Source organism: Primulina eburnea, chromosome 1 (genome assembly GCF_022965805.1).
Source record: "Primulina eburnea isolate SZY01 chromosome 1, ASM2296580v1, whole genome shotgun sequence".
Taxonomy (NCBI): domain Eukaryota; kingdom Viridiplantae; phylum Streptophyta; class Magnoliopsida; order Lamiales; family Gesneriaceae; genus Primulina; species Primulina eburnea.
This window is the reverse complement of record NC_133101.1, coordinates 7,254,918-7,374,273: the sequence shown is the minus strand read 5'-3', so window position 1 is coordinate 7,374,273 and position 119,356 is coordinate 7,254,918. Positions and strand designations below refer to the sequence as shown.

The following is a 119,356-nucleotide window of genomic DNA, read 5'->3' as shown; positions in this document are numbered from 1 at the left end:
TCCTTTAAAAAAAATATCACAGAAATGAATGAAACGAATAACCAAATGTGTGCTTTAACTATGGAAAGACTGGTTACTTCATTGTTGATTGTCCAAAACCGAAAAATGCCAGGAGATCAGTTGAAAAAGATAAGTTTTTTCGGGAGTTTCTCTTCACCACTTAGTGCATTGGATACTTTATGTTGCACCAATACCACATACATCCACCTTCGCCATAGGCCAAAGTCTCATTTTCGACTTTCTAAGTTCGTGATCACACTGTGATAGATGAATTTGGATCACCAAGAACACATCAAGAACTAACCGAGAGCACCAAAAAAAAACAAGAAAAAAATAAATCAACACCTTAATTTTACATGGTTCGACTATAAAATTAGCCTACATCCACGGAAGATGCTACTCATATCAAGTGGTATCAATTTACAAATCATACTAGAAAATCAAAGCTATTTACAAGAATCCTCTCTTGATTTTTTCTTTTATTCTCTCAAGAAATCACTCTTGAACTCTTACGTGGATCAATGGCTTTCATTAGTTTTGTTTGTTTGTTTTTTTTTTTTTTTTTTTGCTAACTCCCATTTATTTGTCCATATTAAGTAAACTTCATCTCATTGACTTTGGCTTGGATTGGTGACACTTAAATCCAAGGTTTTAAAAAGCGTGAAGCGTCCCGAAGCGCGGATGTCAAGCTCCAAGCTTTTTAAGTTTAAACGAAAATAGCACAGACTTAAGCGTGAAAAAACGTTTTTTTATTTTTAATGTAATTGTAATTATCTCAAACCAATAAATAGATAAAATAATACATAAATATGATAAATTTAAGCCTGGTGTATTAATTCTCATATTTATAAAATCTAAAAATTGCAATCTTTATTTGTTTTTGCAACTAGAACATATTAAAAAAATGTTAAATATTTGTCAAATCATTATTAGATATGCTTAATCATAATTAAAATTTAAGAATAAACATCTAAATTATAAACATAATTTATTATTTTAAAATAAAAAGACATATCTTCAAAATAAAAAATTTAAAAATAAACAAATGTGATTAATTATACTTAAGGACACTTAATATAAACGTCTTAATTATACTTAATTCGGTCAAACTACAGTTTAACCGTTTTTTTCTGTTTTTTTCCTAAGCATGACGTTTTTGTCGAGCTTCAATCTTGAAGCGGACTTTTTAGAACACTGCTTAAATCCCAATTTTCTTGAATAAAAATGTCTTAATTGTTGGAATAATGGTAGGATACAACTACGCAAAATTGTTTTAGGACCACCACCTTCTTAATTAGGGGAAATGTACAAAACCCTTTCATATAAGGGATTAATTAGAGGGATAATGATATTTATCAGAATTATGAGTGTTATGATTATCATTACTAAAGAGCTATGATTTTTCCATATGATGACAAACATGTAATCTCCGTAATCAATAAAAAGATATTGGCTAAAATTGTAATAATAATGTTTTGAAAAAAGAAATATTTTGTCTTGATTTGACATTATAGCAATTACTACAAAGGGCCGGATTCCTTAATTGTCATTTACCTCAAATGATAATAATGATAAAAAGAATGCTAATTGCAATTTGCAAGGGTAAAACCAATTGCCTCCTTTATAAAGTTCTCAAATTATTCGCATGATTTTTAGAGGTATAAAATTTACTTTTTTCTTCGCTTAATCCTTTGAAGATTATTTCCATCTCCAAAAATGAATGCCACACAAGATCTCATTTTTATTATTTTTCAAAAAATTTGTATTTTTTACTTTGTTATTACATTTTTGTTCCCACCATAACTATATTTTTTTATATAATATCCCAAATTAATATATAACTCCAAAATTTAACATTGTAATATTTATGCAAGCTTGACATTAACTAACATATTTGTACATAAAATTTTATTCACTTAGAAAAATATTTAATACAAAAAGTAAATCAACACATCTCTCTATAAGAAACTCGGCAAAATAGCCCCGTAACTTCGGGAGAAGGGGTGCCTTCTCAAAAAGGGGGTCGCAGTGACCAGGTCCGTGCGACTGTTTATCAAAAACACATGTCTCTGCAAAGTCGTAAGACCATGTATGGGGGCTGGCGTCTGCCCAGTGCCGGAAGGTCAAGGAAGTTGGTGACATGATGACAGGGGAGCCAGCGATCTTTCTTTTTTGATTACCTTCCTCGCGTATGTATAAGACCGAATCCATTCGATTTCTTAAAAAATTATTAATCCTTAACTTTTCGAGGAATCCTTCGGTGGTTGTGAATGACTGATTTTTAGTAATTTTTACATACAATTTTAAAAATAAAAATTATAGTTTGGTTTTAAATATTATCAAGTTTTAGTTTTAGTCAAATATTTTTAAATTTTTGATAATTTTAGTCATTGCGAACCAGAGCACTGATATGATATTTTACATGTCAGCGATATGTTAAAGTCGCGTTCGTTTCATGTCAGAAAAAAATGACTAAAATTTCAAATAAAACAAATATATTGGTCTGAAACTGAATTTAACATAGATTATCAAAATCACAAAAAAATAAACAAACATAACAAAAAATATAATGTTCCCATTTTTAAAATACATTGTTAGTAAACATATATATATATATATGTCCGAAAATGGAACATTTTTAATAAAAATAGTCATTACTTTTTTCGTGAACAATATTAATTCTATGTTTTTCCAACTAAACATGTTCCCCACTGTAAAATATTAATAACGTTGGTAAGTGGTAACTGTCCAGCCACCGATATTAATTGGCATTAATATTTTGTTGGAATAAGGGAATAATTCAGAGCAGGGGGTCATAATTTTAAATCTGCAAATACCCTTTATATCAATAAATAAATTAAATAATATCGGCATTATGTAGACAAAATAATTGTAAGAAATTATGATAAATTATTAAGGGGGATATTAAATTCTCCGACTGCTTTATCAGTACTTTTGACTTTGGGAAGGTTTAAAAATGATAGCTATTTACTTCGCATCATTAATGTTTTTTATTCATCATAACAAGTTCGCTTTGAAAACATGGATAAATCGTTGTCAATTTAACTTTCTTGATTAACAAAAATGTAGACCATAATTTTACATTTAAAATTACAACTATTTTTTCCCCAACCGAAATTGCGAGTAGCTAGGGTTTATGATATTGGATAATTTTCCGATAATTGTAATTTGTACGTGACAAATGTCGAATTTAGTCATGTGTGTATTAATATTTAATAATACTTAATCATGTTTCTTTTATTAAATCGATTATAGTTCTATAACTATGTTTTAATGATTATTTATAGTCTTTCTCCTCAAAATTATATAATTAAATTGTTAATATCGTTGTTGAATTTTTATAATTACATAGTTAAAAAATTTCATGTGACATTATGTATCTTTAGTAATGTGATTATAAAATTTTAACAATGATACTAAAATTTAATTATATAATTTTTTATAAAAGATACTAAAATTGATTAATAAAACATAATCACAAGACTACAGTTAATCCAATAAAACATAATATCATGCATCAAAATAAATAGTACAGTAATTTATAGTTTCATGACTTTACTCAATTACTAGATTTCTAAAAATAAGGGAGTTGATATATACATTTAATTTTGTGTTATCTACACTCCTCTTCATATATAAAATATGTGAGAAATTTATTCATAAATAGAATACAAATAACAATAAATGAAATATAAATATCAACTTTCCAAAAATAAATATGATATATTATGTTTCGTTATTTAATTCTTGCAATATATTACATAAATCGAGTGCAATAATTGCTCAAATACATCTGCTTTTATATGGAAAATTAAGCTCATAAAGAACCAAAAAAACATGGTATTATATTATGATTATAGGTAATTATGTATGTAAATAGTTCATACTTATTTTTATTTTTCGTGACGAGTAACCCACCACCACTACCATCTTTTGGATGTGCAAACATATAAGATTTTTGTAGGATTTGAACTTGAGACATTAACCTCAACTTCATATGTTCAGTCAATTCCCTCGTCTTTAGGGACATTCATCTCCGGGCATTGCTCTAATACAACATATATTAAGTCATGGTGTAGAGGATCGAGTGTTTTCAGTTTTACTAAAAGTTATAGTTAACTCATATCTCTTAAACCATATAACAACCAAAGCGCCAAACAGGGGCAGAGGGACATTAGCTTGTACCCGGGCTAGGTAGCCCAATTTTTTTTGAAAAAATTTATAGGTAAATTTTGTATAATTTTAGAATAATATGATAATAGCCCGGGTATATCAAATTAAAATATTTAAAAATTTTAGAGATTAAAATTCTAGCCCGGACGGAGCCAGAAATGGCGCCAAGTTCGATTGATCTTTCTATAGGGATAATTATTGCATCCCAACAATTTCTCTCATAATAGTTATATTTCTTGCAATAAATGAGAATCAAATCCGTTACATTGACTCAGATATTAATTGTAAGACCGATCGTTTGTCGCTTTACATAAATTATATATAGTTGGTGATAACAGTGCAACTCAAATCTTTCAAAATATATGACAACTTAAACATCACGATTTGATCGCTCTATGTAGTGAGAATAATTGCAACACAACACATGCAACTTATTGTAGATAAAAATAATGCAATTAGCTAGATGTTAATGATAATGAAGGCCTAGACATTAGAATATATAAAATAGTCTATTAATTACTCGTAATGAAAGTCTGTACCTTAGGATATCAAAACATTAGATTGATTATTTGATTCTTACACATAATTTTATTAAAATTACAGTTATATTATTCATTATTAGCATTTTAAAAATTAAGAACGAATTAAGCTTAATATATTTAAGTAAATAAAATTTTAAAATAACCCTAGAGCTTTGAGGTGGTAGGATTTCTTTTTGTTTAGTTAGAAAATCGATAAATTAATTTTCTAGAAAAATAATATTTTAAAATTAATTGGGGGGAAGGCATAAATAGGCTGGTTTTTTTTATATAAAAAAAATTAAAAATAGGTGAGTAAATGAGAAGGCAAAATAGGTTGGCTAAAAGTACTGATGTAAGACGCAGCGTAAACAATTGAGATTTGTCAAATTTGCAGAGTTCTGAATTATTGAATGAGAATCAAAGAACGCTGTGACGCCGATCAGTAAACATTCAATTAATGATTTTTTTTCCCTTTCAACTTTAATTTATTTATTTCAAACATAATATATATATATATATATATATATATATATAAATTAGTTTTTTTATATAAAATATATTAAATTTTACGTTACATCTGCATGGAAGGAACTTATACGTAGAAAAAGATTTGATCTGAGGAAGAATTTAAAATTTTGATTTACAAACACTCAGAATGAGTTATAGCCACCTACAATCCACACCCTTCAAATGGAGGAGTCGATCAGGAATAAATTATTAATTAGTTTGATTTTATTTTAAAAATTACTAAGCAATATAAATAAATAAAATACCATTCACTAGCATCTTTTTATATATATATATATATATATATATATATATATGTATGTATATATATATGTATGTATATATTATATATAGGATGGAAGTAATTGCTTCCTCGTAATTTCTTTATTTAATAGTACGATCAGAAAATCATAAAGTTGAAAAAAAAAATCATTAAACTAAAAAATTAATGAGAAATTCGTAATTTTTTTTAAAATACCTTGAATTTATCATGTTAGGACAATAATAGTTTTTAACCATTAATGGGTGGTGGGTAATGAAAAAAATGGTCCAAATCCTACTAACTATACATAATTGGTAATAATTGATTTCAATGATCTTATTGCTTTAGGTCGTCTTTGAACTTGAGACTCCATCAACCCTAGCTTCCATTGTATCAAATTTAAAATTTATTTTATGCTATCATAATAAGTAGAATATTGTCCACTAAATAGCCAAATATTATCAAGAAACATTTTAAATTTATAATTCAGTATCTTTTTTTTGGCTAAATAACATAAATTTTAAAATATGATACAAAAAAAAAAGTTATTCATGAACGTACTTCATTGACTTCGACTCTTGCGAAACAGGCGATGACGTTCTCACTAGGTATATAGTCTTGGTTGCAAGAGTAGGTCTTTTATGAGACAATCTCACGAATCTTTATCTGTGAGACAGGTTAACCCTACCGATATTCACAATAAAAAGTAATATTCTTAGCATAAAAAGTAATATTTTTTCATGGATGACCCAAATAAAATATATGTCTCACAAAATACGACTCGTGAGACCGTCTCACGTAAATTTTTGCTTAGTTATAAACATATGGATTTCAGTTGATATTATAAGAGGATCAAAATTTTATCATCATTTTTAAAATTATAGTTGTTAAGGCAAAATAAAACTTTATTTATTTATAATTGTAACATTATAAAACTTTTTCATGCTAATTGATGAATGAACATAACAGGGTTACATCAACTTGAGTATTAATAGGTCGAGTCTTTAGACACATGAGTCGAGAAAACGTGTGTCTTAATATTAATGTTGTCTCATGTGACTTTGAGATTGATTTTATCCTCTACCTATCGATGGTCTTGTTTCCAGCAAAGACAGTCTTACTAATTAAGATATAATATATATCTTTTACGACATCACCAACTTGACGCACAAGAGCTCTCAAGAGGTTATTCATATTATTTACTCTCATTCATACTTAATCAAACTATTATTATGTTATCGTTTTTTTTATAACTTTTTGATTAGGTTTTTATCTAGTTTTCTTCCTATTTTGTGTTAATAAAATTATCTTAAAATAACTATATTATCATAAAATTGAGAGAAATTTTCCCCCCATTTGCACTCCATCACTAAGGTATTAAAACTTTTTTTTAAGGGAAAAATTTGCGAATTAAACTCAAAATTCATAATATTTGAAAATCAAGAAAATAAATATGTAAAACCAAAACTATAAATTTCACTTCTATCAAACTCACTAGACTGAAAAGTTGAAGAGATGATTCCAAATTTTTATTTATTTTAAGATACAATATTTATATTTTTAATCGTAATTTATTTTATTTTATTTTAAATTTGAAAAGAGCAATCCTCATCATCTTTGATACACACTTTCAATTTTTTAAATTAAATTTCAAGAATTTGAAATCTCGGCATACGTACGCATACATATTTATTATATTTAATAGTAGGAACAGTCGTGTAAAATCTCAATTCTGCCCATAAAAACAAAGCACTAAACTGCCGCGATCATAGGGGTAAAAGCGGGAACGAGGGAGGGAGGCAGCCAGCCTAGGGAGGTTCGAGCTGCTCTTAGATGGAATAGGGCCAGTAACAGTGGGGGCCCATTAAGTGGTGAATGGGGCCCGTTAAAGTTTTGTCTCCTTCATTCTCTTCAATGCCCACTCAACCACAAAAAGAAGGCCCACTAGTTATATCTTTTTTCACGTGCCAATCCCACGTGCCGTACCAGACTCCACTCGCGTGAAGTGCGTGACCCCACTTTTCACGACACGGGTCCACCATGCGCGTGGAAAGCACTGCGTTCTGTTATCATTCAAGGCATATAAATGAATATTAAAGTCGACTTGTAAAACTTTAAAATATATACTCACAAAAGCACAAAATATGAAGAAAAAAAAGTGATCAATTAACTATTTTTTATTGAATTAATTTTTTAATTATTTGATAATTCTTGCAAAAAAATTATTTAAATATTGATATAAGACACAAAATTTAATGTTTTAAATATATATTAAAGTTAATTGATTGATTAATTGTCCATTGGGAAATTATTCTTAGGAGGTGATAATTTCTTCTATTTTTCCTTTTTTTTATTGCAACACAACCCACTTACTTCGTTTATAAGTTTTTTTTGACTTGATTTGAATGTTATTTGATTTATAATTAAATTATATAATTCGAGTCGAATTCAAACCCATTATACTGCGTTTTGAGTTGAATTATTTACTTCATAGAAAATATTTAATGATATTTAGGTGCGTCAATTAGTTTGCGTCCAAGCCAAGTGATATGAATGACAACGTAATTTTTAAATGATTCGAATAAATATTTTTTTGTTTATATAATGATATTTAGAGGAACGTGGAGTTCAAACTTACATGCGGTTGAGGTAGGTTGACTCTATCATATAAGAAAACTTATTCTCGTAATAGTAAGTAATAAACGATCGCACATCGATCTAAAATAAGAAAATTGCTAATTAAATGAATTTTTTAAAATGTAAGTAAATTGTTTAGGTTTTTTTATATATGTAATTAAAGGAAAACAAAAAACAAAAAGCTTGGGGAAAAAAAAAGGAATGTTGAGTTGTGCGTGACAGAGACACTTCCAAAATCAAAATCAAAGCTTCCCATAATCACTGCAAATAAACAACACAGAATCCTAGAATTTTTAAAAATGTCAATTTTCGAAACGCTGCCCACTTATTACAAGGGTCGTCGTCAGAATGTGGGAAATTCATTTCTGAAAAAGACACTCGAGTAATATCCTTTCTTTTTGCAAAAATAAAAATAAAAATGCACATACTACCCATTTTACATCTTCAGATCAAAATAATCATGTATTCTTATAAGAGAGTTTTTATTTATACACTTATTGAGACTTGAGAGGTCTTATGTTCGAATCCTCTTGTATTTGTCTTCTCATTGTACATGTTTCACATAGCTTGTCCAGTGCAATTTACTCGATCGACGTTGTTTGTATGATACTGGCATTGGCTCGTGAGTTTACTCATAGCGCACCAAAGGTAGCGTTTGTGTGTTCTCTGGTCTAAAAAACAAAATTATTGGAGAAGAGATTTTTAGATGCAATAATTTTCTCTGTTGAGTGAGTAATCGAAGTGAATTTTGATATTTGGTTGCTATATAATTTAAAAATATTATAATTGTATCATTGTTATATTTTTTAATAAAACGATAAACACTCGATCATATCCTCCATTTATGAATTTTGACCGAAGTAAATCAAGATGGAGTATAAAAAAATAAGCATATTGAGGAAAGCAATTATATTTATGGCATGTCTTTGCCATAATTTGATCCATTAAGTTAGTTAAGAAATGAATTCCATTTGTTCAATTTATAAAGGTGTGTTTGGATATGGTAGGAGTGAGCGCCTCTTTGAATTCCACACAGAGGCAATCTTTTAAATAGGAACTTTTACTAGTGAAATAATGGCATTTAATTGGGTAAGTGGAGGACATAATTATGATTGTTTGAAGGTGAAGGAATTAAGCAGTGGAAGAAGATCCCATCTTCAAATTCAAAAATTTTACTGTTTTCATCTCTAAAGTAGACTTGATAAATAAATTTAACTGCAATTTGCTTAAAGTGAAAAATGATGCTTGTTCACTAGCAACAAAATGTGAGAAATTGTAGTTTTCCATTCTTGAAGAAGAATTCGTATGCACTATTTCAAAAACGTCGGTTTTTTATCTGAAAATCTTAGCCCGAGTAGGTTAATAATTTTGGCTCCGCGATTGTTGATACTAGTGCACCGATGCACGCGTTGCGTGCTTGTATAATATTTTTTTATAATTCATTTGATTTATATTTAAATGATAATCAAAATATAATTATAAGAAAAAATGAGGGACTACACTGTAATTTTGATATATAAATTAAAAAATAAATTGAAAATTAAAAGAATAAAAAAAGACTTAAGTGAGAATTAAACATGTGACCTAAACCCCCAAAAAAATGACTCTATCCGTTGAAATACATATAACTGACATTAAAATTTAAATATTTTATTAATATATATAATTATTCAAACAGACCATGACACCAAAGTTATTTACTCTAAGTGTCTCAAACTTAATAAAATAGTATAGATTACTACCTTTTGAACATCTTATAGTTTATTATGCAGTTTATAAATTATTTTAGGTTACACTTGGATTGATGAATTCCAGATCACTAGATTTCAATTAGTTTTATTTTTAAAATAAAATAATATATCAAATCATTAAATCCATACTTTAATATTTTGTATATTAGTAATACTAAATATAATGAATTTCAAATAACATCATTTTTGAGTGATTTGAAATCCATCATAATTAACATAAAATATCATATAAATATGTAAGGGTTCGATTTGTAATCTTAATGAATTTATAAATGCTTTAAGCCCATAAATCTCAAGATAGGTCGAGATTTCGATACAAAATTTTATTATTTTGAATATATGAGAATTTTTTTCTCAAAAATATTTTAGACCCTTCATTTAAGGAATATTTTGTAGTTTACTTCCAGCTTGATAAATTGTCAAATCAAATAACGAGGAAAAGAAAAATTGAGACAATTCTAAAACAGGTTTCCGTGTGGATCAATTGTCGTTCTCTCTCATTTCGTTGTAAAATAAAGTGGCTTTTATTGTGAATATTAGCGTAAATGTCTCATCTCCTCCACTTTTCTGTAGACGGTCTCATGGATCGTATTTTGTGAGACGAATCTCTTATTTGGGTCATCAATGAAAAAGTATTACTTTTTATTGTGAATATCGATAAGGTTGACTCATCTAACAGATAAAGATTCGTGAAACATACTCTTAAAATTATATGAAGATATTGATAATATTACAACCAAATTATTAATGAGTTTCAAAATTAAAGTGAAGATTTTTGTTTTATTTATATAGCCTGAATTTGAATATTCTCCCAAATTACCCTATACTTGATAATTCACGGAGTAAAAGTTAAGGCAAAAACTTGTGTGAGACGGTCTCACGGGTCGAATTTGTGAGACGGATCTCTTATTTGGGTTATCTATGAAAAAGTATAACTTTTTATGCTAAGAGTATTACTTTTTATTGTGAATATGAATAGGGTTGACCCGTCTCACAGATTAGTATCAGTGAGACGGTCTCACATGAGACACACTCAAAAGTTAATTGGAAAATTGCAATAAGAGTTATCCGTCTATTTTATTAAATTTCAATCTCAATTCGTTATTTTAATCATTTTTTCGATGATGGTTTAACAAGACACAATATGTGACTATGGCATGACGTTGATCATGTGTGCATTGTCAAATAATCACTTTCAATTAAAAAAAAAAATTTAAAAATACCACAATTTAAATATATATGACTAAGATTGAAATTGAATAACATAAAAGACCACTATCACAAAAAAATAAATATATACTACCAAAAGTACATATGTATTCGATGATATTGTTTTCTCTAAAATATCTCTATTCTCATAACAATACCCTCAAACACTCAATCTTTCTTCGATCGAACCACCTCAACTACATGATCATCGTTTATTCACGATTCTTATCTATGGATAAAAATTCAATTTATAAAATCACAAAAAATTAAATGTGATTTTTAATTTAATTTCTAATTTTTTAAGTTTTCTTTTTAGCTAATTAAATATGGAAAATGAGGTAAATTAACAATCTATATTTTATATGTGAATTATTCTAAATAGATAATTTGCATGTAATTACAACTTATACACGACTTAACATCTTTTAAATATATGCCAAAAAATTTACGAGTTTTTCTATAAAATACGCATAGAACACTGATGATCATTTCACGATATTACTATGGAACGGAAAAGAAATCGCCACCATGCATGGATATAGCTGAACTAACTAATCCCAGAGCTTCATTGGATTCTTGCACAATGATAAATGAAATATCTAGGTTCTTGTATCATTTTAACAATGGATTGTATCTCTGTATTTCTGATAGAGAAACATACTATTCTTAACCTGCTTTTCGCAACAAATGACGGAGCAAACACTAAATAAACACGGGTATGATACATATGTGTCAATTTATGTAATGATATGATTATGAAGATATTACCCAATACCCACCTTTATATATTTATATATATATATAGCTTGATTTGCGGATTCTTTGAACGAAAAACATTCCTACATCTTGAAGGGAAAGACAGACAGAGATACAAAAGGAAAGCACTAGGGAAGGAGTCCACCCTTTTAAGCAAATTACTCAAATCCCATTATGTTGTTTTAGAAGATTGAAGTCTTTTTTCAACTTAGTGTGACTTTTATTTCTCAAATGGGTACTCGCCAAAGACCCTCTAGTCTTTATCTTTAATCATTAAGCTTATTGTCATTCTCACTTTCTTTCCACATCCACGTTTTAAAAGTTCATAATTAGCCATGATTTTTATTTGTGTAGTTGGTGACTATATCTTACATGGAGGACAACCCACTAGGCCAATATGGAGGAGACCCATTCGTTGGTTTGGTGCCTGCAATGCAGAATGTAGATCTAAATCTTAGTTATTAATTAGCCGAGAGTTGGCTATATGACACATTCCGGTTCTCAACTTGATAATTTGCACCACTCTAAAATGCAAAAATGCCCCGGTATGTATGTTTTTGGATGTTCCATTCCCTATCAACGAAGTGAATACAGCAGCAGCACATGTATTCCAAGCCGGGGACAAATAACTCCGGTAACTATGAACCTCAGCCTAGTGGCTTTTCGGAGAGGGAGATGCAGAAGAGATAGCACTTGGGAATTTAAGATGGATCCAAGGCTTTTACAAAATGGAGTGATTTATGCCTGAACAAAGAATTCGCATATACACTGGTAGGGTAGAGTCGTAAAAGTTGCTTGGAATTTCCCCACTTCCACCAAGACAAAAAGGCCATTCAATTCAGACAGGAGATAAAAAAATTAAAGAGTTCAAAATTATGGAATACAAAGGGTTTCAATTTCTCAGCCCAACACAAACTCCACGCTCCACAAATAACATTCAAAATTACTATCGCAATCTCAAAATATTCAAGTCTTACTGTCGGAGTACCAAAACATAACAAGAAAATCATCGATAACGGCGAAGGGACAATGTTTGGTTCCTCTTCCATGTAGCCCTTCTTGAAGGGCGTGCTTTGTGGTGAAGGTGGCCCTTCCCTCGTAGACCTCTGTATTTCTTTCCTGCTGAGGTAAGTCCCCTCAGTTCTCTGTGTTTGTGAACTGGATTGCATATCCAGTTAACCCTTGGGTCTTTGCGGATTGTAGTATGGGCAGGATCGATCAAGATAACTTCATAATACTTGTAGGTAGAGTCCTGAAATTTACAAGAGGACAAAGAACATGGGTCTTTCAAGTAAATGGGAAGATCAGATGTTTCACCAAAGCATGCAAAACCCGACATTATAAGTAATTAATAACAAGTACATTACGCACAAGCTACTAACTTCTTCCAATTACAAAATCACCAGATAGATAGAAATACAGCATGCCCAAGCTTACCAGATAAGATTGTTCAATCAATGTTTTTTGGTTTCTGAATCTTTTCTTGAAGGTGGTTGGAGGAATGTTTCCCGATTAAGTAAATCACGGGACAATTGACAACCTAAGTAATCTAACAGTCATTGAATGGTTAGCATGTTCACAACTAGGGGTGTTAAACGAATCGGTCCAGGTGGCGAGCTTTCGAGCTGACTCGATGAAATATTTTATTTGTATTCGAACTTATCGAACTCAAGTCAAACCCATGCTATAACTTTTTTCGAGCCGAACTCGAGTTAAATTATTTTATTCAATAACTCGCGAGCTGTTCGCGACCATTAATATTTTATTAACATAATATAATGTAATAATATATATAAATTTCAAACCTTCCGGACATTTCGAGTTTTCAACCAAAGTTCTCGAACCTTGATATCCGAGCAATAGCTCGAATGGTTCATGAATAGGTTAAACTATTTGGAGCCGAAATCGAACTAGAACTTCATTTCGAGCCGAGTTCGAGCGAAAATGTTAGAAATTTTCGAGCTTCTCGAATATACTTAATTCAAGTCAAACTCGAGCCTTAATTGTTTACTATTATTCGGCTCTATTCAGCTCGTTTTCACCCCTATTCACAACCAAGTCAGTTGAGTTATCATGGTTACAGCAGGAAGACAAAACAAAAGCTTTATGTAGCTAAAGCAAAGGCAATAGTTGAGGTTGAAATGTTCACAAATAAAAGATGCAAACCTCGTTGATCCAATAGGAATTCAAAACCCTCAGCCCACCCAGTTTCCTTCCAGCACGCTCTTCTGCAACTGAACGTTTGCTGCGCTGAAATTTCAGCTGCGTAACACCCTGGTTGGTGGGCTTTCCATACACGATACCCTTAGGAACCGGCCTCTTCCTTCCACCGCGTCTTACACGGACACGGTAGATAACATATCCCTGGTAGATATTATTAATACCACTGATCAGCGAACAAACATGATGAAGAATAAACATTTACCAGGATATCAAGAAAACAACAATCTTATCTTAGCCAAGAAAAAAAAGAGAGCAGATCCATCACATTTATCAGCAGCCCATCAAAACGATAAGAAAATCCTTCATATTTACTAAATCACACAATCATGCAAAGCAACTGCATCACAAAGCTAGTACCATGAATCCTCCGAACCCCCACACCAAAATATACGAAAACAAAGAACGCAATCGAACATAAAAAAAAATACCAACCACAAAACAACGCCGTCATCATGATTAAACATATTCGCTTAAAAAACCATTATATATGCATGATCCATTTACTTGCTTAGCTTTGTAACCGAGGCGTCGGGCTTTGTCGGGGCGAGTCGAGTGAGTGACTCGAACAATAGACGGAAGCTGGCGGTACTCCCAGCAGCGCACTCTCAGCAAGAACCTCATAACATCAGATTGCTTTTTCTTCCACAACTCCGATACGTACGTGTACGCACCTGCAATGCAAATCACCCCACCAAATCAAATCATCACAAATAAAAGATCAAAACAGCAAATTTCAGATACAATAACATTATTTAGATGAACCAACAACAAATAATACGTAAAATGCAAATGCAACGAGAAAATTAGGTTTCGCGAAAGGTCAGCTCCGACGCACCCATAGTTGCTGCTGCAGCGGTGGAAGCAGAGAACCAATCTGGATTTGGAGTTAGGGTTTGATTTTTTAAAAAAAAAGTTAATATCGTCAGTTGGGCCTCATTTTGGGCTTATTTATTGGGCCTTTCTAGATGAGTTTTCATTGAAAGGAACCCAGTACTGTTTTTCCAAAATCCAACCTAACTTCACCCAGTTGCAACAGTGTTCTCGTGCATGCGATGAGTGATAATATTAAAAAAAAAAGTGTTAAATAATTTTAATATGAAACAAATTAGATATTATATTAAAATTTTAAAATACTTTTTCTATAAAATAATTATTCTATGCGTAGTATAATTGTTTAAAAATTCAAAAGTATGGATCAAGATAAAAAAAAATATTTTATTAGCATATGATAGTTAAATATAAGATATAATCTATTGAAATAAGTTTTTATGCAAGTTTTTATGATATTTTTTGTCAAACAAAAATGAACTTTCTTTGTACTGTGAGAAGAGATGTATTTTTTGTTTATTAAAACTAATACCATGACCCAAAGTTAGAAATTTTTTTTAAAACAATTTTCGAGCACATTTCTTGTTCTAGTCAGATACTCCTTGCACTATTAATTCATCAGATCACATAAAATATTTTCACTCATAAGCAAACGGTGAATCTTTGACTCTAATACATTTGCTCTTACGTATTTAAAAAAAGATAAAGTAAATTTAATCGTATTTCAACATTTAATAAGGATTCAAGAATCAGTGATTATTTGACATAAGAAGATGTTCATTTTCTAAATTTAATATGTGTAGTACAACATGTAGCATAGTTTATATTAGTGGATGTTATTTCTACTAGACATTGAATTTAAAAAAAATTAATAACAAATTTAAAAATCAATAAATATATCTTATGATATTGTATTAAATTTAATTGCAATAGAATTTAATTTAGTTACCAAATTGATATCTTAAATTTACTTTAGATACGTGGTACACATCATATGCCATATATATGTTAAACAACTAAGATTTGTATTATCTAATCTTATTTAGTTTTTAAATAAAAAAAATAAAATAAATATCAAAAACAACATTTTCTATTATATCGTTTTTATTATATTTCCAATCTATCGTACTATCTAGCTTCTCCGTATATATATAAAAGCAAGGAGTGAGAGAAATTTAGTGGTTATACGCGTAATCTTACAGTTTTAGTTACTAAATAAATTTAATTATTTCTGTTTTCATTTTATTGTGATTTCAATTTGCCATGGAAGGCTATTTTTAGATTTGCTGTGAATAGACCAATTTTAGTGGTTGCGTAAATGATTTTTTAGGTTCGGGGGGGGAATTTGTAATAATAAATTCAAATGATATCAATATTGAATTTATTTCAATTAGAATTATGTTTCACTCTGAGAGAGATTTCTAAACCGATTTAACTCATGAAAAATAAAACAGCTTAAATGAAAGGATTTTTAGGTTCGGGGGAGGAATTTGTAATGATAAATTTAAATGATATCAATATTTGAATTTATTTCAATTAGAATATGTTTCACTCTGAGAGAGATTTCTAAACCGATTTAACTCATGAAAAATAAAATAATATTTTATGTCAAAATTATTATTTTTCATGGTATAAATGGTCTGGGTCGACCCGTCTCGTAGATATAAACCCGTGAGACGATCTCACAAGAGAGCAACGCGATAAAAAAAACAGAAAAAAGAAAACGAGTAGGTCTCCTGTGATAACTGTATCACATGTCTATAACCGTGAGATTTGTTGATATGATCCATAACTATTTTGAACAGTAATATTTTTGGCACGAAAATTAATAATTTTTCATAAGTGTGTCTGGTCAGAATCTGTCGGACAAAATTAACTCGTGATATCGTCTCTCATGATTTTTTGTGAAATTTTTTTTAATGAATTTTGTCAAGTAAAAGATCTGTATCATAAAACTAACTAATGTGACGATCTCATAAAAAAAATTATGTTCCATTAAAACTAGATTGATAGGAGAGTAATTCGATATCCTCTTAATTAAATTTATCTAAAAACAACCCAAACATATTTGAAATCATGGATTAAAACGTACATATGATTTCAAATTATTCAGTCCAAAAGGAATTAAGAACCCGCAATCATAGAAGCTATTTACATTCCTGTCTCAATTTAAATGCAATCAAAATAAATGTTGAGTCAAGATCTCATAAAAGTTATTATCTTTTATCTAATGTCTGATATATTAATATTATCCGATACTAATATTATACATGTGATTAAAAGATATGGAGTGAGTCTCATGTGAGACCGTCTCACGAATCATAATCTGTGAGACGGGTCAACAATACTCATATTCACAATAAAAAATAGTACTCTTAGCATAAAAGTAATACTCTTTTATGGGTGACCCAAATAAGGGATCCGTCTCACAAATAATACCCGTGAAACCGTCTCACATAAGTTTGTTGCCAAAGATATGAATATGTGGATATATACTTTTTGCATCTCATTAAAAAAAGCCACTTCTAACAAACACATATTTGGGAAGGATTTGGATCATCTACTGAGTTGACAAGACAAATATTTAATGATGTTTATTTTTAACAACGAGATGATCACTTGATTCAGTTGGAGGAGATCATATGAGATAAATTTAAAAAATTGTCAAATTAAACAAGATGATCATGTGATCATCTGTAAAAAGTGCAAAATACTTGGTGATGTATTTTCCATACAGTAGATGATCGAAATCCATTTTAGAATCATTTGAAATCAAAGTGTAAATTTATATATCCCTAATTAAGTCCTACAGTGTCTTGGACAATTAAAATATGTCATCGCAATGCATACAAAGCTTTGATTTTTACCAATTAAAAATAAAAATCCAACACACCATGCAGCGTCACCTTTCTCAGTTGTGTGAATAGAAAAGCTACGGACAAAAAACGGTATCTATATAGATAAGAACATGCGGAAGTATCTCGGGGGCGGCAGTAATATGGGTGGAGGGAGCGGTGGAGGTGGCGGGATGCTCAGAAGCGTCCACAGAGCTGTCAGGGGCGGCATCGGCGGCGCGCCGCCTGATCCCTTTTCGCCTTCCGCCGGCTCCGGCTTTGTTTCCACTTCCAGTTCAAGGAAAACGAAGAGGTCTCGTATAAAGCAACCGTCCTCTCCGAACAGAAACTTAAACCTCTCTAATTCTTCTTCTAATAATAACAATAATGGGTCGTCTGCTTTTTCTTCACTGATAAATCTTCCAATTTCTGCTGCTTCCGGTGCGGCTACACCCGCGTGGAGAGCTTGTTCATCTCCTACTTGTGACGATTTAGAGTGGGAGTATGTGGAGGGAAGCGGTGGAGATGAACAGGCGGCGGCGCGTGCGTTTTACGACGATTTTGTGTTTACAAGTACTGTTCCATCTAGAGATGAAGTGAAGAACGCAGTTTCTGCTCTACAACAGTAAGAGTTCTTGAATCTGCCAATTTTTAAGAAGTATTTTAATTCTGTTTAAATTATTATAACTAAATAATTTTATGTTTGTGTTTGATTCAGAAGGATTCTATGACTTTTAAAAGTTCTTGAATATACGCTGGTTCATGAATTCTTGGTATCGTTAAACGGTGTTGAATGTTGATTCTCATCAATTTATTGTTAAGTAATGGGCAAATTAATGACTGAAAATTTGCATGCACGTTTAGGTTCGGTTAGAGCTTTAGAGTACCAGGAAAATCCTTCTTTGAAAATAGATCTTGGTTTCAAGTGATATGAACGAGTGAAGAAACAAGCTCTACTTGGGATTAGTTTTGGTTGGGAAATTAACTTTTTGTTATATGACTTGTTATATTTTGTTTTTTTGGCCTATGAGTACTCAAATTTTGGTTTTTGTGCCAAGTAACTTTGATGTTTTTTACTTTTAATCCTATTTCAATATAGTATTGATTGTTGACTACGACACTAAAAATTTCTAAATGTCTAAAATTGTTGATGTGGTGCAGCTGACGAGTACCAAAATTTGACAAGTTAACTTACTAAAACCCAAAATCGTAAAATTTGGTGGACTAGTCAAATATATTTAGCCATCATGCAGTCTTTAGTTGTATAAATACTGATAGAGCTTATGTTTTGAGTTATTTATCTCCAGGGTTGCTGGTATACAATGTCCAAATGAAGAACTTGCAGATGATTCAGGCACGAATTTTCCCAGCGGAGATAGAAGTCCGATGGGGACAACAAAGAGTATATCTTCTGACGAGCTCGAGTCGGATTGGGTCGAGTCCTTTCCGTATCTCTGTGATTATAAAATGTTGCAACCTCAAGGATCACAGAGAGTTTATGATGCCTTCCATTTATTGCAGACCGATCCTTCTGTTGAGGTTCTTCATCAATACTATCTTGTTTCTGTCTATTTTATTCGAGCTACAGCAGAAAGTTCTGCTACTTCTTGAACACACACAGAGCTTTCGCCTTTGGGCGAAAATCGTAATACAAACGTGAGAAGTTTCACTTTTATTGTTCGAGATTTGATTTACTGAAATGTGATACTTATTTTAGAGGATGGTGATTTCTTTATCATCCGACAAAGCAGTTTGGGAGGCTGTCTTGAACAATGATGTCGTTAGGGAGCTCAGAAGTTCGATTACTCAAGGTTTGTCTGAAACGCCTGCACTAAATCTTGAAAATGTGAAACAATTATGAATTCAGTGTAACTCGAGTTTCATTGCTAAACTTCTCGAGTAGTTGATGATGAAGTAAGGGAAAGCGCTGAGGCCTCCCCTGATGATGGATCCAATCCATTGAAGGATATTATGGATAGGGTTTTCAATAACGCTAGAGCGAAAATCATGGAGCTGATTAACAAGATCACGGAGATCGCGCATGACATTTTTCATCCTTCAGACGAAGGCGAGAGAGATTGTATTATGGATCCTGTCGAGGAGAAGCTTAGAACTTCTTTGCTTCTTTCCGTTGTCGTCCTATTGATAGTTGTTATAAGTCGAGTCCAGAGCGCTTGATCATAAATCTGTCGAGTTCATTGATGCTTCCTAGCGTTGTGCAGCATTATATCGAGGGATTTCGATCTTGTATTGTGTATTCATGTTGTTGAGGTCGTCGGATGTGTAACTGGTACATGGGGGTTATGTGTAAAATAAACCAATCTTTTTCAATCAGAACTTGGATATTTAGATTGTTAATCAAGTGGAGCTGAAATATCAGCTACTAGAACCTATCACAATCCATTTTTAAACTATTAGAATTCTGGATCTGATGGAAGTGGATCAAGTAGGATGCCACTTGTGAAGTGTTCAGAAAATTTTTACAATTTGACACTAAATGTATACCTGAGGTTGATGTTAATATCAAACTTCATTATCATCAAAATGTCACTTTCTACAATTTGTTTCTGAATTTTGCCCTGCTCTCGATGTAGTACCATCTTTTACTCCTACGTCGTTGAAATCATTTTCTGCAGTTTTGAAGCCATGTACAAAACTTGATAGGACCGAATGGCGTTTATCCCAAATTGATTACATTATCCAGCATCGAATCTATATCAGGACTCACAACTGCCCGTTTCATCAGTGCCCCTAATTCACAGCAGTGTCTATCGCTGGTATTAAAAGCCACAATATTTTGAGCAAATGTGCATTCAGAGCCAGGAGAAACCTGCAAGATAAAAGGGTTATGTAATTGCGATCCACGAAAATGAGAGCAAAATTATTCAAACATCAGCATACTTTCAGAATTATGCAGGGGCAATGTCGGTGGTTGAAATAGACAAACTCGTTACCTTAAAGATATATCTTCACTAATCTTGTGTCATTATTAAACTAATGAAAGAGTAGGCTACTCACATCATACAGGATATCTCCTAGCTTCAATTTAACATTGCCACTTTTGTATACCAGCATCTTGCCCATGTATCCTTTAGGCAACTCCTCCAAACCAATTTTTTTTCTCGAATCATATCCATTCCCAGATATTCCTTTACCCTTTGTGCTGGTGGAGACACTTGGAGCGCTGCCAGCTATCTGTTTCCCTTTAGCAGCAGCAGACAGAGGCGCTGATGGAAAAGAGCTACCAAGTATCTCTTTCTGATTTGCATCTGATTTATCGAGTACCTTCAAGCTATGAGCTCTATCTCCCCTGTTGGTTCTCGAGTCTACCCTGTCTAGAGGTAGATTAGCAGGAAACTGAAATAGAAGCATCTTTGGTGTATCATCTTGGTCCTGTGATGAATATATATTGCATTAATTCACCCTCATTATATACATCAGCATGCGTGAGCTGGTAGGTATGGTTTAGGGGTGGAGGGGAGTAGTGTGGAACTGGTGAGGCAGATTACCAACCAGCAAGTCAAGATCTTTAGCTGAACAAAGTGTGTTCTCATCATACTTGGCATTGTCCTCAAATTCAGCTTCATCAAGAAGTTCTGGGAAAAAGGAAACAGGAAGATAGCTAAGCTTTCCCCGATACTTACGGTTTCCCAAGATTAAGATCTTGTTTTTTTTTATGAAAGACAAAAATCAGAAAGAGCTCTATTGTTGAAGTACCGCATTGCACTTAGGAAATACCTGGATCTCCTGAATAAGGCCTCCTCAAAGGAAGGGTAACAGGATAATTACTATGTTCATAATCCTGTAAGCATCACAAAATAATAGGTTTATAAAGCACAATTATATTTCTGTCGCTTTTTCGGGATGAAAAAAAAATCGGAGTTAAATATCAATATATTACTACCCAGGGTTCCATGTATTCTCTTTTCTTCTTTTTGATAACAGCATCGGTTGAATCTGTACCAGTTTCCGCAATTTCTATTTTATCAGTTGAGGGTGAGGCAAAACTGATTTGCTTATTATCAAATGCCACCTCTTCAGCATCAGCGGCTTCACTTTTATCCTCGGCCCTTTCCCTTGGTTTGCCAAAGGTTCGTAAGGGCGTTGACGCGACTCCATGGGAAAATACAACTTGAACCGAAGCTGTAGTTTTCAATGCTCATACTATGTTATTTATACTCTTAAGTATCCATACATAAACTAGCAAAGCAGCAGACACTGAATAAAGGAACAAATGCAGAAGCTAATGAGAAGAGCAGGAAAGGAGATTACATTTTTTCTCAACTTTAGATCCACGCCTTGCTAGATCCTGCAATGGAAAATTATAGCTGTAAAAAAACTTGCAGCACATTATCATTCTATAAACTTGCTGCCCTATCCCACAGCAGAACAAAAGAAGGTATAGAGACAAAAGAGGTATTGGTAGAGCGTTCATCAGTTTGTCAATCCTTAATCTCCTGTTTTTCGAGTTCCCATGAATTATTTGGAAATACTGGCTCTTTCCCTTGATGGAAAACTTTATTTGATCTTTCTATCAATATACATGACGTAGAGAGAATCCCAAATCAAGGAGAAGTTTTATATGACTTCTTTAGTATGGAAGCTTCCCTCAATTTAAATATCAAGATTTTTGTTTGTTAATGTTGTCTCCACCAGGTCAAAAGTTGCAAATAAAAAATACAAAAAATAAAAAATAAAACCAAATACATAATTGTAAACAGTAATCTTTAAATCCCAATCGAGGTAAACTTTTTGGAAGCATATAATAATTAATAACCTACATAATAACCGAAAGTTAACCAAACTTCTGTTTGTGGGTGGGATTTTCCCCAATTTCCCAAACTTTTCTAAACGAAAATTATTTTATATTAATTGTTTAATATTATTTACAAATTAAAAATAACAATAAGACATGATGTGTATATCTTTTATTAATATATATATATATATATATATATATATATATATATATATAAATAAAAAGGGAAAGGCAATAAATAATCAGAGAGTATATAAATAAAAGGTCAAAAGCTCGAATCAGAGATAGAGAGATCACCTCGACTCGGCGAAGAAGAGCTCGCTGTTCAGCTTCGACGTCATCGCTTCCAACATCCTCAGCTACTGTTTCACTACCAATTTTTTAAATTTTAGAAAAAAAGTGAGTGTGTGTGTGCGGATAAACATCTGAAGGGATAAAATTATTGAGTTGAGCTATACATTTTGGTGGTCGCGGATTTCGCAGGTCTGCGAGGAGGGCCTTTGGGAGCGAATTTTACCTGGGAAAAATGATTTGAATAGATTGAGAAGTTGATGGAGAAAACCAAAAAAGAAAAGAATGATCAAGTGCGAACCTTTCTTGGACTTTCAGAAGGGGGATCTGGATCCATGAAATGAGCGGGCGATTTTCAAATCACTTAATCCTGTGATATTGAATGAGAAAAAAATCAGTTAGCCATGATTCAAACGATGAAAAATCGAAGGTATTTCTGCAAAATCTAGAGTTTGAGAACGGGGGCGAAGACGAAAAATAGGGGAAAAAAGGGGCTGGGAGGGTTCGAACTTGCGAACGCCTGGAAAAGTGTCACGGGTGATTGCCAATCTTATCACGTTAGATATTTGTTCTCGTTTCTTAATTATGATATTAATATAAAAGTTTAATTAATTTATTTGATAATATATTTTAAGACAATTTTCCTATTCACTTACATCAGTGATTCAGTGTCCAGTGAATGAGAGATGAAAATATGTGGCGATCAAATTCTTTGCTATTATAATTGAATATTCTCCTGTAGAGTTTATAATTTTCAAAATTACTCCTTCATTTAATTTTTTTTTACTAACGATTGAACTTTCAAAAATTATTTTTCGGTGGGTACTGAATAAACCTTCAAGTTGACATAATAATTTGCAAATAACGTTAATAAACAATTTCATGATATTTTACTTTCACTTTCAAGTAAGCTTGATTTATCTTTCTAGAAAATATTTGGACTCCAAGATTTCATTTTTAGTACGTATAACTTTGTGTTTGTAATAATGGACAACGTATAAAAAATTTATGTATGACGAATTTATTTTTTATATTTAAATAGCTATCATAAAAAGATATATATGTTATAAAATTTTTATTATATAAAATATTTTGATAGTTGGTGAAAAATAAGTTCAAATATTTTTTTCAACTTCATTTATGTTAAAATAGGATTTAAATACGTAGATGTTTCCCCATGCGAGGATGGGGGTGGACCTAACGTGATGAAGATCAAACTCAGAGAAATTTGGTGGTAAATTAATTTTTAAATCGAGAAATTGTTGAAGTGAACCCGCATACCTTACTACAAACGGAAAGAAAAAATAGAGAACTTGGTGATTGGCACGAAAATTATATAAAGATTATTTCGTTGATATTCTCGTTTACAATAAAAAAAGATTTATCGAAAACGATTCCAAGTGAGAAGACGTTTGTTTTTAGAATTGTTGAAGCTTTACATATTAGTGTGTCTTACTTTGTCAAACGAAGAGATTCACCCAATAATCTTGGATTGTCATCACTTCAGAAAGTTGCGGATCGGATGCGGCTGCCTGCATATGAATTATGATGTTATAGGCAGTGTTGTTGACGAATATTTGAGGATATGTACATTGACAATGTTTGAGAACATTTTATAAGGCGTTGTACGATATAATTTCTTAGTAATATTTAAGACAACCAACATATGCAGATGTTGCTAAGTTAAATGCAGAAAATGCTCCAAAGGATTTCCTATGATGCATGGAAGCATTGATTACATGTACTGAACTTGGAAGAATTGTCTGATAGTTTGGACATGACAATATCAAAGTGGACATCAAAAAGAACCTTTAATCATTCCAGGTACGGAACTAATGGGGAATGGGTGGGTGCGACTACCCCCTCAATTTTTTAATTTTATTGACTAGAGATCTAAAAATAATTATATTTTTTCACTTTCCTCCATAATACTTGCTATTGTACTCCTAAATTTTGCCCACAACCCTTATTTTCTGGCTTCGTCCCTGAATCATACACATGCGTTGCATCTAAAGATTTATGGATTTGACATGCATATTTCGACGCACCATAATACAACAACGATATCAACGTATTGGAGATGTACTAATTTGTTTTTAAACCTTGCAAAATGAGAAGCACCTCTAGTTCGAACTGAGGTGAACCAGAACAAGTATGACATGAGATACTATCTCGCCGAAAATATTTATCCATCATTCTAAAAGAACCGCTATACTTTAATGTCTAGAAGGTAAGTGTGTGAAACCATGATTTCAAAAAAGCTCTTCAATTAATTTTCAATTAGGTATTATATCATAATTTACGCTTAAATCAAAGCGAAGCTCGATATTTGGAGCAAAACGTTTAGAGGCTCAAATAATTTTTTCCCGTAAGATTTATGAAGTTACTCTCCATATTTCTACTCTTTTTGTGATTGATAGTAGTTTTAGAAATACATGTATATTTTGATTTTTGTCCCCTTTGTGCTTCTTCTCTTAGGGTAGACACTCTTTTCTGACCCACGTGGATTTTATATCAAACTTGGGACTCAACTTGTACATGCAATGCGTGAGCCTGCATACAAATTTTTGCCAATAATCCAAATTTGGCAACTGTGTTCAAGTGAACAGAAGCTGATCCATTTGAAATACGGGGATACCAGATTTTACAACGAATGAGTGTTTCAAATTTTCAATACGACTATGAAAACAAAACCCATTAATCTACTAAATTTTTTTTATACTCATAAACGTATATACAGGGATAATAGTTTGCAGCAGACCACAGAAAACTATCTTGGGGTGGGTTAACAGCTTCGAGATGATGAGGGTTTCTTGATGATAGCTAACACCAATCTGTGAAAGTAGTGACAAGAAAATAAGGTTCAAACCATTGACTACCGAGTGTCATTCGGAAAACATTCTAGTCGTAAGCATCTACAAAATAAACAATTGAAAAATGGCCAAGTCCATGAATCCACAGCAAATGAGGGGAGGTTCCTGTTACGTTCTTTGGTTTTGAACCCTTTTAAATGGGAAAAAGATTGTCAAAGTAAACAATTAAAAATCTATTATTCAAGAATTGTTAAATGGAACTTTTCTGAAACAATTTATTTCGAAGTGAATGGAGAAAGACTGAAAAACCGTCAATCATTCATGTTCTCAAAGACAGTAAGGCACCCATTCTTTAAACATGATTCGGTTGAGGAAAGTGCCAAACATGCAGATGCACTGAAGAAAGTACAAAATAACATATGCCAATCTGATTTAAAATGTAAGATTTACTTAACCATGACAATCTGAATATAAAGAGAGAATCATAAGAGCAAGCAATTTTGAGCTGGTCATCAATGAATATTAAAAACTTGAATATGGTGAATTCGCTCTCTATTGACAATCTTCAGCGGTTCTACCCCCAAAAAATATGGCTTATGTAAATTGTCAGCCTAACGCAAAACCATAGTTGCTCTTCTAATCAAATTTTCCCAATTTCAGCGAATTAAATGAAAGGCTGTTGCTGAAAAATATGCAAATTTTATACTAACAGAACACCACAAAATAAGTAAAACAATGGCCCGTGGATTTACCTTGAACTCAGGAGCTGGAGCTACCTAGATCGAAGTCCATCGTGTAATCATATTCTATGGTAGGAATCACAGAAGCCATGAATTTCAAAAACAAGAAGAGGTACCTGTAAGAAATTATATTTACAAACAGAATTTAAATGAATCAGGGCAAAAAACGATCAGTCGAAATCAAATAATATAATCCTTGTATCAAGCTCCAATGAAATTTTTGCATTAAAATGAAAACCAAAACGGTGGAAATTTAACACATTTAATACAAGAATCCTTTGGGATTTGACAATCATTTTGTTAAAACCTCGGAATTAGAAAAATCCGCATTTGCAAGGCTTATTTTTCCAATTTACAATTTAATGAGTATTTAAATAAATCAATTAAAGGGCTGTTTCTCAATATTTTGAGCTCATATATTCGAGTCTCACAACAGACCAACCTTGATTCTCCACTTTTTCTACCTCCTTGCTTAGTAATTGCTATGAGATTCAATAGTGAATCAATACGTTTTTCAACTAACTTCTGTTTTTTAAGTATACCGATTTTCTATACTTAAAGAAAATCTCATCAATATGTAAATCATAATATGGAGACCTGTTCAATAATCTATCTAGCTAACCAAATTTTAGGCTATGAAAACATGTCTTTTTATCTAGTTTCTGGTTTGCCACATGGAGTACATATAGAGAATAACAAACAAAACAAGAAAAATAACAACAGGATTTACATTTCAGACTAGGCCATTGCATTTCAGACTAGACATGTTGAGCAGCTATTTGGTTATATATCAGGGATTAATCTTCTCGAGGATGAGGGTAAATCTGACGTGACTTTCTAACAAAGCATTATAAAAACAGTCATATTGACAGTCTTCCCAAGTAGGAGTCAAAATACTAGTGATTGTGAGGAAAATGAATGACTCAAGGCAGAACCAATAGGAAAACAATAGCTGGCAAATAAAAGGTAGGAGAAAATAAATACTTGTCAACTTCAGGCTCTACTCCTCGTGACATTAGAACATCGATGATTTTCTTCATCACTGCCCCATGGCGACATGGATGTACAGAAGCATGTTTTCCAGGCAAGTGCGGATGGTCTTCAATGGTGACCTGATAGCAATGTTAAGAAATATTATTCGTTACCTAGTCAGATACTTGGAGTAATGATCAAATAATTTGAGACCTAAAACTCTCAGCCCCGATCTTCCTCTCTTTTTTAGGGTTATTGAGGTCTTATAAATCAGCAGTACAGATTAAAACATGACTACAAATAGCCAAAGAAGATCAAATAAAAAAAATTGTGCCCTATAAATGGACTAGGGCACCAAAATATGCTAAAATAATAACTCACCGTTTTGCGAGCATGGTCTTGACTAACATCTTCAAGAACAAGTTCTGGTTGTAGAAGCATCCTCGACTGCCATTGACCAGTAACAAATATTGTTATTCCTAATAAATGGAAACATTTCCATAACCGGGCACAAACATCTCACTAATTGTCTGATTTTGTTAAATAGAAATTAAAAATGAACCATGAAGATTAAAAATTAAGGCAACTGACCTCGTCATAACCAGTGAGCCATACACGGGGAGTTTGGTAGTATTTGTCATATCTGAGTCAGAGAATATCATATAAGGTGCAAGAAACTAAAAGTATTTATGGGTTTCAAGAGCAAAGATGGCCTACGTTATGCTAACATCATATGTTCGTGTTCGTAGAATGTTGTCATCATCAGGTTCGTGGGCCACAAGGTATACATTCTGAAGCATTGCCTGCATTCAACAAAAAGTTAAAAATAGTAATATTATTATTAATCGGCTACATCATTTTCTCATTATCCATGTCAAGCATACATAGGTACGGAAAATCCATTTTAGTTGTATGTTCGTCATTTGCTTGTTTCTCAGGTTCACTTTAGCTGGCTGATGTATTATTCTAGTTGCCATCTTGCCTCAAACCCAGACAGTGAAAACAATCCACAAATGTTGAAAAATTCATCACATCAATCTTCATTTAAAAACAAATTCAAGGATTACAGTATGATTGATTCATATGCAAATAAATGAGGATGACTAAAAAGAGTCCAAGAAAAGGAAAAGGTTCTCCACGAGGAGATTTTGAACTTTAAACATGTGTGTTGCCAGAAGGCCTGAACCGTCTTAGACTCACTTGACTGTGCTCAAGGAATCAAGGATAAGCAAAACAATTTTTAAAATTAATAAATAACACCAATAGTTTAGCAAGTGGTACTGTCTAACTACTTCTCTAAAAGCATAAATAGTCAGCACGCTCAATAAATACTAACTCACAGGATCATTTTCAACAAGGTTGTCTGCATCATCAAATTCTGCCATATCTGGAATCTCCTCCTCTTCCTCGCCACCAAAATAAGATGGGATTGACTGAATTGTATTCTTTTTGCTGATTTCAAGTGTCTCCATGGAGGGTAAGTTTTCATCTTCGTCGTCTATGCTTTCTAATGAGCACAGCAAAATGTCGTTGAGGAAGACTAGTACATAAAATAATAAATATTACATATTCGCAACTCAATTAATAAAACCACTGATACACCTTTAGGTTTGCCATGAGTTGCCAACCAACCATCATTCTCATCATTCTCAAGTAAAACTTCACCTCCAGCAGCCTCATATTCTTCTTCTATAGAGGAAGCTCTACGTAGACAGGGGACTGCAAGTAGAAAGCTCGCTAAGTAAGAATAATATAAAAAGAAAAGACAGAAAGGCAAAGTACATGCATGATATTGTAAAATGATAAATATAGGTGAAACGCGGCTTATTCTCTAAGAAAGCCATGGCATGTGGCATTTGGTGGTAGAAATTCTACAGGCCCGTGTATGATTAACAAAATAAAAAAACTGACATAAAAAGGCTTTGGAATGACCTATCTTTGGGCAACATTTGTTCAATAGTATAATAAATGAATATCCTATTGAAGATAAAAACCTCAAGACTAACCAATTACCAGCACGCGTAAATTCAGTGACTCGTTATATTATTCATAATTGCACTTTTGAGCAAACGCCAGCATTTGCCAGAATCCTAGGAAACCACTTACCATTTCTAGTTATCAAGAATTGTTTTTCCGTAGGCAAATATGATTTCCTCTTGCTAGGTTCACCTGATTCCCTGAGGATCAAGAAGTAAAACATGAGCAAAATAATCTCACCGTATCTCACCTGAAATAACTGTAAAAATTCCTTTCACGCAAAATCAAACTTTCAACTATGCCATGTCTCTTACTTGGAGAATCACAGCGTGATTGCAAAATTGACACTATAAGGCGCACAATAAGAACCCCCACCACATTTTAGCAATGAAGTTCTAATCTGAATATATGATGATCAATTTCAAATTCACTGAATAGCAGGAGTCAGCTATGCCTATTGGGTTAAGACCCAACTGCCACATCCCAAGAAACAACCTTTTGACTCACAAATTAAATTTCACTTCACCGCCATAAAAAAAAATCAGTTACCGCATTTTAGCTCCACGATAATCCATTAGCAAATCAGGTTAAACCAAACTAAAAAACCCAGACAAAGATAGAACTGCGAATACACAAGACGGATTGGCAATCAATGAAAATAAGGATTCGGGATCAAGGGCAAGAGCCGGAAATTTACCACGCCCATGTGGGGCACTTGGAAACAAGGTTATCCCCAGCGAGGATGAACTCATTGATGGTAAGAACGCCTTTCTCTTTGAAGGCGGAGACGGTGCGGGGACTCGTAATTCGCTCCACCGTCCCCTTGAAGGCTTCGTGGATTTTCTGTGACAGCACCATCCTCGAAATCCGCCGGAATCGGAATCACGAATCTAGGTTCCCCGCGATTTTGATTGGGTATAGGAGAGAGACGGGAAAATCGTGGCAAGCTGATTCTTCTTGTGCAAAAGGAATTTGACTCGCAACTTTCTTGTTATTTAATTTAAACTAGTACTCGAAATACAGTTCGTTTTTTCTTTAAATAAAATAAAAAACAAATAAAAATAAAAATAAAAATAAAAATAAAATACAAAATTGATGTTTTTCAATTAAGATATCAATTAAGCGTAGATAAAATAGTAGGAAAATTGAAACCAAATCGAGACGTATAATAAAATACAATGTCATCAAAAAAATATTTATTTTCTCCTATAGATGCTTCAAAGATTGGCCGATAGTTAAACCTGCAATAACTTAACATTAAGTACTATGTCGACGAACTGAATCAGTATATAAACTTTATCACGAAAGAAAAATGAAATGACATAATGCAAATGTTTTCCAATTAATTGATGAAACATGAGAAGAAATTACGATTATATTATAACTTAATTGCCAATAAAACCAAAATTATTAAGTAAATTAGTCATTTTGTATCGTCTCCTCTTTTTTTAGTCATGGGATGACATCTTATTTACCAAAATAAAATACACTTTGTGTCCTTTGATGTTTTTGTACGAAAATGTCACTCGCATTTGTAAAATAATAAAATTAACATATCTATTGCGTTTTGGTAACATGTTTAAGAAAACACTATATTTCTTTTTATAAATTTTACCAAATTTTTTTGTTTAAAAAATTAACTATATAAATACGCAACACGAATATACAATGGCATTCGTGGGTCTTATGTGAGACCGTCTCACGGATCATAATCTGTGAGACAGATCAACCCTACCCATATTCACAATACAATGTAAATACTCTTAGCATAAAAAGTAATACTTTTTCATGGGTGATCCAAATAAGAGATCCGTCTCACAAATACGATTCGTGAGACCGTCTCACACAAATTTTTGCCTCAATGAAAATAAGGATTTGGGATCAAGGGCAAGAGTCAGAACTTTACCACTCCCATGTGTGAGGCATTTGAAAACAAGGTTATTCCGTAATTAAATAGATATCAAAAGGCAAACAAACAGACTGTGCTCTTACCCGAACTACTACCAAACAGACTAATAAGCATACAACATTAAAACTTAATTAAAATAATTAACACAGTGAAAACCAGATAACTTAATCATCTTACAATCCAAACGAAAACAGAACGATAACGGTAATCTTAAACATTAATACAACCATATCAAAAATATAATACTGCACGAGAATGCGATAAACCAAACAAAACTTTCACTGGATACCACCGAAAATCCAAATGCTTTATCCACTGCCCTAGCCATCCGAACCGTCTAACCTAAGACATGCTCTGTGGAATGAGATGCCCAAGATGAAAACAAGGACGTGAGCGACAATCGTCCAATACGAGAATGTACGAGTATTACCAACTGATATGATGCATGCGAAATGCAATATGCTCGGATATCATGAATCAAGTCAAGAATTTCATGCTCAGTCTAGAGGCGCTTGAATGTATAGTCTCTGATCTGCCCTAGACATGTTTTGGCTATCACACTCATCATCAAAATGCGGACCATAATGTCCAGGTCACCAGAGCCCATGGGTACAAAAACAGGCTGAGCCACCCCATCAAACGAGGTATATCTCAAAAGATATCAGGCTCAACATGATATATCATACATAATATGCCAAAGCAGTAAAAAAATGTATCATGCAACAGATAAATATCCAGCATATAAATGTGTATACTACACTTGGATATCTCAGTCAGTACATCACGCACTTTACTAAAACAATTTAACAGAAAACTCTGAAACTTAGACAATATCAACATAATGAAATCACTATCAAACTAGATCATATATTACCAAACACGCTACAAAATTCTCCCTAATGATCCTTAAATCACTGTTCAAGGCTTTAGGAATATACTTGCGTTCATCGTCAGCCCGCTGATGATGTCTCGATCTCAGTTCACCGACCCCTTCTTGAGTCGACACTAGCTCCAAAACTTCTCAACACCAAAGTGCCCTAGAAACTGGCTAGAAAACATAAGATATAATGCTAGAAACTCTCTCTGAATGATGCAGTGTAGGAAATGAAAAAATCAGCTTCCATTTATAGGTTGCATCCGGACTAGTTAAGAAAATCCGAATCAATCTTATATGCCACGTGCCAGAGTCTTATTTGTTTATTTGGATTTCTCGAGATTGTAATCTGAAGTAGATTGTGTTGTCCATTTTAAATTTGGTAGATCTTTAATTATCTCTTAATTAATATTTCATCCAAAATAAGGATTCAGGTCATTACAGTATGCTTGTTTATTTCCTAAAAAAATATTGTTTATAAAAATAAATATAGAGTGTGACTCATGTGATACGATCTCACATATCTTTATCTGTGAGACGACTCTACCTCGGTCCATGTCTTATGTGAAAAGTAATATTTATTTTTGATATAAAAATAATAATTTTTTATTGATTGAATCAGATAAAAATATCTATATCACAAAATAAACTAATGAATGGTCTCATGTGGCTTTTTGTGATACACATATTATTGAAGAAGTGTATTTTAAAAAATGATTTGGATATAAAAAATTGGAAATTGGTTTGGATTTAAATATTAGGATACAAGACAACTCGCCAAATACAGCTTAGGGTTGATCAATGTTTTTTTAGAAAAAACTTATTCAAACTGATCGAATTGAAATGCACCATACTTTTATTTTCAGTTTATTAAATAAAATAGTGATCATTTTTTTCCAATTTACACCACACCGCATAATATCTGTTAGGTGTAATATTCGTCTATGTAAAAAGACGATTGAATCGTGATGTTTGAGTATTGTTACAATACTAGCTATAACTTTTCTTAAAATGACAAACGTTTGATCCTACAATTGGAATCAGAGGTAAAAAATAATGAGTTCGATTTCTCATGAATTGCAAAAAATGCAATTTTTGGATGCGTTATATTATTGGATGCAATAACTACTTCTACTAGAAAAGCGATCGAACAATGACGTTTGAATTATTGTATATTTCAAAAGATTACGGTCACATTATTATAACCATCTATAACTATTGGTAAATGGATAAATACTCGGTTACACAATATATTGTGAGATAATTTAAATAAAAAGACACCAACCATATCGCATGCTTGAGATAAATATTTTTCATATCCATGATACAGTTGTATATTACTCTATTTATATTTAATCTTAGCAACTTGTAAAAAAATTGAATTTTTTATTATATTCGGAAACATTCTTCCCGCGATTTTGACATAATTTTACCCAATTTTTGAAATAAAAGATTCCACACTTTTATGGCATATTAGGATTCAATTGAAAGCAGAAAATCATATATTTCCACTTGATCTTTTAAATTATATAATATTTTTTCAAACAAATTCCATTTTTACTAATTATTAAAAATTATATACATCAAATATTATGTATAACAAAATACATAAAACACAGACAAAACATTCAATTAATCTTTTTTTTTTAAAAAATGAACAAATAAATTGTATTTTAAGAACAATAAACGATTACGTTTATAGTTTAGCATGGGCCTTCAGTTTAAAAAACTGGACCGTGGTCGCCCACGACCCAAACCCATTTTGACCCGAATTACGTTTGTAGTTTAGCACGGGCCTTCAGTTTCACGGTCCAGATTTGTACGGAAAACGTCACCCTGGAAGTAAGAAAACCTTTCTGGCGTTAGCCTTAGCCATATAGGCCACAATTTTATTATTATTTTTTTTTTTCAAATTTCGGTAAAGACGATGTTGCCGAGATCCAAGTACACAGAATCCCACATGCACAAAGGTTAGCAAAACCTGCGGCGACTTTAACTTTGTGTGAAAATGGAGGGGACCTTCTCGTGGGACATTTGGGTGGAAGAAGCTCTTTCGAAACTCGAATCTCTCAAGCTTATGCGTTCCCTTAGACCCATTCATCTCCCCAACGTTGTTACCGATCGATGTAGCTTCAACTCTGGCTCAATTGCAAATTCTTCGCTTAATCTTGATCGAGATTTTCAATTTTTTGATGGCCCACATAAATGGGACAGAGCTTCTGTTGAAGTGAACATTTCTGAAGCCACGTTTCGGAAATGGCTTCATGATGTCCCCAGTGCAGGTTAGCTTACTTGTTTCGAGGCTCTTTATTTGGTTTGATTTTGGTTCTTTGATTTGGTTGTTGGAAAGATTTCCTCTTGTCGATTTATGGTGCCGTTTTATTGTTTTCTTTGGTGCATGTACTGTACAATTGAGTGTGTTTGTATAGGAAGGTGTCTAATTTTAGTTTAGATGTTTAGCATTACTCGTTCTGGAGATTTTACAAGAATCTAAATTTAATTTTTGTTATTATTGTTGGTAAACGTTATATTTTTCAAGAAAGATTGAGTTTTTATGCTTTCATTACGCATTTCTATATTGTGTTATAGCAGGTTTTCAATGAATTTGCAATTGTCAACTCTATTTAAGGGAATAAATTATGAAATAAGAGGAAATATGTACATGAAAATGACGAAAAACCTTGATCTCTCTATCAACTTCAGTCTAGCATTTTTTCGTTTTTCTTCCTTCTGATTTTCATAGGGGACGACAATGAAGTTGAAAGTGGAAGAGATGGAAAGCTTAAGAAGCTGATTGTCTTCTCTGGAAATGATTATCTGGGATTGAGTTCGCATCCTACAGTCATTAATGCAGCTAGTAAGGCACGTATAGGTTGGCCAGTCAATTTCATGCAATTTAACTTTACTATGCATGCTACTGATGAAAGGTTTTTGTGTACTAATGCTGTAGTTTGCTGATTATGCAGGCAGCTTGGGAGCATGGAATGGGTCCTAGAGGCTCTGCTTTGATCTGTGGATATACGAGTTACCATAGGTTACTGGAATCATCATTGGCAGACTTAAAAAGGAAAGAGGTGTCATTTTCACGGCCTTGACATTAAATCATTAATATTTTTATCTGGCTTTTCTTTGGATTGAACTTAGGTTTCTTCCTTGTTCGTCAGGGCTGTTTTATTTCAACTACTTATGGTTTTAGTAGTAGAAAGTCTGTTTTGCATTTCTGCTGAGAGGAAATATTTCATCTTGAATGTCAAAAAGCCAACTCAAACTTCATTTTTTAAATCTGTGTCTCGTCTCTCACCATTGGCTGATTGAAAATGTGAACCTTTACTCTCAAAGTTTTGGAGGTAAATGTTATGTTTTTTGTTGTGGCAGTAGAAAATTATTGACTTGGGAAATTGAAGTGACTTTGAATACAAAAATACATAGTTTTAAAATTTACTTCATGAAATAGAGCTTTTCAAATTACTATTTAGTATACTGATTCACTGTTGTTCTAATGTTATATTAGGATTGCCTTCTTTGTCCAACAGGCTTTTCAGCCAACATGGCCTTTATGACAGCAGTTGGAACTGTTAGTTTGCTCATAGCTGGTCCTAAACCTTCAAAAGATGGCAAGATTGCTATATTTTCTGATGCCCTGAACCATGCTTCAATAATTGATGGTATTCGCCTTGCTGAGAAACAAGGAACTGCTGTGGCCTTTGTCTACAGGCATTGTGATATGAGCCATCTCGATGAGTTATTGTAGGCTTTTTGTTTGATTCTGCCATTCCTTTTGCCTTATTCTTCTCCTTTCAATAGGATTTTACGCTGATGTTGATTTTATGATCCAACAGGTCAAATTGTTCCATGAAGAAAAGAGTTGTTATAACTGATAGGTTCGCTAATTTCCTAAATTTGAAAATACCAGCTGATTGTGTTAATTCTTCTCTAAACTATTGAATGTTAATATCTGTTAGAGCTATATTAATTGTCTTTGTTGGATAATACGCTCCAGTTGTAAGCATTGCTTCTTTAAAAGATTCCTTACCCTTGCCATGCTTATCAAGCTAGAAGTAATGCAATGATTACATGCAGATATTTGCAACTTTTCTGCCACTTTCTGTAACGCATGAACATGATGTAAAATAATGCAAGTGAGAAACTGGTTTTCTTTCATTACTATAGTCCGACATTGATTTATTGTTTTAACCCTGTAATTCTTAGTGATATCAAGAATTTTTTAGCCCCAAAATAACTTTTTTGCACGGAATGATGGGATTTAATACGGACATCTAAATTGTTTAGTTTTGGAATTTTGTGATGCTAACTTCCTTGTTATGGCCTGAGGATAAAGTTGACTTTATGACTATTTATTGAGTATCTCTTAGTGGATACAAATTTCATCCATGAATTTTATTTGAACTAATGTATATTTGGTGAAGTAGAAAGTTATTTTATCCTTTTTGTCCAAACATCAGACTTCTAGGTCCAGAAAAAGTAAAACCTGGGAGGAAAAGATGCTTAATTTAACAGTGCAACGCCCCCCTCTCCTGTGATAACCCTTTCTTTGCTTTATAATGCTATCTAACTTGGATTACTTATGTTGTCTAAGCTGCCAGCCTGTTTAGCATGGATGGAGACTTTGCGCCTATGACCGAGCTTGCAAAACTTCGTAAAAAGCATGAATTTCTGCTAGTTATTGATGATGTAAGTTCTAACCTGTTGTCAATTCAAAAATATTTCTCCTGACAAAACATTCCTCCAGGAAAGCAGTGAAACTTCAGTCTCTTGTGATTGCTCTTTATTGATTTGGTTTTACATTAGTGCTGCTAACTTATTTTCAAACTTCTGGATGAATACGAATCTATTATATTTTAGCTAAACCATCACTTACATGTTTAGGCTCATGCAACATTTGTTTGCGGGAAAACTGGTGGTGGAGCAGCTGAAAAGTTCGATTGTGAAACATGCGTCGACATTTGCATTGGCACTCTGAGTAAAGCCGCGGGTTGCCATGGTGGATTCATAGCATGCAGGTAAGGCGACAGATAAACATTAATAAATTATAAGGCTCACTAGATATTCTCTGCCAATATTTAGCCTGAATTTTTATCCTATTCTGAGTAATACACGAGAGTTTACATTTAACATAGACCTGCTTCAAAGTTTTTATTTTCTTATATTTTCAACTCTTCTGGTAGCAAGACAATTAGTTCGTTTTGCTGTCTCAACTAAACATGGCTACTTTGTAGTAAATCATTTAAAAATGATTGCCTTGATTTACTCTCTTGATGGCAGCAAAAAATGGAAACTGCTCATTCAATCCCGGGGTCGTTCCTTTATATTTTCAACTTCGGCACCAGTTCCTGTTGCTGCCGCAGCCCATGGTTAGTTTTACTTTCTATAGCTAGAAAATTTATTTCCACAGTTTATCCATTATGTAATCTTATTCTTGATGAGGTGAGGAAAATCTAGCTTTCAAGAAAAATATTAAATATTTAAATGATCTAATCAAACAAACCCGTCATCCATCAGTGCGAATATTTTAGATGCTTGTGTTCCTATACAGCAGACAAGAGTGTACACCAACTGACCAAAGAACAAGTTTATTCTTGTAGTACAGCGGATAATGCCTCCTGTTACGAGTTTTATGAAGTAGAAGTCGACTCATAGTGGCTAAAAATTGGGAAATATTGAGAAAGCGTGATATGGGATTTTTTGTACACATGCCTCATCATCTTTTCTTCTTATGTTTTGTCCAACTTATGCAGCCGCTGTTGTTGTGGCGAAAAACGAGGCTTGGCGTAGGCAAGCTATCTTGAACCGAGTGCAAGAATTTCGTGCTTTGACAGGAATCCCCGTAGTGAGTCACATCATTTCACTTGTTGTCGGAACTGAAGACAAGGCTCTCCAAGCTAGCAGGTAATTCGCGCCATCTTCCAATCTTTCTGTACATTGTTTGCCATGCATAAAATGACTGATCAAACATCTTGAATCAGGCATCTTTTGAAACTTGGTTTCCATATAACCGCAATCAGGCCTCCTACAGTGTCCCCGAATTCTTGCAGGTTTGTCATCGAACTGACAATACTGCCACGAAGATCTACGATAAATTCGAGATAAGCGCCGATGTCATTGATTCATATGATTTTATCTGTTTTCAGGTTAAGGGTAACTCTGAGTGCAGCGCACACCAAGGATGATTTGATAAAGCTCACAAGTGCACTGTCTCAATGCATTAGTTTCAAAGAGGTTGAAGTATGTAGCCCAAGTTGCTACTCCAAACTTTAACTCTCCTATTCTTTTACTCGAATTTAGTGACGCATTCCCAAGTACTATAATTAATTCTCGTGTTTTGTAAATTTCTTCAATATCATTGTCTTTACAATTTTTTTATAAAAAAAATATGCGAGCCCGTCTTACATATAACATAATAAATAATAAAAAAATTCGAGTTACACGGTTAACATCGTTCCTAAAGTACTTATGTGGTTACAAATAAAATATTACATTTTAGGTTTTAAAACTAGTGTTTGTTCATACTAATATACACAATAAAATTTTAAAGCAGCAACACTAATTAATATAAATTTTATACAACTACTTTTGTTAAACAAAGTTGAAATTAAAATTGAAAAATTCAAAATAAAATTTAAGATTTTCTGATTTTTAATAAGTCCTTTTTTATTCATAATTTTTATATAAATTTAATTTTTCATGAAGAAAATAGAAACAGGGGGACTAAAATAAAATGTTTTGAAAATTTAAAAAATTACATCCATAGATACATGTTAAAATATTCCCAATGTTAAAAAATTATCTATATATATATTATTTGTTTTTCTGTTTTTCCAAATTGGGTTTTATCTTCCAGGGCTTTTGCTGTTTTGCATATATCCAAAGTTGGGATAATGAAATTTTATATATTAAAATAATAATCTTGCTCTTCGGTATTATTAGAACTTAAAAGGAATATTCATAATAAATAAAAAAGACAAAAACTTGTGTGAGACGGTTTCACCGGTCGTATTTTATGAGATATATATTTATTTGGGTCATCCATGAAAAAATATTACTTTCTATGCTAAGAATATTATTTTTTATTGTGAATATCGGTATGGTTAACCCGCCTCACAGATAAAGATTCGTGAGACCGTCTCACAAGAGACATACTCTAAAAATAGTTAGTTAGTGCCAATAATTTAATCTGACGAGTATGTAGCATATACTATTCATATTCAGATATTACGAGTAAATTACTATATAGAAAAAATCTTTGATAAATACGGTAAAATATGTAAAAGGAAAGAATCTAATAAAAGAAGTTCAAATTAATAAACAAAGAAAGATGATTAAATTGTGCAGAAAATAATCAACATTACTTAATATTCCTTGGTACACGATGAAAATAGCCAGACAAAAAATAAAAGAGATGAAGAAGCAAAATTTACAATTTTACGGGATAGTTTATTTATTCGCCTCAGATGGGATATCAAAGATAATCTTTACGTGCAAAAGATGATTGATATGAATATTTTAAACTTAGATAAAATCTATATAAGATTCACATAGATTTGTGTGAGACCTGTAATAATATCTTTTTTTCAATATCAAGTGTTAACTTATATTAAAGATATATTTCATATTAAATAAAAACTAAACAACGTCATAATAATAAATATTTTTCTGTTTATAATCATCATGAATTTTTCCAAAATAATCCTATAAAATTTATTTTTTTACAAATATACATATACCACACTAATTTTAAAAAAAAATGGATAAATAACTCCAAGTTGTATTTGGATTTAGAGTGTGTTTCATGTGAGACCGTGAGACGGTCAATCCTACGAATATTCACAATAAAAAGTAATATTATTAGCATAAAAAGTAATACTTTTCATGGATGATTCAAATAAGATATCCGTCTCACAAATACGACCCGTGAGACCGTGCACACAAGTTTTTGTCTTTGCCTTGGATTTATGGATTTGAAGTTAGATATTTCAAATCCTTAACAACAATTTATTGGTTTTTTTGTATAAATTAACTTGACAAAAAATCTAAAATAGTTATTTTGTGAGTAAATTTTAAATCTATGGTGATAAATTTCAAATCATTATTTAGATCCAAATTCTTAAACATTATATAAATAATTGCCACATGTACATTTTTTATTTTTTTGTTTTATATGGTATTCTTCTTATTATTATCACTTAATATTATAAAAGGTAATATTAAGTATCATGATATACATACCAAAAATAGGATGTAGTAATCTGATATATCGTAGAATTATAATACCAAACCGATAAGAATTTGAGATCAATTCCAAATTAAAGAGGACTCTTTCTGATCTCTATATATATATATATATATATATATATATATATAATAAAATAGAAATACGAACTCACAAAAATTTAATCACATCACATAAATCCCTGTTTCAAGAAAGAAAGTCCCTGAAATACAAGCCTTACCAGAATTCCAATGGCTAATTTCAACGAAGACATGTTGATGGAAATCTTTTCATGGTTATCTGGAAAGTGTCTGCGTAAATTTTCTCTTGAGTCGAGATCAGTCGATAAGCTACTGTCTGATGATTTTTTCGTCCGAAAACAGTCCAGAAACATGCGATTCCTGGGCGACTCCGATTTCTTCGTACAGAGTACTTATGGCTATAATGAAACGCTGCAACTTCATGTGAATTATAGCGAAGTCAGTCAGAGTACTAGTCTCTTGCCATGCAAAGGTGACGAATTTTTGAGTGTATTTGGGAAGATACGGGCCTCCTTCAATGGCTTGATTTGCAGCAGAAAAGATGAAGAGGGCCCCTTGTTTCTATTCAATCCAGCAACAAGATCCTATATGCGAGTACCTGTGCCTACAGATGAAGGAAGGTTCGACATCGTTCTCGCTGGGGAGGAACGTGAAAGTGTGGACGATTACACGTTGTTATCGGTAGTCCCCTCTTCCGAGTGGAGAGGGGAATCACGATTCAAGGTCTTCTCCCCAAGCGAGAAGATGTGGAAAGATTTGGCAGGAGTGGATTTTGGCGGAAGAAATATACTGTTTGATCTCACTGTTCAACTTGAAGGAGTTCTCTACTTTGTATCAGATAGTGGACAATACTTTGCGAAAGGGAGTCAATTCTTCTGGCCATATATCGTGGCTTACGACATCAAAGATCGCACCTCCAAATTCTTAAAGATACCGAAGAATGCGAGGAAGAGATCGTGGGATTCGGACCTTGCCATCTTCGAGTGGGGCAGGCCGCGCCCTAGCAATGGCAGCAGCACGATCTGCCTGGTCAGGTTCTGGAGGAGCATGTTCACCATTTGGTCTTTGTGTACCCGTGTAGACTCGGGTACTTCATATTGGACAAGGGTCTTTCATATGAGGATCAAAGCAATGGGCTCGAGCAATTTTGATACAACAATGGAGATCACCGACTACAGCATCTTGAATGGAACTACTTTGTTACTCGCTACGGATCAAAAGTTGTACAGCTACGATCTGGACGGGACGAATGCGAAGATTCAAGAACTGTGTGAGCATGACTTTGGCCGAGCAAAGGTTCACGTTCATTCGTTTCGGAGCACGCTTCGTCGGTGCGGACCCGATCACGCAGTCGTCAAATCATTTGATATGTGAAGATTAGTTTCATTTTATTACTACTGTTTTTCAGAAAAAAATGCGTTTAAATATTACCTTCCAAACAAAATTTCAGAATCATGTTTGAAAGAATTCGATTATTAATGTAAATATAATCAATCAATTAGACGATTCTTAGATCCGTGATTGGCAAATCATATATCTATAATTTTAAAATTTTTTTCCCTCAAATCCACGCCGCCAAATTTAGTTATCTGTAATAATAGAATCAAAGCATGGACATATATATTAAATTGCAATAATAATATCAAAATGGAAACTCTTTTAAGTATTTCTTCCTTGACATATGAACCATACAAGCCTAATGTGAAGTAAAAGGTTCCAAATCTAGAAATCACACCCAACGAGACAGATTCATATATCATTGGAATCACAAGTTAGGCTAATCTCTCCTCAAGAAAATAAGCCAAAAATTCAAACGACAAAAAACATAAACCAAGTGCAAAATGATATATTAAGTTCCATGATACGATGAAATGAAATTAAAATCATTAACCATGCATGGTTAGGTGGATTCATCAGATCCAGATTTGGGAGCAGAAAGTGCCAACCAGTTTCCAACTTCAGAAGCCAAACTTGAGGCTGAGGAAGAACAGCATGCATTCTGTTGCCTTTGATTAACATATTCCATTGCGTTTCTTGCCCCATACACACAACCGTCCCACACCTTTATATTTGCAACAGTTGACATCTGCAGCACATAATATTATGTTATACACAAATCCCAATATCAAGATTTCATTTTTGTAAAATTTATCATCAATTCATACGGATATAAGGTTTAAGGAAAGGTGAAAAAAATTAGATTCACTTACAAGAGGAATGGCATGGTTAGGACTATTGGGGACTTTCTTTGGATTGATCACAGTAGCTGTGGAGAAAGTATTGGCACCAACATCCTCAATATTTGTGCCTTCAGGTACAGTGGGAAGTGAAACTGCAACTGCACCTCTCTCCGCAAATGGCTTCACCGGCGGTGATGGGTGGAGGAGGTGCGGATAGGGAAGCTGCGGCGGAGCAGAGGCGGTGGAGGATGAAACTGAAGGTGGGGTTGGGATTTCAACCTGGACAAGAACCTGATCGGGCTGAGGGGACATGTTAGCACAAGGAGTGGAGTAATTCTTTACCATATTTGGCCAAAGAAAAGTCCCCTGAGGCTTGCAGATTCTGAACCCACTCTTCAGCCTTTGTATCTTTGCTGCCTTTTGGTCAGCCGATGGTGATGATCTGAAGGCTGGTTTCTCTACAAAATCTGATCTTTCATCTCCCACCGTTGATATTTCTTGTCCTTGAGGTTGCTTGTTCTTTGTCTTCTCTTTTTCAGATTTAAACTGATCTGTTGGAGCCATTAATGGGAAGTCTGTCCTCTCTCTTTCTTCCTCATTTGGTGTCATCAGCTTTCCAAATTTTTTCTGATTGAAAATTTCCATAATCATGCAATGATAACTAGTCAAAGGGTTAATATGCAATAAATGGTGCATGATAAAGTTACAAGTCAAAGGGTTATACATGCAATAAATGGTTGCATTTAATGCATATATATAGGTAGGCGTACAAGTTTTAAATGGGAAAGCTGGGGTATGCGACTCCCAAGATTGAAATACGAGTCTTTTGCACTACTTTTGCAATACACAGAATTGAACTATGTAATTCACTTATTATTTATGTGAGATAACTCTTTAGGATTCTAAATTAAAGTATAATAACTAGCTTACATAAATAATATTATGAAAGAAATTAATTTACTCATACATTCATATTGCTAGGTAAATGCGGTATAAATGTAGTTATAAAAAGGAAATGTTGTTTTATTGGAATCATAAACTTGCGGAATGCTACACAACAACAAATGGAAGCAAGCTATTCAATTCGAAGCATTAATAACTTGCAGTCATTTAAAGCAATAATTGGTTCACAGGCAGTATAAATGAATTGCTAAGTATTTAATACCTTCATTTCTTTCACAAAATAAGAGATGGCCATGAGTTGTTCTTCGAACATTTCCTGAAAAGCACATGTCATAATGAACATTTAAGACATGATCTAATAACTTTAAAATTTCTAAAATTATTGGAAACTAAATCTTAAATACCATTGAAAGAGGTGACTTGTCTAGATCACATTTTGGTGGTACCAGTTTAACAGCAAGTTGATCCAGCTTTTGATCACTTTTATTCCCAGAACAATTTGATATTAATGCCATTGATTGATTCTCTTCTAGCTTTCTTTTACAAGAAAGTTCATCCAGTTCTCTGTAAACAATCAATAAATTTCAATGTCCAAAAAAGGATAAGCTTTGTTTGGTAAGTAAGTTTAACTAGCATCACCTCTTTAACTTCACAATTTCTTCCTCTAATTGCTTGTTTGTTGCTACTAATTTTAAATGATCTCTGTTCACAAAACAACATAAAAGTTAGCAATTACCTTAAACTAAAGGGAGTATGTCCGAAAAATAATAGTTCGTTTATTGACAACAAATGCATATGTAGTTCACAATACATATTTCCTTACCGTTTTATGTTCGAAATATCGTCTTTCAAAAGCTTGATCTCATTTGCACAAATGGGATCCTGGGTTGGGGAATCACCAGGCTTCCAACCAGGTGGTGGAACCCAATAAGGGTCAGTGATCCCAGCATCCCTCCTTACATTAACAAGATCAGCACTTTCCAACCAATACTCCATTGCTCCATCGGCATTGTGTCGCCTCCGAAATCTTTCTTTTCCATCAGGTGCAAGCTTCCCTGCCATGTGCTTTAAGAGATGATCCAAGAGCCCTGTGTCACCGATCCTCTTCCTTGCTTCGGTTCTCAGTTGAGGCCGAAGAATAGGCTTCTCGGCCCTTGCTCCTTTCACTTTCATCACCTCCAAAAGATTCTGCTCCGCAAGTTTGTATCTAAACATTTCACACACTTTCAATACACTAGCCAATATCAATCAATCACAAACCGATTACACAGAACTTACCTCTCTGCAGACCAACGATCTTTAGGATTTTGAAGAACACGGGCTTCTTTAAATTTGATACCATTCTTGTTTCTCTTAAACCGATTCTTCTTCTGGTCAACCTGCTTCCGGTTTTTGGTCTTGGTCATTTCATTCTTTCGTTTCTTCGTACTAATGTTTCTTGTGGAATACCTCTTTCTTTTCAAATTCCACTCGGCTTCAGGAATCTTTTCCTCTTCATCCTCCTCATCACCTTCCTCAATATTCTCTTCTTCATCCTCCTCATCACCTTCCTCAATATTCTCTTCAATATCTTCTTCTTCTCCCATATCTTGATCTTCTTCTTTTATTTTTTCTTTGACTTTAATCACATCAGTATCACTCTCTTCATGTCCCTCTTCTTCTCCTGGGAACTCCCTCTTATCACCAACACACCTTAATTTCATCCCTATTTCATCAAATCCTGTCACAAAGCTTGAAGAAGAGTTCTGAGCATCAATTTTCCCACCGTTATCATCGTTTTCATCACTTTTATGCCTTCCCAAATACTTCACTTGCCTCCTAATCCCCCACCTTACCATCCCATTACCTTTCAACTCAGACAAGCAATACCCCTCCTGTTTATCTCTAAACGTTCCCACCGATGAACTAATCAACCAGAAATTCTCAGAGCACCTCTTTTCAGCAAATTTTTCCGCAGAAACTAATCGAAAAAGCACCTTTTCAGAAAGAGCCAATCCCATTACAAATTTCTCATCCAATGCAGGGTGCGTTTCCCTTTTGGTATAGCTGAAAAATGCGGTCAATGACTCCATGCTTGGGAACCTTACTGCCACATTAAGCTTTGTCTTCTCACATACCTAACCCAACACCATGAAATAAGAACTATTCAAAAATCCAGAAAACAAAAATAAAAAATATCCGGGGTTTTTATTGATGAAATTTTCTTACCATTGCTACACGTACGGATCTGAGCTGGACCGGAGTTCTTGGGGGTAAATGAATATGATCTATCTCGTAAAGTGCGCCGACTTGAATATGCTTTTGCATGTCGTCTTTATCCTTCTCATCTCCTACTAAAAGATAAGGTTTAGAATGCATTTTTTCCCTCACAAAACTCGATTCCGAATCCCAAACTTCTTGATTAATTTGATTTCTTTAAACAAATATTATGAATACTTTTAAGTTTGTGTAAATACAAGCTGAACAAAATCATGTATAAACACTTTTAACAGTACGTCTACCTTTAAGCAAGAGAGTGCAGTGGTCGGATGTTGGTGGCGGTGGTACGAGGTTGTGTCGGTCCAAACAAAGAGACTTTCCAGCGTCGTTTCCACCACCTTGTTCTGCCAGTGGCTCCATCTCCTGAGAAAATCACAGTGAAATTTTGTCTTTTCTAAGCAAATAAACTGTTTCTTCCTCTCATATATTATTATATTATGCAAATATATATATATATATACTTAGACATGTGTTCGTGTGCTGTGATCACAGAAAACATGCACACACGTTTGGCAAAATATTAGATCCAAAAGGGTTTTTGAAAAATTTTCAAGTCCCTCTCAATCGTGCTGTTCCTTTCGCAAACATCATAATGGATTTAAAGATTTGGGTTTTTTCAACAATGATGAAAATCACGCACTACACATGCATCTGGATTGGAACTCATGGAGAGTGAAAGCGCGTGAGAGATTGATACGGTTGTGTGGGACAAAAATAACAGAAGAAATGGAATTTTTGATGCGAAATCATGCGTGAGTTGACAGGTTGGGGAGAGAGAGAGGAGAGAGAAACAGCTTACAGTTACAGGGTTCATGTGGAGGGCTTTTCTGGATCGTTTTCTGTAATAGGTTTCCATCAGCGTAATCTGCATACAAACATGGATGAATAAACACAATGAATTTTTCCACAAAATCTGATCTTTTTACTACACAAAATTAATGGGGTTTTGGCAAATAATGAATAAAGAAAGGAAAAAAAGATTGGAGCTGGTTTAGGGTTTTCGAAAAGGGTTGAGATTGTCTGAAAAATCTGAAAAATACGATTATTTCCATTTATAGTAGAGAAATTAATATTGCGGCTGGGTATCAGAAAGGTTATGTCACAGATATAGAAATCAAAGCAGACAAACAACCTGAATATAAGCACCATAAACAGTGACAGACTCCATGCATTTGCATATGAACAGCAAGAAATAAGGCTGTAAAGTTCTGTGAAATCTGAAGTTCGAAGCAAATTTTGGGCACTTTTTTTAATTAAGATGAAGGATCGAAGAAATAGACTGAACCCATTTTCCGAAAATGTAGAAAAATTCAACCCGAGCAGATGACTCAAACGAAGTTCTACCGTGCCCGAACTGCTGTTTAGTGCCCAAGAATCAATTTTTCTTTGCAGAAGAGCCATGGGGGTTTCTGATAAAATGGATGTTTACAAGAACCCTAATATGCATAATGATTTTACAAGCATATCCATGCATGATCACAAAGAAAAATCATGTTCTTGGAGTGGAAAACAGAAGGCGAAAACATTTACTGGGAGCAAAAAGATTATACCTTTTTCATTTGAGATGCAGATCCAGAAGGAGCTGCGATGGATTTTCTTGAATGAGAATGCGCAGCTGATCATGTGAAAGTATAGAGAAGAAAATGCAAGAAACTCGAGAGAAAATGGATGGAAAAAACTGAAAATATATAATCTTTCCCGTGGAGAAATGGATTTGTGAAACTGGATTACTTAGAAGAATGGGATATTAATTTGTTGGCCAAAAACACTGATTCAAAATTCTGATTTTTTTTTTTAAAAAAAAAAAAGAATTTGAAAATTTTCACATAAACGGGTACTGCAAACACTTCACACACACGCACTGCAGGCATGGTCCCCTCAGCAGATTTATGATACGAATTTGCAAATATACCCCTATTTTTGTATCTATAGCTGGTAGAATCTATAGGTCTATATTGGTCAACTATTATATATATTTCAACTTTCAAATATTAAATAAGGTAAAAAAAAATTATTAAAAGGGAAGAAACCGATCAAAAAAAGTAGAATATAGTTTAAATAGGAAATTTACAATTTTGATCTATAAATCGCAAGTTTTTCAATTTTGTTATGTTGTGAGCCAATTATGGTCTCGTTCCATTAATTTTTTATTTGTTTTATTTTAATCATTTGTCAACCGAGTGCTGACATGATATTAAATTAAAATATTTCGAATTTGAGTTTGATTGGAGCTAGTATGTATAAGAATTTGGTTCCATGCATTTGATTTTAACTAATTCTGAAGCACTACCATGAAAACGTTCAAGTTATCACGAAGGATGAATACCAATGTATCATTTGGTGTACTTAAAGAAGGTGAGATGAGACATAATGTTTTATTTATCTAATTTTTAGGTCAACCATGTCAAGCCTCGGGCACAGGCTTGCACCTACGCGACTATATAATAAGTCCTTATAAAAATTACTTCGTATCCGTCAACGTTTTATTAAAATGGTCAACCTAAGTTGCTACAGGAGTATATTGTAAGCTCTTATAAAACATTTTAAACTTTCATTTTCAACCAACATGGGACAATGATATCACAATTACCCCTCATTCAGAACACAAAGTCCTTGTCACACACTACCCCTCGATCTACAAGCACTGAAAATCTAATGATGGCTCGTACAGGTTCAAGAGTTGGCTCCCGTGATGTAGCACTTTTCTCTGCAGGTTCAAGAGGTAGATACAACCTACGTAACACTTTGTCATGTACAAAACTTATTTCCCGGTGTTCCTGCTGATGACTGTCTCTGATATCATATTGTCACGCCTCGGGTCCATGCCCGCGCCTATGCGAATGTACAATAGGCCCATATAGAAACTACTTTGTATCTATCATCTCTTTACCATAATAGTTAACTCAAGTTGTTATAGAGATCACTTGTAAGCCTTTGTAAAGCTTTTTAAACTTTTATTTTCAATCAATATGAGACAAGGGTATCACAAGCCAAATAAATTTTTTTACCTCCCATACCGATGATTCAATGGCAAATAACTTTCCTTGAATAAAATACACAAAATTATCAGTATAGAGTTGATGCTATTTTTGTTATATAATGATGTTAGGATAAATTATTTATAATATTTTGTTATTTTTCTATAATTTTTAATTTGCTTATTTTTATATCTTTTTTCACAATAATTTAGAAATATCCATAACTTACTCGAAATAATTCAAATTTGAGAAAATATAATATCGGTGGTAATATGATATCCGGATATGATATGTATATTCAATCCTACGAAGAGTATGAGGATGATGATGAAATTGAATATACGGTGATGAATATGAATATAATAAATAAAATGAGAACATATGATACATAATCATATTCAAACTCAACTCATTTTCATCCCTAGTGTGGGGGCCCGTACTCCTGATTACCATTTAATAATCAAACAACCGTGAATCATTAATGTAAAAAGATAAAATGATTAAAAAAAATTCTTTTGGGCCAATAGAAATTTCGGCATGACCTCACAATAAGTATGACATCCCAAAAATTTCAAAACAAAATTTATATACTCGAAATAAAGTCATAACATAAATTCATAAACTTACAGCTGCACTGGCTAGGACTATCACATGCAGAGTCGGCAAGGCTCGATCACACAATTATCAATCCAAAAACATCGTAAAAGTAACAATACAGAAACACAGGGCATCTCCTCGCAAATGTATTGACTCGATGATATAATACACACACACAAAACTACGGGACACCGCTACCTGGCTCTGCACTAGACGCATCAAATCTTCTGGATAACCTACTATGACATAAAAAAACAACCACAACATAAAAATGAAAGAGGAGCAGTACGACGAACCAGTAAAATTATAACAAATATAATTGACATTAAATAAAATCAAGTAAAATGCAATGAAATACAATTTGTATGATCGAGCCTTTCCGGCTCTGGATGTGTTAGTCCTGGCCAGTGCGGTTTGTGAATTGATCTATTACTTTATTTCGAGCATATAAATGTTGTTTGTGTTGTTTAGAAATTTTTGGGATATCCTACGTATGGGAAGGTCATGCCAAAATTTTTGTTGGCCCAAAATGAAAATGATTTTTATTTTATTATGGTCTTAAAAGATAAGTAGGAACATAGACTCAAAAGACAACTAAAATCATAAATCTTCTTCAATATTGACATTGATTTTTTCATTCTATTATACTGTTATATATAGATTTCAGCTTTAACTTTGTTTTTATTCTAATTCATGTGGTTTTTTGTTACTATTTGTATAGTCGTTAGAAGAGGTTTATGTTCTTGCTCGCTTACCTATATATATATATATATATATATATATATATATATGAGTAGAGGCGTAAAAATCCGCCACAATTTGAAGGTGTGAAAGACTGTTTATCTCTAATCCATAAGAAGGGTGAAACTTGTCTTTAAATTTCGAACAGAGAATGAAAATCTTGCATAAACCACAACATGAATAACATAAGTTGTTCTTGTTTATTTTTGTTAATCCGATTTTTCGATGTTGATATAATGAGAAAAAAAGTTGCATCTTTAACCGTTGTTGGTTAACCTGTAGGTGGAGTGACCACTATGGAGTCGTTTCTGAAGAAGTTCTTATTGTTGGTTAACCTGTAGGTGGAGTGACCTCTATGGAGCTGTTTCTGAAGAAGTTCTTCTCAAAGGTATACACCAGGATGATAGAGGACACAGAGATTAGCAACTACTGTAAATTTGACAGCCAATTGCTGACATTATTCACATCCTCACTCTACTGAGCCGGCTTTATCACTTCATGACTTTTCGCCTCATTTGTCACCAAATCCTTTGGACGAAAAACGTCAATGCTTGTTGGAGGCGTAGCGTTTCTTCTTGTTGCAGCACTTAATGGTGCTGCCGCCAATATATACATGCTGATTTTTGGCCGAGTCCTGCTTGGAGTTGTTGTCGGTTTCACTAACCAGGTAAATGTAAACCATTTCAAATCTCCTGTTAAACTAAATGTTACATTCTTTCACACACCGAGCAGATGTTCACTTTGAAATTCCTCTCAGTATATCTGACTGTATAGTATAAAATTTAACGTGAGATTATGAAAGCAGTGAGCACCTCCAAGTTTTGTCTAGAAAATTTATTATTTGGGATTGTTTTGCAGGCGGTCCCTTTGTATCTTTCGGAAATGGCGCTGCCTAAGTACAGAGGAGCAATCAGTAATGGTTTCCAGTTATGTATATGTATAGGGTTCTTTGCAGCAAGCCTTGTTAACTACAGTACTGAAAAAATCACTGGTGGATGGGGTGGGCGAGTTTCACTCGCCATGGTTGCAACTCTAGCATCAGTTTTAACATTGGGAGCAGTCTTTCCACCAGACACACCGAACAGCATCATTCAACGGACAAACGACCATGAAGAAGCAAAACGTATACTGCAAAGAATTCGAGGCACGGATGATGTGGACGCAGAACTAGAAGATCTTGTCAGAGCAAGGGACGTTCCAAAGACCAAAAAAAACCAATACAAAATCATCCTCTAACGGAACTACAGGCCCCAACTTGTGATGTCTATCGCCATCCCATATTTTCAAATTGTAACAGGAATAAATGTGATTGGGTTCTATGCGCCAATACTATTTCGTACAATTGGTTTGGGTGAAAGTGCTTCTCTCATGTCTTCGGTGCTCACGGGGGTTGTCGGGTCCACCACAAGTCCACAACCTTGATAGCAATGCTGGTTGTCGACAGAACCGGGAGAAAACTTTTGCTAATAATTGGCGGAATAACGATGCTAGTTTCTCAGGTGATCATCGGTGGCATACTGGCAGCTAAACTAGGGGATCACAACGAATTAAGCAAAACAACCTCCTACATGGTTTTGACATGGATTTGCGTATACATTGCTGGTTTTGGAGTTTCTTGGGGTCCATTAGGATGGTTGATTCCTAGTAAGATTTTCCCTTTGGAAATCCGATCCGCAGGACAGAGCATCACTGTGGCCCGTAAATTTTCTTTTCACTTTCATCGTTGGGCAGACGTTCTTGGCGATGCTTTGTCGTTTCAAGTCTGACCTTTTCATCTTCTTAGGGGGGTGGGTCTTGGTGATGACCGTGTTCGTCTATGTTCTATTACCGGAGACGAAGACTGTGCCGATGAAACAGATGGAGAGGATATGGAGAGAGCATTGGTTTTGGAAGAAAATAGTGGGAATAAGCAGGGATCCCATCCACAAGATTCATGCAGCCAGCAGCATTGCTTAGCACAACAAATTAGCGGTAAGGGATATCAGATAGTACGTGTTTCATACGGTATTTACTAATTGCAGTTGTAGAATACTTACATATAAAGGCTAAAATCAATGCATTTATTCAGAAACTTGATGTGGCACCAATCTATCTCACTAACGTAAAAAAATCAACCAAAAAATCCATGCTACTGGTTCTGCGCCAGGTTTAACTTCCATCATCGCCAATTCCAAGTACTAATAAGAATCATTAAATTTAATTTTTGAAAAAACCACGGGGAAATATATACATTGGAACATGAAGAACAACATCAACAAATTGAGTTCATCCATTAATGTTCCAACAAAAATAAAATGCTTCAGATTTTGTAATAAAACACCTACAACCTCTAGAATCGGAGATTAATCCCCCCCCTCTTTTTCTCGAAGGATCAGAAAAAGATGGGTCCGGATCTCCTGCGGGAATGATTTGGGCCTTTTTTTGGTTCAACGAATTATAGATAATTAATGATTTATATGATAACACCAACGGTAGATAGGAACCGAACTGTCTCACGACGTTCTAAACCCAACTCACGTACCGCAGCTTAGCTGCAAAAGTCAAAAAAGTATCCGTGCTGGTCTTTGACATCAAAAAAGAAGGTCATACCAAACCCATCACAACTTCTTCACTTGAAGCCCTTCTGTATAGCAGCAAAGCCAGGTGCTCTTATTTTACGACGGTTTTGAAAATGATAAAAAAAAGGGTATCCCCTGACCTCTACAAGTCATGGATAATTATGAGATGAGATCCTTCCGAATGAACTAATACAATGCCTAGAATTATTATTTATTTTCTTTCGTTTTCCTAATTGAAGAAATAATTGGAAAATAAAACAGCAAGTACAAAAATGAGTAATAATCCCCAGTAGAGACTAGTACGATTCAATTCAACATTTTGTTCGTTCGGGTTTGATTGTGTCATAGCTCTATAATTCGGGATTAGGTTTACTTCGTTTACTGTGAAGAGTGCCATCCAATGACCTATCCATGCGGTAGGCATAATGGTGAGGGGGGCCGCTGGGACAATCAGACCTCTGGTCCACCTGAAAAGGTGTTCCCGAGCCTTTTCTTACACCTCTCCTCTCTCCAATCCTCGATCAATTAAATAGCACTTCCTCCATTATAAGTGGATCTAACTCAACTCATAACTCATAGCTACAGGATAGGAAGAGCCTGTACTCGTAGGACTCGCCAGGCTCATTAGCTCCTTGTCTTTTGAGTTACAGGTGAGCTCCATCAATCCTTCTTTTGGTATTGCTCAATCGCCGCGAAGGCTCACTTCATTTCATATTATCTTATGTGATGGACGAAATCGGGCGAAACCAATTCCCAGGGTGTGACGGGCGGTGTGTACAGGGCCCGGGTACATATTCACCGCCGTAGTAAATAGACGAGAAAATAGAATTTCTTTTTTCGTCTTTACAAAAAAGAAATAGGAGTTAGCTGTGATACGTTCACTAAAAAAAAATCCTTTTGTAGCCAATAATCTATTAATAAAAATAGAAAAGCTTAATAAAAAAGAAGAAAAAAAATAATAGTAACTTGGTCCCGTGCATCTACCATTATACCCACAATGATCGGCCATACCCCTTAAAGGCTATCTCTTAGTTCTGTAAAGGAGATACCACAAGTAGCTGTATACCTTTGAGCGAAGAATTAGAGTCAACGGGAGAATCGATCAATCGCCCCAGGTCATCTCGTTTAAAAGTATGACCGCTAGAAATCCTTTATCTTTTAAACCTAATCGCTCTTTTGATTTCGGAAAAAACTTTCTTTATCAATATACTTCTTCTTTTACACACACCTCGATTCCATAATAAGAATATAAATAGTTAGGATTCATTAAAAAAATATAGAATCCCCTCGTGGGGAGAAGTCCTTCCCGTATCAGGTCCTAAAAGCAAGAATTCTCAACTATACGATTACGAGACCACCAGACGCGCATTCAGTGAGAAAAGCGACGAACTCCATTAACTTACCCAGCTACCTCTAGACCTAGCTGCTGTCGACCGCCTGGGAAATATATACATTGGAACATGAAGAACAACATCAACAAATTGAGTTCATCCATTAATGTTCCAACAAAAATAAAATGCTTCAGATTTTGTAATAAATGCAAATTACCATATAGTATTATAATTACAATATAATATTATTATTTTATCAAAAGTATTATTTTTCGCCATAACTACGAATGATTTGTCTCACATATATGTCATATTTATAAGATCGTATTACAATAGAACAATAATTATAATAATAATAATACAAAATGAGTTAATCATTAGCATTGCTGTATATGAGTTTGTCCCTACTTTTTTACCTCGTTTTCAATCCAATACTTCGAACTTCCCAACAAATAATAAGTATCGTCATTTTTCAGATATATAAATTTTGTTTATTTTTCATATAGATAAAAAAAAATTATTGAAAAAACAAAATTGATAAACTAATTTTATATTTTATAGAAATGACTAGACATTTTTCTAAAATTTAATTAATAGAGATATATTAAAAACAACAACAAAACTCTTCGGTCAATATAGAAATTAGAATATATATTGGATTTTATCTTTGACTAGCATTCAGCTCCAATCAACGGAGACTAGGAGCCATGTGTACCGACTGACCATATTCAACTGGTGTTGGTGTCAGTAAAAACCAGCGACTATGAAAGGTTTGTTCGGATTATTCCATCCTATCCTGCAGAGTGCTTGTAGAGGTATATCAAAATATCGGAATTTTTTCTAGCTTAATTTTTTTTCTCATGAAGTGAAATCACAACCATTCATATAGAATATGTGGGCACTGTCCTTCACACCCAGGATCGAACGAACCGGTTTGTTCATACTATTTATATAAATAGTGTTTTTTACTCAATATACAATACGTGTATTAAAAAAATAAATCATGATCAGTTATTCAATCATGATATATGAATGAATGACTATGATTCATCACTCAACACAAATATCTAGGTACCGTTTGATTCGCTACATTATTTATCTATATTTTTATCTAATCCAATCTCATGTTTGATGCACCATATTATTTATTCACCTACCTATCATTTTGACCCGATTTAAGATCCAATTTTATGGATAATTATTTGATTAATAAAATTGGATCTTAAACCGGGTCAAAATGATTATTAAAACAACTTAAAATTTTAACGATAAATATTGGACTATTAATCTATCCTTATTTAATCCACTCAACCAAACACACCTAATTGCAAACACACCTAATTGCAACTGAATGTCTTTAATTTGCTTGGTTTTGCTGTTCCACAACATGTTTTCTTGTTTTTTTTTTTAAAAACCCATTTCACTTACTTAACTATGATTGTTTTTCTTTTATTTATCCTAATCTTTTGACAATTAAGGAGAATGAATTACTTTTGATACATGGGGAAGGAAGCAGGGGAGAGTTAAATTTTTTGAATTCAAATAGTAATATTTCAAAGTTTGAAGAGTGATTATCTTATTGTATAAATTGCATTCAAATAATTAGTAAACACCTTGTATTGTAAGAAGTGGAATTTATAAAAATTAAAAATCATGCCACGAAATTTAATTTATTGTACTGTTTTCCATTGGGGTATTATTGATATTGAAATCGCACAAACCTAGTATAACTTTTGGATTCTTACTTCTTAATTAATCTTAGATTCCAAAGAAGTTACTTCAAAGCAATTATCAATTAAATCTATGCTTTATAGATCGAGGTGAAAATATCGAACTTAACTACTCTATTTATAATAAGCTCGTATTTTTAACGATTAAAAAGATATTATTAAACTCGTCCGATCTATAAAAAAAAATTGTTTTTTTAAATAGCCGTATATTATTTGTTATTATCTTTCGAACTAAGAGATAGTTTGGTACAATTTGATCTTGAAACTCAATATCTCAGCTTATATACTTAATAAATGGTTGGATGTCTACATTCATCAAGAAAGTGTTTAGAAAATGGACCCTCAAATAACAAAGCATGATAAATCTTTTTTTTATTAATGAGATCTTTTTCTAATACAAACATGTAAAAAAATATTGAATTCCAAATATATTAGAACGCAAATATCATTGAATTTTCTCTAAACCATTAACTTAAATACTTTAGATCTAACTCGAGCCATAAAAACATTATATGAATGAATTATTGCATGCATATACTTGCAGCATCTTAATAAATTAGAATTCATGAAGTATAATTAAAAGAGAAAATCGTCTTTTCAATTCGTTATGCTTTCCCTCTTGTACGTTATATAGTCAAATTGAAGTGTTAATCCGGTATGTCCAATTTTTTTTGGCAATTTTGATCCGAATTTTTTCGGAAAAACCAATGTTCATCGGAAGTTGATTATTTAGCGTCAGAACTTTCCTATGTCACATAAAAATTGGAGATCGTTCAAAACAAGGGAAGGAAGATTACGTACCATATATCACATAAACCTTATCAGTGAACATATTTTCACGTACGTAGTGACAAACTACTGAATTATTGAAACCCAACTGACAAGAATTTATTTCACCTTACAATATTACAATGAATAGTAAGGTTTGTGTTCAAACTTTATCAGTGAACATATTTCCACACAGCGACAAACTACTAACTTATACCTGATTGACAAGAATTTCATTTCACCTTTGTTAACCCAACCAAAATATTTTCATAATTTGTTGATATTATTTATTCAACTCCTTTCTAAATCAATCTCCGATCATAATATAAATGATTCAAAGATAGAATTTTAAATGATACAAAAATATTTTTTTATAGCTCAAATGTCTCATAAAATGATATCGAAATATTTTATGTATTTAGTATGAATATATTAATATAACAACAAAGGATTAAATATTAATTTTATATTATGCTTCGACAATCTTTTAAATTTTAATATTCGTTGGTTCTATGCTCTAAACCACCTAGACTCATTCGAGATTTCTTGTAATTCACACCTTATTATGTGAGCAATTGTAGATAAATTATTATTATTTTATTGATCGAACAACTTGTGAATAAAAAATAATAATTGTAATGTTAGAGTTTTACTGAAACTCTTCTTTTAAGTTTTATATTGACTTTTTTAGTTTAATTTATTTACAAAAAAATATCCTCACTTTTTCACCAACTTTTTGAAATATGGAAAGTACCTGCAGAGTTGACAATTTACAATGAACATTACAATTTTTCATATATTTATAATAATAATAATAATAATAATAATAATAATAATAATAATAATAATAATTGTATTGTTAGAGTTTTACGGAAGCTCTTCTTCTGAGTTTTACAGTTTTGATCTTATCATGATAATAATTTTTTTTAAAAAAATCTCAACTTATTTTTCACCAAATTTTTGAAATACCTACAAACTATATTAATATAATATATAGATTACTGAGAAATTGATGTATTTAATTTATTTTAGGAATTGAGACTATTAACGAACTTAGAAGAAAAAAAAAATTTAATTAAATGGTACGTATCAATGTCAATTTATGGTAGAAAAATGTAACAAAAATAGGAGTGTAAATATGTATGTGTGCGTGTGTAATTTTCTAAGATACACCAAATCAATTAAAGATTACAATATTCCATACAAAAAAGGATATGAATAGCACAATCATAAGATACACCAAATCAATTAAAGATTACAATGCGTATCTGTAACAATAATAAAAGATTACAATCCATATCATTGATAAATACTAGAATCGTGTGAGTTGCACAACATTAGAAGGATGGCCTCTGAGAATCATTTCGATCGTCTCCCACCAGAGCTAATTATCTCCATTTTCGAAAAACTACTGGATGCCAAATGGCTGTGCGTTTGCTGTTCGGTCTCCAAGTATTTTGCCGCGCATGTTGTTCAAACCCACCTCGTTTCTGTCCAAATCTCTTGTGATATTAACCCATGTGGTTGGCCTCCTGTTTGGCCACCAGGGGTCATAAACTTTCTAAAGAAACTTTGCTACGTGAAATCCGCAACAATGCAATTCAATATTCGTAACCTTGATCCAAGTAGTCAGCCTCTGGTTACGTGGAAATCTGATTCGTTTCAGTTCATCTTCGTTTTGGCAGAGAGCCGTGTTGATAATGATATCTCTGATGCTGGCATCAAAGAATTCACAAAGGAAGAATGTCATGCCTTCTTTGGTTCGATTATTTACAATCACATGTGTGATTTCTCGTTGAGGTTTTTTTATATTGAAGAGCTTCTTGATGTTCTTCCAAATTTAAAAAATGTTTCTGCAGTGGACCCTATGAAGCGGGGGAGCATTGATTTGGGAGAAGAAGATATTGCCAATGTGATGGCGGGTCGTAGGGCAAAGTTCGAATTAAAGATGTGGTTCGCGCACATGGTGAAGTTGCCGTTTTCCAAATGTATAATGAAGAATGTGGCCTTTATATCTGCGACACAACTAGATGGTAATTTGATGGTGAAGAATACATTTGAAAAGGGAGAATACCGTGAAGTAGCCACCACCATGATCGATAAACGCCGCTATTTTTCATGTGTCGCTTCAACTGCGGCTCGAGGCACCATTGCAAATTTTCCTGTCATATCATTAAAAATCTTGAGGTCACAATCATTCTGGGGAATGTACAGGCATCATATGCGAGTTATTCGCAGATATGGTTAGTGCGTCCAAATATATTCCAACTCAAACCTAATATCTATATGATGATGATGATGATTTTTTTTTTCAATCGGTTTCAATCTCAGAAAAATATTTAATTTCTAGGGTCGTGTTTATAATATTAAGGCCATATATTGGGCAAAAAGGTGAATTAATCCCCCTCACCTTAAGGCCCCCTCCACTGCCTCTCGAAGATATGCGTAGAGGAGATGGGAGGTTCATTATATCTAAGGGAAAATGGGACTCGAGCCAAATCTGTCAACCGAGTACCAACTCGGCTAAGCCCGCGGGGGGCAGGTTAAGTCCAGTATGTCATGCTATATTAAGACAAAGTACTAAAACAAATGAAATCAATCTAGATACTTATTTTATTTTACGAGTTCGATCTGGTGATGATCTAAAGCATTTTTATAACTTGTAGCAAAGCACGTGCGTTGCACGCGGGTAACGAACTTGAGTGCATTACGAATGTTGGTCGTAAATTTGTAAATCAACGCAGCCAAATAAATTTTTCACAAATTGTTCAATAACAAATGTTATTTCACGGTTTATCTATCATTTCAAACAACCATAATTTAATTTTTTCAATATTTTCCTTATTTGATTTTTGAATCATTCAATATCTTTTTCATTTTTTTAATTTATCTTGCTTCTTTGTTCGATTAAATTCAGCAATCACATCATTATATCTGATTTTCACATTTCTTTTTTATTATCAGATTTGATGTTAATTAATATCTTTAATACTTGCCTTAGTTTTTTCCTATAGACTTTATATTTTGTTTATTTGAGTCGTTCACACTTCGAATCTTTCTTTATTTTACTTTCTCTTATTTTTTTGAAGTCTCACTTGGTTTATCCATATCTTTCAACACCAATGACAACACATTATTGTTCTTGATAACTAATTTGTCTAATTTGATATGAAACTTGTGATATTTCTTGTTTGGTTCTCTAAGACTCTCTTTATGTTTAGACATATATTTTCCCTGTAATTAACTAAATTCATACTTGAATAAGTTTTCGGCTCTATCCTTTTGACACATACAAACAATTTACAATAATAAAAAAATTTATGTCCAATATTATGCTCACACGACTCTCATTTATTTCATGTCCCAACGTATTTATATTCCACCAAAAAACATGCTATTTTCATATTTTATTCTTTCACAAGATAAATGACAAATACTACAACATCAAAATTGGTCTATGTTGCATTATATTTTAAGTTATGCATCATTCTAAATCGAATAATAGTAATTTAAGTATTTCCTTCAAAGGTGTTTGATAATTATGTCTCAAAATAATAAAAATTTGAATGAATAAATAATAAATCATCATAAATGAAACAAACGAATCGATTATTTAAAATCAGATGATATATAGAAGTCCATTTTATTATATCTAAATACAAATAATAAAGGGTGAGAAAGATGAACACATATCTATATGTCAAATCTAAAATGTAAATTAAAATTTTTACTTGTATTTTTTTATTTTTTAAAAATGACATTCACTTTGACGTCATAGTCCAATTATTCATGGTTACAAACTTTAACTTACAATCATGTTTTTTTTTTTTTTGAAAAGAAAAAAAAAGACATGATAGGAAAAAAGGAAGGATTAAAGATAATTAAGAATCAAGAAATACCTATATTTTTATTTTTCAAATACGTCTTCTCAATATTTTTATCAAATCAATGATATTAAATAATCTATCAATTAGCAACTTAGTATTTTACTCAATCGTATAATTATTTAATAATAATAAATGATAGTCGTTATGTATACACATTTATATTTGAATGAAAAATAAAAAATACTAGTATATCTACGCACGCGTTGCGTGCTTGTACGATAACTTTTTATAATTTATTTGGTTTATATTTAAATGAAGATCAAAATATATTTATAAAAAATAATGAATGGCTACATTGTAATTTTGATATAGGAACTAAAAAAATGAATAAAAAAAGGAATAAAAAATGCCCAAGTAAGAATTGAACCTGCAACCTCATGGCTAAGAAACATAGACTTTATCCACTAAACTACATATAATTTGCTTTAATTTTTTAGCACTTTATTAATATATGTAATTAGTAAAACAGACCATGACACCAAAAGGTAGTTACTCTAGAGGTCTCTTACTTAATAATATAGTATAGATTACTTAATAATATAGTATAGATAGTATAGATAGTATAGATAAATTGAAATCTAAAAAAGCTAAAAACATAGAAAAATCATGAGTTATATATAGTTTCTTTAAATAATATCAACATAGCACAATGATAATTGAAAATAAATTAAACAATTTCACATATACAACCTCGAGGAAATAATTTTAACACATGTTATATAAAATTTAATTGTTCGGAAAAAAATGAAGAAACAATACAATATCACGTTGAGAAATCATTATTAATTGACAAAAAAATGATTAAAATTACCTGAATCATAATATGAAATTATTATAAAATAGAAAAAACATGATCGAATATATATATGTTGTAAGAATAATAAATAGAATAACATACATTGTAGTTGCATAAAAAACCCAGAAAACTTATCAATAAAATATCGCATATCCAAATGAAATTAAAATATGATTTATTTTTTTTATTAAATTTGTTAATTAAAATTGTTGTGAAATTAAGTAATATAAATTATTATAATTAGATAATTACAAAAACTGAAATTTTTATGATAAATAATTTTCCTTGAATATATTTTAAATTAAATAACATTATATTTCAATTCACTTAAATCTGAAAGACAATATTGGTGATAAAAAATTCTTGAATTTTTTTTTAAAAATACACAAGCTAAAATAACAAGAACACATATTTAGGGATAAATTTATTATTGATGAGAAATATAACAAAATCTAATGCATATGAATACAACTTCCTAATTCAATTTTTGTACGAAAAGTTAAATTTATTTGTATTGATATAAATATCTATGTATCCATCAAATAAAAAGTAGATGAATAAAAACTGAAGAACACACATTAATTATACATAGATCAATCAAAGCAATACACATTACATTAATACTAATATGACTCCATCCATTTTGATTGTTTTGTGAAATCGAAGTATATTAACTCATTTGTCTCAAAAAACTTAACACCTTCATATGAGAATGAAAAAAAAGATCATTATCAACAAAAAATTATTTAAGTTAAAACTGTAAATTGAAACTGTACATTATTTAAATGTGATAGTTTTTTTTAAACATGACTGAAGTCGGAAAACTTGCAAGTCTCCAAAGCAACGTATATAATAAAGAGATTGAAACTCGTTATTCGAGATGTAATTATGAAATTAAATTTTCCAACCAAAAATGAAAAAAATAAGAAATTTCAAATTTAGATATCCAACAAATAGAAAAATTACAAAAGTACTATATAACAGTGAAAATAATACATATAAGTGGATCGACTCACCATATTTCCATTAAAATAGGATCCAAACAAGAAAAAATATTTGTCATTCGTTGATTTTTAGCAGCATCCTAAAAATGTTTGGGTTAGTGAAATATAAATTATTCGTTAATATTCCATCAATCTCTCATTACTTGCCTTTCAATTAATTTTTATTTATTTTTATTACGTTCTCTTCAATAATTTAGGTATATATCTAACTTGCAAAACAAAATAATAAAAAAAATAAGAAAAATATGTACATAATATTTTAAGCATGTTTACGCGATATGTATAATAATTAATCCAATAGTTGATATAGTGATAAATAATTTGTTGTATTTCTAAAAAATCAAGTTTCAATCCCTAAATCCATGAATCTACCTCTTATCCAATATAATTTGATTTGCTTGTATTTTTAATTATATATAAAAGATGATAAATAATAGTATATGAAGAATATACATGGACAAACATCTACATTAATTGTATATCATAAATGATTAGCAAAAGACAAAAATATACATACATCTAATAATTAACACATATACTCAATATATGAATACGTGTTTTTTACTCAATATACAATACGTGTATTAAAAAAATAAATCATAATCAATTATTCAACCATGATATATGAATGAGTGACTATGATTCATTACTCAACACACATAATCTAGGTACTGTTTGATTCGCTATATTATTTAGCTATATTTTTATCTAATCCAATCTCATGTTTGATGCACCATATTATTTATTCACCTACCAATCATTTATCTTACATAAATCAAATCATCAATCATTTATCTCATATCATTCAAATCATTGAATTGAAATTACAACATTACTCTTAATAAATAATATTTTAATAATTTTTTTCAAAATGACAAAACGATAATAGCATATTATATCAAAATAATTAATAAAATCAAACATTATATTAACTATCGTTTTTTTATATTTTATTATTAAAAAATATTACTTATCTTCGTATTATTTATCTCATACCACGAACCAAATGATATGAACAGATAAAAATATTACTCATATGGTAGTATCGAACGCGACCACCCATTTTTCCTCTCTTTCATAATTGTTTTCTTTTTTCTTGAAAATAATGGGAGCCGTTCAAATATATAATATAATAATTGTTCAGCGTGTTGACTAAGTTGTACAATACAAAAGGGGTTTAGTTAAATATGGTTTGTTTTCACACACAAGTGATCCGATAAAAAAAAAAGATTTTAGAAAAATAAAAAAATAGTTAAAAAAACCAATATATCAATAAATATGTAATTCACTTGTCAGAAACTTAACTAAAACTAACAAGAACAAAGACGTATGATTATAATTCAGAAGAGATTTCTCCCTCAATCTCTTTTTTCTTATTCCACTTCTTACTGATTTGATTAATGATTTTAACAAGCTATTCATTTCATTTTATTTATTTAAAAATGGAAAGTACTTTGTTTTGCTTGCAACTGACAGGTAAAAAAATAAATTAGGATCACAGAAACTGTATCCAAAATTAGTTGTTAACAAAGGATCCTAAACATGGTGAGAAAATAAGGGGACGACCGTTCTCTCCCACAATAAGTCAGGAGAATCCTCATAATAATTAAAAAAATTCATTCAACTCTGTTAAGATTGAGACTTGGATCTAAGTCAACTCACCCAAGTTTATATAAGCAACTCTCAAAAATTTTATCCAACTTATGTGAGACAACTAACACACCCCCTCATGCTCAGTAATGAACATCTGGATAGTGAAATTTACAGAGAGAACATGTATCGGATAATGTCTCAATCTTAACATGGTATCAGTGTTCATTTTCCACCATTATGTATTGGATTGCCTAGAGTTGGTCACCCATTATACGTATAATTTGGTTATTTGTAAACTTCACACTCCAGATGTCCATCATAAGCGTATGGTGTGTTAGTTGTCCCACATAGGTTGAATAAAATCTCTGAAAATTGTATATATGGACTTAATATAATACTCTCTTTGAGCTAGCTTTTTGAGGTTGAATTATATTCAATTATCAATCTTAACAAGCTCAACTTTATCATTTATGACAAAGGATAAAGTTGTAAGAATTAGGAACGTTCTTACTTTCTTAACCTTGTTGTGAACCGAAAAGTCTAAGGAGTGCAAGTCAAGATGATAATTCCACAAAAGAATTCCAAAAGCTCGTCGGCAAACTTGGTTGAAATTAATGAGTTTTAGACTTTTTCAATATCTATATTTGGGCCAGAGGAAGACTCCAAGTCTTCCCTTGGAATTTCCAAAGCTAATCACTAATCTAAATACAATATTGTATTAATTTCAAGACGAAAAACCCAAAGCAAAAACATACATAGACCAAGCACTGCACATATATATTCCGAGTACAAGAAATTAAAGATCAACCATGTCTACACCAGCACAGTAAGTTGTCATCTCTTCACTTCAATTCTTCCTAAAATTATATAACACATATATTATGCAGATCTTATCAACCAACCAAGCTTAGGTTTATTAAATCCGAGATCGATCGAATTATGTTCTTACGATCAATTTTTTTCTTATACAAAAAATAGATATTATAACTCTCTACCTCCGGTGACAAAGACGTATGCCGTGGTCTGTTTGCTGACCACTAGTGCCTATCACCTGCAACTATACGATTATCAAAATATTACTCTTTTGTACTCAGATGTTTTCAAAAGATTTCAGGTAAATTTAGTATTTCATTTAGTTATTTATTTTGTATTTGTTTAAGTCTATCTATTATTTTTATTGCCCTTTTCTGCTGAAAAATATATTATTTTATTTTACTATTTTGCAGATTTGGAGGCTCGTCACGCCATTTTTCTTTCTTGGGTCATTTTCACTCGCATTTGCTCTTCGTCTCTTCACAATGTATGGTCCAAGTATTTTGACGAGCTAGGAACAAATTTGTTGAATGTATAATTTTGTGTGTAATAAGCTTGGAATTTTTAAAATTTGAGGACTAAAATTACATTTCTGAATTAATAATTTCAATCTACCCCAATGTGTACGCTAGGCAAGAACCGTAGTTAGTCTAATATTCAAATACATAACATGGATCGACTCTATGCCACATCGGAGTAGAGTTCATCGTTCAATCGCATGGACGTACCCTGCGCGATTCTATGCTACATCGGTGTAGAGTTTATCATTTACAGTGGTTTGATTTCGTACTTGTGATTTGAAATACTCTATGAATTGAAAGATTAATTGGGTTCGTTTTCAGATTATATTATGGAGTTCAACTAGAAAGGGGACCTTATGACAAAAGGACAGCTGACTTAGTATGGATGTATATATTTGGAGCCCTCTCCCTCTTGGTAATCCAATTTATGCAGTAGAGTCGATATTATTAATTTAAAAATAAATAAACTTAATGGGTTTTTCCTCGTGATATAGGTCATGACAGCAGTTCCGTATTTTTGGTCTCCGTTTCTGGGTCCGTCCATGGTTTTCGTGATTGTGTATATATGGGGACGAGAGTTCCCGAATGCTCGAATCAACGTTCACGGTCTATTTGAATTGAAGGTACGCACAATGATCACACAATTATTAATTTTGTATGAAAATTGATATCAGAGTCAAGAACTCGAACCAAAAGACCCAAAAACCCGACCCCGATCAAGTGACAACCAACTAAGTCGGTTGTGACACCTGGGGCCGAAGAGGGTAGAGAGATCGTTGGTGCCATGATGTTGAACGGACAATAAGGGTCTCTGGCAGGCTTCTAGTTAAATGTAACATGAATGAACCGATCTCACAGCAAAATGTGAAAAAACTGTTCAGGTTTGAGATTGTATAATAATTGAAGAGTGCATAAAAGATTAACTATAAAGTTAATCCTGCTTGACTTGTGACAATTCTAAATGGGTGACCGCTTTGAAGTTTCCTAGGTGCATGTAAGCGAGGACATGAGTACGTTAGAAAAACTCGTCTTAGTATAGTGAGGACAATCGTTAAATCTGAAACGTTACATTGATTAAGCCATAACCAAGCAAACTATATTCGAACTTGAAATCCTACTACGTATCGAGTCACACGCCATATGGGAGATCCCTCTAGGGTAATGTTTATTTTTTCAAAAAAAAAAAATTGAAATTTGATATGTATAATTTGTGGTTGCAGGGATTTTACGTTCCATGGTATATGCTAGCAATGGACTTATTGCTGGGAAATTCTTTAAAATCAGGTTTATTGGGAATTGCAGCGGGTCATCTCTATTACTTTGTCACAGTACTTTATCCACTTTCCAGTGGCAACAACATTTGCAAGACTCCAAAATGGGTGTATCCTTTTGTTCAGATCCCTTGAAAAATAATAATAATAAATAATAATAATCCATTCTCATTTTTTTTTATAGACTAAAATATATATGATCGCATGTCCTGAAATTAAATAACAAAAAATATATTTTATTGATTTCAAGAAATGATTCGTATTGCTCTGAGAAATTATCTTTCAAAATATTATTATTCCTTGAACGATGTTTTAGTCATAAATTGGTGGCATTTTGGGGTGAGGGCTTTCAAATGAATTCACCATTCAGGAGGAGTGAACCTTCAGATGGAGTTATATTCCGTGGCAGGAGTCATAGGCTAAACGGGTCTAGATCCGCCGCGTCTCAGCCGCGAACCACCTCTTCAGAACCGGTGGAGACCGACATAGACGCCACGGAGCCACCCAATAGGACCGGAGGTGTGGCTTTTCGCGGCAGAAGCTACCGCCTGGGCGGCCGGTAGTCCACCACTTAAAATTCTTGTAATATTAGTTACAATCTCTTTTCCGTAGTTGGTCATATCGTAATCTCATGTTATTTTGATATATATGATCAAATTTGGACAATTTTTCATATGTTATTTTAAGATATAAGAAAAGTCGAGGGGGAAAAAAGAAGAAAAAAAAAAGAGATTTTAATGACGTTTGATTCAATTTTCTATGACTTCCAACGAAATAATTTTAAAATTCACTTCGGAAAGTGACTAGTTTTGTAACTTTTTATGATATTTTGGCATGTTGCAATTTTAGTTAGTTTTTGTGTGAGAGAATTGTATCCTATCCTATAAAAGTACAGTTTTTTTAAAAATAAAATAAAATAAAATTGTAACCTGGCCCTCAAATATCAACCCTTTCAATTTTCAAATTGATCTGACCCCAAATATAAACTTAAAAAATGGCTCGAAAAGATAAAATATAATTGAGAAATGTGACGGTAATATTAATTTTTTAAGAGAAAAAATTAATGATAATATATTTATATGTTTGTGTGTTGTGTTGGGGATCATTTCTAATATTTATATACTTGTTTTAAATTCATTATTGTATTTATCACTTCATTACTTTTGAAAGTTCATTCATTGCACATACCATATCACGAACAATTTCGCAATACTAATAATTTAGTACGATAATGTCTCAATCTAAAGATAAAACAATGTTAAACAAATAAAATTAAGAGTAGGTCTATTGTGAGACGGTCTCACGAATCTTTATCTGTGAGATAGAGCAATCCTATCGATATTCACAATAAAAGTAATACTCTTAGCATAAAAAGTAATATTTTTTCATGGATGACCCAAATAAGATATCCGTCTCACAAAATACAACCTGTGAGACCGTCTCATACAAGTTTTTGTCTAAAATTAACAGATAAACGAAAAAACAAATGTATTACTGGTTTATTTCCGATACTACATCACATGATAGATCAATTTTAAAAAAAGCGATCAAATCAATAATCTAATCGTCACTTTTAGAAACCAAATCAGATCATAAACAAAGAAAAATTCTCAATTAACAACGAAATATATAATCAACAATGATAGCTCGTGAAGTTGCCTTAGCAGTGGTTTTCCTGCACAACTCCCAGCCCAAACGAATAATCCACCGTGATCTCAAACCAGCAAACATCCTTCTTGACAATAATTTCGTCAGCAAAATCGGGGACATTGGCCTCTCCACAATGCTTCATCAGGACACTTCGAATGTGACAACCTTGTACAAAGACACGAGCCCTGTTGGAACTCTATGCTACATTGACCCCGAATACCAGAGAACTGGCCTGGTTTCTCCTGAAATCTGATGTTTATGCATTTGGAATGGTGGTTTTGCAACTTTTGACAGCAAAACCAGCTATAGCACTCACTCGGACCATGGAAATGGCTGTGGATGAAGATAGTTTGGCTTGGGTACTGGACTCTGAAGCCGGTAACTGGCCTACAGAGGAGACAAAAGAGTTGGCTATCTTGGGTTTGAGTTGCACCGAGCTTCGACATAAAGACAGGCCCGACTTGACAAAATCAGATCCTCCCCATGTTGGAGAAACTAAAGACTGTTGCTGACAAGGCTCGGGATTTAGCATCGTCTGGTTCTAGTTCTCTTCCACTACATTTCATATGCCTCTTACTCAAGGTACAAATGCCACCGCATACATACATATATTCCTAAAAGATCAAGCAATATTTTTATCTTTCTTCTTATTTTTTATGTGGGATTTTGAATTTTCGTCCTACTGGATGTGATGAACGATCCGTGTGTGGCTGCGGATGGATACAGTTACGATAGAAAGGCGATAGACGACTGGCTTGAAGAAAATGAGTCATCACCTGTGACAAGTTTGCCTTTGCTGAATAAAATCTTGATACCGAATTATACTTTCTGCTATTGTGGATTGGAAATCAGGAAAATAATGGCACCATTATCACTCATATTCATGAGAACGGTCAATTTTTTTTTTTATAACAATTGTTTTAATACATCAGGGACAATTATTTGATTTCTCAAATCTTTTTTTAGGCAACTAAGATAAATCATCAGTGAGATTACATGTGCAATATACTAGTCATCAAACAAAATATTTGATCTGGTTAATAACTCTATGCTAGTCACTCACTTATAATCATTGAGAAAATATATGTGCCAACAGGATCGGTTCGGACTTTTAACAAATGTCTGATCACATGTATCTAGGACATGTCACTGCATGGACCATCCACCCGAACCATCCGCTTCTGAACTCCTTTTCATATTTTTCACACTTAGTTTGCCTTGTCAATTATACCAAAAACATTTGACAATGTGGGTGCACGATGCTAACTAACATGCTGCTTTTTTTTTTAATGTCTTAAGGAAGCACAAGCACAAATTGATATAGCAAGCGTGCAGGATGCTATAACTAATTGAACATGCATGAATTTTTCTTTAAGAAAGTAACCAGCTTGTGTCGTGAGCAATCAATTCCTCATATAGTGGATCAGGAATTAATTCACGAGCAACAAATATAATGAATAATCCCTTCATATGCACTCCTAAAGTTTGATACCAATCAAGAATCAGAAGAATGCCTTTCTCAGTTTTACATGTACATGTCTTTCATTATTTCTACATTCAATCAAGAAGAGTTATTCAAATAAACCTGCCCAATTTCAAGGAATGTGATACATGGGATTTGGGAGCTTGAATGAACGATTTGATGTTGAAGAACCCAACAAATCACTCCATTGATCGCCTGAATTACCCAGTATTCGATAACCATCTTCTATAAGCTCATCCCTCTTCTCTGATTTGTATTGTGTTGCTGTCTTTCCATGATCTTCAGAGGACCTGCACAATTAATTAGTCTGACATTCTAAGTCCAGTTCATTCGAATGAATATAAGATGGTGTAGTGCTAATCTTCAGAGGGTGATTTAACAAGGCTTTTCAAGCAAGATTACTGTCCAATTTTAAATAACATAAATGCAATCCGAATGTAGAGGAATACGTCAAAATTTCAAGCAAGATTACTGTCCAATTTTAAATAACATAAATGCAATCCGAATGTAGAGGAATACGTCAAAAAAGTAAGTTAAATTGCATCACAAAATTGAGTCCCCATAGGCCAAAAAGAGTTCAAATTACTGAAGCAAAAAACAAGAAGTGCTACTAATAAGCAGTTGCAGTCAAGTTCACTAATGCAGCATACAGATATTTTCTAGCAAACTTTAATGTTACAGATATTCAATCAGTGTTGTAATACATAAGAACAAGAGTAAAGAACAAAATAAATAAAATTGAAAATGATAAAACATATGTTGAATCGATCATAACAGAACTAACTAAATCCTCAACCCATTATCTCAGCAGTTAATGGCAACAGTCCTTATTATTATTTGCACGTATACTTTTGATCCCTTGCAACTATATATATATATATATATATATATATATATATATATATGGCAATTAGAAGCCACTATGTGTCATATTCGGCTTAATTCAGTTTCTCTGTGATATGTTTGATTTACTCTCCTTTCGGCAATAGTAGAATTGGTTTATATGTATTAAGTGAACTGCAATGATAAATTATAAGGATGGAGGAAATTTCATGTACGCATCTACTCCTTAATGATCACAGTAAGCAAGAATTAGAAGAATTGAATTTTTCGTCATTAATTGTGATTGAAAGTTGTGGTCATGGAGTGTGAAAGGAGAATTATACATGAATTGTCAACAAATAACAGAGTAACGAGGATGGTGAAATTAATGTCAACTTAAATTTACATAAATAAGATTGAAGTCTAAAATAAGGTGGTTGATTGGATGCCATATGCAAAGCAAACATAGATATAGGAGCTATGAATTATTAACTGAGGGTCGTCAATCACTCATAAAATGACCGAAAAAGGAGTACACTACTCAGTTAAGATGACTTGAGCCAGGATTCAAAATCCAAAAAACGCCTAAATATAAATCACCATTTGTCTCATGCTCTTTTATCACCCATGCAATTGTCCACACGAAATATCTAGCTGCCAATCTTTTGAACCTTAAGCTGAAAGTAACAGTGAATGCTAATAATCCAATAAAATGATTAACCAAGCAACAAAAAAAGCCTTCAGAAATAAAATATCTCTCACACGAGTATAGTGCTAACCTCAGTATGAGCTTGTTCCAGTCCTGAAATCCAGCTTTCAACAAATTATGCACCGTTATGTTACGATGCCTTTCACTTCGACCAGTCAACAAGAAGGCCTTGATTCCCAAGCTTAAAACTACATCGTATATCTTCAAACTAGACTCTACAGCAGGTGCTGTTCCCATCTCAACCCACTGATCAAATTTCGAGCTATCAAAAATCTCCAAGCTACAAACCATCAAAAAAATAACACATCATATCGAAACATCGGTTGATAATATAATAATTGGACACATACGATATACATTAACAAATTCCGAAAAAGAATCTTGATATTTAAAAATATTCAAAACAAAAAAAAAATAAATACAATTGAATTGTTATAAAGTTGCGCTTGGATGAAAGGATTGATTTAGAAAGAGAAACTGATTTGGATACAGATTTGAATTATGAATTTGAAATGACAATCATCTTTGATATATATCAAATTCATCACAATTATCATTACATCTACATAAATCACCAAGCCATGAATTCATCCAAGCAATCAAATGGATTTGAAATACATGACTTTGAATCCTCCAATCCAAACACAACCTCACAATTTTGAACATATAAAATTATGCCCATGACCTCCTAAAAATGGTATGAAACACAAACCAGGTGTTAGATTTAATATTAGATACCTCCATGATTAAAGAATGGCATATCAAGGTTAAAAAAAAAACTGAATTCTTTATCATTATTTTCCTCAATTATGCATACAAATCCAATCAAACCCAATCTTACATGACAAATCACAAAATAGCATAAAATAAATACGAAACAAAATAAAAACCAAGGGGAAAAAAGGAAAAAACACACGTACCCATAACCATGCTCAGCATAATATGGAAGATTGGACAGTAAAGTCTCGTCTATATCGAAAATCCAAGCATCTTTCCCATCTCCACTCAAACTCACACTTCTTGCATAATTTTCAGACTCACTAGAAACCCTTTGAAGATCAAGTTCGTACCCCTTTCCTACCATATATTCCTTCACATAATCAGCACAATCTTCAGGAATTTTCGTCCATGGACTTAAATTATTAGCCTCCACAGCAACCCTCCAACTGGTACACTTCAATTGAACTTCTATACTCTGACAATCTCTCGACTGGGCATCATTGATTTCAGCGTATTCGATAATCAGAGGCCTCGGAAAGGCGCTACTAGGATCGAAGAATTCTTGACACAGGGAAAAGGGCAAAACGGACAGGAAAAGGAGAATCTTGAAGAAAACCATCGTGGACCAAGCAAAAAAATGGTTTTTCGGTACCAAGATTGATTGAAATACGTGAGGAGACGAACGATTAATCGTTTGTGGTGGACAAAAGAAAGGAATTTATAAAATCTTGGTGATCTTTTTGGGGTTTCAACTTTCCTCAAGAAATACTTTTCTTGATGTGGACGGAGAAACCCCTTTTGCAAAGTGTTTGCCTTTTTTTTAATATTATATAGATCGGATTTTGGATCTGGGAGGCGGCGATGGCGTGTGAGCTAAGTACTAAAATTGAGTAAAACGCAGAGAGATTGCAGATGAAGGAAAAAAACTGTATGTATATAGTGTATGTATGCATGCGCACCAATCAAAAGCTTGGAATCTTCGTTGTCCGTTGGCTTGGGACTGAATCTTATTGGCTTGGGCGTGAATCTGTTCCATTGAATGAACCGATTAATTTAACAAAATTTATATTATTTTAATAATAAGATATTATTAAGTATGTGATATTTTTAATAATTAATTTTTGATTGTCATGATCTGTTTAATAAATATTATATATATATATATATATATATATTAATAAAATATTAAAATTTTAATGTTATAGTTCAGAGTATAAATTTTTATTTCTTATTAATTTTTTATAATTATATTTTAATCTTGTTTTAAAGATGGATCAAATAAATTATAAAAAAATATTATACAAACACGTAAAGCTTGCGTTGATGTATTAGTAAATATTACGTTTTGTAATGTGTGGTGAGTAATATTATTTAACTAAAAATTAAATTAGATTTTTATGAATGCTTTCTTTGAACCATCAAAACATTAAATATGTTCATATAATCATAATCTTCAAATTCATTAAGAATCTGAAAAATCCATCAATAAATAATGTATTTAAGGATAACAAATCAAAACGGCGTGATACATGACTTTAGTGTGTTATTATTCTTATAATAATAAGTGTTTGAGTATAAATAAATTAATATTTTGTTATTATAATATTTATAATTGTGTATGATTAATTCATTTTGAAATGAAAGAAAAATAATACATATATAAAAATATGTATAGATAGTTGGAAGCACTAATAATATATCACTAATAAAAAAATTCACTCATATTAATTATGAAAAGTTGAAAGGATTTATAATTTATTAATTTTGAAATTATATGATCTTACTTTTCAAAACTACAAAAAGGGTTCTCTTTGTTCCGTGGTTGCCATCTCTATCGATTTTCAGTTTTTCTGATTTTTTTGTCTTCTGTTCGATTCGAAATTTTTTTAACTCGGTTAATCGAACTGAAAATAGATTTTTTTTAAATATTTTTTTATTTTTTTTAGTTTTTAAATTTATTTTTATTAATAAATAAATATAAATATTAAAATAAATAGAAATCAGTTAAACAAGAACACCGAAAATATTTCAGTTTTTATTAAAAAAATTATAAATATTGAAAGCCCATTTTATTATAATATTTTCAGAAATATTTGATATTCTGGGTACAAACTATTATTTATTTATAAAATCTGTGAACCCAGGAAACCCTAATTTGGTCCTCCAAGGCCCAAGCCTCCAGTGAAGAAAAGATAAAGATTGAAGTTTTCTTTGATTTATCGAATACAGAAGAGACCAAAGGAACAAAAATGGCAAAATCAATGAGATCGAAGAGGGAGAAGAGGCTGAGGGCCATAAGGAGAGAATTGGTTGAGCCCTTATACGACAAGAAAGAAGCCGCCAAGCTCGCCGCTCAGGAAGCTGCCCTCGCCGCCCCCAAGCTTCCCGTCAAGGCTTCTCCTGCCGTGGAGGCTATGGATGTCACCTCTGAGGCCACCGCTTCCTTTGCTAATGATGGCGACGACGGTACAGTTTCGTTTTATTTTTCTGTTCGTAAGTTTGTGGGTTTTCTATTCGTCTCGTTTTGCATTGAATCCGTTGTTAATTTTGTTGCTTTATCTTATATACATCTATTTTGATTTATATTTTGTTGGTTCTGTATTTTGGATGCGCAATTGCTGTTTTAGAGTTTTACTTACTACTGCTTATGGAGAATTGTGAGCTACAAAGCCTGTTTACCTCACCGTACTCACTCGGTGTATAGAAGAATTCTGTGTATTTTTCTATGCTAGGTGATATATTTGATCCATTCAGTGTTGGAATTTGTGTTTTTTCTAGGCTAGGTGATGTATTTTTGATCCATTGATTTTCATTGGTTAGTTCTCAAGGGGCTAGTCGATTGGATTTTGGAGGTCCACACAATCCTACTGTGATCCCAGCCTCATGTATATCATCAGTAATGGCGAGGAAGGACCTTGCAAAATCTAGTGCTGAAATTTGTTTTTACGCAAACATTTAATGTCATCCGTTGGTTGCACGTGTCTAGAATCGAGTCGTTCATTATACACTAAATTGATTATTAAAATAGAGAAGCTTCATTGTTTGCAATCTCTATCGGCATTCATGAAAAAAGGAAGGTCCTAATCTTTCCTCTGCTGGCTGGCAGATGTGGAGATGGGTAATGGCAATCAAAGCTCAAAATTCTTGAAACCTGTTGGGAAGAAGCTAAAAAGGAAACTCAAGATTGCCAAAAGGAAACATCATCGAAAGGGCAAGATTAGACGGAAGCATAACGTGTAATTGTGCCCTGTTTTAATTAGAGGAGATCTTTCGTCCTGGCTCCTGCAGTTCCTTTTCTGCTAGTAGCATTGTGATCATTTGATGGGATTAATTTAACCTTGTATGTAACCTCAGTGTTGCTTACTCAAAGACATGATGTTGTTTATTAGAGCCTTGGTGCTCGCTCATTTTCATATGCTTTTATTACAAGATAACCATCTGCATCCTTTTTAAAAATATTTTCAGTTTAATAGCGTGCTTATTGGAGGAGATCTACTTGGTTGGTTTCGAAGCCGAGTCATTGATCTTAGCCGGGTTGAATTCGTGTTATCAGTGTCTGCTATATTGCAAAACCACCATCTGCATACCTTTTCAAAATCTTTTTTAGTTTAGTAGCTTGCTTATTCAAGGTCGTCTGCTTGGTTGGATTCAAATCTGAAACATGATATTAGTCGAATTGAGTTTTTATAATTATTATTGTCAGCTCTTTATCTTATGTTTGGTCTTCAAACCAGATAATCTAAAAACTTGTTAAAAATTAGAAGATTTAATTTTTTTGTTGTTTTTATGGAAAGCACTTACAAAAAAATCGATTCGTCCTGCACAAGTAGCTGGGATTCAATAATTCTGAGCTTCTAGGTAAGTCGAACTGTCAGGAACACTTGAAAGTAGAAAACACCTTCTAACAATAAAAGTAGAAAAAGCCCTTTAAATTTTTTTGGCCCAATGATAGATGCAATGTTCACGTCCAAATGGATAATCGATCGGTTGTATGAATACAAGCCAAAACATTTGCTTATGCAGCATTATTTGGATTCACTTAGTATATACTTTTGATGCACACTGGAGTCCATCGTTCCCCTTTTGGTCTATTTTCTCACCGCATCAGCACCAGAACTCTCTTGGATGTAAATATAAAGTTTCCCGACAAAATGGCTTTTTTGTCTGTGGATCAACAAATAATCAAACTTGCTTCAGTCATTGTGATAAATGAAGTTCAAGAAATAACCAGACGTACAAAGTTTCTAAAGAATCAAAAGGGCACAATCCATGTTTCGCACTTCGCGGTTCATTAGTGTTATACATAATGAAGCCAAAATCGAGCTAGACTTAAGTCATAAACGCAATCCTCTGGGATGTGTTTGCGAGCGTGGCTAAAATTGAATATGGTCTAGGTGCCTTGACTTGAAACTAGCTAACGGGCAAGAGACTTTTTGGAACAATTGTAACAGAATTGCCAATGTCGGAAATGATAGCTCTGAACTTGAAAAAATTCTTGCAATAAAAAATTGAAGTTCCAAATCATACACATGACAAGTTGCTTCAAAAATGCATCCCAGCCCTGCTTTTCCTAGTAACCAGTTTGTCTTCATTTAACTTAAATATATGGAGCAGTATAATTTTTTTGGTCAACATTGAGTTCTATATCTATCTACCACCAGATTTATATACATTCAGAAATATTCGATGATGTAAATTTACCATAGAAAATATATTTTTTCCGATACATTATAGTTCAGTCCAAGGCCAAGTTATCTGGCAATAATATTAATTCTTTATGACAAGTGGTATAGCATAAACTCTTAAAACAAAATTGATTTTGCTCGAGACTATTTTCGAATCAAATTATGATTAAGAGCCACTTTGGTTTCAATTTTTTTTCTTTTAAATATAATTTTAGATGTGATTAAGACGTGCAACATTCAAATAATATATCGTCATTCGTAACAAACGATTTCCTAATAAGCAAGCTAAGGTTGGATCCATTTTTCGTCAATAAATGGTTTACTTCGATTATCCTTTGCGTGCGTTTGCCTGATACCAGTGGAGCATGCTGCAGCCTTTTTTTCTTTTTTTCTCTTGTATTTTTCTTGGTATATTGATTAACATATGATACTCACTGAAAATTTAGGGTCCGATTCCAGCAAGTGCTACTAGTCCAGACGTCGCAGGGTTCGAATTTGCCCTAATCCTGAAATCACGAAGAAGACCATTAGAAGAGGGTCGAAAGGGTGTCCTAGCATATCTCTCTGACGCTCAAGTTAGAGACTGAGGATATAAAGGAGAGCAGCTAATGGTGCTGCTGAAAAATAATATATATTGAATGCCTGAGTTATACACCCACACCTGATATTTATAGGAGAATATCTGGACGCGTGATGAGTCTATCTCCCATTTGAGCTAAGGATGGGCCAGGGATAATGGGCTGGTATTAATAAATTATTTGAATTGTGTTATACCTTATAAAAAACAATTTTCATCATTCTAATTTGGAAAACTTTTAGTTTATTATCCCATTTTCTTTATATTATGAAAACTAATATGTGTTATACTATATAAAAGCAACGCACCTCTCGTCCACCAACGGAGAATAACTTGCGTTTCCAACCCTGCAATTTACACCAAACCTTCTCTAAAATGCCATCAAACAACCTTTTGTTTATTTCACCACGTGAATGCCGGAAATAAATCTCATGGTTTTCCACCCTAGCTAGGCATGCCCAAAGTAGAAATTAAAACACCATATATATCTTTCATGACTGAAGTGGAGTTGGGACTAAAGGAGATATATGCACAATTTAGGATCTGATCAAGTCTTTGACACATATGGCTATCAGTAGGGCTAAATAAAAGAGTGTCGTCGGCAAAAAAATAAGTGGGTTTTTTTTTCTGGAGCAACGCGAGCACAACGTATATACCATGCAAATTACCATCCCTAACTTGAGTTAGCGAAGAAAGCAGGAATAAAAGATAACGGAAAACCTTGGCGAAGACCTCTGGTAGGGCGAAATCATGTGCCAGTAATCTTGTAAACTTTTTGGTGTTTTACCGCCATGCCATGCCCGGTAACATGATGCAAATTTTTTTTTCATATACGCTAGCGAATCAAATGAATTATTCTATATTACTATTGAAATATCTCTCACTTTAAATTGTGGTCGAATGTTAATTCTTGGATCATCAACATATATGTCAACTTTTATAAAATATGAGTGACTCACACGATATAATGATATTAGAATATAAAGATAAATACTCTCGGTATAATATAGACTAAGTGGTAGACCATGTCGGAAGGAGAAATCAATTATCAAGTTGCTCTGATAATTAGTGAAGACAACTAAGATTTAAGGAGAAATTGCTCCTAAATCCTTAAACCCAAACTTAACTTATTCCTAACTCCCTAGCCATCAAAAACTCTCTTTTAACTCCCTAAACCTATAAAATTGACAAAACTACCCTTATTCTCTATTTTCTTTTAATTGATCCTCCGCGCTTCAAAAATGGTATCAGAGCATGGTTAATTTATTTCAAACACGAAAATTTTATTATTACTAGTAATTAAATGTATGAGAAGGAGAATTTCGAAAAAATTATGAATCCGAACTTTAGTTCGAGGAGAATAATTTACAAGAACTATTCCAATATTTTGGAATATACACAAGTTTATCTAACTATTGTTAGATATCAGAAACAGGAGAACAAAGGAAATTTATCTCCTGATGAAAGACAGCAGTGTTTGCAAAACCTTGCATACACAAAAGGTAGACTCTTACAGGCCGAAAAGACCAGATCTTCAATGATCTGTTAAATATGCCAGGGACTACCATCCAGTTCGAAATTGAACTTATTTCCCTAGAAATAATTCAATTAGAACAAGAATTACAGCGAAGTACATGCTTCACTGAACTCAGAACGAAAGGTATGCGTTTACAAGGTTTAAAGAACCGTAAAAACATACTTCAAAATCTACTCAGAAGAAATTCTTCAGAGAACAATGGATCTGTATAGACAGAGGGAAGCAACAGCACCCTCAGGTAAAAATTTATGATTCAGAATAATAAATTTCTGGAGATAGTACCAGACTCCTCTAAGCTCTCTCTGGATCTTAGAGAAATACAGAAAACGGTACAAAATTATGGCAATATGCTATATTATGTACCTCAAAGGATTGAAAAGGTCCTAGAGAAACAAGAAGAAATTCTTGAGATCTTAAAGGATATTCAAACAAGAATACAGAAACTAGAACAACAACCAAGTTCTAGTAGAAGAATTTCAGGAGGCTGGTTACCACCATCCTTTGGTACCGAACCTTTGTTACATCAACAAGGGAAGGCCAGAGTGGTGTCAAAACCTTTAACTGAAGAAGAAAAGATGATCAATCTAATCAAGTCTGTCTCAGAAAAGAAATTGATCTGATGACAACTTTAGAAAGGATTGGTTTGGAGGATCTATAAGAGCTTGCGGAATCTTTCGCAAATCTCAAAGTTGTAGATCTAAAGATGAATACAGCAGTAGGTGAAACACCACCTGCAATAACCTGGTCATCTTCTCAGGAACCACCAAGGGAAAGTATGGGATCTCATAATGTAAATATGAGAGAATCTCAGACTGATTTCCATACTGGTGGAGGATCACACCCAGCGGGAACAAGGGCAAGGAGAACCCAAATTCCTCTGTACCAAACACCCTATGGGAAAACTGTTTTAGATCCTATACATCCTTACGGGGTTATGCTTAACCTTGATGTATTGGACTTCAAAAACAGAGAAGATCTCATAGACGATTGGACATCTGCTATGAGGATCGCAGCAGGAACACTTGATCTCAACAAAGAAGGATTCATTAAACTTTTGGAAATGAGTCTTATGGGATCAGTAAAAATTGCTTGGGACATGACTTCATCAGACATGAAAGAGTCAGTCCTAGTTGGGGAATCTCTTAGTGAGATCGCTGGAAAGATGGCTACCCTATTCAAAGCACACTTTATAGGGGTAGACTATTTCAATAGTCAAGATACAGAGAAGAAGAAAAAATATACTCAAGCTCTGTATAGTCTTGAATTACATGATATATGTTTGGTAGATGAATACATTATGTTATTCACCAAATATAGATGGAATTCGGGAGTCGAAGAAGATATAGCTATGCAGCTTTTCTTCGCAAAAATGCCAAGCCCTTGGAGAGAAATGCTCATAAGGGAATACGTACCTGGTAATCCAGATACATTGGCAAGAAGAGCCTCTTTCCTTAAAGGGAAATTAGCAGAATGGTGTCACATGGCAGCATTACAAAAGAATTACAAACGACTAAGGGGTATCAACAAAAGAACTCCTTTGTGTTGTAAGGAAAATGATCTTCCAACAATTATTGGAAGTAAACCACATAAGCATAAAAGGAAAAGTTTTAGGACTCATCCTTATGCACGAAGTGGAAGAAGTTCTTGGAAACCAAGAACCGTATGGTCTAGACAGAAAGCCAGATCTTATAAATCTGGACAAAGAAGCGGACCATCGAGAAGTAGGATATCATCCCAGGCATCGAGTTCATCTCGAAGCACAGGAAGAACACCTACAAAGAAAACTTTCAGAAGAGCTCATACTCGAGCTAATGAAAGTTTCAAAGATTGTAATTGCTGGACATGTGGAGCAAGAGGTCATATCTCAACCAACTGTCCAGAAAATGAGAAAAGAGGTATTAAACGCTTCGATCCTACTCCGGATATAGAAGATGCAGTTTATTACCAAGATCTCATTCAAGTATACCGATTTGAGGACATTGCCTCAGATGAGAGTATATATGAAGAAGAGGAAGTCTTAAGTCAGGAAGAATCTGATGGAACAGAATCGGAATCTGACTGAAGACGAGGTGTTTCGACACGAAACACATGAAGATTTGTCTGGGTTTTTTAGCCAGACAACAATATCTCATAACATGGTTCAAAGAATCATGAGAGAAAATCCAAGTCTACAGAGATATCAAGGTTTCTCTGCAGGACAGGTAGAAAAGTTCTTAGGAAGTCTTGGCCTAAGAAGCAGAAAGCATCATCTAATCTATAAAGTTTCTAGAAGGGAAATGGCAATCCCAATGGAACTTACAGGAAATAGAATGGAGATGCAGTTAATTCCTTCTGAAGAAATAAAGGAGGAATTACAAAAACTCAAGATAGAAGTAGCAAGGACTATGTCCTGGATTCATATAGGAGCAATCCAGATTATGATAAAGGCTACTTTCAAAGAAGGGATAGATTCACCAATTGATATCGCCATATGCGATAAAAGAATGGGGAATCTACAAGATTCAGTACTGGGAACAATCTCAGGAAACCTCTGTGCAGGAAAAATTGTAGGAGTAATCTATCCAAGGATAGCCTACAACCTGGCAGATCAAGATTTCAGCCGAGCCTTGACATTACATCAGAACTTCAAGGAAAAAAGGTTGATGAAAGAAGGCAATAGACCATATTCTATTACCTATCAGATTTCATATGCTCTATCTAATACACATCATTCTGAATTGTTTATTAGAAACGAGTTTATTGAAATCCCTGAGATATTTGGAAAAGTTGCGCAGGCAATTTATCCAGAAAGAATTGAGTTTCCTTTAATACAGGAAACAGATATCCAGATCCAAGACAAACCGATTCTACAGAGAAATCAAAGTCTTAGACTGGAACCAAGAAGACTATCTTTTCAAGGAGATAGAATTACAAGTTACAGATGGGATAAAAAGCCTGTCATAGAAACCCAACAGGAGTTGAAAAGTTTTTCTACAATAGGAAAGCTCAGATGCCCAGAAGGTTGGAAGGAAGTAGAAATAGTATTTGACATTACAAAACAAAGGAATCAATTTCCTTGTAATTCAATATACTATTTGGAACAACCGATGATAGGAACTTATCAAGGACTGATTAATATCGGAGAATTGGAGGTTCATATTCAAGGAATTCCAGGAAAAGAATCAGAACGACTGATTCTTGGGCTAGAGTTTCTCGAGGAACATAAACCTTGGAAACGTCTAGAGTATGGAATGGAGTTTATGGCAGAAGATAAAATGTGGAAAATCCAATGACCACAAGTCCATTCTCCATATACATTCCAGTAGGAATGTTGTATGAACAATATAAGGCAGAATACTTTGCTGCATATATTGATTCAGGTGCTGGAATATGTACAGCAAAACGAGGAGTTTTTCCAAATAATTTGGAAGAAGAGTTACCCAAGATTGCTGGAAGAGATTTTTCCAGAAGAATCTTAATCTTATGCAAAGGGATCAAGATGACTGAAATCATGATTGGCGGTGCTGGACAAACACCTTGGTACAAGGTAAAGACACCACCAATTTATTTTCATGATACAGGAGCTGACATATTGTTAGGAAATAATTTCCTACAAATGTTCAAGTCCTATACACAAGAAAATGAGACTAGAAGATTAGTGTTCACAACACCATGTGCTCACAAAATCATAGTCCAGAGACTTAGGGAGGCATTTTACAGAAAATTGCCAATCCAGTTACGCAGCAAGCGTGGTGATTCAGGAAAACTTCTGAACCCAAAAATGAAGGATTCAAGACGGTTTGGAGAAACAATGCTTCAGTTAAGAGCAGATAAGGAACTCCAACCAGAAGATATAGAATGCCTTAAGATAACTCTACATACAAATGGAATAGAGTTTGAATCTAAGGTATCACTGGAAGATGTCAAGAAGAGGATCAAAGAAAATTATAACGAAGATCCTTTGGCATGGTGGGACAGAAATCAACTCAGGGCTTGCCTTAAGATCAAGGAAGGCAAAGAGTATGAATTTGTCCGTTGTAAACCCATCCCAATGAACATCATTGATCAGAGGGATATGCAGATTATAATCAAGGAACATTTGGACCTTGGATTAATCAAAGCAGGTATGTCACCATATAGCAGTCCAGGTTTTCTGGTAAGAAACCATGGTGAAATTAAACGAGGAAAACCCAGATTGGTTATTAATTATCAAGAAATTAATAAGATTCTGGAGTTTGATGGGTATTTTATACCTAGTAGAGAACACTTGATTAGTTGCATTCGCAATGCCAAGATATTCTCTAAATTTGATTGCAAGTCTGGATTCTATCAGATTCGGATGCAGGAAGAAAGCAAGAAATTCACAGCTTTCTCCACACCTCAAGGACATTATATTTGGGAAGTATTACCAATGGGATTGGCTAACTCACCCCAAATATTTCAAAGAAAGATGGATAATCTTTTCAAAGATTATTTCAAGTTTATGTTTGTTTACATCGACGATGTTTTAATAGCATCCAAAGATATGAATGAACATGTTAAACATTTGGAGATTTTCTCTAATGTTTGCAAGAAAGAAGGACTGGTTTTATCTGAAAAGAAAGCAGTCATTGCTACAAGAAAGATTGAATTCCTCGGAATTGAAATCGATGAGTCAGGAATAATTCTGCAAGAGCACATAGTAGAAAAAGTGCAGAATTTTCCAGAAAATCTCAAAGACAAGAAGCAACTTCAAAGTTTTTTAGGGGTTGTTAATTTTGCAGGGATGTTTATTAAAAACCTAGCAAAACACAGGAAGGTGTTCAGTCCATTATTGAAAAAGGATGCTAGATTTATATGGACAGACGAACACACAAAAGGACTTATCCATTTAAAGAAGGTTTGCAAAAATCTTCCAAAGATGGCTATTCCTCAAGACGAGGATGATCTGGTATTATATACCGATGCCAGTGATCATTGGTGGGCTGCAGTATTAACAAAGCTCACACCAGATGGAGAACAACCATGCAGATATTGTAGTGGGTTATTCTCAGACGCAGAAGCCATAAGATGGCATATCAACGAAAAGGAATTTTATGCAGTAAAAAGGGCTTTTGAAAAATGGCCGTTATTTTTACTTGCAAAGAAATTCACTTTGAAAGTTGATAACACTCAAGTTAAAGCCTTTTTGAGGAATAAAATTGAGTCTAAACCGGAGAAGGCTAGATTATTACGATGGCAAGCTTTATGTCAAAATTATATTTTTGATATTATGATAATAAAATCTCATGAAAATATTCTTGCAGATTTTTTAACAAGAGATGGACAGCATTGACATTGATGCTATTATCAAGATGCAGAGGCATTTGAGGGAACACCTTGAAATGCTTCAAACCGAGTTCAACAAGTTAGCTGTTAACGCAGAAGTTGCGGGAAGGCTACAACAAGCTGATAAGAGAATTGTCTCTGATCGAATTACAGGATGTTTACAGGCATATACTCAGTTATGGTCTGTAACGCAAAGGCCTATCCTCCAGGGCATTGAGAGACCACTGGTTTCTCAAATGGAGAGTTTTCGAGTACAGGACTCTATACCTGTAGCGGGGGATTCAAATACCCCTTGCACAAGTGTCAAGTCGGGATCATCACGAGATGAGTCGGCTGAAACAAAAATTGAGACTCCTGATCCTTATCTTGAGTCCTCAAGTCAACCCTTCACCTCGGGGATTGAAGAGGGAGAGATCAACCTTAGGCCTCGTATTGACAAAGGCAAAGCTAAGGTTGGTACTAATGAAGGTGTAATTTCTCCATTTCAGGTTTATCAGCAGAATTGGGAGAAATTAAAAACACGAATTGGCATTAACCCAGCTACAAATAGGGTTGATGTTTCAGGAAAATATCCAAGGGTATGGATGAAACCTAATTCATATCCTAAGGAGGTTAAAGCTTGGTATGAATTTGGGGCTCTTGCCTCAGTTTATACTACATCACCCAGCTTTCCGGAAATCTCAGGTTTACCAAAGTGGATCCAGGAAGCTGTTCACGAGACTTGGGCAAACAATGATTATTTGTCCAGAGGAGATGTTTTGGAGCTATACTTTTTTAGTGCAGCACCAGAACCAGCAGGGAAAGGTTCTCACGAAGCCTTTCATTTCATCAAGCTAAGGAGGCCGGATACAAATGTCCAAAAATTTATCAAGGATCCTCCAACAGAAGAAACACCCCTGGTTGCTTCAATCACTGAAGATGACATTTCTACCAGAAGAGCTTGGGGTTTATGGGTCTGTCTTACTGAGATGGACAAAGTCAAGTTTCCGTTCAAATTCTACAATCATTCAGTGAATGGATCATTCCTGTTGAATACTATGACAGGAAAAACAACAAGTTTCGCAGAAGATTTATTTGAAAAGAAAAGAAATCTCTTGTGGAACAGCAAGCTACCGGCAAGCAAAGAGACTCGCCGAAAGTTCTGTAATATGGCACACATAGGAAGATGGTCGGAGAACATCTGCTCTGAATGCCAAATACAGAAAGAACCAGAGTTCGGTAAAGGTTTCAAACCAAGATCTGATCGGAAACATTTTACCGAAGCAAGGACAAGTGGGGAAGGACCACATGCACATTTTCCTCGAGGATACAAAAAACCGAAGATTCCTCGACAAAATTAAAAAGGACATGTGACCCTCCATTACAAAAAGCAGGACCACTACCATGTGAGTGGTAGAATCAAGACAACCACTAATTAGTGGTAAAGGACAAATGGACCACCAATAACAAATGGTGGATGACTCAGCAAGCATTGGATACCAATCTAAAAGGAATCCAATGAATAAAAGTAAATTAACTGGTCCCGAAAATTCATCCATAAATAAGGACATAAAGGAAACCAGCTAACACACCAGAATCAAAACTTAAAAATGTATCGTGTATATTTGAAAGTTTTGAAAAGAAGAATAACATACAAGAGGAAAGAAGCAGAAGCACTGAAATGGTTAGTAAATCATTTCAAAGAGTATAAAAAAGATGAGATTACTGCCGATATCCTGGAAACTCATCGTCAGTGGTATCTAAAAGAGATAAAAGAGGATGAGAAGTTGATGTCAAGATTAATAATCTAGACAGGGACCCCTCAACCACCAAATGGTCCCCAATGCAAGCTGTAAAGGCTTATGAAGATTTGAAATCCGAAGTTCAAATCCGAAGGAGCCTTCTATAAATAAGGCAGGAAGAAGGAAGTGAAGATCATCAAATATTTTCTCCATTTCTTTCATACAAGGTTGTAATATTTTCTTTCAAGTTTTATGTGTGTTAAGAGTTCAGCTACGATAAGTAGCTAAACAAGTTTCTCCTCCTCTACAGGAGGTTACTATGTAATAAATAAATGTTTGTGTTTGAATAAAAGAGATCTTTGCTCTTAGCCCCTATCATGTATTATTTTCAAAAATTGATCTTTTGCTGTACGCTCTAAGGTAGGAAACGAATTAGAGCTGTGCTAAGTATTGCTGAAGGAATCTGCTTAGTAACCATCGGTTGCGATCGTGTGGTTGGACTGTGAGGAGCAGTTCGTAAAAAACGGTGGATATAACCCGGTGGTACTCTAGTCAAAAAGGTAAAAGATTCAATTTATTTTACGGAAGCATGATGGGCCTTTTACTACAAAAAAGAAATCAATTATTTAAAATAAATATATAAGGGCAAACTTGGAAATTTGAGGGATATGGGGAGTTGAAACAAAGTTTTAATGGGGTAGGGAGTAAAGAGGAAGTTGAGAATGAAAATAGGGAGTTTTTGACAATTTCCCCAAGATTTAATTAGATACGCCCACTTGTTAGGTCTAAAATTTCTAGGCTCATTCTAGATTCGTCAAAGCTCAACAAGTATTTCCGAATGACATGTGAAATAAAATAAATTTGATGTTATTTTGAAAACAAAAAAAAATCATTATTAAATCATCACAAATTGCAAAAAAAAAAAAAGATAATATATTAGCTTAGATATATTGTTAATTTATAAAAAAGATTTAGGTATTGTTTAAACATTCTTAAAAAAGTGACTTTGTAAAGAAAAAGTCATAATATTTTTTACAATCATTTGCAAATATTGAATCAGCGCAAGCGTAGGTTTAAATTTTTTAGATTGAATATCTTGGGTTAGGTTCAATACTAATCCTTTTTTGCGTCACATGCAAATTCAAGTGTAGATTATCGAGCTTAATGTGTGTATTTATTAATTATAACTTATTTCGGTTTACACAAAATTCTTGTAAACGGTCTCATATGTCAATTTGTGAGACACGTCTTCTATTTGAATCACTCATGAAAAAATATTATTGTTTTATGTCAAATATAAGTAGAGTTAACTCGTCTTATGAATAAAATTATGTGATACCGTCTCACAATTGTTTATTATATCCATGCCAGTAACTGAAGTCGAACCGAAAACTCGATTATGTTTTCCTTTTACTTATAAAATCTTGGTTTAAATATTAAAACTCATGAGTGTGTCGAACAAACTGAATCAAAGTTTTGTTTTCAAATGTAATTTTTATATAACTGACATTATTGTTAGGTTAGGGTTCAAGTTGCAAATTCTTAAACTTTACAAAAGCAAAAATACAAATAGATTGAGTTACTTTCCACCTCAAACAAACGAATAAACAAATTAAAGAAATAAGGTCTTAATCTTTACAACCAAAAGTAGTTACTAATCATCTTTTCCTCCCCATGACTTCCTTAAATTGCTGCAACACCCCATTCTTTTTCGTTGGGTGCAATTCTTTCGCTATATCATATATTTAATTTTGAAAAATATATAATAAATTATTATGATATACACAACCCATCAACCCTGAAGAGCCAGACTTGGATTGGTAACTAACGGCGACAACGGCGGAACCTCAAAGATACCCTTCTCGTCAACCCAATCCCAAACGGCCGTCCAACTTGACGGCGTTAAGGGTAATGCCGCCGTTAACTCGCTCTCGCCGTTAACTTCTTGAATTTCTTCCCTCTTAATTTCCTTCTTCCCTTTCTCTTCGACCTCAATTCCCCTCGCCCTTTTCCGGCAACAAGTCTCCAGCGGCGGAGTAATCTCCGGTGTGGTGTTCACGTTTCCTATTTCAAGTGGGAAGTTCAGAATGGCCTTGCTGCCTCTCAACCTGAACGCCGCTCTGTCATACGCCTTCGCCGCCTCCACAGCCGTGTCGAAGGTTCCCAGCCAAACCCGAGTGCCTTTCCTATTCGGATCGCGTATCTCCGCCGCGAACTTCCCCCACGGCCGCTGCCTGACTCCCCTGTAGTGCCGACCCTCGCCGGGATTCGCCTCAACTTTCTGATCAACCACCTTCAAACCGGTGACAGGATTGTTGACTTGAGGAATCGATATGTTGAGCGAAGGCTTCCTTTCGGTTAAACTTTTACAAAGCTTAGGCTTCGTTTCAAATCCCAAGAACTCGCACTCAGTTTTAGGAGCCAAGAAACTGGAGATATTTCCGCTGTAACTCCTGCTCGAAAAGCTCAAATTTACAGGAGAAAATGCCAAAGATTGATCGATTGAACAAGAAGATGAACAAGAATTGTTCGTGATTTCAGAAACCACAGAACCAGAACTACTCGAAGTTCCTGAAATGTGGGATTCTGATGAAAAACTAGCATCCGGACAATAGTTCTCCATGAAAGCAGAGTCATCAAGAAGATGCTGGCGTATCAACTCCAGAGCTGAACTTTCATCGGGTGAAGCCATATTTGGAACAAAAAAACCACGAACAATCTCAGGAAAGAAAAGGGTCTTTTGTGTTTTCCCTGCTCTAAAATGAAATTAGTTCTTGATTTGGAATTTGGGGTTTCCTTCCCTTTTTTTCTTGTTTATAGCATTGAAGAAGTTGAATATATAAGGAATTGAAATTGTGATAGGGGGCTTCGAGGAAGGCTTGTGTGGAGGAGCGAGGAAGTATCATTTGAGATTGGATTTATCCAAATTACAAAAAAATTAGAAAATTAAAAACAAAAATGATGGAATTCTTAGGTGTGGGCGCACAAAAAGACAAGGATTGTTAGCACAAAAGTTATGAATTTGATTGCGTTTGCATTTTGTTATCAAATATTATTTATTATTATTCTACTTAATTAGTAATATAAATTTCCTTTTTTATGTATTCTCTTTTACCGATCTTGTATTTGTTCTATTGAGCAATTTAGTGTTTTAATTAAGAGTGAGTCTCATGTGAGACCGTCTCACGGATTTTAATATGAGAGACGGGTCAATCCTACCTATATTCATAATAAAAAATGATACTCTTAGCATAGAAAATAATACTTTTTCATGGATAACTCAAATAAGATATCTGTCTCACGAATACGACCCGTGAAACCGTCTCACACAAGTTTTTACCTTTAATTAATCATCATTTGGTATGGAAAACGAGATTCGATATCGAGTTTTACAACAATTAAAGTTGAAAAAAAACTAATTATCATTACATCCAATTTATCATCTTATATCTATCATTCCATCCTACCTGCTGAATAAAATAATTAAAATCTAGATTATCTCAGTTTATTGGTGATTACACTTCGATTGATTATCCCTTTTGTTATCTGATATTTGACTCTAGTTTTACAAAAGATTAATATCATGAATAAAATAATGAATGTATCATTCATCATTTCATTCACGACTCAAAGATGGCATTCAATGGAGTAATTAAGCAGCATATGATATTTTTCGTTGCACGTGAGAAGACTATTGGACTAGTGTATTGACTTTTTGTTCAAGAAATGGGGAATTTGTTTGGACAAAATATTAATTAATAGAACTTGCGTAACAAATAACAACTTGGGTTGCATGAACTTGCAAGGCATAACTTGTTTCGACTATCGAGTCAGTTTCTATAGCTGGAAAGGGTGTGTCCTTGTTGTTTCTTTTCCTTATTTTTTAATTCACTTTATTATAATTTTATTTTTTTTAGGGGTCGGTTCCCCAAAAAAATTGAACCTACCCCAACTTTCAAAAAACAAAAAAATTAAAAATAATTTATGATCTTATTTGTCTTGAAATGAATATATATTATTATTAAAAGATTTATAATTAATATTTTGTTCGAATAATAGTTATAATAATCATAATCATAAAATAATTTAACCGACTCATATGTTGTCGACATATATGTGATGAAGCGACAACTCACTCATTTTAGATATTTTATTTATAAATTTGAAAATTAAATCATGATTAAAACATTACGATAAATATAATATAAAATAACTTAATGTTACATACGTCGACTTCTATAATTTCTTTTGGCCATGTTTTTTAACTTGAAAAAAAAAATGAAAGAAAAAATTTAAGTGTATAATATTCAAATTCTTTGTTGATTCAATAATGAAATCGTGGCATTTGCTAGGCACGGACTTGCTAGTTACTGCCGAAAAATTAGACATTAGTCGTCTAAAAAGCAAATTCAATTTTTTTTATTGATTTAATAATTAAAACACATTCAAAAAAAGTAAGCCAAAATTAATGAGTAAATAATTTCGTACTTGAAGTGTCTTTTATTGATATAAAAATATTTTTATTGAGCTACGATAATTGGGCATGCCAACAACTAATAATTTTAAATTTTTATCGTATTTTTTGTCATATAAAATATATAATATAATAATAAAAATATGAATTTAATCTTGAATATTTTAATTATATGAGAATATTTGTATAAAATGCATAAAATATTTAGGTGTAAGAATATATATATATATATATATATATATATATATATATATATATATATATATATATATATATCTAATGCAAAAAAAAAAAATACAAACTAAATCTTACTTTTAATTTTAGCATTTAGTATATTTCATATCCAATACCATTTAATAATTTATCAAACAAATTTACAACTCAATATTTTTCAGTATTTTGTAAAAAAATATTTAACCAAAATTGTGAATACTCCTATTGAAACCAAGGAGGGATATTCTAAAAATACAGCTAACTAAAATCGTAAATTGATCAATTATTAGATAAAAATAAAAAATGTGCTGAAGTAAGGGGAAATTTTTTGGTAGTTTTCCTCTAATCTTACATATGTATTTGACATTGCTTACGCATACAAATATAAGAAGGAGAAATCGAACTAATGATTTCTAAACACAATCAAAACAAACTACAGTTATTTTTAAAAATTAAATTAAATATCTAGGATTTTTTAATTCATAAAATAATATTATACCTACCCTTATATTTTATAACCATATTTTCCACGCTCGTGATTATTCATCGGGGCATCATTTGCGGCTAATTACTGTAAGATTAACTTTAGGACATTTAACAAATCTTTCGGAGATTACGTTAAAAAATCTATCATGCTTGACAATTCTATTTTGAATTCTCCGGCAAATTTGTTTAATATATAACATTTGTCGGCACTTGGCAATCATGAATTAACATACTTAAATAATTCAAACCACCTGAAAAAATAGGAGACTGAATTTAATATTATATTGCTGGTGATTAGCGTGAGATAATACTATTAATTCTAATTCTTCAGGTGTTTACTTAAATAAAATTCTTAAATTTAAAGACCTGTTAATATTAAATACGAGCTTGATTTTTAATCCTTAATTTCAATAAAAAATAATAATAAAATTGTTAGGATCGTTGAGTGTCCAAAAAAGATTGAATGAACACCTAATAAAGTTCAAATTTTCTCTAAATTGTGTTGAATTACAACGATAAATTTGTATCCCAATCGTATAGATATCAACAAGCTAGCAACAAATTTGTTCCACGGAAAATAGTCCATTAAAATTCAAGTGTTGATATTTCAACAATTCTCAAATCAATAACTTGAACTGTTCTTAATTAAAGTTTACGCATGATTTGTCTATGAAAGTTCGAACGTGACGTAATCCTTCTACTTCTCTCATTCTGCTGTTTCCAGAAGGATAAAACTAGAATACTGTGATAATTACAATCAACTTCAGCATGGTGTAGAGTTCTTGACTTTCGAGGTTTGGTCTATTTATAGAGTAGATGAAACTAAACATATTATTATTTATTCCTAATATTTTGTCTAATTATTTTATTAATCACCCGCCCTATAAATGATCTCTACGCATCCTATCTTTGAAAATAAATTATGTAAACTTGAAAAAATAAATTGATATAGCAAAAACAAATATTGTCAACTGATAAAGTGAACACGTGATTAATGCATTGCAAAACATTAAAACTAAGCGGAAAATAATGAAATAGTGCAAAAAATACATTAGATTTATATAGATTTGAAGATATATTATCCTTCTTCATCTTCTCTTTTCTACTTGGAAAGGAATCAGCTAAAAATTATGTTACACTGTACATCGTAAGTGTAATAGCACCAAATAACTTTACAATGATAACAACTTATGTACAGAATAATAATATCATCAACTTATTGGCGAAACAATTGCAATTTGGAATATTTTATGTATATAATTCAGGTTACACTTTGAAATAGTGGTTTTATTCTTTACAATTGGTTGTTAATCAAATAAACAATAAAATAAGGAGTACAAGAACACTAGAATTGTAACGTAGTTCAGCCAAAAAACCTACGTTTACGGGGTCAAGCTCAGATATCAAATAAAACCAGTAATATAAAATGTTATCATACGAAGACTTGTTCAAACTAAAAAAGACTCTCTCTTTTCATTGAGATGAATCTATGATGAATACAGTTAGGAGATTTCACTTAGCGAGCATCACTCATCTTCGCAATCCGTCTCAATCGAACTCCCTTCGATAACACCGACGAATGAATAACAATGTGTTGAATGTATTTGCACCACTAATATCTGAAAAGCTTTTAATCAGAATGATAATAATGGAGATATATTCATTTTGTCGTAGCAACTGTCATGACACATTGAATTCAGTTAGATTTCTTTTACTTATTTTATTTTATATTACTCTTGAAAAGGAAAAAAAATGTTATAATGTGTGTCAATATAAAAGTACATCCAACATGACTCATAAGTTAATCTTTGTTTCACATTTAATCATTTTTATAAGAGTGTTGACATGACGTTCGATACATCACCAATATTATTTGGTGTCATGACACTAGTTTCTTGTGTCAAATCGTCAGTATTATATTATCTGACATCATGTTAGCATTCCGCCAAAGAAAAAACTGAAAGTGAAAACAAATTGTTTGTTGCAATAATTGTATCTGTTGGTTATAACAATCAAAATGTGTTGATTGAGTTGTTTAACGATTTAAAAGATTTAATTACATTGTTACCAACAGGCAACAACTATAGTTTTGGTAAAACAACATACGCTCGGACATACAATTTGTATCAGATTTAAGGGTTACAAGTTTGATTCTCATTCATTGCAATAAGTGCAATTATCAGGAGAAATAGTGCAATTATCAGGAGAAATTTTTTTAGATACAATAATAATTGTCTCTGTCAATCGAAATGTGGTGCTTGAGCTGTTGTTCATTTTAAAATATTTAAGTTGCACATTTATCAATATTTATATCTTTAGACAAAACGCTCGATACTATACAATGACAAATTATTGGATTAACATTGAACTTCAACTTCTTAAAAAAACAGGAAAAAATAAACCTAATATATCAAAATTATAATTTTCTTTATACTATTTAGTGTGTGTATATCCAGAATTCAATTTGGTGGTGCTCGTGCATTTCTTAGAAGCAACAGAGGGATAAGAGAAAATGAAAAGTCTACAAAATTGCTGCGTTGTCATGTTGACTGAGACAGTGGATGAATTGTTTTACCTACTGACCTTTACTGCTGATCAACGTCAAATTTGATGGAATTTTCAACTTTTGAATGTTGAAAATCGTCTACATTTATTATTGTAGAATATTTAATTTTCTATTTGTTGGAATTTGGGGAATACGCACGGGTGTACACAAAAATTCCATATAATATATTTAAATTTAATTTTATTATTTCTATTTGTTGGAATTTGGGGAATACGCACGGGTGTACACAAAAATTCCATATAATATATTTAAATTTAATTTTATTATTATTATTATTAGTATTATCCTTCTCCTTCTTTCATTTATATTACTTGTATTAATTCCACAAACCTCTTTAGTTTTGTCCAATTTTCTTTCATTTTTCTTATCATCATCCATGAATTGCATTCAATTTATTTTTTGAGGACGGATATATAAAATATTTTGATATTTAATTTAAGAAAAATTATGGGCCTGTCATAATTAAACCCATTCTTATCTTATATTAAAAATTTAATGATTCTGGGGCCTTGGGGATAAATATAAAATATCATTCCACAATTTAAATATATTAATTCGATTATTTTGTAACATAAGAGTACGCAATAAAATTAAGTTCAAAGAAGCTAAGTTATCAAATAATAGAAGATTGAAAATGCTACAAAATTTTAGATATTGATAGTTCATGATTATTTAATAGATATATGTTTACACAAAAATAATTTTATTAGACCGTTTCACGAGACAATTTTATGAAAAACAGATCCAATATCTGACCCCAATTAAATTTTTTTTTCATTTCAAAGTATTACTTTCATTTTATATATGGACCAGATGAACATGTCTACGGCTATTGATACGGGAGACCGTATCACAAAAAACTTACTATTTATTATGTTAGTATCAAAAGTAATTAGTTGTGAACATTAAAAGTGACCATTCATATGGGGGTATTAAGTGCTAAATATCATCATAAACTTTAATATTGAGATCGGAACAAAATTTATAGAGATAAATAAACTCTTTTAAAATATTCACTAAAACCAAACTTGCTTTAACAATTTTTAGGCAGTTAAGACACTTTATTGAGAAGATAAATTTTAATTTTTGGAACATTAAAGTGAATAAGTGAGAAAATGATTTGACTAGACGAATGATGTTTTATACATTCAAAGCAAGCAGCAGATACCAACACGGCAGGATATGCAAATAGACAATATAAACTCTGTAAAGAAGACAAAATTTATGGATGTCCGGAGATGAATACTTATACGTTATCCATTCTTCTACTTATGAAAGTAATCATTAAAAACTTTGATTTTACAACACTTTGTAAAAACTACTAGATTATGACTTATCACTGCCTATATCAAAATTCTTAGGGTGTGTTTGGTTGAGTGGATTAAATAAGGATAGATTAATAGTCCAATATTTATCATTAAAATTTTAAGTTGTTTTAATAATCATTTTGACCCGGTTTAAGATCCAATTTTATGGATAACTATTTGATTAATAAAATTGAATATTAAACCGGGTCAAAATGATTATTAAAACATCTTAAAATCTTAACGATATATATTTGACTATTAATCTATCATTATTTAATCCACTCAACCAAACACACCCTTAGTGGTTACAAAACAACTTCTGGTTGTTTAAGAACCCCCGGTTCACATAAATTAATACAAACACCAGCGGTTAACTTTGACAACTTAACTTGGTAAGATAGCACAAAATGATCATTAGAATATCTGTAATAGTATGATAAGTGTGTGCTAAGTTGATCATCTTGATATATGATCGAATGAAAGTGTTTCAGATCTTAGATATTGCATATTGAAATGCGCGTAGTTCAATTGATTATCGATTTTGTTATATCATTTCTACACTTCTGAATCTGCATATTTATAGTTGAAATGCTCCAACAGTCGAAAATATTTTTCAACGATCATCTGTACTACTCCTGATGGGTTTTTTTTAAAACTAATTTAAATTTTAAATTTTTTTTCAAAAATAATGCAAAAAAAAAAGTGTTGCAAAATTACGGCAAACCGTGCTTACAAAGCACGTATTGAGTCCACGTTGGCTTATTAGCGACGGTTTTACAAATCCGTCGCAACTAGCGACGGTTTAATAACCGTCGCTACTAGCGACGGGTTACAAAACCGTTGCCAACTCAAATTTTGCGACGGTTGTGTAAAACCGTCGCTATATTATGGAATTTTTCCATACCACATCCGCATGGGAAAAAAGTTTATACCGGTACCGGTTCGGCGTACCGAAATATTTTCGGTAGACCGATTTAAATTTAAAAAAATAATAATAATAAAAAATTATTTTTCGTTATTTCGGTATATACCGAAATATCGAAAAAAAAATATTTCATACTGATACCGATACCGAAATTTTCAGTACGGTATCCTTTTCAGTATACCGATTTTTTCGGTAAGTTCGATATTTTTTTCGGTAAGTTCGATATTTTTTTCTGTACGATTTTTCGGTATTTCGGTATTTTTTCCCAACCCTTGCCGTGAATAGTAAATGACGACATGCGATTAATGTATGCCGTTAATGTCCAGACATAATGTTTTTAAAAATATTTTACTATTAACAGCGCACATAAAGATGCACGCCGTTGATAATACATTGAACGGCGTGGCGTGTCTTTATTGTGCGCTGCGAAAATTGCATATGTTATTAACAGCACACATAAATACAAGCTGCAGATAGTACTATAAATGCACGCCGCGGATAGTAATATTTGCAGCTTGCATTTATGTGTGATGTTAATAACATATGCAATTTTAGCAGCGCACAATAAAGAAACGCCACGCCGTTCATAGTATTATCAACGGCGTGCATCTTTATGTGTGCTGTTAATAGTAAAATATTTTTAAAAACATTATGTGGACATTAACGGCGTACATTAATCGCATGTCGTCATTTACTATTCACGGCTAGGGCTGAGAAAAAATATCGAAATACCGAAAAATCGTACAGAAAAAAATATCGAACTTACCGAAAAATTGGTATACCGAAAATGTAGTAGCCGATACGGAAAATTTCGTATCGGTAATTTTGACCGAGTCATGATCGGACGGACCGAAGATGGTTCGGAAGCACCGAAGAGTTCGTAAGGTCCGAAGTGAGTTCGGTGGATCCGATCATTAGGTGTCAAGAGTTGATCGACACGTGGGAGTTCGGACGTTCCGAAGTGTAGGTTCGGTGGATCCGATCATAAGGTGTCAAGAGCAGCTGGACACGTGCATGTTCGGACGGTCCGAAGTGTATGATCGGAGGATCCGATCATGAGCTGTCAAGAGCCAATGGACACGTAGCGTTCGGACGTTCCGAAGTGGTGTTCGGAGGATCCGAACATGGCCTATAAATAGTGGTCGGATTTCCTCATTTTGACTCGCCAATTCAGAGAATTCCATAGCATTTCAGTCGTTTCTGACAGGTTCTAGTCTTGTTCCGAGATTTGGGCACTAGCGGGGAGCTGCTGGTCTTGTAGCAGAGCTGTGCTCTAGTTGGGAGCTAGCGGCATCAGCGGGCTAGCGACGGACGAAGGTTTGGAATTTTATCAGTATTTATCTCAGGATTATCTAGTTAAGTCTGGTAGATAAGTTTAGTGATGGTTTTCACTTGATGAATAGGCTTGGATTAGACCTGTTGTCTGGTGGTTCCAGTGGATTAGGATTGCTGTGATAGAGGTACGAAAGTACTATCCGAGATATCCTGGTTGAGTATACATTCTTATATGTGTTGCATGATTATGTGGTGCATTGATATATGTCATATGATGCATGCTATTATGTCACGGTTATTACTGCACGTTGCATTTCATGTTGAGCCGTATTCTTCTTCGAGATAGCCTTTACTGTTGAGCTGTATCTCTTTCGAGATAAGCTATATCTTGGGGCCGCTCAGCCCTGTCTTGTGGACGCATGGACACCGAGAGTACACAGTGGCCGACGGGTCGGGAGGGCTTCGGTGGTCCGGGACATTTTAGGTCCACGTCTGTCTTGTAGTGGATGCAGTGACCCAGAGGTGTACCGCGCGGCACTATCCACTTGGCGCCTCTAGACTGAGCATTGTTGAGATCCTTTTGTGACTCCTGTTTCTTGACTACCCGGTATCATGATCATAGCATGTGCATTTCATATAGGTCTGTATACTCATACTTTTGTACTGGGCGTTCTTATCGCTCACGTCCTCGGTTTTGTTTATTCTTGGACACCCCATTCCCTCGGGGCAGGCCTCAGGTTGGACAGCTCAGGAGGAGCAGGAGGAGGACGTTGAGTATCTGGTTGGTTTAGTTTATCGGTATTGTTTTGATTTCGATATGGTTGTATTGGATATTTTATTTTGAGTTATTCTAGACTTCGATTGGGTTGTATAATTATAGTTGTCGACTTTTTCCGCTGTTATCTCTGATTATTGTTAATTAGGTTAATTGCATGCTTAGTTTTTGATTAGTAGGTGATTCTGGAACGGGTCACTACATTTATGGTATCAGAGCATGCATACGATTTTGGGATATAGATTTCTGTTTTGGGATTTCCGTTGACCAATTTGCTAGTTTCCCTATTCTATGTTGTAGCAATGGCTGACCACTTTGGTGATGAGAGTAGTCAGGGAAGTGTAGGTCGTTGGGGTGACCAGGACGATCTGTTAAGCGTCATAAGTTACCGCATGTTTCTCTAGACGTCATTCTTTCTGTTTCTACTCCGATGGGTCATTCGGGGTTAGCTAAGCGTCTAGTGATGGGTTGTTCCTTAGATTTGGAGGGTAACGATGTTGTTATTTTCGTTTTGTTCATTCTCTAAGCCTGATTTCGAGGACGAAATCGTTTTAAGGGGGGGAGAATGTAGTAGCCCGAATTCCAAATTGAGTAATTAACGGAGTATTGGTGATTAAGAAGGTTTAATGTGTAATTTTGACCGAGTCATGATCGGACGGACCGAAGATGGTTCGGAAGCACCGAAGAGTTCGTAAGGTCCGAAGTGAGTTCGGTGGATCCGATCATTAGGTGTCAAGAGTTGATCGACACGTGGGAGTTCGGACGTTCCGAAGTGTAGGTTCGGTGGATCCGATCATAAGGTGTCAAGAGCAGCTGGACACGTGCATGTTCGGACGGTCCGAAGTGTATGATCGGAGGATCCGATCATGAGCTGTCAAGAGCCAATGGACACGTAGCGTTCGGACGTTCCGAAGTGGTGTTCGGAGGATCCGAACATGGCCTATAAATAGTGGTCGGATTTCCTCATTTTGACTCGCCAATTCAGAGAATTCCATAGCATTTCAGTCGTTTCTGACAGGTTCTAGTCTTGTTCCGAGATTTGGGCACTAGCGGGGAGCTGCTGGTCTTGTAGCAGAGCTGTGCTCTAGTTGGGAGCTAGCGGCATCAGCGGGCTAGCGACGGACGAAGGTTTGGAATTTTATCAGTATTTATCTCAGGATTATCTAGTTAAGTCTGGTAGATAAGTTTAGTGATGGTTTTCACTTGATGAATAGGCTTGGATTAGACCTGTTGTCTGGTGGTTCCAGTGGATTAGGATTGCTGTGATAGAGGTACGAAAGTACTATCCGAGATATCCTGGTTGAGTATACATTCTTATATGTGTTGCATGATTATGTGGTGCATTGATATATGTCATATGATGCATGCTATTATGTCACGGTTATTACTGCACGTTGCATTTCATGTTGAGCCGTATTCTTCTTCGAGATAGCCTTTACTGTTGAGCTGTATCTCTTTCGAGATAAGCTATATCTTGGGGCCGCTCAGCCCTGTCTTGTGGACGCATGGACACCGAGAGTACACAGTGGCCGACGGGTCGGGAGGGCTTCGGTGGTCCGGGACATTTTAGGTCCACGTCTGTCTTGTAGTGGATGCAGTGACCCAGAGGTGTACCGCGCGGCACTATCCACTTGGCGCCTCTAGACTGAGCATTGTTGAGATCCTTTTGTGACTCCTGTTTCTTGACTACCCCGGTATCATGATCATAGCATGTGCATTTCATATAGGTCTGTATACTCATACTTTTGTACTGGGCGTTCTTATCGCTCACGTCCTCGGTTTTGTTTATTCTTGGACACCCCATTCCCTCGGGGCAGGCCTCAGGTTGGACAGCTCAGGAGGAGCAGGAGGAGGACGTTGAGTATCTGGTTGGTTTAGTTTATCGGTATTGTTTTGATTTCGATATGGTTGTATTGGATATTTTATTTTGAGTTATTCTAGACTTCGATTGAGTTGTATAATTATAGTTGTCGACTTTTTCCGCTGTTATCTCTGATTATTGTTAATTAGGTTAATTGCATGCTTAGTTTTTGATTAGTAGGTGATTCTGGAACGGGTCACTACAGAAAAGGATACCGTACTGAAAATTTCGGTATCGGTATGAAATAATTATTTTTCGTTATTTCGGTAATTTAGCGACGGTTTTATATAACCGTATAAAACCGTCGCAAAATTTTGCTTTGGCGACGGATTTTTAAACTGTCGCGATTAGCGACGGTAAATAAACCGTCGCTAGTAGCGACGGAATGTAAAACCGTCGCTACCGTCGCTAATAAGCCAACGTGGACCTAATCCATGCTTACTAAGTACGGACGCTGCTCCACATGTGCAGCGTCCGTGCTTTGTAAGCACGGTTTGCCGTAATTTTGCAACACTTTTTTTTTTTCATTATTTTTGAAAAAAAATTTAAAATTTAAATTAGTTTTAGAAAAACCCACTCCTGATAGAATGACCTTATCTCTGTCAATCATCGTACACTCCACTAAAAGCCATTTAATGTTTATTAAAAATTTTCGGCTTTTGATTTTTTAACCTCTAAAACGTTGATTGGCTTTTTACATTTTGAGAATTGGGAGTTGGTAAGATATTGTGTTTTGATTACTTTAATTAGGAGTCATTGATTGGCTCGAGTTGCAGTATTCATATTGATGTGCTAAAGTATGATTGGTTGTACTTGAACGTTTAGATATTTTGATCATTTAAATTGTCTGGTTTGAAGCAGACTCTTGAAATGATCTTATGATCTTTTGCAGCATGAAATCTTGATGCTAAGTTTAGCGGCTTGAGTTGTCCAACAACTAGTAACATGTAAAAACATGAAAATACTTGGCGGTGGGACTCTAAAGTAGTTCGATGCTGTAATTTGTTATTATCAAAACTCAAGTTATACCATTTCTTAACAGTTAACGTTGTGTAATATTTGATATTATAAATTCTAATAAATTAGCATTTTATTTTATCTAATGTCGACAAATAATATATATATATATATAAAAGAAAATTATATTTTTAGTTATCTAATTTGTATGTTTCAATCTTAAGTTTGTCATTGATCAATTTACCATCTTAGGCCATTAATTCACTTTTTTTTTTCGATTTTAATTAGTATTTTCCATCGAGAAGTACTGAAGTGAAAATGAAAAATGGTGTCGTGTCACAAAAAATTGTTAACATATTTATGTGGAAATATATTAAAATTAAGTTAGTGGAGTCCGAACATAAATGGACAAATTAAACATAAAAAACCATAAAAATTACATAATAAAATAGGATCCTTCGTTTGGCTTCTACCCAAAACAATTTTTAAACACCATGAAAAGTGTATTTGAACAAGAAACTATAGAGTAAATGTTAAAACATAGCAAATGATACAAAAAAAAGAGATAAATGTTTGTATAATAGTGGAAAATACCCTAAGACCCACACATATTTTAATTTTAATTTTTATTTTTTTGAGTAACGACACTTATTGTTAAGTTGTATTTATATAATCATTTGATATAAATGGAAGGATGTTTCTACTCTCTTTCGACCACTTGCCTTTTTGTTGTTTCTTGGTGGAGTACACTTTCTTTACACAATAGGGACTCCACCCAAAAATTACCTTTATTTTATGTATTTCCAATGTGTATTAAAATTATTACGTAACGAGGGTTTTAAGAGAAAATAAAGTATTTTTTTTTGTTGATATTGGAAGAATTTTATAAATCAAATGACAAAAAATAAATAAGCCCTTTTTATTATTGTGTTTATACCTTGAGAACCTGCATCGCTAATTTTTTATACACTCTAAATTAAACCCAACAAATATAAACACTTTTTATGCTAAGTTGTTATATAATAATATAGCATCATTCCACTCGATATATAATCACGAGCTATAACTAATCGTTTAACCAAAAAAACATTATGATAAAATTTCTTTTATTTTCTAAACTGGGTGGATCTCATTGAATCAGTGTAGTCGAGACATGAAACATACACACACACACAAAATAAACGGTGGATAAGCAAATTTAGCGTATGATATTTTTTCCTCTAGTTTGGCTCATAACAAATGTCTATGCATGATTCCTTCACATTTTAGTTGACCCTTTTTCAATGTGACTAGATTATTAATTTTTATTTTTCTAAATAAAATTAATAATCTAGTCACATATAAATTGGACATTATCATTTTATTTCTGGCAAAAACTTGTGTGAGACGGTCTCACGGGTCGTATTTGTGAGACGGATCTCTTATTTGGGTCACCCATGAAAAAAAATTACTTTTTATGCTAAGAATATTACTTTTTATTGTGAATATGGATAAGATTGACCCGTATCACAGATTATAATCCATGAGACGACTTCACATGAGACTCACTCTTCATTCCTTGTGATATAATATGTTAAATTATTATCATTTTAAAAAACTCCAAGTTGCTTTCAATAACCACGTGATCTTCTCCTCCCACTTTGAGAACTTTCACTGTAACCAACCTTGGTACATTTTAATCATCATGTCATATAACTTTATAATATATAAATTTGATAAATAATAATATATTTTATTTTATATAATAATAAGCACCAAATCAAATTAAAATTTGCACGGATGCATGCACCTTCCTGTGCCTTTCTTGTCTCTTCCATCCTAATATATATACACCAACATTTTTTTCATTCAGAATTCAGAATTTTTTGGGCTTCTTGTAAAAAATCTTGAATCCAAATTCCAACCATTACTTGATTGCAGACAAACCCAAGATTTTGAAAAGCAATCCATTGTTGGATTGATTCAAATCGTTATGTTCAAGTCAAGAATGTTGGAGTTGACGCCGGTGGCATTTCCTGCGGAAGCGCAGCCATTGTATTTCCGGAGCTCGAGTTTCAGCAGTCTCATTCCGTGTTTAACTGAGACCTGGGGTGACCTGCCGTTGAAGGTTGACGACTCTGAGGACATGGTTATTTACGGTGTTCTGCGTGACGCCGTTACCGATGGATGGACGCCGTTTAACGATGTTAAACCCGAGCTGAGGTTTGAATCGGAGCCTGAGATGAGCACGGCTGCGTCGAGTACGGAATTTTCTGCTGCGTCTGTGGCGGTGCCGCCGAAAGGGAGGCACTATAGGGGAGTGAGGCAGCGGCCGTGGGGTAAATTCGCGGCGGAGATAAGGGATCCGGCTAAAAACGGCGCGCGCGTATGGCTCGGGACGTACGAGACGGCTGAGGAAGCGGCTTTGGCTTACGACAGAGCGGCTTTCAGCATGCGCGGCGCGAAGGCGTTGCTTAATTTCCCGCACAAGATCAGCTTGAATGAGCCGGAGCCGGTGAGAATCACGGCTAAGCGGAGATCACCTGAGCCAGCGGCTCCAACAATTTCAGCCAGCTTGGATTTTGGCTCGGCTAAGAGAACGAAGGTTACAGTGGCTGAGCAAGCCGAGCCGCAGATTGAGAGCCTATCTAATGTTTATCAACTAGGGCTCCAAATGATGCAGCTGCCACCTGGCGAGCATTTATTGGTGGCCTGTGGAAACACGAAGGTTGGGACTTGTTTGGGGTAAATGAAAAATGTGTGCAAAACAAGTGTTGTGTGTGTGTTGTGTACACTAATCAAACCTTTGCTTGATGAACAATGAGGTTTTGGCCTAAATTTTAGTTTGAGAAAAGGGGGAAATAAAAAAAAATGAAAGAAAATTTGGGCCTTTTTTGTATAGACGAATTTAGATTTCAATATATTTAAAATATCAATATTTTTCAATATGAATTATCACATATATATATAAATGTTTAAAAAAAGCCTACAAAACAGAGCTTACTCGAGGAAATGAAAGTATCAAACTATACATTAAGCCATCTCTAAAGCGAAAGGGATGGAACTTATAAAGACTAGTATATTACGAATGATTAACTACTAACTTAATATTGAAAATGCTACTATTTGAAGATTGTTGATCCTCATAAAAAATTCATTCAATTTTTAGTCATTGACATTGTTAATTGTCTTGCATTGGTTGGATAAATAACCTGAGAGTTGTATATATGGTCTTGGACAATCCTCCCCCTTTGAGCTAGCTTTTGGGGTTGAGTTAGGTCCAATTTCTTATCTTAACATGCTATCAGAGCCTGGAGTTCCACCGTTATGTATTGGACTGTCTATAATTAGACCACCCGTTGTCCCCATAATTGGGTCATTTGTAAACTCCACGCTCTAGATGTTCATTCCCGGACGTAAGAGGGGTGTTTTAATTGTCCTACATCGGTTGGATAAATAACCTGAGAATTGTTTATATGATCTTGGACAATCCCTCTCCCTTGAGCTAGCTTTTGGGGTTGAGTTAGGTCCAAGTTCTTATCTTAACAGAGATAACTCATGTCAATAACTTATAATTCATCTGATATCAAGTTCTTAAGTTTACGACAATATTCAGTTTCAAAATTTAATTGTAACAAACTCTTTCCTGAACCAAAAAAAAAGAGGTAGCATGCCTGTTGTTAGAGATAAGAGACAATCCATTATTAAACTCTTTCTAAAACTAATTTAAAACATTCTACGTCGAAAACTAGTGAACTACAAAGCCAGACTCCGATGGTCATCCACAGATCGAGTTGAATGAAGTGTAGAGATAGTAAAATAAGGAGAGATTTCATCAGGGACGTTCGTCTGCTTCTTCTAACCCTTCAAAAATAATACAAATGAAATTTGAATGTACACTACGTACAATCTTTAAAGTTAATATATATAAGTGGAACTTTTGTTTTCTCTTTGAAAATACCATTTTTGGGCAATGATGGGTTGTGAGAAAATAAAAACCCGCCGTCCGGATGGACTTTTTGGCGAATAATTTTTCTACTTATAAAAGTAAGGATATTTTAAATTTGAATCCCCTTTTCGTAATTTGTAATAAAATGGGATGAAACCATGGTTTTTTGCTGTGTGCATAAATATATGTATATAATTAGTTTTATATATCTTTTATTTTTTGATATTACCACAACCATAAATATTTATTTATGAAGATGTAAGTGTCTAGCTATCAACATCTTGATTAATTGACTAAAGATTAACTCTCATAAGTTAATTTCCAGTTTTTGCAATTTTAGTTATTTAATTTTATATTTTTATTCACAATTTAGTCATTTATGACTTTATATGTCAGAAAAAAAAAATTAAAATTGCTAAAAACTCAAAGATAGTGGAATAAGACTGAAATTTTACAACACAGATCACCATCATATCACAAAAAAGAAAAATATATATTTGACAAAAAAAAACAATTTTACCTAAATTTTTTTATGTGAAACTATAGATTAGTGCTATTCTGTATCACTAAAGGTATAATAATGATATTAATTAGTTGTGGTTGATTCTATTTGTCTTGTACGCTATATTAAGGTTGGATATAATGATATAAATTAATGTCATGTCCTATTTTTCTGAATTCCCGAAATACCATCTATTCTTTTTTTATTTTTAGCATGGGAATTAAATTTATGTAACTTTTTTAATATAACCTTTTTTTTTAAACAAATAAAACCTTATTAAAAATAAGGAAAATTTTAATTTTTCAAATTAATTTTATCATATTTTTATAAATAACAGGATAAAATAACCTTTCAAAAACAATTTTATTTTTTGTTTTCTTAAAAAAAATTTGAAATAAAAAAATGATGTGTATGTGTATAAAAACCTCTGTCACTTGCATGCATGTTGACTCTCCGCCACGTAACGCCGGGCTTCCGACACGCACTCTCCCCTCTGCCCTATTTAAATCCCTTTTCTTCCCATCAACAAATACACATAAAATACCCATAGCTGCGCAAAATTACTGTAAACAATTATCAAGGTTTCGAGCTTCTTCCAAGCTAGCTAGAAAATGGCCGATCGATACCCGTATGACCCGCAGCACCAAGGCAGGTACCCGGTGATGCATCAACAGAAGCAGCCGGTTAGCCACCAGGTGGTAAAGGCCGCAACAGCTGTCACTGCTGGCGGCTCTCTCCTCCTCCTATCCGGCCTGACCGTGGCGGCGACGGTTATCACCCTGACGCTGGCGACGCCTCTGCTGGTGATATTCAGCCCCGTTTTGGTGCCGGCGGTGATCACGATCTTCTTGCTGTGTTCAGGGTTCTTGGCCTCCGGCGGGTTCGGGGTGGCGGCGGTGAGTGTTCTGACTTGGATCTACAGGTACGTGACGGGGAAACAACCCCCGGGGGCGGATCAGGTGGACGAAGCGAAATCAAAATTGGCAACAAAGGCGAGGGAGATGAAGGATAAGGCGGAGCAACACGGGCAGTAGAATGATTAGTTTCTTTGATATATGCATGTGTGCAGTGTGTGTTTCATTTGTTGTAGAGTTCATTTTGGGTTCGATTCAATTAATAAATAATAATTAATTTATGATCTTGAATCGATTTAATGTTAAATATGGACTTTAATGTTAAATAATGGGACATAAGTTTCTTTATCTATTTAGTTAATTTTGTATTATTTTTGGAATTTTTCAAGGGTTAGTGTGGATGTCATATTTTGTGACAATTGAGTTTGCATGGAAATCAAATTTAACCGATCTATTTTGTGAACAGTATGCCTTAGCTTGGAAAAGAAAAAGGAAAACCACAAGAACTTGCTCGTATTTTGTGAACAGTATGCCTGAACTTTGCGAAATATGGTTTACTCTAGCTATAGACAAATTAATTATTCAATGAATATTTCATTTAATGATGCATCTCGAGTATTTTTGTACAAATAGTGTGCATAAATATAAATTTATATTTTTAACTAATATTTTTACAATTTTTATTAAATTGATTATTTTTATTACGATGTAGATACGTTAAAAAAGTAACTAAATTAATATAATTATCAAAACAAAATTTTGTTGGAAATCGATGGATTCAACGAGTTCTTGCCAATGACCACATATTGTTTGTTTGTGTATAAAATTTAGTGGAAGTTATAAAAAAATTTATTTGACATCTATGGTTTGGACAAAAATAAACATTTATAGGGTGATTATGAATATATACTTTGAGTGAATAAATTTTTTGACACCAATGTTTCGATATTGACCGAGAGTTCTTGTGGTATTTTCTATGAATGAATTGTTTGAAACTTTTTTTCAATATCTAATAAGTCTATGACTGGAATATTTGTTCTTTTTTTAATTTTTTTTAAATTGCAATAGAAAATTTAGCAGACATTCCACGTTGAGATTAAAAAAACAATTTGATGGTTCAAATCCTAATTTTTCTTTTTAAAATTGGCCAAAAATTTGAGAGTTTTCAAGAGAGAATTTTTTGAAAATGACATGTTTGGAGATAAAAAAAAACAACTTGATGGTTCAAATCCTAATTTTTCTTTTTAAAATTGGCCAAAAATTTGAGTGTTTTCAAGAGAGAATTTTTTGAAAATCACATGTTTGGAGGCTAGGGTTTGTGGTTTTTAAAAAATATGAGTACTTAACCTATTTTCCTTCATTATAAGTTTAGGGTTTTCTTAATTAAACAAAACATTAGTGATCTTTAACCTAATTTCCTTAATTATAATATTAGGTTCCTTAATTAAACAAAACATTAACGAGCTTAGATAATTAATTTGACTAATTCAATTTGTTTAGTTAATTAATATTTCAAAGTCCATTAACAACTTTAATTAATTATATGTTGGACTCGTACTCCTACAAGTTCATTATATTTAATTTAATCTTTCATAAACTCAACATTTGAGTTTAATATTTCACTACAACAAAAATGTTTTTTCACAGCGCGCAAATTCTCTTTCTACGGCGCACATTGTACACTGCACAACTGCAAGCTATTGAAAGTTCAAGATTATCCGCGGCGGGCGCATGCGCACCGCGGATAATGTTATCGACGACGTACATACGCACGCCGTTAATACTATTATCTGCGGTGTGCGCATACACGCCGTTAATATTAATATCCGCAACATGCAAACAAATTATACTGTGGCTAAAATTAGCGACGGTTTTTCTTGAAGCCGTCGCTAATTAGCGAGGCGGTTTAGAGAAAAACTGAGCGACGGTTTTGACAAAGCTCGTTGCTTAATTTAGCGATGATATAGCCATAATCCGTCGCTAATGTTTTTAGTAAAATAAAAAATTACTTTTATAATTAAATAAATCTAAAAAAATTTAAAATCTGATTATGCTAAGTGTTTTACAAAAAATTGAAGTGAAAAAATGTACCCTAAATCGAAACTAAAAGTATTACAAGAGAAAAATTTTTAAGTGTTATGAAGCGATGTGGAAGAAAATGGCCCGAGAATGCATATATTTATAGACAATTTGAGACGGTTTTGGATTAGCAACGGATTTCAATTAAATTGTCGTTTTCAGCGGCGGTTTAACGGCATGCATATTATTGCAATCTGTGAAAAATGAGTTGTATTTAGCAACGGTTAATGAAATTGGGCTCCCATTTTTCGCAGCATGCATATTGAATAATATATTGACGGCGTGCGATTAATGTACGCCGTTAATATCTAGACACATTTTTTTACTATTAACAGCGCATATAAAAATGCATGCTGTTAATAATATTATTAACGGTGTGCCTTTATTGTGCGTTGTTAATAGTGCATTGCGAAAAACTATTTTTGTTGTAGTGTTTAAATTAAACTCTCAATTTTTTCATAAATTCCATAAATTTAACTCCTTAAATATATTTTCTCCAAATTTTAATTAACATAAATTCAACTACTTGAATTTAATATCTCATAGTTTTATCAATTTCTGATTAAACTCGTTGAATTATGGTAAGAACGTCTAGTAGCATCGCCCTATGATTCTCTAGCTAGGTATCACTGATAGTGTCTGTAAGAACTAATTGATAATGATTAACGTACATTGCGGTACCTTAATCTCACATAGCATGATCGAATCTGCAACTATTGGTTAATCGAGGGTTTCATATTATATTCGATAGTTATGTGATACACTCACGAAATATTCATAGTGTCATCATATGCACAACTAGAGATCTTTTGTCCCTAATGTACATCTTACATTTTGGCCAGAGATTTCATGCACTACTATTTCGCTAGATCACATATGATATTTACGCCCGTAGGTGAGCGGTACATTCTCGACTATAATACAAGCTTCTACACATGTCGCAATTGCACTCAACTTCGCCATCTTGTGACCCTCGCGGAGTCGGTAAACGAATCAAAGCACAATCCTATTATGTTGAGACTCAGTGTTATCTCGGGTCGTAAGGACTAATGATGTACAATCATAACTATAGATTTTTCCTATCGATGAACGAAAACCGCTTGGCAAGTCCGATGGAGGATTGTTTGATACAATCATTATATGATTATGATTACTCATCTGCATGATTGAACATATTTATGTCATTTATCATGAAACACGATACACAACATCACATATGATAGCCTCAAGCTCAAGCGGCCTAAATCCTTGTTTTTAAGCAGCCGAATCGACTAGAAAATAATTTAGAATATATAGTGTTTACAAATGAGTTTCAAGATCAAAGTATGATTCATTTGTATTAAAGTATAATCAAAGTTTTTATCAATGATTTTTAGCATGAGTATATAGATAAAGTAAAACGAAACCATGAAATATAAATTACATTAAAATACAGACTGTTTGTACATCTGAATTATTAAATTTCTTAACCAACCGTTGGTTTACATGACATTTACTCTGAAATTTTTCTTTAAATTTGTTGCAACTCAAGTTTCAAAACTAAAATAAATAAAATAATTAAATAAGTGTAATTCCGTGTAGAGGAAACTCAAAATCGGATGTATACAATTCCAAAATAAAATGGAATTTTGCAAATCGTGCGTAAATCGTGATTTAAACATGCACAAACAAATAAGTCACAACGTTTAGGGACGGGGTGCCATACGATGCAAGATAGAAAAAGTTCAAAAATTAAAAATCTTAATGAGTAACTCAAATTACTATTTTTATATGATATGTATGAAAAAATATAACATTACAAAAATTATATGCAGTTGCGAAAATCAGATACATGTTATGCTAATATCCACTTAATAATTTCCATTATTACATACTAAAAATAGAAAGACTCGCAAATAAATATGAAATATTCTAAGAATCAACACAAATGTAAAATAAATACTAGGGATCGAGCGTATTAACGATGTTGTATGTATAATATAATATTTATTATGTATTACATATTTTTTAGTTATGATATTTATAAAATTAAATATATACAAGAGGAAGTAAGATGATTTTTAATTATTGTGAAATAAGAAAATTTAATTACATTTTATTTTATCAAATAAAATATAAATAAACAATAATTTAATGTATAATCATTCTTCGTTTCAAAGAGTCAAATTCAAAAATAAAATTACATCCACATTAAAGTGTCGAATTCAAAACAAAAAATTGTATAAACATTAAAGCCAAATTAATGTGTACGGGGATTTTGGAAATCTCGTTCTTAATTAATATTATAGATAGATATAGTGGTAGAAAAAAATACCAAAATAACGAAAAATCGTACCGAAAAAAATATCGAACTTATCGAAAAAATCGGTATACCGAAATTTTCGGTATGGGTATCGGTACGAAATATTTTTTTCGGTAAATACCGAAAATAATTTTTTATTATTATTATTTTTAAAAATTTAAGTTCGATATACCGAAAAAAATGTCTGTATATTTCGGTATACCGACAAAATTTTCGGTGTCTATACGATACTGGTATGGACTTTTTTCATACTGAAAATTCGGTATACCGAATATGCGGTATACCGAATTTCTGGTATCGATATCAGTATGGAAAAATTCCATACCGATATTTCGGTACGGTATACATATCGTAGTTCGGTACGGTACGGTATCGTACTCACCCCTATATAGATAGACAGAGTACACAAATGAAAATGAGATATAATTTACATATGATTTTTATAATCCGACAATAATTATCTTTGTATTATTGAATTATATTTTCATCTCAATTTGCATGTATTGCAATCTAGCTATCTAGTACCACGGGTAACTAGTTTCTTGCCGGAGTTCTTGCACCGAGTGTGCAAAGAAGCACACCCTCCTAGTACAAAAAGCACGTGCGTTGCACATACGAGTACGGTACTTGTCAGGATGGAGCCAATGCTCGAAAGCACCATGCGCGAAAACACAAGAATCGCCTCTCAGACACATCCCCCCGTCCTTGTAGTCGGGACACAGGATGCCAACGTAGTTGTATAATCGTGGGTCACGACGACGTGCCTTCTCCCCAAAATGCACGAATGGGCACGAGATCCAGTTATGTCTGCACCTACTAGGGCACCTTGTGACCTTGTACCCATACATCCGAAAGTCATCGGATTCGTAGAGAGCCTCATCTAACAGATCATGGAAGTCGTCATGGATCGACCCGAGGCCGGTCGGCTCTTTCGACGCTAAAGGAGGTGCACTGCATTGGTCGTCGTTTCCATTCATTGGCAGAAACATGTTAAATGTGGGAAAGGAAAGAAGGATTATATATACCCGAACAAACAGCCTTTTGTAGATTTAAAGCTTAAAATACAATGGAGTTATTAAATGCTTGTGTAATAGTAACTGACATTTTGGTGGATTATGGACATCTACATAATTTATTATCATTGGAAATCTGACTTAGTCGACAGCTCAAATGAAATTTATTTTATTTTGATGCGTGATTTTAGTAATAAGAAAAAAGAAAAATGTACAACATATTTCGGGGAATAATAACGAAAATTAATTAAGAGTGCTAGTTAACAACATTTTAGTTTTAAATGCAAAACCCATCAATAAAAAAAGAAATAAATTTAATCTCATAATATCTAAATTTAAACGTGAATATAAACCACGATATAACATAATCCTTGTAACAAAAGAAATTGTGCCAAATTTCTTGTTCTATTACATGTTTGCAAAAGCTATAACATTGTTATAAGGGGAAGGTGCTAAGGTTACCAATAGCCAACAAACAAATATTACTAGAGTAAGCAGTTGAACATAATTTTAAAGGGCTATGAGAAACCAAATATATTTGAAAACAATAAAACTGCTATGACGCACAGCATAATGAAGTAGACGTGACGGTGTTGTGCTGGAGCATTTGTGGAAGACCGTTACGAAGAACAGCAGCCACTGTTCTGGGCAACTGGTTGTCCTCGAATTTGCACGGTAGGTGGTCTTGCATTGCTTGATGCTGGCTGACTTGCCATCCTGTGATCAAATTAAAATGAGAAATGTTAAAGAAAAAGATTAATACAGTAAATAAAGATTCAACAGTCTAGACTAAACATTCGATGCCCTACTGTTATAAATTAAAAACCTGTGCGTTTAAAAAAAAGACCTGTTTTTAATGTCAGCAGCCATCGCCATGAAAGCTTGTTCAACATTTGTCGCATTTTTTGCACTTGTCTCCATGAATGGGATACCCATTTCATCCGCAAGTGCCTGATTAAACAAACGTAGTTTAGCTGATTGAGTCAGCTTAAGATTGCATGCATGCATGATGATAAAATCCATACCTTGGCTGTTTCAAATGGCACGGCCCTTTTATCAGCGAGGTCACACTTGTTTCCTACTAAAAGCTTGTTTACATTATCACTAGCATAACGATCAATTTCACTCAACCATTGCTTCACATTGTTGAAGCTTTCTTGGTCAGTAACATCATACACTATCTGCAACAAAATTCCAAGCAGACTGAGGACACATTTAAAAGCATGCAGGAATTGCCTGCAAGAGATTAGGCAACCTGAAATAAACTTACTATAATGCCATGTGCCCCACGGTAGTAGCTACTAGTTATGGTTCTGAATCGTTCTTGTCCAGCTGTATCCCACTGAAAAGTGCAAACCGAAAAGAAAAAGTGAGTGAGGCTTCGTGAAGAAAAAAAGAGTATCAGGTAGAACAAAAAAGAATTTGAGCAAAAAATTGCTCAAACTAAACCACTCACGAATAAAACATTTTAAGAAATAATCGAGTCGAAAACTCAAAAGTAAACTCATAGCAAATGATTGTGCTGTAACCACCATGCTAGAAGCTGAAAGTGTGGAAGCATTTCTTTGAAGGAGATCATGTGATAACTTCGTCTAGGAATCAAAACTTTACTTGGAAGAAAAGAACTAGTGAATGATTTGCCGACAGGTATAAATGTTTCAAGTACAATAAATCTCCCTAGCAGCTAAAAAATTACAAATCATTTTCCTCGATACATTTTCCCTTTACAACCAAATGATAAAAGATTAAGTTGTTGTGAATAGCACAGGACAGATTAGTAAATCACTTGAGACCTTAACAACATGCCCAATTAATTTACTGAAGGATAAAAAACATTTCAGCATTGATACTACCTAACAAAACGAGCAAATCTTGCAACAATTACAAAATCTTAAAATAACAAAAAGATTTATCCAAAATATTCAATAACTATCTACAAGTGACAGCCAAGTCTTTTGATTAGACTTATAATCACGGCAACTTACAATCTGAAGTTTAATACTCTTCCCATCTTGCTCCAGGGTGCGTATTTTCTGTGGAAGTAAAAACAGAATAAGATTTCTGATTGTGCCATGTAAATCAACCAACCCACTCACACACCCACCCGCAACAATCAAGAAAAAGAACGCAATGAGTTCTTACAAAATCAACACCAATTGTGCTGATGTAACTGTCCAGGTACGAATCATCCTGTATGAATTGAACAACAATGATCAATCACTAGCCTAGATCCACAAGTAAATAGTTAGAAAGAAAACGATGAATTCATGATGCAATGGGCAACAGTTTCAGTACAATTTCGGAATGTAATTAATCCACTTACCTATTACAAGTAAGGAAAATTTTGACTCCATAGGTTAGTCAAATTGGCAGCACTCTCAGCAGTTATATTACTTTCATGGGAAACTTAATTTTGCATGTTCTCCAAAGATATTAATAAAACGCTTTCAACGTAAGATTTCCAACGTCCAGTCATGTTTTTATTTTTCGCTAACAGAGAAAAGTTGGAAAAAATCAGCGGAGGCATAAAGCATCATCAACATAGCATATTAGCATTACTTATTCTATACAAGCACTAACAGTACACAACTCTCTGATTTCGTAAAGTCACTGCTATGTCAACTTGCAACATATAAAACATTTACTGCGTACCCTTATCAATCTATTGTTCAATATAAAAAGTCAATAAAATGCAAAGCACTCTCACTTGGCTAAAAACTTTTAACAATGCCATACTATTGTTAAAGTCAAAATCCCCCGCCCTACCAAATATAAACTAATTATCTCGTTCTACCATTTAAATAATCACATTACACTTCTTACTGAATTAAAAATCAATCACCCTATTATCCTATCACCCCGACTACATGCACCCGTAGAGACTTACAGAAAATCTCAGGAGGAGACATGACTTGCCAACTCCGGAATCTCCAATTAAAAGAAGCTTGAACAGGTAGTCACTGCAAGACATACAATCACATGTTAATTACTCTCCATATTGTTTATAATACCAAACCGGAGCCCCCCACACATTTGTACAAAGCATAAAAATTAAAAATTCCACCTTATCATTCTGTGATTAAGAACAAATTAAAAAAGCCTACTTAGCCTAAAATCAAAATGATCATTTATTTAAAATGAGAGTTGTTGAAAAAAGCATCGGTCTGGATAATGTTTCGAAAAACAGACAAGAATTATCTCCAAAAATTACCGCAAGCAGCGGGTCGATTTTACCTTAACTAATTTGACAATTCTACGCTACAAGTATTTCATTCATTTTAATTTCTGGAAACAGAAGTTAGATGCCCCAATTAAGCGCTGTCCGGAATCTATTTGAGTGATTTGTACCCAAAACCATAACCACGGATCTAATATAATGACATCAGGGGGAAACGCGAAATGAAATTCACACTGTTTACAAATAAGACTCACATGAAACCAATCAAAATAGAATCTTAAATAAAAATTGAAGCCCGACGAAGATTTTAGGTCCTCAGATTTATCTGAAATACAAAAAGAAAAGAGATATTTACTATTCAGGGGTCATGATTGGATACGGTGGTCCGACTGTGGAGATACCGGAATATTATCCTCCAAACAGGCGGAGGCCGCGATAGAGATCCGATGCCGGCGGAGTTTGACTGGGTCCCGCTGGTGGTCGCAAAAACGTTCGCGCTTGTGTAATTAAATTAATTGAATTTAAATCTGGAAATTAAGGTTGTCATTTATATAGACTCCAATTGGAACCGTTCGATTAGTTTTGGTGTACATATATAATAATCTACGGTCACAAAATCATTCATAAATTATAATGTCTAAATGTTAAAAAAAAAAAACAAAAAAACAATCCAATGTCGTGTGGAATAAGTGTCAATAGGGATGATAACGGGACGAAATGGGGTTGGGGTGAGTTTGTCACCTATGTCTTTATCCTCGATTTTGAATTTCATGATCGCCTTCATACTTATTCTGATCTCATTTTTCGGGTTTGTATAATCTTCGAATTCGAACCTGCAAGAAACAAATCTTTATTCCCGCCTCATTCCTTGTGGATTTGACGCCTCATTCCTTGTGGATTAAAAAGTCCAACAAAACCCTTTTGTTATTTGTTTGTCTTGAAAGAAATCATCCCCCATTCCTTGTAGATTTGACGCTGCTCACCATCACCTCATTTTATTTAGAGAGTAAAAATTTAAGTTCGATGGTTCAACGACACAACATCACCTACAAACATTTTTTTTTTGCTTTAGCATGTAACCTAGTTTTATTTACCAGATTGACATGGTTTCAGACCATTACGTTGACCTTCTATAGTTTATCTAGTCCACACCCATCAAATAATGGTCGTGGGCTCCCCCCGAGCCTACAAAAAATAGCGGATTCCTATTCGAAAAAGTACATTACCACATGGATAAACTCATGTCAACCCGTCGAGAAACATTGCTCAAATATTTGATTTGCTTCCAGTAAAGTCATGGAGAGCCAAAATAAAGCACTTGTGATCTCAAAAAGTCTTACTGATGAGAAATTCATCCAAGCTACCACAAGAGCAATCATTTGTTTTAAGGTCATAAAATTCGAGAGTATTTTTAAAAAAATTAAAAGGGTCATCTTGTTTATCAATATTTGGTTTGTTAAAAAACCGAGTTTGAATTTAAATAGATTGTATTTTTGGTCGTGTATGTTTAAATTTTTACGATTTCGGTCATACACGTTATCAAATTTTAGTTTTAAAACGATATTTTTGTTTTTTAAATTCAATAATTTTAATCTTATTCCGACGTGACATTGGTATACCACGACAAATGGATAAGAATGTGTTGAGAATAAAAACTTGTCGAAGACACCAAGAGAATAGGTTTGTTTAAAAGCAATTACAATTATTCTTTATTTCTTTCTTCTTATTTTTTTCATACAATTATTCAATCTTAGACTTCGTTTGAAAACAAAAAAAAATGATGCGCCAAAGATAGAATTATGCATCAATAATAATAATGGGCAATGTTTCTCGAATTATGACCATTAAAATCAATAAAAATGATTTGCACAAGAACTCTTATTAGACTGTCTTACTAGTATTTTGTGAGATAGATCTTCTACCTAATAAGACTCCTGAAAAAATGTTAATTTTGACTTTAAATATAAACTAAATTGATTCATCTCATAGATATAGATATTATGAGAACTTATGCTACTTCCAATTACATAATAGGAAGCATCCTTTTTGTATCCTGTCACCATGTTAGTTTATATGGATCCCATGAAAAATTTCATATTTTCGAACACTTGATTCCTAGAGTTTGAACTCTAATGACAAGACTAGTGCAACACACAACAATGAACCAATTACTTCGACAAAAAATGTGAAAGATTCATACTTCTCAACTCTTTCCTATAGCTAGGGAACCAAATATAATTGGACAGAGACATAATGCATATTCATTTTGTAGAATAATATTAATAATATCGGAAGTTACAATAGATGGGTGACATCTCATCAGTGCTCACATAGGTATGCAGCATATTATACACACATTAGTGTATGTATGCACAATACATTTCATAACCATATTTTTTAAAAAAAAAATATGGTGTTAATTTCTTAACTAATTAAGCAACATCTTACAATACACACCCATTATGCCTATTCTCATGAGAATTTAAAAACTTTATTAATTCTTATAACCAGTGCTAAATGATATATATGATCTAATTATCTAGTAGCATATAAAGTTTTATATATTTTTTTTAAAAAAAAATTGCTGGTTTGTGGCTGTTTTCACGTCTACTGATTAATTAGGTAAAATTTCCATTAATTGTAATAGAAATGAGTAATTATTGAAGTGATTTTCTTGGACTTTTTAATCGCGGATGAGATGCCAATGACTACTTAATTCAAGTCACGATCAATCTAGCTAGCACAAAGTCCATAGAAAATCTTTATTTTTTAAAAAAAAAATCATAGTGTCCAATCAAAAGGAACTAGTTTCATGCGAAACAAAGTCTCAAAATACTTCCTAAAAAAGCTAGCTAAAACAGAGTGGAACACATTAGACTAATCCGTCAAACGATGTTTCAGTCGTAGACCCTCATCCTGCAGCAATTCTTGTTTATGTACCATCATGTATGCCACTTCAGAATATTCACGTTCATAGAAGCAGTTTTGGGTCATGTACCCATCAGACACTTCAACCTCTCTCTCCAAACAAAGTCACATTCTTCATAACATGTCCGGACAGCGGCAAAACCGCAGTGGGTTCCATCCACATTTAACGATAAACCATTACCATGGGTGTTGTCCCCTTTTTTATAATTCATTTTTAGATTCCGAATTGCCTCATTTTCCAAGAATACCGTGCCCCGTATTGCAGTGTCAAATGCAAACACTTCCTTTATATTTGGAAGTATGTCGACAAGCGTTTTTGTATATTTAACCCTCTTGTAGTAATCATATGCTAGACGTTTCTCCAAACAAGAAAAAAGTCGTTTTACCTCTGACTGCCGATTCATGACTTGAATAGCGGAATAAACTCCACTATCATCAGCAACGTAATTCTCGGCACGAAGGATGACGAGCCCATTTGAGTCGTGTTTCCACCTCACCAATAGGGAGTCGGTAGGGCCGGGGGATTATTATCTTGAAAACATAATTGAAAGATGACATTCTCGAGCCAAGAAAATTGGCTTAGAAAGGCGAGAAGCCCCGCTGGACATACAGGAGGCACAGACACCGAATTAGCGTTGGAAGGCAAGGTGCATGGGAATTCTATGGAGTTGGAGCGGGTTTTAGTGACAAGGTTGGCAAAAGTTTCGGAGACGCAAGAACAACGGCACTAGGATTTGGCGTCCAACACTTTCTCGAATTTGTTGATGATGATATAGTTGGGGAGATTTGTGAATTTTGAGGCCACAAGAGGATCGAGAAAGGGATTCTTGGGAGCGTGACGGGTTTCTTGGAAATGGAAATGGTTTTCTTTGGGATGAATTAAACAGAAGCTCGCACAACTGCTTTTATCCGGTGTGAGGCGGAGGCCTGCCGTGATTTCAATCACCCGATTTCTTCTTCACTCTTTTCAACTTAGTAATCTTCTATCCCTTTTAAACAAATTTACATAATTTTCCTTCTTTTTAATCAAATCACTACTTAATTAACCTATTAAAGACTTTTTTTAAAATATTTAATAAATTAAATATCGCCAACTAGTTGACGTAGGTTTCAGTTTTCAATATATAATTTTTAGCAAATAAATTATAGAATTCTTTTTGTTGGAAAATAATAATTGTCCCTCGGATCAAATTTCGTTTGGATTGATATATGTAGGGGTTGCCAGACTTGCTAATTGGGGGTTTTTATTTTTTTAAATTACTAAGGCCAAGTTTGGGTAGCTTAAAAAAACACGTAAATAAGTTCAATTTGTTGAAATATTTTTACTAAAAAAAAGTAGAATTGGTTTTGGCGTTTGGATAAATATTAAAAAAATATTTTTGTTTTGATTTTTAAATATAAACAGAAGCTCGTCAGAAATTCAAGCTTCTAGAAAAACATTTTTAAGTGCTTTTTTCTAATAGCTTTTATAACCAAACAATACACATTTTAAGGAAATTTTTATTTTTTAAAAAAGGATAAGTTCTTTTTTTTTACTACTCCATGAGTTTTGTTTAAATTTTCTTATAATAATTTCTAACCCAATCATATTCAATAATTCAATTTTCTTAAATTTAAGTTTTTTAAATATCTAATCTTGAGATAAAAATATTTATCACATGATTTCTTTTAATTAATACTAACGGATCGGTGTTTTTACAAGGCGAGATTTTTCAGACAGAATGCATTTTGTTTTTGGTATTCTTTGTTGCTATAGTTTTTTTTTCCTTTTATATGAGCTACAAATGAAATTGGTTAAAAATAAGATTTGATTATTTTATAAATATTCAAATAAATTAAATGCATTGTATATCATCAGTACTACAGCATCTAAATGATACTTTAATAAATAAATTAAATACATCAAAATTTAAGATATGATTATTTAAAATCTCATATATTCCAGCATTAAGTGGTTTAATTTAAGGGGGAGGTGTGAGATTTTTTTAAAAAACATTTTGCAATAACCGTAATGATTTTTACCTTAAATTCATTAATTAATCAAAGTATATTTAAATTATTTTTCTCTATTCCATTCAGTTCCTTAAACACGGTAAAATTCATTAATATATATATATATCCTTACCTCCCGACGATCTTACGTCGGTTTTCATACTATCGATGTCTTTTTCCCAGACAAAACTCCCCTACATCCAAAGTTCAACTACTGAAACCTTCTTTAGATTAGGAAGAACAGGAAGAAGCTCTTTTATATGAAGATTGCCCCTCATTGTGATCACCTTATATAT

At 33.3% G+C, this 119,356-nt stretch overlaps 13 protein-coding genes and 1 pseudogene across 19 annotated transcripts; 7 read left to right on the top strand and 7 right to left on the bottom strand.

Moving 5' to 3' along the window:
- Positions 1-12,687: 12,687 nt before the first annotated feature.
- On the bottom strand, positions 12,688-105,262 carry LOC140825527 (large ribosomal subunit protein eL15-like). 2 transcript variants are annotated; one of them, XM_073187374.1, is made up of 4 exons: positions 105,259-105,262; positions 14,565-14,731; positions 14,004-14,201; positions 12,688-13,089 (listed from the first exon to the last, which is right to left on the bottom strand). In XM_073187374.1, the coding sequence occupies exons 1-4, from the start codon at positions 105,260-105,262 to the stop codon at positions 12,844-12,846; spliced, it is 615 nt and encodes a 204-aa protein (XP_073043475.1). In that variant the 3' UTR covers positions 12,688-12,843. The 2 variants fall into 2 exon arrangements, with proteins under 2 accessions (XP_073043475.1, XP_073043470.1); XM_073187369.1 differs by lacking the exon at positions 105,259-105,262 and adding an exon at positions 14,896-14,994.
- On the top strand, positions 17,857-20,059 carry LOC140825509 (uncharacterized). The gene is made up of 4 exons (XM_073187346.1): positions 17,857-18,347; positions 19,030-19,261; positions 19,440-19,533; positions 19,626-20,059. The coding sequence occupies exons 1-4, from the start codon at positions 17,857-17,859 to the stop codon at positions 19,898-19,900; spliced, it is 1,092 nt and encodes a 363-aa protein (XP_073043447.1). The 3' UTR covers positions 19,901-20,059.
- Positions 20,161-23,319, bottom strand: LOC140825499 (uncharacterized). 2 transcript variants are annotated; one of them, XM_073187335.1, is made up of 10 exons: positions 23,283-23,319; positions 23,074-23,142; positions 22,940-22,998; positions 22,779-22,851; positions 21,995-22,031; positions 21,627-21,865; positions 21,461-21,524; positions 21,236-21,318; positions 20,741-21,115; positions 20,161-20,552 (listed from the first exon to the last, which is right to left on the bottom strand). In XM_073187335.1, exons 2-10 carry the CDS (start codon positions 23,107-23,109, stop codon positions 20,400-20,402), a joined length of 1,119 nt encoding a protein of 372 aa, XP_073043436.1. In that variant the 5' UTR covers positions 23,110-23,142; positions 23,283-23,319; the 3' UTR covers positions 20,161-20,399. The 2 variants fall into 2 exon arrangements, with proteins under 2 accessions (XP_073043436.1, XP_073043426.1); XM_073187325.1 differs by having other exon boundaries at positions 23,074-23,297.
- On the bottom strand, positions 25,375-30,259 carry LOC140825479 (autophagy-related protein 3). 4 transcript variants are annotated; one of them, XM_073187311.1, is made up of 10 exons: positions 29,972-30,259; positions 29,404-29,474; positions 28,900-29,016; positions 28,638-28,804; positions 28,015-28,100; positions 27,889-27,940; positions 27,679-27,744; positions 27,310-27,437; positions 26,338-26,441; positions 25,375-25,776 (listed from the first exon to the last, which is right to left on the bottom strand). In XM_073187311.1, exons 1-9 carry the CDS (start codon positions 30,130-30,132, stop codon positions 26,345-26,347), a joined length of 945 nt encoding a protein of 314 aa, XP_073043412.1. In that variant the 5' UTR covers positions 30,133-30,259; the 3' UTR covers positions 25,375-25,776; positions 26,338-26,344. The 4 variants fall into 4 exon arrangements, with proteins under 4 accessions (XP_073043412.1, XP_073043388.1, XP_073043396.1 ...); XM_073187287.1 differs by having other exon boundaries at positions 25,375-25,606; positions 29,972-30,258; XM_073187295.1 differs by lacking the exon at positions 25,375-25,776 and adding an exon at positions 25,887-26,049.
- Positions 33,968-38,420, top strand: LOC140825469 (8-amino-7-oxononanoate synthase). Of its 2 annotated transcripts, XM_073187267.1 has the most exons (11): positions 33,968-34,339; positions 34,801-34,923; positions 35,028-35,131; positions 35,569-35,804; positions 35,897-35,938; positions 36,662-36,749; positions 36,945-37,078; positions 37,341-37,429; positions 37,814-37,964; positions 38,042-38,110; positions 38,207-38,420. In XM_073187267.1, exons 1-11 carry the CDS (start codon positions 34,066-34,068, stop codon positions 38,331-38,333), a joined length of 1,437 nt encoding a protein of 478 aa, XP_073043368.1. In that variant the 5' UTR covers positions 33,968-34,065; the 3' UTR covers positions 38,334-38,420. The 2 variants fall into 2 exon arrangements, with proteins under 2 accessions (XP_073043368.1, XP_073043377.1); XM_073187276.1 differs by lacking the exon at positions 33,968-34,339 and having other exon boundaries at positions 34,801-34,929; positions 35,024-35,131.
- LOC140810874 (hexose carrier protein HEX6-like) lies at positions 50,070-52,057 on the top strand (annotated as a pseudogene).
- On the top strand, positions 64,320-66,981 carry LOC140810868 (derlin-1.1-like). The gene is made up of 7 exons (XM_073168768.1): positions 64,320-64,476; positions 64,629-64,764; positions 64,877-64,950; positions 65,306-65,399; positions 65,479-65,607; positions 66,205-66,365; positions 66,572-66,981. The coding sequence occupies exons 1-7, from the start codon at positions 64,460-64,462 to the stop codon at positions 66,816-66,818; spliced, it is 858 nt and encodes a 285-aa protein (XP_073024869.1). The 5' UTR covers positions 64,320-64,459; the 3' UTR covers positions 66,819-66,981.
- LOC140825462 (acid phosphatase 1-like) lies at positions 69,357-72,567 on the bottom strand. Its single transcript, XM_073187254.1, has 3 exons — positions 71,840-72,567; positions 70,990-71,199; positions 69,357-69,678 (listed from the first exon to the last, which is right to left on the bottom strand). Exons 1-3 carry the CDS (start codon positions 72,256-72,258, stop codon positions 69,501-69,503), a joined length of 807 nt encoding a protein of 268 aa, XP_073043355.1. The 5' UTR covers positions 72,259-72,567; the 3' UTR covers positions 69,357-69,500.
- LOC140810859 (uncharacterized) lies at positions 73,771-75,052 on the top strand. Its single transcript, XM_073168760.1, has 2 exons — positions 73,771-74,105; positions 74,746-75,052. The coding sequence occupies exons 1-2, from the start codon at positions 73,889-73,891 to the stop codon at positions 74,877-74,879; spliced, it is 351 nt and encodes a 116-aa protein (XP_073024861.1). The 5' UTR covers positions 73,771-73,888; the 3' UTR covers positions 74,880-75,052.
- Positions 87,008-88,280, bottom strand: LOC140825453 (ethylene-responsive transcription factor 5-like). Its single transcript, XM_073187241.1, has one exon. The coding sequence runs from the start codon at positions 88,135-88,137 to the stop codon at positions 87,238-87,240; it is 900 nt and encodes a 299-aa protein (XP_073043342.1). The 5' UTR covers positions 88,138-88,280; the 3' UTR covers positions 87,008-87,237.
- Positions 102,124-103,211, top strand: LOC140825516 (ethylene-responsive transcription factor 2-like). Its single transcript, XM_073187359.1, has one exon. The coding sequence runs from the start codon at positions 102,257-102,259 to the stop codon at positions 103,010-103,012; it is 756 nt and encodes a 251-aa protein (XP_073043460.1). The 5' UTR covers positions 102,124-102,256; the 3' UTR covers positions 103,013-103,211.
- On the top strand, positions 105,260-105,843 carry LOC140825538 (oleosin 1-like). The gene has a single exon (XM_073187384.1). It carries the CDS (start codon positions 105,326-105,328, stop codon positions 105,746-105,748), a length of 423 nt encoding a protein of 140 aa, XP_073043485.1. The 5' UTR covers positions 105,260-105,325; the 3' UTR covers positions 105,749-105,843.
- Positions 105,844-110,467: 4,624 nt separating this feature from the next.
- LOC140803222 (zinc finger CCCH domain-containing protein 54) lies at positions 110,468-110,926 on the bottom strand. The gene has a single exon (XM_073158967.1). The coding sequence runs from the start codon at positions 110,924-110,926 to the stop codon at positions 110,468-110,470; it is 459 nt and encodes a 152-aa protein (XP_073015068.1).
- A 378-nt stretch (positions 110,927-111,304) lies between these two features.
- On the bottom strand, positions 111,305-114,668 carry LOC140825450 (ras-related protein RABD2a-like). The gene is made up of 8 exons (XM_073187228.1): positions 114,496-114,668; positions 113,850-113,922; positions 113,105-113,152; positions 112,948-112,995; positions 112,233-112,304; positions 111,988-112,143; positions 111,810-111,913; positions 111,305-111,679 (listed from the first exon to the last, which is right to left on the bottom strand). The coding sequence occupies exons 1-8, from the start codon at positions 114,507-114,509 to the stop codon at positions 111,583-111,585; spliced, it is 612 nt and encodes a 203-aa protein (XP_073043329.1). The 5' UTR covers positions 114,510-114,668; the 3' UTR covers positions 111,305-111,582.
- Between the last annotated feature and the right edge of the window lie 4,688 nt (positions 114,669-119,356).

Excerpts from the sequence above, each read along its gene's own strand:
- LOC140825509 (XM_073187346.1), top strand. The coding sequence starts at position 17,857 with ATGCGGAAGTATCTCGGGGGCGGCAGTAATATGGGTGGAGGGAGCGGT. Across the intron at positions 19,262-19,439 it reads AGACCGATCCTTCTGTTGAG|AGGATGGTGATTTCTTTATC; the intron begins GTTCTTCATCAA and ends TACTTATTTTAG. Across the intron at positions 19,534-19,625 it reads CAGAAGTTCGATTACTCAAG|TTGATGATGAAGTAAGGGAA; the intron begins GTTTGTCTGAAA and ends CTTCTCGAGTAG.
- LOC140825499 (XM_073187335.1), bottom strand. The coding sequence starts at position 23,109 with ATGGATCCAGATCCCCCTTCTGAAAGTCCAAGAAAG. Across the intron at positions 22,852-22,939 it reads AAATCCGCGACCACCAAAAT|TGAAACAGTAGCTGAGGATG; the intron begins GTATAGCTCAAC and ends AAAAATTGGTAG. Across the intron at positions 21,866-21,994 it reads ATCTAAAGTTGAGAAAAAAT|CTTCGGTTCAAGTTGTATTT; the intron begins GTAATCTCCTTT and ends TGAAAACTACAG.
- LOC140825479 (XM_073187311.1), bottom strand. The coding sequence starts at position 30,132 with ATGGTGCTGTCACAGAAAATCCACGAAGCCTTCAAGGGGACGGTGGAG. Across the intron at positions 28,805-28,899 it reads AACTCATGGCAAACCTAAAG|AAAGCATAGACGACGAAGAT; the intron begins GTGTATCAGTGG and ends TGTGCTCATTAG. Across the intron at positions 26,442-27,309 it reads GTAGAGCCTGAAGTTGACAA|GTACCTCTTCTTGTTTTTGA; the intron begins GTATTTATTTTC and ends AATTTCTTACAG.
- LOC140825469 (XM_073187267.1), top strand. The coding sequence starts at position 34,066 with ATGGAGGGGACCTTCTCGTGGGACATTTGGGTGGAAGAAGCTCTTTCG. Across the intron at positions 37,079-37,340 it reads GGTGGATTCATAGCATGCAG|CAAAAAATGGAAACTGCTCA; the intron begins GTAAGGCGACAG and ends TCTTGATGGCAG. Across the intron at positions 37,430-37,813 it reads TGTTGCTGCCGCAGCCCATG|CCGCTGTTGTTGTGGCGAAA; the intron begins GTTAGTTTTACT and ends CAACTTATGCAG.
- LOC140810868 (XM_073168768.1), top strand. Across the intron at positions 65,400-65,478 it reads TTGGAGCCCTCTCCCTCTTG|GTCATGACAGCAGTTCCGTA; the intron begins GTAATCCAATTT and ends CTCGTGATATAG. Across the intron at positions 65,608-66,204 it reads ACGGTCTATTTGAATTGAAG|GGATTTTACGTTCCATGGTA; the intron begins GTACGCACAATG and ends TTGTGGTTGCAG.
- LOC140825462 (XM_073187254.1), bottom strand. The coding sequence starts at position 72,258 with ATGGTTTTCTTCAAGATTCTCCTTTTCCTGTCCGTTTTGCCCTTTTCC. Across the intron at positions 71,200-71,839 it reads TATGCTGAGCATGGTTATGG|CTTGGAGATTTTTGATAGCT; the intron begins GTACGTGTGTTT and ends GATGGTTTGTAG. Across the intron at positions 69,679-70,989 it reads TGGAACAAGCTCATACTGAG|GTCCTCTGAAGATCATGGAA; the intron begins GTTAGCACTATA and ends TTAATTGTGCAG.
- LOC140810859 (XM_073168760.1), top strand. The coding sequence starts at position 73,889 with ATGGCAAAATCAATGAGATCGAAGAGGGAGAAGAGGCTGAGGGCCATA. Across the intron at positions 74,106-74,745 it reads TGCTAATGATGGCGACGACG|ATGTGGAGATGGGTAATGGC; the intron begins GTACAGTTTCGT and ends GCTGGCTGGCAG.
- LOC140825453 (XM_073187241.1), bottom strand. The coding sequence starts at position 88,137 with ATGGCTTCACCCGATGAAAGTTCAGCTCTGGAGTTGATACGCCAGCAT.
- LOC140825516 (XM_073187359.1), top strand. The coding sequence starts at position 102,257 with ATGTTCAAGTCAAGAATGTTGGAGTTGACGCCGGTGGCATTTCCTGCG.
- LOC140825527 (XM_073187374.1), bottom strand. Across the intron at positions 14,202-14,564 it reads TCGGTTACAAAGCTAAGCAA|GGATATGTTATCTACCGTGT; the intron begins GTAAATGGATCA and ends AATATCTACCAG. Across the intron at positions 13,090-14,003 it reads ATTCCTATTGGATCAACGAG|GACTCTACCTACAAGTATTA; the intron begins GTTTGCATCTTT and ends TGTAAATTTCAG.
- LOC140825538 (XM_073187384.1), top strand. The coding sequence starts at position 105,326 with ATGGCCGATCGATACCCGTATGACCCGCAGCACCAAGGCAGGTACCCG.
- LOC140803222 (XM_073158967.1), bottom strand. The coding sequence starts at position 110,926 with ATGAATGGAAACGACGACCAATGCAGTGCACCTCCTTTAGCGTCGAAA.
- LOC140825450 (XM_073187228.1), bottom strand. Across the intron at positions 112,996-113,104 it reads GCACAATTGGTGTTGATTTT|AAAATACGCACCCTGGAGCA; the intron begins GTAAGAACTCAT and ends TTACTTCCACAG. Across the intron at positions 111,914-111,987 it reads TGCCATTTGAAACAGCCAAG|GCACTTGCGGATGAAATGGG; the intron begins GTATGGATTTTA and ends TTGTTTAATCAG.